The sequence below is a fragment of the Danio aesculapii genome, chromosome 3 (assembly GCF_903798145.1).
Source record: "Danio aesculapii chromosome 3, fDanAes4.1, whole genome shotgun sequence".
Lineage (NCBI taxonomy): Eukaryota > Metazoa > Chordata > Actinopteri > Cypriniformes > Danionidae > Danio > Danio aesculapii.
In genome coordinates this window covers 51,783,907-51,928,085 of record NC_079437.1, presented here as the reverse complement: position 1 = coordinate 51,928,085, position 144,179 = coordinate 51,783,907, and the positions used below count along the sequence as shown (strand labels likewise).

Sequence of the window (144,179 nt, the reverse complement as noted above, 5' to 3'; positions counted from 1 at the left end):
TCAGTTAGTCGACAGTGGCCTCTAGTGGATTTATGCGAGAGCAGCAGGTGCAAATGGCACTCGGGAGAGAAATTTGAGATCTCAAAAAGCATACACAGCGGCCTCTCATGGATTTGTGAAAACAAAAACCAACCTCCTGGGATGTATGTGGTTCTCTTAAGAAATGTATATAGCAGTATGTTTTCAGAATGAGCCTGGTTTGACCTTAATGTGGATTGTTATATTAAAAGTTACCTTATATTCAGTTTTGGTTATTTCTAAAAAGCAATGTGTTACTAATTATTATTTACATTATTGAAATTGTACTTAAACTACTTTTCTAATTACTTTGTCTGAAAAGTAATTAAATTACTTGACTCAATACCAAAAACCCATAAAAATCTCAATGCAATAAATAATAGAAAGTAAACTTTATTTCTTTAACACATTTCTTCAAAATGCGCATTTTGGATATGTGCAAAAAAGTGCTAAGAGGTGCATAAATTTTGAAAATGCACATAAAAAAACGTAGAATAAATGTTTTATTTAATAAGAAAAGATGCGCATAAACTATGATGGAAACATTTTTACCGAACAATTTCCAGTATGGGCATTAAAAAAGGTCATGCGATTTTGTTAAAGAGCCCATATTATACATGAAATAGGGTCATATTTAGGTTGTAAGGGTCTCCAACAACAGTCTAATATGCATGCAAGGTCAAAAAAATACTTTCATGGTCTTATAATCTGCATTTATTTTTACCTAATTATCCCAGCGACCCCCATATGATTCGTTCAGCGATTCATTTGTTCCCAAACCCCTCCTCAGCGCGAAGCTAATCTGCGCTGATTGGACCGATGACAGCCTGCTGCGATTGGTCGACGACACTGACAGGCTTCAGTGAAATGCCCTGCTAATCAACAATATAAAAGTAGTCACAGTGCATACACGCTTCATAGTGGATTTTGGCTGCCAGTGGGTGAATGTAAATACAGACGATAGACTAGAAAATACAGACGACTAACTATTTTATTGAGCAAAAAGTCCAAGAACTGGCGAGGAGATCTCCTAGCCCGTCACAGTCTACTTGCTCTTTTCACACACACACACACACACACACGCACACACACGCACACACACACACACACAGGGCCAGCACGTCCATAGAGGAGACCTAGGGCTCAGTTATATCCGCAAATACCCCCCCCGGTCCTCAATTTCAACCGCGACACCCCCCGGTCCTCATTTTACTAACGGGTCCCTTTCGTTTTCACTATTGGGTTGAGGGCGGCGTGATCATCCTTTGCCTAGAGCGTTACACACACGAGGAGACACACACACATTACCCTCAGAGGAGACACACACACACATTATACTCCTCCCTGAGGACACGACACACACGCCTAGAGCGCCAGTTCAGCTAGCTGGGTGCAATTTATACACCTCATCTCGAACCTGAGCTGAACTGTTTTGAAACTTGACCGTTGCATGTGTGTAAACAGCTGATTATCCGTAAACAAAGCGAAACGCGTCGCGCTTTCAACGTGGCTTTACACGTGATATGAGAAAATAAAGAGTTGAACCTGATACAGTACACGCAGTTACAAGTAACAAAACACAACTAAATACATAATTTGCAAGCTAGAGTAAACGAGGCAACAATTTTAATCGCACGTACTTACACTGGTGAAATGGGGGAGGAAACTGATTCATGATGCACTGATCCATGTTCTGACAGTCTTTACTGATCCTTCCTTTAACAAACCGATGAAGTCTTCTTTGTAAGCATGTAGTTTTCAGAAGCACTCGATCTGCTCAAGGCTGGGCTATATTGCTGAGGTTTCATCTTTGATTAGACTGTCAATAATATCCATCTGCACAGCGTGACTTCATTTGACCGGTGTCTCTCTGTGTGTGTGTCTCTCTGTGTGTGTGTGTGTGTGTGTGAGACTTTTTTCCTGTTAGTGGGCGGGGCCGCAGGTTTCAAATCTCCCGGGTTTGCGCACGCAACCACTTGTGTTTCGTAGCCGCGTCATCACGAAACACCTAATGACTCGTTATCAACACGACTCGTTTGAAGCACTATGAGTTGACTCTTTTATAAATGAATCAATAGTTTTAAACACTATACACTTACAGATTTAAGCCTTTAAGCTGGATATTTCACTTCACTTAGAGCTGTGTTACACACTACATGGAAGAGCATTTTCAAAAACCCATAATATGGGCTCTTTAAGAGATCATTTGTGATAAAAATGTGTGTAAATGGACAAACCAGCAGGCTGAGCACATTGTAAAACATCTGAAATGTTGTTTTGGTCATTCTAAAACGCCGTAACCATTTCAGTATCAGTGTTATTATATTAATAATTACCTTCAGAACTGTCAAGACCTTCAGTGCTCCCCATCTTAGGCAACCACGTGTTCATTATGTGTTGGCATACTGTCTTCTGTGGCGCAAGTCGTTTATTAAATGAAGAAAAGGTTGATGCAGCTTCTCTTATCACAGCAAATTCTACTGTTCGCAGCATATTCTTACTGTCGATTTTTGGCGCCAGTTTATCAGGAAGTGACGATTTTGTTCTCTTTAACTCATTGGATGGAAACGCTGCTTTATTCTCACATCTTTTATGCGCATAATTCAGGTTTACGCATATATTTAATTAACATCTTTGGATGGAACCATAGCTACATTTAAACATAAAAAAGTCAGTAATTCTTACTCAGTTATTTTTTTTCTTTTGCATTCTGTCTTGAGTTTTATTAAATATATAATTATTATTTTTATTCAGCAAAACATAATTGTATAACAAAACATATATATCTTTCTCTCTCCTTCTCTGAATTAATTCATCCTGAACTGTTTAAAATAGCATATGTGCAGTATTTAAGGCAAGTGCATTGCACTTTAAGTACCCATAATTAAATTGCTTAATCGTTACTTAATTACTTAATGGAAACTAATCCCCCACTTTTCTTTTTCAGAGGAAAAGTAATTTAATTACAGTAACTAGATACTTTGTAACAAATTACACCCAACACTGCTAATATTGCCAACAACATTCTAATCGACATAGAAAGCAAAACAAATAAATAAATAACTCACACCCTAAAAAAACATTAGTGACCAAAGGACATTCTTCAAAGTATTTCGGGAAAACAACACGTTAATTTGGGGAGTAAAAAATAAGAGATCATCATACAATTAAATCAAGGTTATTTCAAATAACTACACAGCAGTATTCAAAAGCAGTGCTACCTGAAGCAAAATCTGTGTAAAATGACTGTGGTCACACTCTCCTTCAATCCAATAGTAATAGGTAACTAATCATTTCATGGAATTAATACATAAACCAAAGCAAACAATTAGGTTTTGCCTAAGATTATCATTTACTTTTTTTAATGAACTGCTTTAAGCAAGATCTTTCAAAATGTAATGGAGCAATGCTCCCTCTTCTTCAGAAGCTTGTTTATCTACTGGATCTAAATTATTCTAACTGAACTTCAGAAAGATCCTGAGATCCAGCAAATGAATTAGCGACTAGCTTGTAAGCATCATTCTGAGACTCATTATACTACCAACTTATTGTGATTGGACGGAACTGTGACATGAAGGATTTTGTGTTTGAACAATAAAAAACGTTCACATTGAGTGCTGATTTTGGAAGGTAAAATATAATCATACAGCATTCAAACTGATACCTTGGCATAATCAAGTTAGCCTCAATATTTAATAATGCATGTGTTGAACTGTGAATGACTGGTATTTCAGTTCTATGTTGCCCCATGTATAGATATTATTTCACATCGCTCTATCGATGAGTGTGAGTCAGTAAAATGATCTAGGGCCAGCTTTTAGGTTGGTCTGCAAGCAAACGATTCCGTCAAGTCTACTGCCACATTGGTCACTTGACAACTAATCGTAAGAAAAAGACAATAAAATACCTACAAGCCGATCTGTATTTCTGTGGGAGTACAAAAACAAAGCGGGGGCCAAAAATACAGGCAGACAGAGGGAGGAGAGGCACTCAGAGGGAAAAGAGGCGGGAGAGCAAACTTAATTTTAGCTGTATGTGATGCTGTAATCCAATCTCCACAGCAACTCTTTGTGCGCTGTGGAATAAGACTGTGGGCTTTGGCACTTACTGATTTCTACCCTTGATAAAACTTCCACTTCTCCACCCCCATAAGATGACTCTTTAAGACAAAGAGACGAGGGGAAAAGAACACTGAGACAGAGGGGTTGGGGGAGATTTAGATGACAAATATACGTCGGGGCGAGAGATTTGAAGATTTGAGGAGAAAGACTGATGTTAGAAAAACAGCAATGGACTTCAAGAAAGAAAAAGGCAGTGAAAAAGAAAGTGTGAGTGTGTATGTGTGAGTGTGTTTGAGTGTGTAAGAGGGGTGAACTCAAGAGCAAATAAAGTTGGGTGAGAGGAAAGGGACATTTCTGGGCCAGCTGTGGCTTTAATGGAATTCTGACTAGATCTGTCAAAAGGAATCGGAGAAAATAAAAGCACACAGCTACTTTCGTACTCTCTTAAAAATGAAGGCTCTTTATTGACATTGATGGTTCACTGAAGAACCTTTAACATTCATGGAAACTTTTCAATGTACAAAAGGTTATTTATAGTGGAAAGGGTTGTGTAGGTCATTGAAGTGTTATTCATACTAATAAATAGAAGGTTGTAAAAAGAACCACTGACTGAAAGGTTTGGAGAACCAACATTACTCTTCAATGTATTTTTAGGAGTGTATTGTATTGAATTGTGGCGTTTACAAACTGCATAATGAATAATGAACTTGTGACCTCAATAATCATAATTTCACAACCCAGGCTCATTCTGAAAACGTACCGCTATATACATTTCTGGAGAGCACCAACTATGTCCCAGGAGGTACTTTTTTGCAGTTTTTTTTTTTTCGAGTGTCATTCTCGCCTGCTGTTCTCACGTAAATCCACTAGAAGCCACGGTCAACTGACTGGCTGACTAACCGATCGACTGATTCATCGACTGACTATGTTGCAATTTCGCCAAGCTACTCTCTTTAAAATAAAGGTTCTTCATTGACATTGATGGACCCATGAAGATGCTTTTTTTGGGGAAACCATAAAGGATATTTAATACTGTTACTGAAAGAAAAAAATAAAATAAATAAACATTATTTTTAAAGGTGTGATCACATATTTTTAGAAGCGCCTTCATTACGATTATTATTAGGATAGACATTTGTGCTCTTATCATCCAAGTGCTTGTGCTCCAAAACTTGTATCTAAGGCTGCATGTACACTGCAGATTTTGATGGTCAATTCCTATTTTTTGACTGTATCCAAATTTTTTTTGCTGACCTGCTTATATCATCTTTTAAAAGTGACTCGTATCCGATTGACTGCATTTACACAGCACAAGCCAAAGGAGCAATGACCAGCAAAAAAAGAGCGGGTGCTGATTGACAGCTGATAATAAAAGAGCGCCCTTTTCTCTGTTCCTGTATTTATCCGTTCACAGGGTTTATTTTTTAAATTCTTTTTGATAAGTTGTTTTACTATCGTTTATGACTGAAAAGTTATCATTTGGACATCTTCTTTTAATCTAGGCATTTTTAAACCAGTAAGCATCTTTATGTAATGTCCATGGCGTTATGTATGCACTTGATGTATGCAACAGCTTTATATTAGATTATATTGGTTATGTGACGGATGTTGTGCACTCTCTTTCGTTAACATGCCTAAATACTTGTGCTACATGACAATATAAGAGGTTTTTTAGTCCTTGTGTATAAGATTTAAGATTTGGGACTCTGCTGAAGTCTGTTCCGAAATGAAAGCCTTAGAGTTGATGTTATTCGCTACGGTTTTTAATGATGCACGACTCACATTGACAGGTGAAAATCTGATCTACCTGCTTACACCACAGACACAAGGGCACAGATGCGATTCATATCGGATAAATTTCCACATATGAATAAGGCCTGAATCTGATTTGAGTAAAAAAGAGTCTGTGTGATTTTTTTCCTGCTTAAATGTACATATCTGTGTATGTTCATATCTGTGCCACATGGAAGAAAAAAATCTGAATTGAGTCACTTGAACCATGTAGTGTAAATGCAGTCTTAGTATGTACACCTATATCTACAAGAACCTACTGTTTTCTTCATGTTGTTCTTGTTGTTATGGAAATGACAGGTCTCACTACTCATTTTTCATCGGTCAACTATCAAAAAAGCACTTAATGTAGATTCATCAGAAATGTTTTAAGTTTGCAAAGATGCCGTGAGCTGCAGAAAAAGACAGTGCTGGTGTTTTTTTTTTTTTTTTTTAAAGTACTCAGGAATTTAAATGCAATGGTTTTCTCCATAGGATTATAACTTAAAACAGAGACTGGCTGCTTCGAAAATGACAAAAGCAAACCTAGCCTGATAGTGTACAACAAAACATAGTGAGGTATTACCAATATTGACTAGACAACTTTAACAACAGGACAGAACTACGTATGGTCTCGACTCTCGAACTCAATTCCTGGAGGGCCACAACTCTGCACAGTTTAGCTCCAACCACCTCCAACTCACACCTGTTTAATAGTCTCTAGGGCTGTGTCTGAAACCACCTACTAATCAGAAGGTACTTTAAACATACTACTCTACCGTTAGAAAAGTATGTTCTATACAGTATGAATGTAAGCAGTATGAATGGAACTCGGACGTACTACATCTGCCATATTGTCATGATCACGTGACCTACCCACGTGAGTTTCGTCACTTCCATTCATGAATTCTCTCTTGGGCCATCATGCGATAGTGCAGTGTGCATTGGATGCACACTTCAGAATCTCGCCGGAAGTAGTAAATCATCCGGGTACTTCTCGCATACTATTTTTTCAATTCTGTGAATTCAGACACACTACTCAGCTCGCACACTGAAAAAAAATTGTGTCTGCAAAACTGTTGCAAACAATTTATTTGTGTTGAATTTAAACAAACAAATTAAATTTAAGAAAATTCAACTTCATTTGTTTGTTTAAATTCAACCCAAATAAATTGTTAACCACTTAATGTAAAAAAAAAAAATTGTAAATCCAAGGAATCATCTTTAAATAATTTTTTTCAGTGCATACTGATTTAAGCGTACAATACAGTATGGAAGTATGCGCTTTCGCATGTAGCCTAGTAGTCTTGAACACCTTGATTAGTTGGATCAGCTGTGTTTGATTAGGGTTGAAGCAAAACTGTTCCGAGATTGGGCCCTCCAGAAATCGAGTTTGAGACCTATGACTTAGAGTGAGGTATTGTCAATTGAGACCAAACACATGCCACATTAGCTGATCCATGACAGCAGCCAGATTAATGTAATCAGAGGTTGACTCTGGTACTGAGGAGGCAACTGAGGAAATGAGCAGCTATACTGTCCGTCTCTAGAGACAGGTGCTGAAGTGTTTAATAAATAAATGACTTGAGCGAGAGAGACTGAAAGAAATAGAGTCTAAGGCCAAATCTCATTGTTAACACTGAATATGCTGCCAGTCATAACATAACTACTGTTCCGCTGAGGAGCGATTGTTCCCTGCTAACTATGGATCTCTCAAGGAAGCTTTACTGTTGGCCTAAATTTGATTGGTCTGACCTCAAAATCTCTGCTAGATAAACACTAGAAAGGGTTCAGTATCTTGGTTCCCAACAGTCATTTCAAACCAGGCATCTGAATATCACAGATTCACTGTCTATCATTTCATGCTGTGGTAAAAAAAATATTCTGTGATGAAGTAAATAGTAAAGAATAAACAAATGCCATTTAAACTTTAATTTAGATCAGGTAAGACTGTGGAGTACAGTAACACATGTGGCACCTCTGTTGTTGCCCTGTGAGTACCATTGTCCCAAACATGGGATTTTGAAAGAAATCAATTTAGAATGTAACTCTAAATAATTGCTAAAATTTCACACTAAAACGTCTAGTAACACTTTATTTTGATGGTCCATTTGAGTATTAATAGACTGTCTGCTTAATATCTGCTGATACTGCTCCTTCAAGAGACTTTTGAACTGACTCTAAGAAACTTTGCTAGTACATGTCAATTTACACTAACCCTAACCCCAACATAACAGTCAATTTATAATCTAATGAGAATTAGTTGGCATGCAGATGCACTGTAACTTAATTCAACAAACGGACCATCAAAATAAAGTGTGACCAAATGTCTAATTGGCAACTCTTCTTAATTGAAGCTTGTTGTGTCATCATGGAAACTAAAACAGCATACACTGTAAAGTTCTGTTTAAAAAAGCTTGTAAACACAGTTCAAGGCAATAACAATCTAACAATGCAGGCAAGGTTTTTTTTAATATAGCACCTTTCATACACAATAGGGAATATGCAGAAGTATGTGGAAGGACTTTTCATTTGTTGGTAACCTGTGTCAAGCGCTTCCGGTGAACTGTACGCCATTACAAAATTGCTGCAGGTCTGTTTTCTTTAAAAATCAGCGATCTCCACTGGCTGAGTGATATCCGATATAAAGTGGTACTCAGATTGTACAAGAAGCACTGCATTAAATTACATTTTCCCCTGCCATGTCTTTAAAATATGAACATTTATTTTACCCCAGAATACTCAATGGAGCTTCTGCGTGAGCCTGCTAATCCTGATGGGAACGTGTGAGTGAACTGCTTTTCATCTCATTTTATGCTTGAGCAACTAAACAAATGCCAAAGTCTATTTAACTGATTATATTTTGATTACAACATCGATGCTGTAAAATGAACTATATCAATTGGAAAAAAGTCACATTAACTGTCCACCGGACGTCTATCAGTATGGGAAGAAACACTAGCTCCACACATACCCTATAGTATAAAGTTCAAAAGTGCTTTACTTTAACAAGAATTACATTAAGATTCATTGGTTAATGTTAGTTATTATATTTACCAACACAAACAAGCAATGAACAAAACATTCATAACAGTATTTAAGGATTTTTGTTAACAATAATGATAATAAAGTTGTTAATTGAGAGTTTATGTTAACTCAAAGTACATACGCATAGTACTAATGTTAGTAACTTAGTAAATGTTGAAATGCAAAAGCAGCGTTAAAAGGATTGACCTCGTTTGACAGCTTGATCTCATTAGGAAACATAAGTATTTTAAGCTTTGTCAATTTAGTGGCTAATTCATACAAATTTGAACGAGTTCAGTCTTACAAAAATGTATGATTTAAAAAGGATGCATGGCACTTAACCTCACCCCTAAACCCAAATTGTACTAAATTGTGCAAATGAGATTGTATGAATTCATATGAATTAGCCACTACATCAAAAAGTTACAAATTGCCATGAGATTGTATTGGGTTTGACCATGTTCATTCATCTTATCTAAAAGATACTTGCTAGCAACCAAAATCAATATCTGATTTCCACATAAATTCAGGTAGTAACTATGGGATACATTATCCCTTATCTTAAATTTTACCATAGTGCATGACTTATGAAATTGAAACATTATGATTTACCAACCAACATTGCATTCTTTAGTGTTTGTGTACAGTAGATCCACTAACTCAGCAGTTCTCAGTCTTGGTCAACGCAATCCCACACTTTACACATTTTGCATTTATATAACCAACTTGTTAGAAGAGAACTCCATGAGGCATGTGTTCTTCAGTGTTCACTTCTCCCTGCACATGGAAAACAGGCTAAACTTGAACTTAATTTACTCTTAATTTTCATTTGCCTAACACCAGGGGTATCAAACTCAGTTCCTGGAGGGCCACAGCCTGCAGAGTTTAATTCCAACCCTGCCCCATTACACTTACCTGTACATTTTAAACAAGCCTAAAAAACTCAATTAGTTTGATCAGGTGTGTTTAATTAGGGTTCGAACTAAACTGTGCAAAATGAATGAATCTTTCAATAATGAGCCATCCCTACTATGCATATTATCTGTTTATAGCACTTCAGAATGTAAACTGCAGGATACATAAATTAAAATGCATTCAACACACCCTGAAGAGGCCTAAGGTTTGTTTAAATGTATTTTTTATTTATTAGTTTAATGTGTGAAAATTACTCCATGTGTTAGTAATGAGGCAACAAACACACACAAACTTAAATTAAGAGTTTAATGCATGTTTATGAATCTTGTCATATCTTACTACGATTTATCTTGAGTGAAATAATGTCGATTAACATTATAAAAGGTTCACCCGTTTTCCAGAGGTTGATATTAATTCCAGTCTGCATTTTTCATATATGATAAAGCAACAAAACACTAACTATCAATACATTTCCATTTGTCAAGTATAATTATAACTTAGCTTGTATTTTACCCACAACACATAACTCTGGAGCAGTAATGGATGTGCAGACTTATACGGTGGTCACACCAGAGTTTGATCATGCCAATTTATGTTGTACGGTGTGGCGAAATGGGGCAGGATTAAATAGGATGATTAGACATAAAAAGTGGGCGATTGGTCCATATTTTACATTTCTGTACAGAGGTCATGTTTTGATCTTCAATTGGTCACATGCAGTCACGTGATGCGATTTTACAGGTTAGAGTTCACCAAGCTTGAACTTTGCAATGCAGCGAACTGCAAAACTTGTCGCACTAACATGCGTTTCTGGTCTGTTGCACTTGCATGCATATGAATAGAAGTTTATAGGGCAAAAAGTACAGTGTGACTGCAGCTTTAGTTGCCTACAGATAATTCACCCTCTCCCTAGTGATGGGTCATTCTTAAATGATTCGTTCACTTTAAACAAATCTTTGATGTGACTAGAGAATGATGAGTCCTCTCAGGGAGTGATTTGTTCATTCGCGCATGCGCACATTTGTGCAGGTGGAGTAGCAGATTAGTTCCTTTTTTGAGTCTTCTATTGGGTTTGAGTCGTTTGTTCATCACATGAAAGACAGAAGCCAATCATATGCATTTAGAGCCGGAAAAAGATTTTGATTCTTTCATTTCTTAAGTCCTCAGTTTTGAGTCATCTCTTTACATGCTGTCACATGATGAATGAACGACTCAAAAACCCGAAGATCCGAAAGGTGGATAAATCATGGGTGTTTCTGGCTCAGACTGTATGAGGTGGTTAAGCTTATATGGAACTGTCATTGTCAGGTGAACGAATGACTCAAATTTGAAGACCTGCCAGATGAGGTGATCAGAGTTGATCATAGACAAAACACCAGGTAAACAATAAAGGATTATTTTCTCTTTCTTAGTATAGTAGCATTCTAGTTTTTACTTATTTGTAGTGTGAGCATTGTTTGGGCTAGTTGTAGATGTGTTTGGAAGCATCTTGTGACATTTTAATGTTATTTTGGCAAATTGAACAAAAAAAAAAAGATAAGTTAATTTCAATGAACGAGACTCAAAGGTCCGAGTCAGTAAAATGATCTAAACTTCCCATCACTATCTTTCCCAAAGTGAACCTCTTCTCCACTTCAATTGAAAGGTTGTTCAGAAATATTTCTGGACAAATGAAGAACGGTCATTTTGCACTTGTGTGTTTCAGAGTAGAAAGACTAAACTTGTGGGCAATTTCAAGCTAGCTTGCTATAGTAACAGAGCTGGCTTTCAACATGTAAACAAGCGTGGCTTTGTATTCATTGGGTGACACAGATAACACAGGATTATGTTTTGTCTAGGCTAGCTTTGAGTAGCCGTACTCACAGTTTATCTCTCTTGGGGAGTGATGTGACCTGTCAACAGACTCAAATCTTGAGAAAATATGCCGCAGACTAGGCTGGGTTTTGGCCAAAATGGCTGCCATTAAAAACACAAACCTTCAGTAAGATAATGACTTCTATTCACCTCATGAGTGGCAGAGCGTCACCCCACACCTGCTGCAATGCAGTCTTGCTAACTGTTACTACGCCATACTTGTACAAACCTGCATTTGTGTTGAGTGTTTTCTGGCTCTTTTGTCCTTGCGTAGGGTCCTAAGCCCTAGGTATACATCCTGTTTCCAAAATGCACAGCAGGGTACGCTGACCCCTAAGGGCCACACATGCAGGGACAGACACACATCCTGGTTCTGAAACAACAGGTCAGGCGGGCTCGGAGGGAAGAGCACCCTGCCTGTGGCCTGAGCCATTGTGCCACTGTTTATCACTGTGGATCTTTGCCCAACACAACATTCACACATGTCATTGTTCCTACACTTTGCCCACGCCTTCTCGGTAAACATAAGCTGGGAGTTTGAGTGTGTATGTTTGCAGAGGAGGCTGATCAGGATTACTGTTATCACTTCATTGCTATTCACTTATGTTGAATAAGAAACTGTGACCATCTGCTTTTGTGTATACATTCCTGTTTCTGGAGAACGCGTGCTGCTATTGTATGTGAACATGTATACACAAGGTGTTGCTTTTCCTGCTGGCATTTACTGCGTGTGTGTGTAACATACTTGTTTTTGTTCATGTCATTGGCCATTGAACATTTCCTGCTTTTTATCAAACTATTTCATGACTGTAACAAGAGGCAATTCCATCATAACCTAATGTTAAAACAGCTATCATAACATTATTTATTAATATGTGGCCCTTTTTGGATTCTCTGAGGCAATACAATTTTAAGTAAAAACATGAAATTATTTGGGACCCTTGTCTTTGTTTACATCCCTCAAAATTATTTATATAAAGAATAAATTGTGGTAAAAATAAGAATATCTTAGCATACTGTACATTGCTGTTGCTTTATTTTTTAATTCCTGGTCAAAATGATTTGGAATGCAATACTTCCACCATGACTTAGACGCCATACTTTGTAGCTTCCAAAGAGTCAAATAAATGTTAAGCTAGAGCCACTCTATGAGCTTAGCGATGTCAAATCAAGAACAAACAAATCCTTTTAATTAATGTTTGTAAATTTGGTTGACCTGATTCACAACATTTACATTGTACATGTCTTTGAGAGCCACATACTGACCTAGCATTTACATTGTACCGATAAGTGGCCAAAATTTATTGCAGACACAAAATGATGTACTAGCAGAGATGGCAAAAGTACACACATCCTTTACTTAAGTAGAAGTACAGATACTCATGTTTAAAACAACTCTGGTATAAGTTGAAGTACTGACTACACTATTGTACTCAAGTAAAGGTAAAGAAGTACGGCTTGAAATATGTACTTAAAAATATTAATTATTACTTCCTGTTTTAGTTTCACAGTAGTAACTACATTGTACATCATGTACAGTTGTGCTCGAAAGTTTACATACCCCTTGAAGAATGTGTACAAATGTGAAAATTTTTTGGTAACACTTTATAATAACAACACACTATAAATCATTTATAAACATTAGCAAATAGTTAATTCATTGTCTGTTAAGCGTTAACTCTACATTAATAAGCGTTAGTAAGCAGTTTATAACTGCAGCTACAAATGCTGTATTCTTGACTTACAAACATATTTATAAAGTGCTTAATACTTGTACTTTCATACTTTGTTAATGATTTATTTTTCATTACTAAATTAAGTATTGCATTATTTACAAACCATTTGTATTTAAAATAGTTGAGGGTTTTTAGGATCATTCAGAACGAGTTAGTAAATGATTAATAAACTATTGAAATCAACGTTTATATATCTTATTATTCAGGCATATACTAATAGTTAACTAATATGTTAATAAATGCTTTATTAACTCAACTTCATCTAGTTTTGTGACCTAATCTAAAGTGAGAACTATTTATGCTTTATAAATCCATTATAAATGACAAATAAAGGCTCAGTTAAATTCTAAACAGGAAAATTGACATCATTCATCCCTTTTTATTTAAAGATACACAAATAAAACTGAACTTCAAATGAAAAATAAATCTTTGCAACCTTATCTAAAATAAAATTACTGTACAGTTTAAACATTGCATCTTATTATATTGTTAAATTATTATATTTATTTTTTAGAAAATATTGCAAAGATTATTGTTCATTTGATTCTGAGCCTTTAATTGTCATTTATAAGGGATTTATAAAGCATAAACAGTCCTCACTTTAGATTAGGTCACAAAACTGAATGAAGTTGAGTTTATAAAGCATTTATTAACATATTAGTTAACTATTAGTATATGCCTGAATAATAAGATATATAAATGTTGATTTCAATAGTTTATTAATCATTTACTAACTCATTCTGAATGATCCTAAAAACCCTCAACTACTCTTAAATACAACTGGTTTGTAAATAATGCGATACTTAATTTAATAATGAAAAATAAATCATTAACTAGTATGTATTGTATAATACAATTATTAAGCACACTATATAGGTGCTTATAAGTCAAGAATACAGCATTTGTAGCTGCATTTATAAACTGCTCACTAACGTTTATTAATGTAGAATTAATGCTTAACAAATAATGAATTCACTAGATGCTAATGCTTAGTAAATGATTTATAGTGTGTAGTTATTATAAAGAGTTACCGTTTGTTTTTGTTTTTTTAGTATTGTCCTGAGTAAGATATTTTACATAAAAGATATTTACATATACTTAACTACATAAAAATTTAGCTGAAATTATTCAAATAACACTTTACAAAAGTTTTCATACCATTGGTTTTCAATACTCTGTGTGGTTTCCTGATGATCTACGAGTGCTTTTTCAGGGTATATGGGTAATTTCAATACCTTTTTAAAGACCTTATAAGAATATTTTAAGACCTCGTTGTCACTTCAAGTTCTAATCATAATAAATAATAATAAACTAATAAACAGTTGTAGTTAAATAAATGAATGGAGCACAACCGTGCAACAATACTTAGATAAGCTCGGAAGAAACAAACCTTGAAAGAATAAATTACGCGATTGTTTTCAGCGACAGGTTACTCTTTAAACTCGTCTTTCTCCAACCAAGAGTATGCAAACTTACAATATCCCATTTTGCCATCTGTTTTGCTCTATGGCAGGGCTATTTAATTAGTTTGTCATGGGGGCCAGTTTATGAAAAGCATCCCAAATGAGGCGCCGGAGAGATATGACTTGCAATATAAGTGATGACACAACAGCATATAAGAGCCCATATGTTATATTTTTGCTCCTTAAGATACTCACGTTGTATTTTTCTACATTAAAACATTAATATATTGTATTTTGAAACTACATATCACTGCTTGTGCACGCATTGGCATATATTCTAATATTGGAAATAATGAACTTGCGCGCTGAAAAGATGCAATATGTGAACGGCCCGCTGCGATAGTTAATCCAGTGTGGATGCGTATTAGCCTTGGTGTAGCTATAAGCTCGGAACTTTAAACTAGCGCACAGGTGGCATAACTTTGTTAGTTGCAGCAGTTTCATTACGTGCAAAAGAAACGCGCCTTTGAGAAGCCTTTAAGGTTAAGGATCCTTTTGTTTTCAGCTGCTCACGCTACTCACTTGCTTAATGTCAGATGACTCATGCTCTGCGCAGCCTTCAGCTGCAGCTCGTGCTGTATTGAACAGGCGCACGTCACTTCATAACTATAGCGGCCGTTTTTTTACTGAACTAAATTTATTTTTGATGTCTTGGTCACACTATTTGGAGGGCCGGAACAAATTGCCTCTCGGGCCATCAATTGAATAGCCCTGCTCTATGGTTTTGCTACATGTGGAGAGCCGTCACATCACCTTCCCGCGTTTGTGACATTGAGGAGCTTGGCCAGACGCACCCGGCCCAAATCAGTCAAGAAAAATAAATATATTTATGCTTTTTAGGAGTCAAACACTTTGGACAACACTTGAACAAAATTTAAGACCTCATAAAAATGGGATTAAGACTTTTTAATACCTTTTAAGGGCCTTAATTTTCTCATAATTGATTTATCAACTTTTAATACTTTCTAAGACCCTGCGGACACCCTGTTTTTCTGCTTTGTGGTGGTTGTTTATGAGTCTCTTGTTTGTTCTGAACAGTTAAACTGCTGCTGTTTTTAAGAAAAATCCTCAATCTCCTGCAGGTTCGTCTGTTTCCCAGCACCTTCTACAGATCTGAACCCTTTCCAGCAGTGACTGTATGACTATGAGATTCATCATTTCACACTGAGGATGATTGAGAGACTCCAACACTACTGTTAAAAAGGTTTAAACCCTCACTGATGCTCCAGAAGGAAATGCGAGGCATTAAGAGCTGAGGAGTGAAAACCTTTAGAATCTGAAGATCAAGGTAAATTGCAATAACGAAGTATTTGTACTTCTTTACTTACCATCTCTGTGTACTAGAAATGTCTACTTCATTAACTTGTCATGAAGTTCATTAGGCATTCAGTCAACAATCACATATTGAAAAAAAAATCAATTCACATTCTAAATAGAAACTACTGGAAACGTGTGGTATCATCAAGCGGCAACCTTCCGCTCTCCCTCGTGAAGCAAATACAGAAGTAACTGAAACTGCAATTCATCAAAATTCTGCTAGTAGCAAATTTCTATTGACCCCACTTTTAAAATGGCCAATTTTACAGCAGAAAAAAAGATGTTTACAGCCTGGTACAAAGAACGATTTTGGTGCATATAGCTAATATTACCCTTCATGACAACTGAGAGGGGGGGTGAATTTATTTATAACTCATCCGTTTCCTTTATATTAGGTTATATTAAGTCTGCATAATTAAGGGCATGACCACTTGAGTGACAGCTTGGTCTCGCTGGTTGCTGTCACTTCACCTCAGCTAATTCCGGCTGATTAGCCGCTGAACTCTGCATATACATAGTTTGTTTGTGTTGTTTTATGTGGATTTACACAGTCCATTGCCTTTTGGAATTATTTCCTACAATTATCAGATAATAAGACATGCTGTGTGCACTTAATCGTGTTCACAAACCATTCATGGGGCCTCCGTTTCCCAGGTGAGTGAAATTATATACTTATATATCATATATATAAATGTATTTGTTTTATTTAAGATCATTTATCGTTTATATTTTTCTTTAGACCTGTAACGCACTCTGGAATCTGACAGATTGATTAGCTGTAGGCTATAAAACAGTCATCTGAAGCGTTGTCATACAGTTTTATACCTGGATTTCATAAATAGCCTTGCATTTGTTAACACAGACTATATCTGAAGTCTGAAGTATTTTCCTCCTGTAGAAAAACGTAATTAGAACAATGTTTAGTGGCTCAGTGTATTACAACAGTGGTTTTAAGAGTCAAACTAAGCACATGTGGTCAGAATCAGAATCAGAATCAGAAAGAGCTTTATTGCCAGGTATATTCACACATACGAGGAATTTGTTTTCATGACAAAGCTTCTACAGTGCAACAGAGTTACAGAGACAGGACAAAAAACAGATAATAAATATATATATTTTTAAAAAGTAGTAAGTGCAAATATACAGATTGACAAGTGTATGTATGTGTTTATTACTATATACAACGTTATATGTGCAGCTGTTATGTGCAAATTGGCATGTAAAGTGTGTTGTTAAATAAGTGTATATGTGTATAAAGTGTATGGCAAGTAGTGATGTTGGTTCCACAATTATTATCATCACTTGTTCATGAGATGGATTGCCTGAGGGAAGAAACTGTTTCTGTGTCGGGCTGTTCTGGTGCGCAGTGCTCTGTAGCGTCGACCAGATGGTAAAAGTTCAAAGAGGCAGTGTGCTGGGTGTGAGGGGTCCAGAGTGATTTTAGCAGCCCTTCTGCTCGCTCTGGATAAGTACAGTTCTTGGGGAGTAGGAAGGGTTGTACCAGTGATTCGCTCAGCAGTCCGAACTATTCGACGTAGTCTTTGGAGGTCGTATTTAGTAGCTGAGCTAAACCAGACAAGACAGTTATTGATGTGCAGATGACTGATTCAATGATGGAGGTGTAGAAGTGTTTCAGCAGCTCCTTTGGGAGGTTAAACTTCCTCAGCTGACGAAGAAAGTACAGCCTCTGTTGAGCTTTTTTGACAATGGAGTCAATGTGAGTGTCCCACTTCAGGTCCTGAGAGATGGTGGTGCCCAGGAACCTGAATGACTCCACTGCTGCCACAATGCTGTCCATGATGCTCAGTGGGGGGAGAGTAGGGGGGTTTCTCCTGAAGTCCACTATCATCTCCACTGTTTTGAGCGTGTTGAGCTCCAGGTTGTTGTGACTGCACCAGACAGCCAACTCCTTAACCTCCTGTCTGTAAGCAGACTCGTCTCCATCCTGAATGAGGACGATAAGTGTGGTGTCGTCTGCAAACTTCAAGAGCTTCACAGAGGAGTCTTTTGAAGTGCAGTCATTCGTGTACAGGGAGAAAAGCAGTGGGGAGAGGACACACCCCTGGGGGGCGCCAGCGCTTATTGTGCGGAAACTAGATGAGAATTTTCCCAGTTTCACCAGCTGCTGCCTGTCTGTTAGGAAGCTGTTGATCCACTGACAGACAGAGGTGGGCACAGAGAGCTGAGTTAATTTGGGCAGGAGAAGTTTTGGGATGATAGTGTTAAACGCCGAGCTGAAGTCAACAAACAAGATCCTCACATAGGTCCCTGGTCTGTCTAGGTGTTGCAGAGCATAATGCAGTCCCATATTTACTGTATCATCCACAGACCTGTTTGCTCTGTATGCAAACTGAAGAGAGTCCAGTGAGGGTTCAGTGATGTCCTTCAGGTGGGCCAGCACCAGTTTTTAAAAGACTTCATGACCACAGATGTTAATGCCACCGGTCTGTAGTCATTTAGTCCTGTAAGTTTGGGTTTCTTTGGGATGGGGATGATGGTGGAGCGTTTGAGGCAGGAGGGCACTTCACACAGCTCCAGTGATCTGTTGAAGATCAGGGTGAAGATGGGGGCCAGTTGGTCAGCACAGGATTTTAAACAGGCTGGTGTTATAAAATCTGGGCCTGGTGCTTTTTTCCTCTTCTGTTTCCGGAAGACCTGGCGCACCTCCTCTTCACTGAACTGTAGGGCAGGTATGGGGGAGGCGGGGGGTGGTGTAGGTGTTAATGGTGGCGTGAAGAGCAGTTCAGAGTGGGTGTGGGGGGGTTTTCTCAAACCGGCAGTAAAACTCATTCAGATCGTTTGCAAGTCGTTCATAGTCTACAGTGCTGGGGGATGGTGTCTTGTAGTTTGTGATGTTTTTCAGAATTTTCCACACAGATGCTGAGTCGCTGGAAGAGAATTGACTCCTTAGTTTCTCAGAATAGTTCCTTTTCCTCAGTATTTGGCCTGCTTATACAAGGCTCTATCCCCATTCCTGTAAGCAACCTCCTTGGCCTGACGTAGCTGTCTGAGTTTTACAGTGAACCATGGTTTGTCATTGTTGTATGTGAGTTGAGTCCTGGTAGGAATGCACACGTCTTCACAGAAACTGATATAGGATGTTACAGTCTCCGTGAGCTCATCCAGATCGTTTGCAGCAGCTTCAAAAACACTCCAGTCAGTGAGGTCGAAACAGGCTTGTAGATCCCGCTCTGTTTCGTTTTCACAGATCTTAATACAGGTTTGGCTGTTTTCAGTTTCTGCCTGTAGGTTGGAATGAGATGAATCAAACAATGGTCAGAGTGTCCCAAAGCTGCTCGTTGGACGGAGCGGTATGCATCCTTTATTGTAGTATAGCAGTGATCCAGTATATTTCTGTCTCTTGTGGGACATGTAACATGCTGTCTATATTTTGGCAGTTCACGGGATAGTTTTGCTTTGTTAAAATCCCCGAGAATGATTAAAGCAGAGTCCTGGTGTTGTTGCTCTATCACCGTGATCTGATCAGCTAGTTTCTGTATCGCCAGGCTCGCGTGCGCGAGCGGAGGAATGTAAACACTGACGAGGATGAACGAGCAGAACTCGCGCGGGGAGTAAAAAGGCTTACAGTTAATAAACAGTGCTTCGAGATCTGGACAGCACATCTTCTTTAAAGAGCCCATATTATACATGAAATAGGGTCATATTTAGGTTGTAAGGGTCTCCAACAACAGTCTAATATGCATGCAAGGTCATAAAACACTTTGATGGTCTTATAATCTGCATTTATTTTTACCTAATTATCCCAACGACTCCCATATGAATCGTTCAGCGATTCATTTGTTCCCAAACCCCTCCTCAGCGCGAAGCTAATCTGCGCTGATTGGACCGATGACAGCCTGCTGCGATTGGTCGACAGTGACAGGCTTCAGCGCAAGACAGAGTGAAATGCCCAGCTGGTAATCAACTATATAAAAGTAGTCACAGTGCACACGCGCTTCATAGTGTAAGGCTTTTTTCACACACACACACAACCCTCCTCAGAAGAACTGGGGAGATCGACGCGAGTCTCTCTCTCTCCCTCTCCCTCTCTCTCTCTCTCACACACACACAACGCTCCTCAGAAGAACTAGGGAAAGCGACGCGAGTCTCTCTCTCTCTCTCTCTCTCTCTCTCTCTCTCTCTCTCTCTCTCTCTCTCTCTCTCTCACACACACACACACACAACGCTCCTCAGAAAAACTAGGGAAAGCGACGCGAGTCTCTCTCTCTTTCACACACACACACACAACGCTCCTCAGAAGAACTAGGGAAAGCGACGCGAGTCTCTCTCTCTCTCTCTCTCTCTCTCTCTCTCTCACACACACACACACACACACACACACACACACACACACACAACGCTCCTCAGAAGAACTAGGGAAAGTGACACGAGTCTCCTGTCTCCTAGCTTACGATCGATCGCCATAGCAACGACAAACGGCAGTGGAACGCGAGCTCACAAAAGCCTTTAACGTTAAATCCGTAAACAAAGCGGCACGCGTCGCGTTTTTAACGTGGCTTACATGTGATAAGAGAATATAAAGAGTAACCGCTTGTACTGTACCAGGTTAACAACTCATCTTTGGGTAGAGACTATCAATATTATCCATCTGAGCACAGCGTGACTTCATTGGACCGGCGGCGTCTGTGTGTGTGTGTCTAGTGTTTTTTCTGTGTTAGTGGGCGGGGCCGCAGGTTTCAAATCTCCCTGGTTTGTGCGCGTAACTACTGGCGAGGCTTGTGTTTCGTGGCTGCGTCATCGCGAAACACCTAATGACTCGTTATCAAGGCGACTCGTTTGAAGCACTATGAGTCGACTCTTTTATAGATGAATCAATAGTTTTAAACACTGTACACTTACAGATTTAAGCCTTAGCTGGATATTTCACTTCACTTAGAGCTGTGTTACACACTACATGGAAGGGCATTTTCAAAAGCCCATAATATGGGCTCTTTAAAACTGTTACATCTGTACACCACCTTTCATTGATGTAAAAGCACGTCCTGCCACCGCGCGATTTCCGCGTTGATTCTTTGTCGCGATCCGCTCTGAACAGCTGATAGGTGAAGCGCGTTGTCCGGTATGGTGTTGTTCAGCCAGGTTTCCGTGAAACACAGAGCAGCTGAATGCAGAAAATCCCTGTTTGTCTGAGAGAGCAGAATGAGTTCGTCTATTTTGTTGGGTAGAGAGCGGAGATTTGCTAGATGGATGCTAGGCATCGCGGTCCGAAATCCGCCTGCACGCTTTCCTCGTCTGCGCGCTTGAAAGCATTTGAGCAGCACCGCGGCTCCTCCGACTACAATGTCCAACAGAACATCAGATAAATCCAGGTATGGAAAAATATTCTGTGGTGTATGTGCCCGAATGTCCAACAATTCGTCTCTGGTGAAACTAATTGTAGGAATATGACTCGAGACAGGACAAACTAACAAAAACACAAATACTACTGCAGAGTACGACACGGAGGCGGCCATCGTCATCGGCGCCATCTTGGTCTCAGGTCTCTTGGTCAACAATTATTTATTAAAATATATTTTTACTCAGAACACAAACGAATCTCAGGTAATGAAGTCTTAAGCGTTTCTCCCATAGAAAAGCCCATCTAAGCAAAATGCTAGCAGGCGTCTGTAGCTCCGCTAACGTTCCGCCTCTTTGCCCTTGTTTGGTATCCCCCAGTTGGAGTGATGACACGCGAACAAAATGGCGACGGTTGGCCACGCTTACTGGTAGCTTCTTTTGGGTTTTTCAGAAACCTATGAGTGACATCACGGATACTACGTCCATATCAGCTGTATCCCTTTTAGCAACAACCAAGTGACAGCTCTCATAATGACATAAGTAAGATCACATTGTCAATAATCTACCTAACTCTAACATTTTTAAAAGCCTCGTTTAACTAAGACATATGGATGATCAAAAGTGTAGTTGCCATCCACATCCTTTTCAATTATTTGCAACTTTTCTTTATTCACAAGCTATGCAGGGTTGTCATTAGTGGGGGTGAAGGGTGAATAAGTGCATAGGGCCCTGGCATATGTGGGCAAAGATCCTTTGAAGTTTTTGAAATATTGTTGTGATATTGAATGTATACCTGCATGCTTCTGAGCAGCAATATTCCCCTTCTAGCTATTTTAAAAATGTTCAGGAATTGCAGTTGAAGTTGCTTCTTGTTCAAACTACTTATTTAAATTGAGTTGAAACAACACAATTCTCATTTTTCTTTGGGGGAGGGGGGGGACAACTTCATTGTTTTATCTTCAATTCCCTTAAATTCGTAAAAACAATTAATATTTAAGAACTTTGCACAGCTACCTTAGCTGATCTGACAAAATTTTTATATTTTGTTGTACAATAACAATTATTTATTAGAATACTTGTTTTTTGTTTATGATTATGCTGATCTGGCTTAAATTTTATTATTATTATTTTTAATTGCAATTATTTATTAGGATATATTTTATTGTTTAATTGACAAGTCTCCACTTTGATCCCATGGGCCAGCCTGAACACCCGCCGGTGACCTACTTACAGCTGCAGCTTCTCCAAAATGGATGTCCGGCATACTCCAGCCTCCGGCGCCTAGACTGCAGCTCTGCACAAGAAGTTTAGCCAGTGGAGAAATGGTCATGCCCAACAAAGCCTGGTTTTTCTTAAGTTTTTTTTTTCCCTTCACTTTCATCAATTGGTGAAGTTCCTTGTCACTGTTGCTATTGGCTTGCTTGGTTTGGCACTTGTGGAGCTGCGCATCGATGGATTTGCTCTTCAGTGTTTGGAACTTTCAGCAGTGAAATTTAAACCACACTGAACTGAACTAAACTGAACTTCAACTTTGAAAACTGGACTGACACAGTTTCAGTTTACTAAAACTTCTATATTAAGCTGCTTTGACACAATCTACATTATAAAAGCGCTGTAGAAATAAAGATGAATTGAATTGAATTATATATTGTATATTGTTGAACAATTAAGTACTTACTAGGATATCCGACTTTTTTGTATTTTGTTGTAAAATTTCAATTATTTATTAGAATATTTTATTTATTTATTATTTACTATTATGTTGATCTGACTTAATTTTTAGTATGCTGTTGAACAATTACAATACTTTATTAGGAAATATTTTATTATCTGTGCTGATCTGACTTAAGTTTTAGTATTTTTTTGTACAATAATAATTATTTATTAAAATATATTTTTACTAACTATGATTGATGTAATGAAGACAGCGGCCACTCTATAAGAGCTAATGAGAGCTATCTGCAATAGAGCGGAGACTGCAGGCTCATAATGGAGCTGTTTGACAGGCTCACAGCAGGCCCACTGGAGCAGATAACCGCAGAATTCAAAGCCCCTTTGTGGTGGGCAAAGCGGGACAGGCCCGTTTCCGGCAAGCGCTGCTCTGATCTCACCAGCCCACAAACAAAAGATAGACTCCATGTGCAAAGAGGCAAACCACATCACACAACACCGGCTTCCCTTCACGCTAGACAGCAACCCTCCAAATGTACACAAAATCTCTGATTTGATCCCTTTTCACCCTGTTCTTCCTTCCTTTGTCTAAACCATACAAACATGCTGGAGTGAGCCAAAGGGAGAGACAGGGTCAGGCTGCTGTAACTGTAATCATAATCTGTTGTGACACACATATGCAGAAGGTTAAATGCAAACAGTTTAAACAAAATGTCAGCTTCTGTTATCATCAATAGTGTGAAATTATGCAAAGAACCAAATACGGGAAACAAACAGTGTTGCCAAATATGCAAGCTTCAAAAATGATCCGATAAAATTATTTATTATTATTTTTCTATTGTCGATATCCTATTATTAATAAATGAACCTGCAACATGTTAAATTAAAAACCATTTTGAAGTACACATGAAATCCGAACTAACTATATTGATTTTGTTAGCGCTAGTTTTGTGGTGAACAATTTAACTGTGCATGTCATTAAGAAAAAAAAATGTTACCTTGTTATCTAAAATTGAAATCTGAAAATGCACTTCCCATTTGTTTTTTAAGTGGGGTAATACTGAGGTATTAGGCGTGGCTAACATACTTAACCACGCCCCACCAGCTGTCAATTTTGACAGTGCTATGACAACAAACAAAAATGGAGAGGAGGAGGTGTCTGTTAGTTTCAACTAACTCTCCCGAAAACCCCTTTCCCCATCTTTCTGAATGAAATGCCTACTTTACATCCAATCAGCTCTCAGTAGAAAAAAACAAGACACACCCACTATTTTCTTCTTTAATGTTCATTTTCTCTAGCAACTGCATCTCAATACAAAAAAAAAAAAAAGAAATGGTCGCAGCTTCCAGTTCATGCAGACTTTAAGTTCGAAAGGCAAAAAATCAGGTATCTAGTTCATACAATAATGAAGCACGGAAATGAATCTGGAAAGTGGCATAATGGAAAATGAGAAAAAGATGAGCACCATCAAACAGCCAAATCTTTATATCAAAATAAGTCTAAATATAGGCTTGAATGATTATTACATTACAAACACATTTAACTGTTTTATATGTACGATCACACTGGTGTGATAAGAGCATTCAGTGCATAATTGGATCAGCTGCTAAATTCAGATCTGCTAAATTTGGGCAATGTGCTTCAAAAATATAAATACATACATACATATCAGATACAAACTGTATAGGTTACTAGAACATAATCTATTCTTCACACAGTTTAACAGCCACTTTCATGGAGAAGTTTCAGGAGAAGTTGTTGAATTAAAATGTTGTAAATCCAGCAGCTTTAGCGTTTCCACTGCAGCGCAGTCTAGTAGTTTGAAATACTATGATCATTATTAAGCTGTTTATTTGTATGTATATGTTTATATGTATGTACAGTATGTCTGATAATATTTTGTCTTCTGGAGAAAGTCTTTTGTTTTGTTTTGGCAAGAATAGGTTTGAATTTTTTTTAAAAGCCAATTTAAGGTCAAAATTATAAGCCCCTTTAAGCTAATTTTTTCCCCCCGATAGTCTACAGAACGTGAAAATCACGTAAAATCATCGCTATACAATAACTTGCCTAATTAGCCTAACCTGCCTAGTTAACATAATTAACCTAGTTAAGCTTTTAAATGTCACTTATATATTATTTAATATTATATTTACTGTCATCATGGCAAAGATAAAATAAATCAGTTATTTGAAAAGAGTTATCAAAATTATTATGTTTAGAAATGTGTTAAGAAAAAAAAAGTCTCTCTGTTAAACAGAAATTGGTGAAAAGAATAAACAGGGGGCTAATAATTTAGGGGGGCTAATAATTCTGACTTTAACTGTACATCCATGCCTAATATCCAATCGCCAGAATAAATTGTTAAAATATTGGTGTCTGTGATGCAGCAAGTCCAGAGACTGTTGTGTACACCATGATTTTATATAAAATTCCCTTTAATGTGTGACATGACTAAAAAGTGTATATTTTCTCAATTCAAATGAGTAGGACCCAAAAACAATATTACGGATGTCACAACTTAACAAGCCGATATGATTAGAAAGATTGTCAATATTTGCAGAAAAGGAAAAAAGATATATGCATAAATCATCGAGCTGCAGTCTGCAATGTAATAAACGACATGTCACCATAAAAACTTTTCAACAATGTGTTCTAATTGAAAATGGATCACATTAAATACCTTATCTAGGGAGTTCAGCAGAAGTATTTTAACTTGTGTGGAAAAAGTATCTTATGAAAGTGCATGATCCACTCCTATGTTTATGTATTTGCATCTACTTACGATTGTCACATGGATCATGTCTCACGACTGTAAGTTGAACATGATATTTCTCCTAATCAGCAGGAGAAAGCCTCCTCAAACTCAATGCCTCTTAGCTGTGAACAGACTGTCAGTCAATGTATTAGAAAAACAGCAATCATAAATGCAAAGAAAACAATCATAAATATGGCAACCCATTTTTAACCTAAACTCTATTTTTTTACTGATATGGCAAGCAATTTTTGGATGTATCACTTTCACACTTATTAAGCAGTATATTTTCAATAAAATATGGCAAGCCATTTCTGTATAATGTCCAAGTCCAGTTTTTGACTGTCATAGAGACATTGGGGTTGTTTTATGTCACTCATAGTGACAAGAATCTTTGATGTATCATCACTAAACTGTCAATTGTTCGCATAGCAATAAAACAGGCAAACCTAGAGAACCATATAAAAACAGCAATATCTCTACACCAGAACATCGTAGAGACCTGGGTATTGGCTTGTTTGACTCATGCTAGCAAATGGGACTTTCTGTGTACTATGCATGGTAACAATGATAAGCTAAGTGCTAATAGTGATTAGCTACATGCTATTAATGATAATCAAATTGCATTAACATAGAATATGCCTACTAAGTATTAGCATTTGATCAAACATGTACACGAGCAATGCCATTTAGCAGCTGCTTAGCAACCACCTAGCAATGACATAAACATTTTAGCAACTGCCTAGCAACCACTTGTGCTTCCTGCCAACTGCCATTCCCAGTCCTATCACAGTCACGTTGGCTTTCTCAAGCCAACATCAAAGTTCATCAACTAACTTTTGCTTCGTAATATTATATAAAAGTCAAATAAAAGTCATATGGACCCTTTTGACAAGACTCATAAATTTAAATTCTTGAAAGTTTTAATATTTTGATTTTTAAAAGTATGAATATTTATATGCATTTATGAAGGTATTATATCATCTTTGCGTCAAATTACAAAAAACAAATTACCGCTTATGCGAGATGTTTCTAATGCAGCGTCTATGGTGCTGTCTCACACATTTTTTTTTTTCCTTTTTCTAAAAGTCTTCATAACAACATTGTGGAGTTTTTATTTTATTATTTCAGAATATAGGATTGTAAAAAAAAAATGTTTGTTGTACTCTCCGATTCACTGTGCTGTAAGTTTACCAAACCATGACGTCTTCCGTTACTGAGAAACTCGGAACTCGAACTCGGAAATGTGAAAAGGGTCTATTTTCAAAACATACACATATTTTGTATTACATATCACCATATTTTGTAAACAAGCAACCATATATTCTAAAATAAGCCTAACAATCCAAACTAGCTTAATAATAAATCTGTAAAATAGTTTTAAATTGAATCAAATTAACTTTACAGCTTATTTCAACTTACTGAAAACAATAAATGTTTGTTTTTATTAAAATTAAACTAACAGCAAAGAAAACTAACTGAAATCACATTGTTTTTTTATCTTGATCAACTTACTTAAAAAAAACATATCTAGTAATACAATACATACAATTTATTTTACAGTGTAAACAGACATGGCAACTCTGGAATCGAACATTTGCAACCAAACTTTGCAAGAACAAAAATATTAAAAAAGCATCAAGTCAGGATGAAACAGGACAAATTAAAAAAAAAAACACTCATGACAAGCGGGAAGTGTTTGAGATGGAGATTTTGCAATCGTTCCCACTCTGTGGAGAGATTGTTTCTTCCCATAACAATAAGCGAGCATGGCTATCCACAGAAACCACATCCACAACCTATGCTCGACATTAATTCTCGCTGACGGCCTGCTTGGTTCAGCCACACACACCCAACAACAGAAGCGCCTCGGAGCCGGGCTGAGAACAGAACAATGGCGGCATTCAGAAAGCAACACCTCTGCAATGGCATCAACCCATGACAGTGACTCAGCTCAGGCCATTCCTTTATAGAGAGCACTATGTAGTAACCAGAAATCACTTGAAAGGAGGAGGCCATCCTCTGAACAGGAGGGCTGATGGAAGTGATTATAGACGTCTGGGTGTAATTCAGCTCCCCTCAGTCTTGCTTCTTAAAATAGTGTGATGGAGGGGGCGACGGGTAGAGCGGATGTGGGAGTTCCTGTGCTGTGATGTGGGGGCTGGGACCACACGAGTATGGCGGCATGCCCACCCCCTGGAGAAGTGATATGCACATGCCATCCGGCTCAAATAAAAGGAGACCTGGAAATGGATGCAAGCCCTAACAGCAAAAACACATGGAAAATGAGGAGTTGTTATAAGTCACGCCGTCCATAATAAGGCTTATATATGTATTAAGAACTGTAACGCCAGATGTGCAGACAGACTGTGGAAATAATTATAAAGCTGGGTTGACTTTGAAGCTTATTATGGCAAAATTTATAATGTAGGCATCTACTGTACAGTTGTATTGGATGTGGTGTACACGAGGAGGTTTTACTCCCTGATACCATGCAGTGTATTGAAAGCATTGATACTATTTTTGGCAAAGAAAAGGCTAATTATTAATGTATATACAGTGGCATTCTTATGTACTACCAATAGTTTGGTACAAGGCTGACTTCTAGGCTGGATTACTGTAATGCTGTTCGCTGGTTGCCCAGCATCCTCTATTAATAAACTTCAGCAAGTACAAAATGCAGCTGCTAGAGTTCTTACCAGGTCTAGAAAATATGATCATATCACCCCAATTTTATCCTCCTTACACTGGCTGCCTGTTAAGTTTCGTTTTGATTTTAAAATATTGCTCCTTATCTATAAAGCTTTAAATAATCTAGCTCCTGTTTATCAAACCAACCTCCTGTTTCGCTACAATTCAACCCGCTCTTTAAGATCTCAAAACTCAGGGCTTCTGGTAGTACCTAGAATAGCAAAGTCGAGTAAAGGAGGTTGAGCCTACTCATGTATGGCTCCTAAACTCTGAAATAGGCTTCCTGATAATGTCAGACACACTGACGCAGTTCAAAACTAGATTAAATTCAATTCTGTATCACACTCTAACGAATGAGTACATTTCTGCAGTTTATTTAAAGGTGCTGTATGAAAGTGTTTGAGATTTCTAAAGCATAAAAATAACATATGTTTGCAGATATTTAAAAAGTATGCTTTGTGAACATACTTATCTGAACAATGCTAAAGTAAATTATATTTCAGTACCCTTGGTTGCCTTGTGGAAAAGTCAAATTCATTCATTCAGGCAGTCAGAGAGGCTCAAAGTGTGTGACCGCGACAAAATGCGACTTCCGGTGGACTCCGAAATGAGAAGCAGATTCCACATGAGATGGTTATAAATTAGCCAATAATATAAATATTACGAATGTAAACATTAGGTCAGCAGGTTACATTCTAACCCCATGTCCCAACAACACGCTATGTCAGGGCTATTCAATTGACGGCCTGCAGGCCGAACCCAGGCCACAAGGCAATTTGTTCTGACCCTCTAAATAATGTGACAAAGACATCAAAATAAATTTAGCTCAGTCGAAAAACGGCCACAATAGTTATGAAGTGACATGTGCCTGTTCAATACAGCACAAGCTACAGTTGAAGGCTGCGTAGAGAGTGAGTCAAGTGAAATTAAGCGAATGACACGGGTAGCCGAAAGCATTTGGATATGTTTGCAGAAAAGGCCTTTTGTACAATGCACTGATATCGTTAATAGGGATGCATTTCACTATTATCACTCATGTTTAAATCAAAAACTTTTTTCATTTATTTTTAAGTCCAAAGAGAGAAATGGGCTATTGTTTGTTTTTTATTCATATTTTGTGCTGTATTTGGTTACTGAGCAGCAATAAACAACACTTTAAAATAGAAGCAGTTTTCTTGAGATTTTTTAAACTAGTAGTGTTTTAAATTTAATAAATGCATAATAATCGTGTTAACTGTGAAACCATGATTATTCTTCAGACTAAAATCATACAACCAAAATCTATAATCATTGCATCCCTAATAGTTATGCAGTTTAAAACATAACATATGAATGTGTTTGAATGTAGAAGAAGCCTACTTGAGCAATACACTGATTTTGAACATTTGAAAAAAAGCCACATTGTACAATGCATTGATGTTATGTAGTTTCAAAATACAACATATTACCGTTGTAATGTAGAAAAAGCCAAAGTGGGTGTCTTAAGGAGCAAAAATAAAGCATATGGGCTCTTATATGCTGTTGTGTCATCACTCATATTGCAAGTGTTAGGGAAGCAGACGGACAAGTTAGGTGAGTAAATGATGAAATGTTTATTACAGTAGCGGAGCACAAAAGGATAACAATGGGGATGTGATTGAAGTTTGGTTGAGCTGATATTCCTTCTTCGGAGCAGGATGGATGACAGACACTGAGGGAGACCGAATGCACACACCAGAGGGCTTGCGGGGAAGACAGACTGACGACACACTCAATATAGACAGGACACCGGGAACACTGGACAGACTGGAATGAAACAGAGATCAGGTAAGTTCAAGAGATTTGATAAATGTGATAGTGACTACCAGGAGGTACTCGCTATGAGTCCGCTTCGTGGGAACGAGACCAGACACTGACTGAAGTGAGGTGTGTGCTTATATAGTGAATAGGAGTGATTGGGTGCAGCTGTGCGTGGTTAATACTCAGGTGAAGGTGCTCGTTGCGTGATGCTGGTGGAAGAGCCTGGCCAATCCGTGACAGCAAGTTATATCTCTCCAGCCCCTCATTTGGGATGCTTTTCATGAACTGGCCCCCATGACAAACTAATTGAATAGCCCTGCGCTACATGATGAGAGCCATTTAGAAGCACAGAATAGTGCACTTACTGCACTCCAATGAGATGGTAAGGTTTATAATGTAATTAATACATATTAAACCTCTTTAACAATATTAAATGTAGATGGTAAATCACTGATATGTGTTCGTTTGCACTGAGTCACAGTTCTAAAGTTCAATATCAAACAGTTTTCTTTATTTTCAACATCTGGAGTAAACTATCTGCTGCTGCTTTCAGTAATATGGCAATAAATGTCATGTAAAATGGCATTTAAACTCACATTATTAGTATTTAACACTGAATAAAGCACATGAGGTGTACCTGAGGTGATCTTTGTCAGTTTATCCTGTTGTTCAGCTGCAAGAAATAGAAGCGGTTTCTAAAATATAAATTCCAGGTGTTGTTTAGGACAAATACTCCTTTTAATATGGAAAATATTCATTTTATTGTGTGCTGTTCCTTTTATTTAGAACACAATTTAAATCCGCCTTTAGGCTCAATAGTCAGGCTCGCTTCTGTTGATGTCATCATTATGTGTTTTGAACCAGAAGTCCAATACCTAGTTTAACCACTAGGTGACAGGTTACATACTGCAACATTAACACATTTTAAATGTGTTAAAATTAATGATATATATAAAAAAACATGATTGATTGATTGATCGATCAATCAACTGCGATTCATTCTGGTCTTGCAAACCCTGGAGGGAACGGAGGGAATAAACTAAAGGCAAGTTAGCGAGTAATTAATTAATGCTTATGGACGTTATTCATACAAAATGGCTCCACAATGTCGAAACTGTAGTCAAATATTGATAAACACTTCTATGGAATAATTGTTTCATAAAGTATTAAGCCTTGTGGCATGAAGTCAATAAATTTATAACAATGAATGATGCTGTATTCCATTCTCTATGCAGTGAGCCTAAATGAATGGTTTATTGAATTGCTGACTAAATGATTTATTCAAAAATAATCTGCTGCAGATTACTTTTTTGTTGATAAAACACAATGAAGAACAATATTGTGTCTACGACCAAGCTCACTTGAGATTAATCGCCAGACTTTACCTTAATAAATGTGTTTCAAGTTGTGATTTTGAGCATCAAAATTTCAGACCTGGTTGTAGGATCCTCTGAATATCTTTTGCTGCAAAATGCTTCAAATCCAGCGACTGCTTCTGCTTCAGAAACACATCTGGTTACCTTGTAATCTGAAACTAGCAGCTGTAGTCCCAACAAAATGATGGACTGTGACCATTGTGTCTCTTATATAAATAAAAATATATGTACCCTCCTAAATTTGGGCTCTTGTTAAACAACACAAGGAACGCTTTATAAAGAGTAGTCACTCAGGCAGCCAACTCAAACCAGAGTCAGGTCAGGTAATAATCAGTGTCTTTGACACACATCCAGCAATATCCCTGAGGTTAACCAGGCACAACTAAATACCACAGACAATCAAAGTCATTCAGCAGAGAGCTAGAATTAATTTCTAATTCTGAAAACAGGGTTAGGTTAGAATAGACACTTTCTCAGTTTTCAATTGTTTCCATTTATACAAAACTAGACTGGAATGGAGAAAACATTACAAAAGGGGCTTAATCTGCACAGTTACATAAAAACGGATACTATCTCCAGCTATCAATAACCATTGATAATAATAATCAGATGTCAGAAAAAAGTGAGAGCGTTCTTTTGTGTAATATTGAAGCCCCGTGCACATCGCAAGAGCTCATGTGAGCAGGAAATGCAGAGCCATTGATTTAAATAACCCTAACCCTCCCTCTGCATCATATGACAGAAAATTATAACCAAACTTTGTAAAGCGTAAACACACAGACAAAGGGTGAAACACAAGGGAGATAATCTAATTTGGGTGCCCTGTGACGTGCGTTTGAATCCCTCTCTCAGTCCCGGGGCCCTGGAGGGTGTGCCTTTCCATTCGTTTTTGATCACAAGTTCAAGGCCTGTAAAACTCAACCCCCTGATTAGCGATTTGTCCTTTGTTTGCACCTATTCAGCAGTCACAGCTTCATCACATGCTTTAGCAGCACAGATGTTAAAGTTTTCAATATAAGATAACTTCTGGCTATGTTGCCCTGTGGTCCAGGTTTTTCTCACTTTAGTGAATAGTGAGTGGAATGGTGTGATCTAGTGGTTAGAGAATTGCTAGCTTCGGCTAAAACTGTTAAACAGATGAGAATGTATCAGCATCAGCATTACTGCCGTCTCATACAATTCTAATCACACAAAAAGGGTATTGACTGCAGTGTTGCTGCTTAACAATGTACTTAATCTAATAGCACAGTCAAGAGAAAAACTCATTGTGACCAGAGATGTACTGTATATTAACGAAGTAGAACTGCTGTTCTTAAGGACTAAAAGGCTATATCTGTACTTTCCTGGAGTATTGTTTTTTCTCCAACTTCCACTTTTACTTCAGTACATATTTTTGATGAGTTTAATACTTTTACTCCGATAGATTTTTTAATGCGCTGCAACGTTATTCGTTACAATTATAAAAATGTTAAAAATCATTCCAAACCCACATTATCACTGCCAGAGCAGCAGGTGGCTCTGTCACAGGTTTGAATAAGCTGGCTCATCATCATTGAGTGAATCAGACGATCAAATAAGAAAGTGCTGCCTGCATTAAGAGCACTTTAGTTTGTTTTCGACATGGAAAACCCAGAAATCCCACCTTCAAGTCCTTCACTTTGTTCTGAACTGTTCGTGGCGATGAGGAAACAAAAAACACCCGTGGCCCCATTTAAAGTCCATGTTTGCATTTGTCTGAGTAAAGACAATTCAAATAGAATGAAGTGCATATACTCTGCCTCTCGAAAGATTGCGAAATATTTGCCGTCAAATTTGAAAAATTGAAAAATTCACAGTCAAATTTGAATAAACATAGCAAGGTTAAAAATCTTAAAATAATAATAAGTTAAAAATAATATAATACACAAAACACAGCATTTTGAGTTATCCGTAAGCGCTAGATAAGTTAACTAATGTTAGCTACCCGCAGTTCATAACATGCTGCGATGTTCACTTAACATTATTAGCTGGCTATCATAAAGGCTGTGTCACGCTGAATAGTGTTTTTGACCCATCCCACATATATATATATATATATATATATATATATATATATATATACATATTATATATTATAAATCATGAACCATGTTTCTTTTCGTTCTGCTTAATCACGTACCCGTTATTGTAATTGTGTATTGATTTATAGGGGAATATGTTATTGATCGCGTGCAGCTCAACTCAACACAGATACTGTAGCAGACTGGTGGAAAAACTCAATGGCTATTCACTTATTACTTACTTGTCTACACACATTTGTTTTTATAGAAATAAAATAAAGTTAAATAGGACAATGGATGCAAAGGCGCACTTGATTGTGAATTTAACTAAAGATTGATTTAATGATTTGTCTAAATTGATATCCCTAACACTGATAACTATAGTTCTAAATTAATAAACTGATTATACCCATGTAGGCCTACAGGGTTTTGCAAGTAATGGCCGAGAGTACAAGAGCAGCGCAGCAGCAATGAAGGATGTTTGGTTATGGAGTTTGTAGAGTGATTATGGTGGACAACTGAATTTAATCGAATTAAATTAGATTTTATCAAGTGTTACAGTGCTTACAACACTCAACTATAATGCTGCAGGTATAATCTGTATTTATATATATATATATATATATATATATATATATATATATATATATATATATTATATATACAAATTTTCGGAGCAAGCATGACCGCCACTTGAGTAGATATGAGAAACTCACATCTTTTTTAAACCTGTTTGATTGTTTGACAAAAAAAAAAAGATATTTAAATTAAAGAATTAAAGAAATTAAAATAAAGATATGATGTCTTTTGACTGTTTTCTTTAATAACTACATAACACAACACTTTTACTTTCAGTATTTGAGTAGTAAATTTTAAAATAAACTACTTGCAATACTTAAGTGCAAAAAATTATAAATACTTTAGTACTTCTACTTAAGTATGGTGCTTAAAGAGCACTTCAACTTGTTCTTTCACTCAAGTGTGGATTTCTAGTACTTTATACATCTCTGATTGTGACATTACAAACTGCGCACTGAAAATGAGAACAGTGTGTATGGAAGGTTTCTTCAAGAGAAAAGCAGCAAGCAGACATTTTATACCCTTAACAAAACAATGCTAACCACATTCTGTAAATGCAAAGAGTTTATGAGGAGTAAAACCTTTCCTTAACTCGTTTTCCTCGAAGCAAAGCCTTTACCACCTGGAGCTTTCTTTCAGTGATTTATGGGTGAAACTATTAAACTAATGGCATCTGAAGTCTGTGTTGTAATTAAATTTGATTTATAAACGTGATCCAAATGGAAGCCTACTGAAGTGACTCTAACTAAAAGAAACTGAAAGGAATGTAAACAAAGACCTCTGCCATGAAAAGTATAGTAAAAAGTAGGCCTTGCCAAAAGAGATTTTATGTAGTGCTACTAAATGTATCAGACAAGCTATGCAAGAGTCAATGACTAGCAATCAACATTCAATTCAACATACAATCAAGTAAGTCCCAGGATTGTGCAGAGTGTGAGATCCAGAGGTGTCCTGGGATGACCAATAGTTCCAGAGTATGAGGAACCCTGCTACTGACCCCAGTCTGCCTCTCTGCACGTGTTTAGATTGGCTCAACAAGATCCCAGGGAATAGCCGTTAATCTACAGAAGAACCTCTTTTTAATTATTGAAGAATTCTGAAGGAATTGAATAATGAGATCCAAATGCAGGGAGCGGGTAGGAAAGGGCATAAGGGAGAAAGGAGATACGGCTCTGTGGCTAGTGCTGACCCTTGGTTGGCCCCACACGTGTACGCCTCCAGTAGATTGGCTCCAGGTTGAGTGGGTTACTGTGGGCTAGGACAGAAATCTTGAATAACAGTCAGACTAATGGGATCACACTGGCCCTAACTGTTTTAACCAATGACCATGATGCAGTGCAAGGATCTGGAGTGCAGCAACCTTTGAACGCACACTGATTGTCTACATGTGAACAGTCTTGTATAAAGCCAAAAATCTGACCTTAGACGCCTGTTGTGGGTTGAGATCTAATAGTAGTAATTCAATAGAGCTCCAGAGCAGACATACCACAGGACACTGTCAAATCCGCATACAACATAATACTACACCAGGCTCATTCATCTTCATTGGACATGACACAGAATCACGATTATGATGCATGGCATTCCCTCTAAATTCCAAGTCCCAAGACACAAGGAAAATCTAGACGATGACTAGAGATGACTTACTATGAAAGGCAGTTCCCTGCAACCTCCCAAAAAACACAAAAGAAATGACTACATCCTGCTATTATCTGCATCTGAGGACAACACACTCTCAGCGGACCACCCCAAAAGACATACTGACCCCTGTGTCGCTGACTACTCAGTGTTGGAGTTAGGCCAGACCAAACTAGTTGTCTTCCCTCTACGGAACACATTGCAGTAGACTGGCTCTACTTCTGCTCAGCCAGGCGCCGGTTGACCATCCATGACTCAACGAAACAGACTTTAGAGGGGGAGCAAGAGTGTGAAGGATGACACCAAGCTCCCAATAAGGCTCAAAAACATACTGGAGAACACGCAGGGCAGACAAGGGTCAGGGGAGCAATGGCCCCATCACCAGCTGGCTGCTCATTTGCTGATGAGCTCATTCTGGGCAAGAGCCAAAACTTGAGCCGTCCTTATGAGCTCACTACTAAAACACACTAAGGGTGTAATGCCTTGACGAACCCCCTGGTCACATTACACCACTTACGAAGGACTTGTTTGGCAAGGAAAAAGCTGCATTGCGGGAAAAAGGCATGAGAAGATGCACGCTTCATTCTCAATGTCAATCACAGGGTGAAGTCATGGCAGGCTGGCACAGGATGAGGGAGGTCAATCTGAGCACTTTTGGCTCTGTAGGCCAGGGCCTGGTTGCATGAAACCCTTGTGTAAACTGTCACCCTTGCCTAATGCTGCGTCCCAATTTGCCTACGTATACTTTGTCCTGAAAGTATGTACATTTTTTAGAAGAAAAAATATTTTGGATTGTGTAACAACAGTGTGCAAGCTTTGGGACATACTACTTCTTTATTAACAGACAGTTATGTTGCTTAGATATGTGCCCTGTGAATCAACTTTTTACATCATTCACACTGTATATTATGTTCATAGTACATCCATCTGTAAATGAAGAGTTCAGATGCAAAAACCTCTAAATCTATCAGACCTCTTTTCATGTAAATGAGCATTTTCTATCAGGCTTCTCTGATTAGGTTCAGAAGTGAATGAAAAGGTTATTATCTAGTAAATAAAATACCCCTTTTTCATAAATGTCACTTTAGACAATTCCTTGGTTTTTAACAAGGTAAATTTTCTTTTGTGTCAAAACCAGCTAAATCCACTTGTGCTTTTTATGCAAAACCCTCTAAATCCACCTACTGAGACAAGACAGTGCAAATAGCTGAAAATCACTAAAGATGCAATTGGAAATTATTTTAACAAACATAAAACACATTACACAGACCACCTGAAATTAAAAATACATAAACTGATAAACCAGTTTAAGCAGAGGGAAAATGAATGATTGAAATCTGTCAAGTGCATTAATCAATAACATTAAAATTGATATTAATGAAATCTTAACAATTTGTAGTCATTTCTGATATTTGGAATTTGGATTTAATGTAAGTAGAACAATGTAAACAAGCTTGTTAGATTCAAATAATGTACTGTAAAAAACATTGTGAAATATCAATATATCAATTATTATATATCAATGTGCATTGTCCATTACTAAAAAAGTAATAATTTATTGAAGTAATATAAATAATGTTTAGTTTTATACATTATATTTATCTTTCAAAACATAGCTTACATATAAAACACAAGGTACAGTAGGTTTACTGTGCAAAATAAGAGGATGTCTCTCAGAAGCTGTCATTCATTCATCCTCACCATTCTCAAGGTCTTGGTCTCTTTTTCATCTCTTGTTTATCCTCATAGCATTCATGCGGGATAAAAGAACGGCATCTTAACTTCGTCTTTCGTGAAATGGAGTTGCTGTTTAATGTAGCTATAGTAAACCGGACTTATTCAAAGTTGAAAGGCGTTTCTGTGTGGAGTGTGCATGTTTGCGTGGGTTTTGTCCCGGTGCTTCAGTTTCCCCCACAGTCCAAAGACATGCGGTACAGGTGAATTGGATGAACTAAATTGGCCATAGTGTATGAGTGTGTATGTGTGAGTGTGTATGGGTGTTTCCCAATACTGCAAGGGCATCCGCTGTATAAAACATATGCTTGTAAATCCGCTGTATAAAACATAAGAGTTGCCGGTTCATTTCGCTGTGGCGACCCCTGATAAATACAGAAACTAAGCCAAAGGAAAATGAATGAATGAATATTGTAAGTTTAAGCTGACTTAAGGGAGCAGTTTTGGTCTTTTTAAATTATTCATGTTAAATGGTTGCTACTGATTTTGTAGCAACAGGAAACACTTAAAGGTAACATTTTATTTTGATGGTCCATTTGAGTATTAGTAGACTGTCTGCATAATATCTGTTGACACAGACATTCAACAGACATTTAACTGCTTAAGAAACTTAGCAAGTACATGTCAACTTACACTTACTCTAACCCTAACTCCAACCTAACAGTCTACTTATAATCTAATGAGAATTAGTTGGCATGTAGATGCAATGTAACTTAAATTCAACAAACGAACCATCAAAATAAAGCATGACCCACTTAAATAAAAAGGGGAGATACTAAATAACAGCATTAAGTTGACCCTTATTTTGTTCTTGCAACCCAAGTTTCACTAAAGGTATCCTTAACATTGTAACTAAAAGATTTCTTAGCTTTAGTTTAGTCGAGCAACTGAGCCCAGAGCCAAAGGAATTCAAGGAAGTGCCCAAAGTAGCCCTCTTTTTTTCAGGTTGCAAGCGTGCTCTAAAGCCAAATTATGAGGTTCAATGCACAAACAGTTTTGAATTTAAAGATAACCGGGCTTTAAATCTATAAGCTTTAATAGAAATTAGTACTCTTGCAAATATGTAACTAGAATTTACCTTATAATGTATCAGCAACTCAGTCCTTAAAAGCTATTCAATGAACAAAAATCATGCAGATCAAGAAGTTCAAGAGGTTGAGCTGGTGCTGAAGCTAAACATCAGAACAGACAATGAGTTCAGCTCTATGCACCCAATGCCCTCTACAGTCACCACATCTAAATCCAACAGGGCATCTCTGAGATGTGGTGAAAGATTAAAACAGTCAAAGTGTGCTTCGCAGAATCTTCAGAGCTACACAAGCTTAATTTGCACGAAAGTGTTACCCAAATGCCTCAGAACCTCTGGTGATGGAAAATGAAAGGAAGTAAACTGTTGATTAAATGATGCAAGAATCTTAGCGATGCCATTAACAATTTGTTATTTACTATACTTACTCCCAGGCCATTTATATCGAAGTTGATATTTAGCCGCACCATATTGGTGTTTCGTAACATCTAGTTTTTATGAGGTGGGTTGTTGGCCCAACGCTCAACCTGAAGGACCAAGACATACACACATACGCTACAGACAATTTAGCTTACCCAATTCACCTACAGCACATGTCTTTGGACTGTGGGGGAAACCGGAGCACCTGGGGGAAACCCAGGCCAACACGTTGGAGAACATGCCAACTCCTGGGCATCGGACCAGCAACCTTCTTGCTTTGAGGTGACAGTGCTACTCATTGGGCCACCTTGTTGCCGTTTGCTATTTACTATTTACTATGGCGGATGAGATATGTGTGTTAAGAAATGCAGCTGTTATTACACAACTAAATTATAAAAGTTTTGTTTTGTTTTTAAAGGGATAGTTCATCTAAAAAAGAAAATGATGTCATTAAATACTCAACCTCATGTTGTTTCAAATGCCAGAGACCAAATTAACATATTTTTGATAAAATCAGAGAGCTTCCTCATTCTGTTTAGACAGCAAAGTTTCCAACTCATTAAAAGTGATGAATGGTACATATATCAAACAGACCATCTTCAGTGATTCAAATGGAACATTATTAAGCTACGAGGATACATTTGTGAGCACATAAATCAAAAATAACAAATTGAACGCTCACCCTATAATGACACTGAGGAGAACTGTTGAATAAAGTCATTAGTTTTGTTTTATGTGTCCACAAAAGTATTCTTGAAGCTTGATAAAATTCTGATGGAACCACTAAATGTATATGGTCCTTTCTGAGGATTTAATTTCTATTTTGGGTTTTCTTTTTGGACTTTGAACAAAACACACACACAAAACTTGGTTAGCCAGGTGACTCATAATTATTATTCAGATAAACAGTTAAGCAGGAAACTGAAGTGTACAGTGTGTGTCCTTAAAGGAGTACACTTCAGCATTTGTAATAAACATGCTAAAAATAAAACACAAAAAGTCTTAAATATTCTAGCAGAATATTCTCATTTGACAGTGATTTGGACAACACAGGCTCATTCTTAAATTGTAGTCCTATATACGCAAATTATGTAGTCAGAGGTACATATGGCTGCATTTCATTTTTTAAACGAATGCTATGGGGCTTTTTCGCGCTTACCTCTGTGTGGACGACTTTCTTGCTGCAACCAGTTTGTCAGTTAGCGTGTTATGTTTGTTGGTGGACTTGAGGTGCAGCGAGGAGTTGACCACGATGATGGGGATCAAGTCCAGTGAAGAACGTTTCCAGAAAGCAGGTAAGACAAAAACAGAAGTAAATAACAGGGTGAGAATGTGGTAAAACCTCGAAACGTGTTAAAAATCAGAGGGCTTTTATTTTTCTGAATTGTTTTTGAAAATTGTCAGTTGGGTTTAGGGAAGTGGGTGTGCGGGTCAATCGATAAAACTGGGTTTAGGGAAGGAGAAAGGTGGGTCAGTCGATTGGTCAGTTAGTCAGTCAGTCATTCAAACAGTCAGTCAACAGCAGCCTCTGGTGGTTTTACGTGAGAACAGCAGTCGCGAATGGCACTTGCGAGAGAAATTTGAGATATGACAAAGCGTACACAGTGGCCACTCATGGATTCGTGAAAACAAAACCTGCAAAAATACGTACCTCCTGGGACGTATTTCGCGGCCTCCAGAAACTATAGAAACATATATAGAGGTACATTTTCAGAATGAGCCTGGGTTGGATTTGGACCAGTTACCAGTATTCAACATGTTATAATGTGTGTATGACACACATTAGTATGTCAGGCGTTTCATTTTAAACAGTATGTATACAGTGTATGCTTAAGTTTTATTAGTCCCAGAGTGTCATAATAGCACATTTCATTTTACAGTTTATTGTACTAAACACTTCCATTGCACTGGTATTCGCTTTTGCATACTTGCTCAAAAAATGTTTTTGAACTTACTCTTCCTGGAACATCTGACAGACACACACACCACATTGTGTTCTGGGAGGAATCTGGTAACTTCAGACAAAGAGCGACAAGGAAATGAGAGGCTAATTGGGGCCAGTCTACTTTATCAGAAGGCACAGGAAGAAAGAGTGTTAACATAAACCAGCGCAGAACTCGTTAGCTAATCAATCAGGACATGATAAGACAGAACATGTGCTATAATACTAACAAAAACATCCCAGCACATTTAAACATCAACTGCACGGGGGTTAAAACACCAGAATACTTGATCTAAAAATGCAAGTTGTGTAACTCAGTGGTTTCCAAAGTGGGGCGTGCTAAGTTGCTAAGGTGCAGTTTTAGTTGAAGTTCAGTTTAGTTCAGTTCAGTTCAGTATGGTTTAATAATCACTGCTGAGAGTCTAAACACTGAAGAGTAATCCATCGATGCGCAGCTCTACCAATTGGCGAAAGTGAAGGATAAAAAACCTACAGAGAAACCAAGTTCAGTTGGGAATGACCATTTCTCCTATGGCCAAACGTCTTGTGCAGATCCTCAGTCTAGGCGCAGGAGAACGCTGGACGTCAGTAAAGACTCGTCTGACCCTGAAGTCTTACAGAAATCAGACGCATGCTTTCTACTCCTCCATGACCAGCACAGCAGCTGCTCAGGATACAGCCTGGTCTGTGATTGTGGAAACCTTGGGATTATCTCTTCACAGGTCTTGGATCGCATCAGTGGCACTGCATAATCTTTGGGGGCCTCAGGATTGAGTATCCCCAGGATGCAAATATAGAATAAAGAGAATAATTAGTTCATAGTGTATGTAAACGAGATTCATGGAGCACATTCATGCATCATACCGCTATGTGATGCATTGAGTGTATGCTTTAATAAAAAGATAGGTCTTTAATCTAGTTTTGAACTGCGAGAGTGTGTTTAAGCCTCGGACGTTATCAGTAAGGCTATTCCAGAGTTTAGGAGCCATAAATGAGAAGGCTCGACCTCCTTTACTCGACTTTGCTATTCTAGGTACTACCAGAAGCCCTGAGTTTTGAGATCTTAAAGAGCGGGTTGGATTGTAGCTAGACAGAAGGTTGATTAGATAAACAGTATTATTTAAAGCTTTATAGGTAAGAAGCAATATTTTAAAATCAATACGAAACTTAACAGGTAGCCAGTGTAAGGAGGATGAAACTGAGGTGATATGATCATATTTTCTAGACCTGGTAAGACCATTTCTGCATCTGAGATGGATAGCATACGTCATAACTTAGCGATATTTCTTAGATTAAAGAAGGCGGTTTTTGTGACATGGGATATATGATTTTCAAAAGTTAAAATGCTGTCTAATATAACACCCAGATCTTTTATAGTAGAGCTACTGCTAACTTTGTATCCCTCTAATTGCAGGTCGAGTTGTGAGATCTGCAAAAATAAATGCTAAGTCATCTGTGTTGTTTGAGAAGCATGTATAGACAACTCAAGACTTTGCATGCCAGACAAGCACATTCTATTCACAAATTCCATGTATTTGCATGGAAAACTATGTAGATGGCGCTCTGTGGCATGACAGGAATTTAAACAATGTTCTGACTGGCAAACAAAAATGCAGGAAATTTGCAGCAATTAAAAAAACTGCAAGCTCCACATAATTTCATGACATTTGCTTGATTTTGCGATAAATTCTGCCACAGCCATATCACCCTGCAGCCCAATACCAGTTACTCACTGAAGTTAAGCAGGGATGAGCCTGGTCAGTACATGGATGGGAGACCACATGGGAAAACTAGGGTGCTGTTGAAAGTGGTGTTAGTGAGGCCAGCAGGGGGCGTTTAACCTGTGGTCTGTGTGAGTCCTAATGCCCCAGTATAGTGAAGGGAACTCTTCACTGTCAGTGGGTGCCGTCTTTTAGATGAGACGTTAAACCTAGGTCCTGACTCTCTGTGGTCATTAAAAATCCCATGGCACTTCTCGCAAAAAGTAGGGGTGTAACCCCGGTGTCCTGGCCAAAGTCCCTCAATCGGCCCTTACAATCATGGCCTCCCAATCATCCCCATCCACCGAATTGGCTCTATTCACTGTCTCTTCACTCTACCAATAGCTAGTGTGTGGTGAGCGCACTGGCGCCTTTGTTCTGTGGCTGCAGCCGCATCATCCAAGTGGATGCTGCACACTGGTGGTGGTGTGGAGAGACCCCCCTCATGATTGTGAAGCGCTTTGGGTTTATGGCCATACACAATAAATGCGCTATATAAATACACATTACATTACATAAATTCAGCGAATGCGAAATTGCTAAATCCTGTACGGTCGAGTTAATTAATAGATGCTGTTGAATTTTTACAAATACATACTGCTCAAAAAAATATAGGGAACGCTTAAATTCCAAGTGCCCCCTTTATATTATTTTTTTAGCAGTATAAATTAACAGAAAATAACAAATCTGATTGTTAAGTGTTTTCTGATTACGACTTTTATAATACCTTTCAGTGTTTTTGTTTTGAAAAGCACATGCTTGAGAAATTCTAAGATAGGGTAAACAAGTTTGGACATGAAGGTGCGCAAATGTTGAAACATCTGTCACTTTTGACTGAACTTCCTTTAAGCTGATCTGTTTGCACTTTTTTTAAGACACACAAACAGAAGCAGAAAATGCTGCCAACCTAAAAAAAAAAAAGACAGTAAATCTAGAACATGTCAATAAAGCTAATCTATGACCTCATTAGCTAGTCTAGATTTGACATCAACCACATTTATGTCAGCGACCGAATCTGACCTCTCCAGTCAATTAGCAACATAATCTATAGTATGCAAAATATAAAAATGGTCTGCCCATTAACCTGCGGTCTATAAAAGCACACGACTTAGCAATTAGACCACATTCTCGGCACGATCCAGCAGCCTCTGTCCCCAAATTACTATAATTCCTAACAACAACGTGGCAATTTCTAAGGCAGGGAGCGCATGCCTCTCAAACTGTTCATTAAGGCCTTTGGAAAGATATGAGGAGTACGGTTTCCTGGAGAATGACCGCATCAGCTGTCATAATCGTAATTATAGCATCTCTGCTATTTCTACTGTAATCATATAATTACACCATATCTGGTATTTCAATCCTGTAATTACACTATTTGGTCATCCTCACAGAAATTTACCCTTTCTTGGGCCTCTGTGTTTCTGAAAATAATCAGTGGATGTCCACAGATATAGCATTCATCTAGGAGTCCAGCCAGAGTACTGATGATGAACAGGAAAATATATAAATCAAAATGAATATACAACAGGAACATACAGTGTTGACTGGAAGTTTGTGAAGCCCTTGTAAAATTTGAATACTTCAAAACAAAATAATTGAGATCATACAAAATACATGCTTTTTTTTGTCCTCTGTTAAAAGATGGATCTCAAAATCATAGTCATTGCTGGAAAGTGTTCAATTATGCAAATTTTGTGTTATACCGTTCCTATGGTACATATAAGATTGGTAACACTTTATAATAACTACACACTATGAGTCATTTATTAAGCATTAGCATCTAGTAAGTTAATTATTTGTTAAGCTTTTACTCTACATTAATAAACATTAGTAAACAGTTTATAACTGCAGCTACAAATGCTTTATTCTTGAATTAGAACCACATTTATAATGTTTATAATTGCACTTTCATACTTTCTTGAAATGAAAGTCAAACCTTTCATTTACTTTGAAGACACTACTGACTACGTTTACATGGACATCTGTAATAATTATTTGCCTTAATCTGAATAAGACAATATAGTTAAGGTATTACGTAAAGTGCTTTTTGAATGTTGCATCACCAGGCTATCCACGTTTCCTGCAGTCTCATGTAATTTTGGGTGTTTCAGCTTAAATTTTTCGACTTTAACTGCAGTTCGGCAGTTTCACTTTCCCTCATGAATATTTAATTCATGCCCCCGTGACAAACTGGGGTATTAGACACGAAAATGGAGTAAGGATTGGTGGAGGAGTGTTGTTTTAATGGAATTTGATACCACGCACCGAATGGAAAGAAAAAAAAAATTCCGCATTTCATAATGTTTGTGTCTGCGGCCCTTTACTGACAGCCGTGTTTGTGGATCTTGTTGCAAAATGTGGCAAAAGTCTTACATGACGATAATAGTTTGATTGCGGTGTTTACTTCAATAATGCCACTAATATATACATACTCCACATGTCTTAATTCCATTTCTGTTTAGGTCAGTTATGACTTTAGTCGGATTAAGGTCATCAAAAATAGCTGTTTACATGGTGACTCTTAACCAGAGTATTGTCTTAATCGTATTAAAATCATATTAGAGTATTGTTTCCCAAGTAAATGTACTCAATGTTCGACTCAACCACAGTGTGAGGGCTCTGCAAACTTACATTTGCGAAACAGCATTTTCCAACCCAGGCTCATTCTGAAAACATACCTCCATATACATTTCTGGAGGCCACAAAATACATCCCAGGGGGTACATATTTTTGCAGTTTTTGTTTTCGGGAATTCACAAGAGGCTGCTGTGTACGTTTTTTTTGACATCTCAAATTTCTCTCGTGAGTGCTGTTCACGCCTGTTGTTCTCGTGTAAACCCACCAGAGGCCGCTGATGACTGACTGTTTGACTGACTGAATGACTGACTGACTGACTGACCAATCGACTTGACCCGCCCACCCATTTCCCTAAACAATCTATAAAAATAAAAGCGCTTGTCTGATTTTTACCACGTTTTCAGATTTTACCACATTCTCACCCTGTTATTTACTTGTTTATTGTATTTTTTGAATTCTGTTTTTGTCTTACCTGCTGTCTGGAACAGTTCTTCGCTGGACTCGAACCCCGTCGTCGTGGTCAACTCCTCTCTGCGTCTCAAGTCTGGGACAAACTGGTCACAGCGGGAAAGTCATCCACAAGGAGGTAAGGGGTCAGCTGGTAAGGGCCAAAAAGAATGGAGTCATACCACCCTGTAGCATTCCTTTAAAAAATGAAATGCAGCCATACATACCTCTGGCCACATAATTTGCTGTTTCCAGAAACGTATATAGGACTACGTTTTCAGAATGAGCCATTTTGAGCACGCAGTATTCTTAGGGACTCCTCTCACCCTGCTCACAGACTGTTTTCTCTCCTGCCTTCCGGCAGGCGCTTCAGGCTCCCACGGACAAAAACCAGCAGACTGAGGAACAGCTTTTTCCCCAGAGCTGTCTTCCTTTTGAACTCTGCCCCTCACTGACTTTTGCCCCCCCAATACACCCCCCACTCTCCTCTAACTTATACTCCTCACAATCACTGCACTATTTAACATTTGCTCATTTAAACATGTCTGCACACTTCTGCTATTAATAGCATCCTGTACATATATTCATTTATTGTAAATCTGTTCATAGCTAATACAACCTGTATATAATGTTCATAGTACATCCATCTGTAAATATTACCATAGTTTTTCTATAACTGCACTTTATAACTTATACCTAAATCCTGCACTTGCTGCTATTGCACTGCTGGTTAGACCGAAACTGCATTTCGTTGCCTTGTACTTGTACATGTGTAATGACAATAAAGTTGAATCTAATCTAATCTAATTTTCTGTTTGTACGTACATCAAAAGCAAGTATGCTATGGCTCAAGCTTATTGACAGTGGAAGATGGTTTACGGTTAGTCGTGTCAGGAATCCATCCACAAATTAGCCTGTGACGTGAGTGAAATTGGACAAACTTGGGGGGTGGGGTTTCCTAAAAGTTTGAAAACCCCTGCTATATAATATGGAAATAAGCAATTTCGGGTGCAGCCATTGTGTTCGAACAGAAAAAAAGTTCTTGTTTTTTACCCAGACATTTAAAAAGAATATTTTTTACATAAATAATCACAATACTGTAAAACCGTGATATTTTTATCCAAGATTATCATACTGTTAGTATCTTAGACTATTGCTTGATACTAATTGCAGGTTTGGCGTGCTGTCCCAGGAGAGAACCCTAAGCTCTGAGATACTTGAGCCCTGGGCTAAATATTCACATAGTTTTTGTAACATTGTACAACAATAATGAATATTTTTACATTACTGTGAGGGTTGGGGTTGGGGTAGACATAAATAAAATACAATTTAATTCAATCAGTAATATAAATGATTCTCATTATAATTACCGTTTTTACATTACTGTGAGGGTTGGGGTTAGGGTGGGGGTTGGGACAGACATTAATAAAATACAATGGGTAATTCAAGTAAAAATTCTCCTTACATTCCTGGCTGCAATATATCCCTTTTAACAAAAAAAAAAAAAAAACGGTCATCTTAGTAGCCAACATGGTGTTAAAAACTAGAGTGTACACTGATCTTCACAGAAAGTTTGTCTGCAGAAATCCACCAATTCATTGTTTTTAATTGGCAGATTTAGCATATTCCCACTTTAACCATACTTGCGCAGACACCCTTAGATTTCAAAATCTCACTAGATAAAGAGGGATTATAAACGAATGGTTCTTCAAGCACCCATTCTTGTGTTACATCAGTCAGCTATCTTTTAATCCATTTGTGCACAAATTTCATACATGTAGCCTTGTTAATAGTGTCCTACATGAACATGTTTTGCATTTATTTTCTCCTGTTTTTGTTTTTTTTTTTCCGTTTTTTGAAAAGAAAATCGTTTTTGAATTTGTGGCAACTAGTTTCCAGTGGGCAAATATGTTGTAAGAATCCTTCAGTGTAAAATTTGAACAGGACGAGAACATTTAGCATTCTAACTCAAAACAACTGCTTTCAAAAGATCAATTCATATTCATAAACACATGTATTATGATTAAAATTAGAAAACCATTTGATATGAACCCTCCAAAAATTATCTATATATAAATAATTCAACAGTTTTAATGTCTTATTCACTAGACAGCAAAATCTCAAGGGTAGAGAGTATTTGGTCCTGTTACAGCAGTCAAAAAAAAAAAAAAAAAAAATTACTCATGTTTGTGTGGACAGCAGGCCCTAAGGTTGTGACTGAATTGCTTGTAGTTTTGTGTTTTTCTTCGGTGATTCTACTTTTTAACAGCAGGAGTTCCTGTACAGATCACACACGTCTCATTCAATAGAAATCTGTTTGCTTAATTTACACATTGCAGTAATCAATCTTAAACGCTTGTATCATTTTTAACTGACTAATACTGATATAATCAGGGTTTGAGAGATAGTGCTATAAAGTACAGGAACATATTGTATTCACCAAACAGTGATAGACTGATAGCTAAATATTGCCCTATCCTAACAAACACCATACAACAATGTAAAACTTATTTATTCAGCTTTCTGGTGATGTATTTCAATGTAAAAAAAAAAAAAAAAAACATCCCCTGTGTCCTGTTTACCAATCTTCCTCACTTTCATGCTTCCTCTTCCATACTGCAACATTGGCTTAATTATTGAAGATTAACATTTATAGGTCCTATAAAACATATTTATTGAAGACTACTATTTATAGCTACACTACTATAAACATGTTTATTGAAGACTAATAGTTTATACCTATTGCTTTTTTTTTTTTTAGTTTTGCAGCAGTGTGTGTGCACACCTGGTGGCTGTTTTTAACCTATAGTTTATGTGTGTGTTCATTTGAAGGCTTGTTTTGGAATTGCAAGGAAATTCCATTATGAAAAATGTCTGTGTCAAAAGTATCTAAGTGTGTTTAGTGATTTGCAAATTACTGTGTGTAATGTTTTGCAAAAAGTGTGAAGCTGACTATGTGCTTACAGTTGTGCAGATCTAGCCTGTGTTTTGCTCCTTGAGTGTACGGTTTTGCTAATTGTGGGAAAAGTTTAATTTTAGTGTGTTAGCAATCATGAAAAACTGTAATTTTACTCTGAGGATTTAGCTGTGCATTAAATTGTGTATCTTAAAAGTCTTTAAAGTAAAGATATCAGTTAAATGTATCTTTAGTATAGTATTATAAAAAGCAAAAATCATTAAACAAAACCAAGAACCTTGATTTATTAACTTATTAACATATAATTCCCTAATTCCCCATGATTTATGTACTTACAAGCTATTAGCCCACCGGCAACTATAGTTGCCACTTAAACATTTGACAAAGAATATAAAACACTATAGATCTCTGAAAGATTTGTTTTATCTGGATGAATCTATAGACCTTCATGATTATTTTGATATACATTTGTGAACAAAAAATTATTTTTAGTATGAAAATTGCCTTCATAAGAGAGGGTTTGCATCCATTTTGCATCCTGAAATTAGGGGTAGGAAGTTGAAGACCTCCCCCTGACAGGAAGTAAATCAATTCCTTTTTTTTTTTCTTGAAATCTTTTAATTGGTTGTTTGCTTGCGTGTTGTTGAGAAATTAAACATGTATAACATGTAAAAAATTACTCATAAAAGGAAAATGGCAATTATGAACTTAAGCAACTATAGTTGCTGATGGGCTTCAATGGGTAAACTGTAATCATTTGCCATGCATTTAATACTGATGTATAAAAAGAAGAGAGTCCATTAAAATAAATATCCTTCAAATTCATTAAAAAAAGGTGTCTGTTCAGATTCACAAGTCCCACTCTATTTAATAGAGCACAAGCAATAGTATTCCAGTTTTGAAACTGTTGATAAAGAAGTTTTTGGGTGGTCCGCAGTCTGAAAACTTTGAACTTAATGTCCATAAGGCCTTCACCCTAATGCCTTGATATTGCCTCTATTAATCAAGTACACAAACTTTTGCAGAGTGTATTTTTATTTTATATTTTATAAGAAATGTTTTTGTTTTGTTTTTGTTTACTTAGGACAGTCCAATAAATACATGAAGCAAAAAAAAAAACAACAACATGAATTTTGCATGATTTCTCTTATTATAATCAAAATTATTAACATTTTAGAGATTCTGCAAAGGGTTCACAAAATTCCAAGCCACACTATATGTAAAAACAAAAGTGATGACTATGATCTACTTTTAAAAAAAATCTTCACTAGGATGACGAGATTTCCAGTTTTCCTGGGACAGTCCTGTATCAGCTCTATATTTTAGTGTTTTAACTTATTATGTAAAAGAAAGAAAGGAGGCAGGGCAACCATTGCAAGCTTCTGTTTATATAAAGTTAGCGTGACATCTGTCTTAATTACTGTTATATCATGGCAGAAGAAGCATTTGTTCTGATTTCATGAGTTATATGATGCATCTTCAAGTACTTAACATATTGTTTTCCTCTTTCTAATTGGTTCATTATTGTCATTATTACATCACATTCATAATACAGTTGAAGTCTGTTATTATTAGCCCCCATGTTTATTTTTTCCCCAATTTCTGTTTAACGGAGAGAAGAGTTTTTTCAGCACATTTCTAATCATAAATTCTAATTAAAAATCATTGTATAATGATGGTTTGTTCTGTAGACTATCAAAAAATATATAGCTTAAAGGGGCTAATAATTTTGACCTTAAAATTTTTTTTTTTAAAATTAAAAGCTGCTTTTATTCTAGCCAAAATCAAACAAATAAGACTTTCTCCAGCAGAAAAATTATTATCAGACATACTGTGAAAATTTCCTTGCTCTGTTAAATCCATCATTTGGGAAATATTAAAAATAAATACATAAATAAATAAAGGGGGGCTAATAATTATGACTTCAACTGTATCTCATCACATGGACTTTGCTGTGTTTTTTAAACCCATTTCAGAGCGACACATGCATTTGTGTGAATGAGCCCAAGTTTACCCAATCATGACGACTTCCACTGCTGAGATACCTGGAAATGTGCCCATTTTTATAGTTTAATTAAACTTGTAGAGTCAATAAAACAAATATTGTGCAAATGTCCCACCTGGACCTCACTTTTGGTCTCTACTGTATATCAATTTTCTTCAAAACATTTCCTGTAGTTTCTAATTACACCACACACTGCGAATGAGATCTGAAAGCATGATTCTTTTTGAAACCCCGATTTGAAAACAAACAATGGCTCATTTGTTTTTTTTAAACTGCGCTGTTATGAAATCACGATTCTCTCACAGTTGCCTCAGCTAGTTTTTCATGTTTTCGTAAATTTATCTCTTCAATAAAGTGGCTCGTAACTCTGTTTGAGATAAAATTCCCTTCTTTTAATGGCCTCTGAACATTATTAGCTCAGGCAGCTGCCATGTTTTATCAAAACAATGAGCTCAGGCGATAGTTTGAGTCAGTAAACAGTACTAAAATGACCGCACATTTTGGATGTACCTTATTGCCCTCAATTTTGTCTCAGAAAAAGGTTATCTTAACTATTACTTCAGACCCTCCACAGCTTCTCTTCATAAAATCCTGGTCATTATCACAGGAGACGATCGTACTGTACTCAGGGTGTCATTTCTCTCTCAGCAGGTGTAAGCAGCTCCAGGACTCCACCTGGACGTAATTTAACATCCCACATATTTATTATGGGCCCCACATAAGCATTTACCTAGGGCTGAATTTATGACTCACTGTCCAACCCTTCTGCTTAATGAGGTACAGAAAAGATGGTTCCTATTAGAAACTGCTGAAATAAACATAGTGAATTAAAAATTAATGACCCATGTGGAAATCATCATTTGGGTATGTACAAGAATACCATTGCACACAGGATACACAGCAAAATTGGAACATATTTAGTGGACATATTTTAATTTGCACAATGTTTTTACTTATATATGACTTGGAAAAGTGAATAAAGTCCAATACTTAAAAAAAAACACATTAGCTGACTGTTCAAAAAGTACGATTGGAAATTTTTCTTACAACTGAACATGTACGAATTCATATGAATTAGCCACTAAACTGACAAAATGTAAAATACTTACGTTTTCTTGTGAGATCAGGCTGGTTTATCACATGTGAATTGTTAATGCATATACACAGACATACATGTTTGTGTAAACTAAAAGTGTGAAGGACTACATATATTCATAGTAGCCTACATGTAAGTGATTTCAGCTCAGTAATCCAGTTCCACAAACACTTGGAAACATATGTCAACATCGTCCCTTGCTACTTTTCACTTCAACTAAAGTCAAGAAACCCCCAACCTTTCTGATGGTCTCAGCTGCTTTTAATGCCATTTTAGTCCTATAATGCACTGCGTGGGCATTTACACTCAACTCCCATATGAATGAGCTGAAAACACTCTCTGCGCCCCCAACGTACCAGGAGAAATGCGCTGTGATTTTGTATGTGGGACTCTTATTAAAACAGGACGTGCTTTAAAGAAGAGCAATCAGTTCTTTTTTATGTTTACAACTACTAAATAAGAGATACAGTATATTAATCATAACTTTATTCAATGCCACCCAAGGAAGCAGAAGGTCTGTTTATATGTCTTTTGTTAGTTTAACGTGTATATTCTGGAATTGCTATGTGCTGTTTGTAATGAGGACACACAAAAACATGTAAACAGATGAATATGTGCTTAAAGCACATTTATGCATCATGTCATATCACTCAGCTCTTACTGTGATTTTTGAGAAGTGAAAGAACGCCAATGAACTTTATAAAACACATATGTTATACAGAGGTTGTCTTGACTGTGTTTTCCAATAGACTAATTACCATGTTTGTAAACATTCAGGATGCGCACGCAGCGAGGTTGCAGAAAAAAAACGGGAGCGCCATCATTTACAGTGAGGGTATGACATCCGGTGCGGTACAGAGTTTGTTGCTGTCTTAGAAATAAGTTATATTGATTACATATTATATATATTATTTACATAATGCTTTCAGCATATTATAACAGCTCGTCACCAATGGCAAAGCTAACGTTAAAGTGAGCAGCGTTTGTCTGACAGGTCCATTAGCGATAGCACCATCCCAATGGATATTGGATTAGACGAAATGGCCAAGCATCCAGCTTGAAAAATACATCTCTCATGAAACTCCAAGTGATTTTACAAGAGAGAAGTTAAAGGCCTACAAGTCTTTGGATGCCTACAATTTTGTTGCGTGTGGTCATGTGCAAGAAATAATGTTCCATGATTACCAGATTCAAAACTTTGTAGTGCTAAAAACCGAGGTTCTGCCTAGCCAATGACAGAGAAAGAAGACGAAGCTATACAAGGCCTGGGTAATAATTAACAATTAAAACAACTGCATTCTGACAGCGAACTGTACCAGTACGGCAGGCTATGTTAACTTACACTTTCACATTTCATTCTTAGCATTTAGTGTCCGCAGTTTAATTCACCATATTTACCTGTTTTTGCTGAAATCATTGCTGCAATCAAAAATGAGTAATGTGTATGATTCAGCATAGCGTGAACTTACCTGATATGAAATGAGAACTGCAGAGTCAAGCATTTTTAATTTGGTCCTCACTCCATTCAGCTCCCTTTTAGCCAAAGACGTCTGCGGTTGCCGTTAAAAGCAGTGTGGTGTACGGTTAAAGTTAAGTTTTCTATTTTTGGACTTTCAAATTTGACATCCTACCACACAACATGACATGTTAACTATTGCGACCGGTCTTTTTTGCAACCAGGGAAACCTTTGTTTATGTCTTCATTCTGACATCAGGTCGTGAAGGTACACATTTACTATGGTAATATGACAAACTGCCATTAGAGTCTGCCCATAGTAATTGCACATCTGGCATGGAAGACATACAGTAAGTGAACAAAGTCGTTTTTACAGACTTATTTGGTGTACAATTGAACCAAACTCACATCAAATAACAATGTTTTTGGTTCCTTTTCTACGTCTTGAACATCTTGGGATCACTGACAAACAAAGGTCTCAGTCGATTGTATCAATATGAGGGTGAGTAATTTATAACAGAATTTTCTTTTTTTGGCGAACTGACTCTTCAATCCTTTGTAAGCCTAAACTTAACTAAACTGTAAACTTGTCTATCAAATATGATTGGTTGACTGGAATGTTGTTCTGTGATAAACAAAGATGTTGATCCAAGAACATGTTGCACTTGGTAAATCAAGTTTCATTCAGTGTTATTTCAACCTAAAATACTGATTTCATAACACTTCTAAAGTGAAAACATTGCTATTGTGCTGTCTAAAATGAATAAAAACATGCCTTAGAACATGTCACCCCTTTTTTTCCTTCTTTTTTTCGGGTTTAATTATAAAGATGTCATCAGCATTTTGTAAGGACAAACAAAAGTCGTCATACACATCTCTTCTTTACCTTTATTTTTCTCCCTAGGTAGAAATCAAGCAGACTGAATTTTTCACCAGTCACACAATACATTTATTGCCAAAATGGTTGCTAATAATATGGGTCACACTTTAGTTTGATGGTTCGTTTGTTGAATTTAAGTTACATTGCATCTACATGCTAACTAATTCTCATTAGATTACAAGTAGACTGTTAGGTTAGGGTTAGGGTTAGTGTAAGTTGACATGTACTTGCAAAGTTTCTTATGGTCAGTTAAATATCTGTTGAAGGAGCAGTATCAACAGATATTAAGCAGACAGTCTACTAATACTCAAATAGACCATCAACATAAAGTGTTACCTTAATATGTAAGCAAGTACATAAATTAATTCCACAAAACATCACGACTCTTAATATTTGGGGTGAAAACATTTGTTTTTTAATAAATGTACTCTGTATGATTTCAACAGGAATTCCAGCAAAATGACTTTCTTGTGACTCTGCTGGCATGATATAGGATGACTCATAGTGATGGCGGGGCAAATTTAGCGATGTAATCAAATATGATGAATAAGTGAGATAATGAAGTTTAATTAGACATGGTTTTCTCGTCTCGGACAAGACATCTTTAAGAAGAAACTCACTTAGGCCTCTTCTTGGAATTGTGTTTCTGTCACAAACACTGTTCCCTACAAGAGGACACATTGTTCCCTCCAAAAACCAGCTGAATGACAATAGATAATAATCAAACTCACAAGGTCTGGAGAAGCAGAGAGGAGGAGAAACATGTTTTGGCTACACATATTTCGTTGTGCTAGCATTTCCGTTACAACTTATTCAGCCAAATGGTATAGAGATGACTGCGAACAACAGAAACTTCTATTTCATTCATACGCATATGCATAACTCTCAGAAGTGCAGTTACAATGATGCAGTGCAACATGGGATGAACTTATTCATATGAAAAGACAAACTAGGTTAAAAAAAAAAAAAACCTTCCCAGAAGGGTTAAAGTCCATGTGAAATGGAAGTTGCTGAGACGTTTATCTCAGTATGTTGATGTACTTCCAACTAAATAGAAATATTGTGCAGGGGGTGGGTCTTTCTTATTGTTTTTTACACATAACGTGATACTAAGCAAGTACTTTGACATAAGACAGAACAATATTGTGCAAGATATGGTGCAAAAGAGGTATTAAGTATGAACAAAGTTCAAACAAGTAGTGCAACATAATTTGTGGTACATTTACATGTAAACATTGTTTTCCTTATTGAGTCCTTGTAAGATGGAGTTTAAGTCCCAATCCCAAATCTATTTTTGTACCCCTTCCCCTTGAACCACAGTGTGAATGGCTTAAAAATTTACCCCTAACAATTTGGACACCACTAAAACACCTGCACACGTCTTCTTATCTCATCACAATCTCTTGCTTCATTTGAGATCAGACGATGGCGACTGCTATAGTTATTCCAGTTGCTTTAATTTTTGGTATTTATCTTCAGGAAATCACTAAAGGCAACAATATCATGTTATCATAACGATATAATGTGGCAATAAGATGGTAACTGTACTGTGTATTTACAACCTGGCCACATCTATGTAAACACACAAAAACAACATTAACATCATAGCAGACACTGTAAAAAGCTCATTCCCAGCCTCTAGACTTTTCTGACAAGGTATTTGAGTGTCATCGAGTGTCAGATGTGAAAGTATGTTGTGAGACTACTATACAGGGGTTATTATTAGGGATTATAGATAGCGAAATGGGTTTTCCTCAGGATGCTTAGGTTTGCCTCACAGTCCAAAGGCGTGATATAGGTGAACTGGATAAATTAAACTGGCTGTAGAATGTGAATGGGATAGTGTGTGGGTGTTTCCCTGCACTGAAGGTTGGATTATCAGTGCTGATTAGCAGCAGGAAGGGCATCCGCTGGTAAAACGTACAGTATGCCAGAGTAATTGGTGGTTCATTCCACCAAAGTAAGGAATAAACTGAAGGAAAGTGAGGAAAGGGAAATTTGACAATCTACGCTCAGGTCTGTTACCAAGCAAAGACAACTGCACAAGCTGCTAATGCGTTAACAAAATAGATAAACAAAAGCAGCTGAAAAACAAAACAACAAAGTAAGGCATTAGTCACTATAACCGGTAACGCTTCGTGAAGCTTTGTTGTTCTCTATAATGCTGGTTGCAGTTCCTGTGCTTACTGTAATATCATGTTGTGTGGCAGTCTGTAATTACTGATAAGTGTTTCATCATGGAAAGGTAACACATATTCCGGGTCCTTAAATTTCTACCAAGCATTTCTACCATTGAACATCTTCTTTCTTCATACTTAACATTTAATAAATATAATGAATGTCAACGTATTCACTGATCATCAAGATAATTTGAAGGACCCAGGTGAACCTGTATTATTTAGTGGTTGTTTTCTCTGAATAACATACCTTGGAATGTCATGACTGACCAATCAGAATCAAGTATTATAGACAGCCGTGTAATTCTAAATTATCATGATCAGTGGTGTAAAGTAACTAATTACAAATACTCAAATTACTGTAGTTGAGTAGTTTTTCTCAGGAACTGTAATTTACAAAGTAGTTTTAAAAATGTGCACTTTAACTTTCTCTTGAGTACATTTTTAGTGCTGTATTTGTACTTTTACTACACTACTTTCCTTCAACCTGCAGTCACTACTTTAATCTTTCTTGTCTATGGGATTAGAAAAATCAGTCTTGTGATTCCTGTCCAATCACATCACACATAGAAGATAAATCGCATCATAATGAACTACCTCAAGACATGGGCGATTTATAATTGCAGCAAATTGTTTGGAAGCATTAAAAGTGTCCACGATGATGTCCAAAGTCTTTACACGCATTGACCCAGAGACTGTTTAGATGCACGTCACTGATGACAAGATGACAGATGTTTACTGTATGATGACCGAAATGGCCTTAAACACCCACCAAGCACAAGATGTCAACATGACGTCAGATTGACGTTGTACCCTAACATCGTGGGGATGTTGCATTTTGTTTGGAAATGAAAATCGGGTTGACATCAGAACTCAACATCAGGCCAACGTCAGTGTCTAACGTTCAGACTAAGACCAACCAAGTGTGGATGTTACCGATATGACGTCTATCAGACGTTGGATTGCCATACCTGTTACGTTTGTTGTCTTACCTTACGAATAAATGTCAGTATTTGACATCGATATGACATTGGTTTAAGATGTTGGCTCAACATTGGCTTTTGGTCACTTTTCAACACAACCTAAAATCAACCTAATATTAACGTCTTATGACGCTGTGTGACTTCTGGGCAATAACTAAATGCACTACAGAATGTTACGTTTACACACATGCACAAATTACATGTAAATGCATCAACTTTTAACAGCATAATACTTACTACTCTTGAGTACTATTATAAGGTCTACTTTTTACTCCTACTTTGAGTAATATTTACAACAGATAGTTTTCCTCTACTTGCACTACTTAGGCGAGTAATGGTACTTTTACTTAAGTATGATTTTTCAGTACTTTTTCCACCACTGCTTAAATCAACTTTCTTCCTCATTTTGATGGTTGGTTTGAACTGTAGCAGATCTTCTTCATCATTCTTCAAGTTGCTCTCATGTGATTGGCTGTTTAGTCTTAATGAGCAATCGTACATAATAAAGAGACTGTTGATTGTATATTTGACTGAAACAGCTACACGAACAAGATAGAGCAGGTCTTGATTTTTACACAAGGATTTGATGACTGAATTGATAACTTGCTCATTTTGAGTTCAGAGTGACTTTAATACTCAACAGTCAACATGAATCTAAGCAGCTAAAGCTTCCTTCCTGTAAAGACAGCGGCCTTATAACTTGCACTTTATTAAAACGCTATTAAAAGAGAGACTTTAACCTTAGAATAGTGCAGATCACTATGGGCGGCACCTAATCCCATAACAAACAGCTCAGGGGAGAGTGGAAAATGCCTGTTTGCAATATCGCTGCACCGCTGAGTGGATGAGAACTGAACCCCCCTCCCCATCGGCCTCTTTTAAAGGCCTCCATTGTACGGGAGCCATTGCCATGACTACTGTCGGCCAACTGTAAGCCTTTCAGAATTATTAGCATTCTTGCTGACTCTCAGCACTGTAGCAGAGCCCCTCGCTATAGCAGAAAAGCAGCCAGATAAAAAAGCACTAACTCAGCTTTCCATCTCTCTCCCCTCAAAATTAATTAAAATCGAATTACAAAAGGTTGAAGTGGAGAAAGTGAAACCTCATATTAACTAAACACCCAGGTTATATGGAGACCATGGTGCTGCTTTTGCACAAGGGCAATGGAAGAAACTTTCAACAGCGGCAGCGTTTCATAAGAATCAAAAGTGTGACTAGATGAAGAAAGAGGTGGTAGAAAGTTTTCCTAACCAGTTTGGCTGGTACAGACATCATTAATGGTTAGTTTCTACAGTATTTCTGTGGTTTTTCAGCCATTGTGAAACCTCATTGGTCCAAAACCTTTTTAAATGTGATAAAATCCCCCACATTGGTTGAAATAAAGTGCAGCAGAGCTAAATGGGTTAGCATTTTAGCGGTTTAAAAAAAAAAACAAAAAAAAAAACTCACAAATCATGTACTCCGTATCTAAAATCGCATACTGCTACACTCTCAGAAATAAAGGTACGCGAGCTGTCACTGTGGTGGTACACATTTGTACCTAAAGGTTCCATATTGGTAGCTCAAAAGTACAAATTAGTTCCTAAAAATTTTAAGGGGAACACTTTTGTACTTTTAAGGTACTTATATCTACCCTTGAGGTATTAATATGGACCTTTTAGGTACAAATGTGTACCTTTTGAAAAGGTACCACCCCAGTGACAGCTTGCATACCTTTATACCTTGCATACCTTTATACCTTGCATACCTTGCATTCTGAGAGTGTACTACTACTACAACTACAACAACAGCAACAACAACATAATTTAAGTTTAAACTTCTAACATGACCATATGTTCTATATAGGGATTCGCTATATTGGAATAAAAAACAGACATTGCAATGTTTTGTTTTTTTGCAATATGTATTGTGATATGAATATAATTTCACAAGATGATTCAAATAACTCCATTTGGGAAGAACTAATAATTTTCCATTGATAGGGTTTGCATCTATATAATATATAATAAAAGATTTACAAGCATACATTAATACAGTAGAACATAGATATAAATGGAATTAATATTGCTTTATGATGTTCTGGAGCCTATTGAGTTACAGAAATTAAATGTAAAATAACCAAGTGTGCCTCACGCCTCATTTTGAGTCACACTCACGGCTGTTAGATCGCCCCCTGAGGGCTGGCTGCAGTACAAGTCATAAAGCCCACCTCCTCTATACTAATGAATGAGATTTGAGTCCAAAAAAAAAAAATGAATTACACTTGCAATAAAGTGTCTAGTAAGACGATTTTGGTCATTTAAGGCAGTTGTTATCACTCTGATATAGATTCATATCATTCATTTTTGTAAAGAGTATGTTTTTAGCCAGTAATTTAATGTTAAAAAAATGAGGCGTGTCATTGTGATTGACAGCTTTTCTAAGCAGACTAGGGGGCGTGGTTGAATTGATGTACAAGCATTTGGTTGGAAGTTTGATTCCACAGCTCTGGCTCTGGCTCCATTAGGTAACCCTTCTGCGCATGCCCAAGCTTATTTTCAGCAGTTTATTTTTTGCATCAGTTTGTGCCTGTCTTGAGGCATTTTGCATTGAAAGCATTCAATGGAAAAAGGCACTGTTGAGTCATCTATATATTTTTTTACAGTCTATTAAAATAACACTGTATACACAGTAGTCAATATTTGAAGAGGATCAAAACCTGTCATCAAAGCTACCCTAAAAATATTCAATGACACCAATTCTTGCCTAAGTACAATTAAACATTTTGTGTGTGTGTAGTTTTTAAACTAATTTCGAGAGGAGCACATGATATGATAGATTGCGGCTGGTCTCTAATCTATAATCAGTAATAATTCAATCAGGTTAATCCAAGCCTACTATAAATAGACCGATTTCAACTGCGGTAACTTCGTTGTGGAAGAATACCCCTTCCACCCCATCTCCTTCTTTTCCTTTTTTACTAGGGGGAGCTCTCTAAACTTACCTGATCTTGGACCCCTGTACATGGTAAAAGACTTGGCGCCTCAATAATGGAACATTTCCACTGAGTGGTACAGTACGAGTCAGTATGGGTAATCAACCTTGCGTTTTCACTTTCAAAAGAGTACCCTTTTAGTGGGCGTGGTGTACGACAAAAAGTTTCAGATGATGTCATTTTTACTCGAGGAAATGTCACAGTAAAGCTGTACGGGTCATTCACATATCATATGAGAAGCACTTCTCACAAAACAGAGGCTTTATACACATAAATACTTGTGTAGAAATGTTCATTACTAACCTTTCTATGAGCATAATTTGATTATAACTGCAGATCAATGATGCAAAATAGCCTACTGTAACGTCTGCAATTATATAAAATAAATAAATAAATGCAACAAATATGAACACATACAGACCCTTACAGTCTCTGATATGTTACCAATTACAGAAAAACTACACACAGCAAACATTTAGTCCTTATTTAGCTTCAAAAACAACACAAAATATAGCCTACAGTACTCTCATGAAGCACATGTAGCTACTTGTTAGAAAGTAATTCCATATTTCCGAGTTCATAATACAAATGCTCTTTTTTCCGGTTTCTTCTTAGTTTTTTTCACGCTTCACTCTCGGGTTTGTCTCTTTTCTGAAAGGATCGGATATCAAAGCGCTTCAATGATCATGCGCACGTTATTAATATGAGCTAAGTTTTTTATTTCAAATATAGACATGTGGCGGGCTCTCTGGAGAAAGTGAAACTGCTCGCTCTTTTAGACGGGCTCGTAAAACAACAACAGGACACGGCGAATTTTGTTCTTCTAGTCTTTGTGGCTGTTCATCAAGACGATGACAAGGTTTGTTTGAGCTTGGGGTAACCGTGGCTTGTTATTATATGTATATATTATTAAGGTGTAATGTCTCGGCTGTGTTTTTAAAAATGGCGCATCCTTTGTTTTCATTCTTCTGTTTCTGCAAGTGACGTATCTCTGTAAATCAATAGCATTCATCTGCTCGTCTAGCTCCGCCTTATGGTACCCTTTGGGCCTGTTGGTACCCTTTGCAAAGGGTGACCAAAAACTGGTATGGTACGGTTTGCTTTTAGGTACCCTTTGACAGTGGAAACGGCCATAAAAGCGTACCGAACTGAAATGTACCGTACCACTCAGTGGAAATGGGCCATTGTCTCCAAGCTCATGGTTCTCTCCCGAGACAGCATGCCAAACCTGCTAATAGCGTCAAATTTAAGTGTGAACTCTCAGCCACCACTATACATGTTGACTTCTTAATAAACAGCTATACTAATGAAATGACTTTTTTCAGTAATAAGTAATCAAACAAATTACAGTTCTGTTTCCCCAGTTACAATGCCATTATTGATATAATTGATATATAATTTGCAGTTGAGCTCATGGAAGTGTTTTTTTTAATCTAAGTAAGTTCTGTGTCCTTCCAGCCACAACCCATTACTGCGAAACACCCATACACTCTCGCATTCACACACACTCATACACTAAAGCCAGTTTAGTTTATTTATGGCCCGTTTCCACTGAGTGGTACGGTACGGTTCAGTTTGGTACGCTTTTGGCCCGTTTCCACTGAGTGGTACGGTACGGTTCGGTTTGGTTTGGTACGCTTTTATAGCCGTTTCCACTGTCAAAAAGCGTACCGAACCGAACTATACCGTACCACTTTTTCGGCACCCTTTCGAAAGGGTACCAAACACGAGAAAGGGTACCAAAAGGCGGAGCTAGACGCGCAGCTGAATGCTATTGGTTTACAGAGATACGTCATTCGCTTACGCAACAAGCCAGAATGAAAACAAAAAACCCGCCATGTTTGAAATACACGCACAGCGAGAGATTACAGCGGAATTATTTATACATATAATTACAAGCCATGGTCGACCCGGGCTCAAACAAACCTTGTCGTCTTGATAAACAGCCACAAAGCCATGGAGTAGAGCAGATTTACCCTGTGCCGCAAAGTTTTTTTTACGAGGCAGTCTGAGGCGCGAGCTGTTTCGCTTTCTTGCTAGCGCTCGCGCGCATCTAACATTATATCTGAAATAACAAACTTCTTGAGCTGATGATAATAACCTGCGCTTGATTATTGACGTGCTTTTGAAACCCGATCCTGTCAGACACTGACAAACGCGAGAGTGAAGCGCGGAAAAAACAAGAGAGGAGCCGGAAAAAAGGAGCACATTATTTTTGAGCAGACGTGAACACACTGCCTTATTTAATTATTATTGTTATTATCACCTTTTGGACTAATATGAACTCAGAATGATGGAATTGTTCTCTAACAGAGGCTACATGTGCTGCTGAAGATTATAGACACCGATGAGAGGTTTTTACTGACTGTAGGCTATATATTGTGCTGTTTTTGAACCTAAATACGGACGAAATGTCCGTTGTGTGTAGTTCTTCTGTAATTGATAACATATTGGAGACTGTAAGGGGCAGTTTGTGTTTATATATGTTCATTTATTTAGTTATTTAATATAATTACAAACGTTACAGTAGGCTGTTTTACACTGTCATTGATCTGCAGTTATTATCAGCTCATGTTCATAGAAAAGTTAGTAATAAACATTTCTACACAAGTATTTATGTGTGTAAAGCATCTGTTTTATGAGAAGTACTTTTCAAATGATATGTAAGTGACCCGTACAGCTTAATTGTAGACATTTCCTCCAGCGAGAATGAAGTCGACTGAAACTTTCTGTCGTACACCACGCCCACCAAAAGGGTACCCTTGTTTGATACCAAACCGAACCGTACCGTACCGTACCAGTCAGTGGAAACGAGCCATCAGTTAAGTTATTTAGTCTTTGGAGTGTGGGCAAGAACATGCAAACTCCACACAGAAATACCAACTGGCCCAGCCGGGACTCAAACCAGTGACCTTCTTGCTGTGCTAACAGTACTAACCACTGAGCCACCATGCTGCATTTTTATAAATATAATTTTGCAATAATTTTACTATAATTCCGTTACATTTATCACAATGACAATGAGGGTAAAAGACTCAAAGCACCATAAAGTCCCATAACATTACTTAAAGACCATAACTGTCTGCTTTAGCTCAGCTACAAAATCAGACCTCCGAAGTCTACGTTGAATAGTTTGGACTGCTGAGCGAATCATTGGTACAACCCTCCCTTCTCTCCAAGAACTGTACTTATCCAGAGCAAACAGAAGGGCTGCCAAAATCACTCTGGATTCCTCACACCCAGCACACTGCCTATATGAACTGTTACCTTCTGTTTGACGCTACAGAGCACTGCGCACCAGAACAGCCCGACACAGAAACAGTTTCTTCCCTCAGGCAATCCATTTCATGAACACTTGATGATAATAATTGTGGAACCAACATCACTACTTGCTATACATTTTTTAAACACATACACTTATTTAACAACACACTTTACATGCCAATTTGCACATAACAGCTTTTTAAATATATTTATTATCTGTTTTTTGTCCTATCTCTGTAATTCTGTTGCACTGTAGAAGCTCTGTCACAAAAACAAATTCCTCGTATGTGTGAACATACCTGCCAATAAAGATCTTTCTGATTCTGATTCTAAACTTTCAGGGTAAAAAAAGTAGCTAGTAAATAGCTAATAATTGGCATAATTTTTTCGATGACTGAATTTAGGCAAAAAAAATAACTAACTAATAAATATTTTTTTAATCATGATGAACAAAACATTTTAAATTATTGGTTACTGTAAAAAAAAAGCATTTTTACAAAAAGCATTGTTAGCACTATTTTAATTTTCGCTGTGGATTAAAACATTACTTGTTGCTGGAAGATTCTTGTGCACCTCGTTTGGATGACAACTGCACCATCTCTCTCCATCATGTAGAATGTAAAGATGTCATCTAGACGGAGAAACTCATGTAATTGTCTCCACCCAGACAATTTAAGCTTAATTGCCCTTATTTTAGGTGGTCAGGCTGGTTCAGAAATAAAGGGCCTTTGCTTCTGGACACTATGAGTATTGAAACTCCCGATGCATAGTAGACAATTTAGAAAAACATAATTTGCTTGCTTGGTGCTTTTTAGATGTCATATGTTTTTATATTACATTATGAAAAGCTAATCTGGTGTTTTTAATTGGAAAATGCTGGTGGTTTTTCCTGGACCTGTCATTACGCCCGGCACATACATTTTTCTCAACTGCTCAGCCTCAATAGTCTTGTAACTTTTTTGAATCAGCTACTTCGAAAAGAAGCCAGCAAACCTAACCAACACTTTAACATGACAAGTGATATTATTCTGATGACTCAAGCAGGTTATTACAATTCAGCAATCAATAAATGGATAGTTGAATAAAATATTAACAAAAATATGTCATCATTTATACACCATTGTGTCATTCCAACACCTTCATGGCTTTTTTGGGGGGATGCAAAGTTTCATTTAATGTTTTTGTCCAAAATATGAAAATGATCATCAAAATGCTATTAGCTATTATTTCTTTGTGTTCTACAAATGGAAGTTATACAGTTCCAAATATATTGAGCTTATTCTTCATGTATGATTGCGTGCAGCCATTTGTATCTTTTTGCTTGAGACTTCTAGTCCCATTCAATTTCTATTAATTTTTTTGACGTCAAAAACAGCTCATTCTACAACTTGATGTTGCAAACTGATGTTTTCTAATTATTATATTCTGCTTTGTCTGTATAGTCATGAACACAATTGTTTGTAGAGCAAATAGTGTGACCTTTTTTACCATTTATTATTCCTAGTCATTTGTCCCTAGTCAATTGAATGTAAAGTTCTAAACAATCTCAAAAACTAGCGCACTTCCGCATTGAAGAATAAGGTCAATACAGTTTTGTGAAAAAATATTTGCCCCTTACTGGTTTCTTTTTTTTTTCACATTTCATAATATCATATCATCAAACCTGTTAATTTTTTCACACAACTGTATATGTTTGGAACTATCCCTTTCATTAACTGTCATTAGTAATTACCATAAATTATTCATCCAATTTTATTTTCCTTTCTATTTCCTGTGAAACATTGAATGAAGTAGTGTGTACTAGGTACAGAACAGATTAAAAATATAATAAACATTCATTTTCTTTTCGGCTTAGTCCCTTTATTTATCAAGGGTTGCCACAAAGGAATGAACTGCCAACCTATCCAGCACATGTTCCACGCAGCGGATGCCCTTCCAGCTGCAAACCAACACTAGGAACATTATAAACATAGTGTACGTAAATTAGTCAGTTTGATGTGTGCTTCACTTTGAGCTTCCTAAATTTACCTTGTCTCTCGTATTTAACCAAAAAGCTGTTGTTCATTAATAATTTGATATTTGTTGCAGCTCTTCTTAGAAGTAGTGTTTTTCACTGATTTTAGAGAGAATTAAAATCTTCACACACCAAGGATGTCAAGTTCAATTATTATATTATGTTCTAAATTTCGAATACTGACGCAAATAATAGGAGCAAAAATAAACAATATGGCTGGAATATCTTTCAGTTTTTTTCTTTCTCCATTTGCCAGATATAATTAAACGTTTCAACCCAAAAAATGCCCAAAACTCACAAAAAACAATGGATCAATAATAGAGTTTAATTTAAACTTATTTCACTCAGAATTTAGACGTTAGGCTATTAACTGCCACAATTTACACACGGTTGCTAGCAAACAACACCAAATGATTGATTTCAATCACGTGGTTCTGGTGATGAAATTCAAATGGAGGGCAGGAAGTCAAAAACTGAATGGGAGACAAGTCTGTATTTTTGTGATTTATACCATTATTCAAAGGAGATATAAATAGAAAATAACCACATATATCATGAAGAGGGCACTACTACTTCTATTTTTAAAATATATTCTGTTTCAATATATTTCTATTCTATATCATCTGTTATTTGTCCTGTCTCTGTAATTCTGTTGCACTGTAGAAGCTCTGTTACGAAAACAAATTCCTCATACAGTATGTGTGAACATACCTGGCAATAAAGCTCTTTCTGATTCTGAACTAAAATATATTTTCTTGTCATCGAGCCGGTAGATACGGTATAAGCTATTATGTTAAATGAAAAGCACTAAAGTAAATACTATAGTGTTTGGAAGCATATTATAGATATTACAGATAATTACTTAAATTAAACTGTCGTAGTAATTATGTTGTTGCTGTGGTACAACACAACTGTAGTAATAAACAAATTATTCAATAGGCTTCAATTTTCTTCGCTTTATACATCAATGCACCACAGTTTACACTAATGTTATAGTATTTATTACAGTTTATCAGTTTACTATACTTCAGTATTCTGTAGCATTTATTAGCAAAGAATTGCACACATTATACACTTTACTATGTGGTTCAATAACAATATGTTTATTATAAATTACTATAACATTAGTTTTTTCCCAATGCGGATGTCTTCCAAACATCATGAAATAACAGATGAAAGCATACAATAGCGTGGATGCATACTCGACGTTATTATTCAGTAATTTTTGTAAGGAATTGAGATTTCATTACAGCGATTATATGGCAGGATAGATTATTTATATTTTCCTGGATTTTGTAAAAGTATGTTGGTGTTTGTATCTGGTTTTTATACAACACATGAACATATTTATACCAAGCGGCAACCTCCCACTCTCCCTCGTGAAGCCAATACTGAAGTAACTGAAACTGCAATTCATCGACTCGCCTTTGGGGGCTGGCTCCAGGAACTCCAGATGTTCACTGACTGCAATGGTAAATTGGCCAGTTTTACAGCTGATAGAAACATGTTTACAGCCTGATACAAAAGATGGTTTTGGTTCATACAGCTAATATTACCCTTCATGACAACTGTTAGGAGGTGATTTTTGTTTTTATAACTCATGCGTTTCGTTTTTATTATGTTATAGTATGTCTGCATAATTATTGGAGTGGCCACTTGAGTGACAGCTAGGTCTTGCTGGTCGCCTTTATGTCATTCCTGTTTGTTTTGTTTTGTTTTATGTGGCTTTACACAGTCAATTGACTTTTGTGATTATTTCCTACAATTATCAAATTATATGGCATGCTGTGTGCACTTAATTGTGCCCACAAACCATTCAAGTTGCCTCCATTTTCCAGGTGAGGGAAATTATATAGTTATGTAACACATATTGTTTTATTTAAGAAAAAATATTATAATTTATATAGAACAGTCATCTGAAACGTTGTCATGCAGTTTTATGGCTGAATTTCATAATTAGTCTCTCATTTACTAACACAGACTATATTTGAAGTGTTTAAAGTAATTCGGGTTTACCTCCAGTAGAAAAACCTTATAGGAACAATGCTTTGTGGCTCAATGTGTAATAACAGTGTTTTAAAGTCTTAACACTTTATTGATATAGTGTATAACCAAGCACACGTGGTCAGAACAAAAACGAATCGCAGGTAATGAGGTATTAAGCATTTCTCCCATAGAAAAGCCTGTCTAAGAAAAATGCTAGCAGGCGTCTGTAGCTCCGTTCACACTCCGCCTCTTTGCCCTTGTTTGGTATCCCCCAGTCAGTGCGATAATGCACGAACAAAATGACGACGGTTGGCCACGCCTACTGGTAGATTCTTTTGAGTTTTTCAGAAACCTATGAGTGATGTCACGGATACTGTGCCCACATCTTTTACAGTCTGATTTATACACATAGCTAGGCCTGTATCTAAACTTTATTGCTGCTGTCAAACTTATTATCTTCTTCAAAAAATCTGTACACATGGAAATATTGAATAAATGTAGATTGTAAGCCACCTTTTCTTCTGTTTTTTCAGACGGTTTCTTCATCTCATCATCACAATTTCATCACGTCAAATCCCAAAACCACCCAATCTGGCAACACTGTCTATGTGATAAACAACAACAATAAACATAAACAGCTAACCAGAATCCATCCATCTTTAAAGAAAGTGAGAATCTGGCTTTTTGATAATCGGTAAAACATTATGGCAGCTTTCACTGTTGATAGCCAAGTGGGCTGAAATATTGCATCGCGCGTTCTGACTCACAGACCATTCCAGTCATCATACTGTGCAGTCAATAATAGTAATAAGTAATAATGACAATAAAATTTATATTAATAATAATAATCTTGGGGTGACGTGGTGGAGCAGTGGGTAGCATGTTCAACTCACAGCAAGAAGGTCGCTGGTTTGAGCCTCAGCTGGGTCAGTTGGCATTTCTGTGTGGAGTTTGCATGTTTTCCTCATGTTTGTATGGGTTTCCTCCGGGTGCTCCGGTTTCCCCCACAGTCCAAAGACATGTGGTACAGGTGAATTGGGTAAGCTAAAATTGACCGTAGTGTATGAGTGTGTGTGTGAGTGTGAATGAGTGTATATGTGTTTCCCAGTGATGGGTTGTGGCTGGATGGGCATCCGCTGCGTAAAACATTTGCTGGATAAGTTGGCGGTTCATTCCGCTGTGGCGACCCCAGATTAATAAAGGGACCAAGCTGAAAAGAAAATGAATGACTGAATAATCATTTTAAAAAGCAGCTGGGTGTGTCACTTTTTGATATCCCCTGATCCAATTTTGCTGTGGTCTGTGCTACTTGCAGGGCATTTCTCTATTTGCATGTGTTGTGAAAATTTGCACATGCACAGTGCATTTGAGCTTTCTTGGCCACTGTAATAATTTTGACACTACACGGGATGAATTTTAACATCCTGTAGACCATTGGCAAATCACCAACTCATTTACATTATGTCAAAAATCAGGCTGATATTGGGTAGGCTGTTGGTGTGGAAGCTAATAAAGTCATCATTCTTGGATCTTGGAGCTGATGAAAAAGTAATGAAAAAGCATTGCCAAAAGTTCAGGGGGAACACAAGGACAAGCTTGAGCCCAAATCCTGATTACCCAACGGGCAGTAATCTATATCAAACCACTTCATCTACTGCGCCTCTCGTAAAAGAATGAAAGCCCATCCACCCAAGAGCTCCAGCTCAACAATCAGACCTTTGTTTTAGCCAGGAGTGCTGTTGTGTATTCTGAGACCATTTGGGTTCTTCTCTAAGCTCCAGTAAAGCCTGTGCCCAAAGTGAGAGGCGAGATGGGTTGGGCTGAGTGTGAGAAGAGCGCCAGGCTTCTTCGTCCAGCCCACAGTCAGCCGCTCGCTGGATACACGCTGACTGGTCTGACCTTGCCAAGCGGCATCTGTCCACTGCCAGGCCTTCCTCCACTGTAAATGTTAACACTTTCCCTGGAGTATAATGAGGCGGATTAGATTGGGTTTCATTGCGAAGTTGCTTGTCTGGAAGGCTGTTGTGCTGGCTGCGATGGAGGGAAAACAAAGTGGGGGAACTAATTGTTGAAGAGTGTGAGAGAAGGAAGTAATCTGCCTATAGGTCCCCGAGCACCCATGTTCCCTCAAATCCCAATTATCAATTAGAGCGAATGCGAGAGCCAAAACGCATTACGCTTTTCTGTATATGGCAAAATAAATGTTTTTATTTGTTTGAATGTGTTTAATTGAATTGAATGTGTAATGTTATTAAAGAAAACAAAATACAAAATACATAACTATATTTGAAATATCAAAATAAAAGTTTGAAAATATTTGCTTTTTAAATGTTTTAAGGAACTGTGATTATATACTAAATAATATTCGTATTCAATAAAAAGTCAGACTTGTGAAGGTTTCAAAAGCTTTATTGAAAAGCCCAACTTCTAAAGAATCATGACACATCACTGACAGCATACTCATTTCTGGGTGGGTACTTCCTCAAATTTGGGTTGGATATGGATAAGGCAGCTCTGGGTTTAGATCTGGCACCTAAAATGTATTCTTTACCTCACACTATGACCCGTATGCAAGAAATAGTCTACAAACAATACTGGTAATTTATGATATTTGCTCTGCAACTGGATTAGCCTTCTAGTTTAGATCCAACCCTGGTGCTAGGTCCAGGAAAAAAATCTTCACCAAACTTGTTTTTGGAGGGCCGATGTTCTGTCTGCATTTTGATGACGCATTATGCTACCCATCAGATTTTGCTACCAGTGTAAATTTTAATGTGGAGTAGTGTGATATGAAGCTGTAATATCTCCCTAACTACTTAACCCCTAACCCCTAACCCCAACCTCAGAACTATTCAAATACAGTGCTGGTAGCATAATCCGATGGGTAGGATAAAATGTCAGGACACCGGTATCCTGGATAGTTTAGCTCCAATCCTAAACAAACACCTGAACAAGCTAATCAAGGTCTTACCAGGTATACTTGAAACTTCCAGGCAGGTGTGTTGAGGGTACTCTGCAGGGACACCGGCCCTCCAGGACAGAGATTGGTGACTTCTGATTTAAAGAATTAGGTTCTGAACTCAAAGGCATTTTACTTAAGAATTTAATGATGACAGATCATAGATCATTAGATGGACAATATCATCTGGCAGGAGAACATACAAACGATTCCTAATGTCCACTGCAAATGCAGAGCCACATGCATCTCTCCGGGTGATGGTGTACCATTGAACTATTGAGAGGAAGTCTGAAACAAATAAATACATAATGTATATATAAGAAATGGCAAATGCACTATAAATAGGTCAGTGATGATTGATGCAGCTTCTGGATATCAGATGTTATAAATGACATCACCCAAACTCCAAAACAATCACTGTAAAATCTCTAAATGTGTTACCTTGGCTACAAGAGTGGGCTTCGGCACCCCCAACCAATCACAGAGCTGATTCCTGTGACTCCGCACTGTAGCGATGTCACTTTCCCTAAAACAGGAAACATGAAACGATCATAAAGCAAGTATCCACACCAAATTCCTACTCATTATCCTTTATTAATCCCCATGTAGGCACTCACCAATTCGTGTCACTAAGCGAGGCCATAACATCAGCGAGCACTTGTTCATCATCGATGACATCATCATAGGTCAAGAGCATCTCGTACACCTGACTGGCAGTCGTCTTTCTGATCTTCAGACCCGAGACAGACAATGGAGTCAAAATTACATCAAAATTGTCTAGACTAAATCTGGTCTGCTAGTGGTGTCTCACCAAAGGGAAGGGGTGACAGAGCAACATCAACAGCTGAACTAAGACTTTCTTTCTGACATCACCAGGAAACTGCACCAGTCCACAGAACCTGAGGTCAGAGACAGAGTTTAATTATTCAACATAACTTCTCTCAATTAAAGCAAGTAAGTATCGCTGCTGCCTGGAGACCTCAGAGTGGGAGAGACTTACGCCACAAGTAGGTTGGGTTTAGGGTTGGGGTAGGTCTAGACTTTAAAACACAAGAGGTTACTATGAGGTTGGGGTAGGTGTAGTAGACGTTAATAAAACACAATCGGTTACTAAAAGGTTGGGTTTAGGGTTGTGGTAGGTCTAGATGTGACAACACAAGAGGTTACTATGAGGTTGGGGTATAAAATGTACGTTGCAAGAGCACTTCAGGGATACATTTCGAAGCACTAACCACTAGGCTACAGACTGATTTCGCGTGGCTGTCATTTTTAAAAGCGAAATCGAGGCTGCGGTAGGAAGAAACCCGGAAGTATCGTTGGGAGTTACATAGGAACGTTGTGTACTTGGCTGTATATCTTATCAGTGAAGATAAAGTGACACAAATTTATAATTTCACCACCTTCCGAGTGCCTCGAAGGTTCGTTCTGAATGAATGGTGAAAATAAAAAGGGATATTAGAGCTCATTTTCAGCTAAGTTAGGGGAAGTGGCACTAGTTAGCTAACGTTTTCTTTCCTAAACACACGTTTTAGATGCCAAAAATCAAACTCGAGTTAATGAACTGATTCTTTCACTATAGAAGCCAAGAAGGTCATCAGTTCACTCTCCGCTGTTTACCGAGCACAAACACAGACGAGCGATCTGCTTGATGACTCGACTGATCTTCACAGCTGCTTCGCGCTCCAGTCTCCGTGTATCTGTGTTTGCACTGGGTAAAGAGCGGTAAACTGAGTCCAAACATACACGGAAACTCGAGCATGAAGCAGCCGTGAAGATCAGTCGAGTCATCCGCGCTCAGCAGCACTTCAATGTTAACTTAGCGGGAAATGGATAGTTTTAAAACTTCAGTACCGGGACAACACTTTTACAGACAACACGAGGGCGTGCTGCAGAGGACTGCAGTGTTTTAACGCACACTGGGTTATATAGGCTGAAGCAGGAAAGCGTCCCGACAATGTTTACCTGCTGCCATGAACTGAAGCCTAGGAGGACACTTGAGCATATTACTCTTACAGAGATTGTGATGTTGTTTGAAATTGTTTTTAATTGTTTAAATTAAACTTACTGAATGATATTAAAGTGATGTTTACACCATTTCTGCATTTTGAAATCTCGACAACAGCTGGAGGTTTGTAGTCCACAGCATGTTACTGCAATGTTTACAGTGCTGGTCCTATACTTTCAGGTTTCTTCCTACCGCAGCCTTGCTTTGGTTCTTTAAAATGGCGGCCGCGTGAAATAAGCGTATTGGCACCGACAGAGACATGCTTCTTTGACCCATGGCCCACTGAGTGTTGGAGCACTTACACTGCTATACATGACAACAGCTTCTGGACATCTTTGGACTTCTTGATTTCCTCCTTACAGAGCGACAGCAGCTCTACGCAAAATGGATGACTGCAAACAGAGAAAAATACATCTGATTAAAACAAACCAACACACATTCTCCCTCTGACTTCTCAGTTTCAACACATGGCTTGGCCGGGCTCATCTTAAGTTCTCCCAAAGCTTCCCTGTGTGAGTCCTTTCTGTGTATTTCTGTCATGATATCATCTCTCCTGCCGAGCTCTGGATGGTTCATGTATCTGAGCCAAAGGAGGCAGTAATGTACACTGGGCTTTCCCACGCTCACCTCTCCTCTCTAGTGAAGAGGTCAAAGCAGCCGTTAGCAAGGATTTGGTCCACCATCTTCAGTAAAGGTACAGAAACCCTGCGGGGCAGTCAAAATATATAACATAAATGCAAATAATTTGGCATGCAGCCCTTAAACACTACATGAACTAGAAGTTGCTGAGACTTTTATTTCAGTATGTTGACGTACTTCCAACTGAAACTGAATATTGAGTAGGGGGTGGGGCTTTTTTTGTGCATCATCCCCTCATAGCCAACTAACAGTAAGAGAGGTGTGGCTAAGAATATTGTGGCTGAAGCTGTTAAACTGACATCAACAGAGAAAGACTGAACAAATTACCATACTTTTTTTTCAGAGAATTAATTTGCATGGATTAATTGTCCACTTAAAGAATAACAATGTGCGTTAGCAAAATAAAACTTTGCAAATTTTAAAATTTAAGTTCCCCAAAAAATTCTATTTAATATATAAACTTTTGTTGCTTTTGTTAAATTTCTTAAGCATCTCAAACATTAGATTTTGGTCTTACTACATTTGTGTGGCATTGTATGCGTATTCGTATGTTGTGTTTTGTTGCACCTGTCGTTGCGCAGATTATCTCTGAAGATGCGTAACAATGTGTCTCCAAACTGTTGAAGCACTGTGAAGTCCTGCTGGATGCCCTTCAGGTACTCGAATAAAGACTGAGAGGAAAAACGCACCTGCAGACACACACAGAAAAATGTTTTTAAAAAATTACAAACTGATAATTTAATGGTTTGAATTGTAGTTATGTGTAGACACTATTTATTATCTATAGTCATAATAGGGTTGGGCGATGTCAATCAATTTGGCATCTTATGATGTCTAATGTGAAACAAAGCGATGGACGATGGCATCGTCCTCATGGGCGTCAGTGAATTAATTATTCATGAATAATAAATTAATTCATAACGAATGAATTATTTGTAGCCTACCGTTTCAACTACCTGACCCGCATGGTCTTTGTTTTACCCATGACCAAATCATAAATAAATAAAAGGTAAGTTAAACACAAATTACCACCTGTCAATCACTTTTCCCAAGGGACTCTGACATGAATAGGTAGAGTGATCTGTGTCGTTATAATGGTGTTGACAAACTTTGGTTGGTAACAGCATTTGAGGTTTTCGATAAAATTACTAAGAACAAGCGTGAAAGCGAAAGATTGAAGCAGTGTACTGATGCTGTGACACGTTACCTTATAGATTCAAAAGACAGAGGAGTTGTTAGAGACAAGATGATTTAAATATCACATTTAACAACTATAGTGAGACGCGATCCAATGGTACATCCTTGATAAACTGTCCGACGTGCACTGCTCAAAGCATCCGCTGAGCTGGAGCACAGTTGAGCGCATGACAGTGTGTGTGGTCACGTGATGTGCGTTTTCAGCAAGTGGTACTAGTATAGTGTGGACGGAGGGCTGTTCAGAAATGCTAGATGAAATGCCATTTGGAAGTGGATCGTTTTGTTCTAAAATGCCATTTTAAAACTAAGCTGTATTAAGCCTGGTTTATGCTTCTGTGTCAAGTGATCGGTGTGACCTATGATGCATGCAATGCGCGTAGTCATGCATTTATACTTCTGTGCGCGGTTTCTGTTGCTCTGCAATAACACTTCTGAAACACTAATTGGCAAAAGGTGTTTATGTTCCTCTGTGTTGAGTTTCTTCACTGGTGTTTTTTTTTTTATGAACGCTACTTTAATGTACATGTGGCTCAAACTCGCTCATTTTGAGGCGGGAGACGGCAGACGTGCAACAACTTTAATCATAAGGTAAACGCAATTTCCATCTGGAGCTCCTTCATGGGACTCCACACATGTAAAAACTCGCTGCATCAGGTTCGCTGTCGCTCTCACCTCCGCCCACACTCGTCAGCGCTACCAAGCCGACCAATCACAAAGCTTGCCCTACGTTGCGACATGTAGTTACATTTTATGAGAGGTGCGCATCAGCGTCGTCAACGGCCACGACGAGGGCTACACATAGGCTGCTCTGTAGCATACACATCGTCACCTTAGAATTATAAGGTTTTATCTGACATTTTTGTCAAAATTGAGTTATTGACATTCTTATTAAATGACATCTTATTTACATTATGAGATGTTTTTCTATAAGTTCTTTCCATTTTAAGACTTTTTTTATTTAAAAAAACAAATGTTACACACATACTATTTGCTATAGAATGCGAAAACTTTGAAGCTCAATATCTCAAAATCATTCAAAACGCAGATAGAACCTTAATTCCAAGCAGATGACATGCGATTGACACAGAAGTATAAATCAGCCTCAAGTGTAAACGTGGCCTAAGTGTGTATTTTTCGCGTGCGGGTTTGGCGAAAGGGGGCGGGACGGAGGATTGGGATGCCAACTCAGCATCGTGACGTCTATCGGCCATTGGCGATGGACAACGGCATCGTATATTGTAATATACATGTTTTGTAAAAATGCTTTGAAATTTAAAAAAAAACAAAAACAAATGCAAATTTAGTAGCCTTTCGTTATGTTTATGGCTGTTTTTGTCCCAATGACTTCCATTATAATGACCTTTTTTATTTCAAAGCCATGACACCATATGATCATGCATTCATAATTGTTGCTGGTTTTCACTGTTGGAAGAGGAAAAATCCAATTCTTACTGTTGTGGATCATCAGCTGTGGAGCAACTGTTTGCACATTTATCTTGATATGTCTGAGAAAATCGAAATAAGCAGCTCAGCTCTCAGTGTATTTCTGCACACACACTTTAATCTGCTGTTTTACTTCATAGAACTCCATATTCAAGCCAAAAACTTTTTTTGTAATTGTCTAATGCTGCCAATTGATGATCAACAGTAAAAATTACACATTTGACCTCTTCCCAAAAAGAAAAACCACCAGAATGAAGAACGCATGATTATATGCTGTCATGGCTTTGCAATCAAAAATGTCATAATAATGGAAGTCAATGAGGCAAAAAACAGCCACGAACATAAGGAAAGGGTAGTACATTTGAACAGTACACAAGGGTTAATCCAGATTTGGAACAAACAATCATAAACAGTATGTATGGCGTAATGCATGAGACAACAAGTTCCTCTATTTTCACTAAGAAAAAAGGAAATAATCAGCAGAGAAAGCAGCACTTTCTCTCCCATCTAAAACATCTATCCATAACAAAAGCTTCTCTAATAGTGGTGTATTAATATGTGTGCAGGGTCAGATGGAGGCTGATTATGTACTGTATGCTATCAACTGCGCTGTGCGGCCCAGAGGGAGCTGAGCTTCACAGAGAAGCTCCATCATTCAGCATCGAGTCTGTGAGAACCGCTCATTTATCCAGCAGTTTTGGCACCGAGAGATCATACGGTTTTAGGCTGAAGGTGAGAGCGTGACCTCTGCTGTGGCTCCAATCAAAGGAGAGAGAGGAGGAAAGCTCCACCGACTCATTTATAGGTCCAACTGGCAGATGAGTTGACATTTTACTATGCTCAAAGCTCCCGTTAAAAGCCCCTACATTGTTGTTCTTCTTCATCAACAAACAGTTGAGGCTATAAATAACTAAATGGCTTTAAATTACAGTCAAGGGTGAAGTCCCAGCAGCAATTGGAGCAAAGGCATGGAGCCTAAAATGCTTAGTAGGTTAAACCAAGATACATTTTAAAACTTTTTTATATACAGTTATACAAACAGTACTTTTTTTTTTTCATTTCTTTACCATCTCTCAAACCATAAAGACATTTTAGTTGTGGCTTCAACTTTAACCAAAAAAAAAAAAGTCTTTATATTATGGAGAAAACAGTAATCAAAATGTAGTTTTGCTTTAAACATCGGTGCGTGAGAAAATATGTCAATATCACATCATTATGTGTAGTGTTAGCAGGGCTGGGTGATATGGCAAAAATGCAATCTCTATAGTTATTTAGCGGCGGCCAAAACTTCGGTACATCTCTAATATCAACACACTTTCAGATTCCCATTGTTGCACAATTCTGCGGTGTGATTGGCTCTTAGATCAATATAGACTAAAAAAAAAGTCCAGAGCTTATTGTTGTTATTGACAAACTTGATCACAATTCGATATAATATCTTTAATCGGCCCAGCTCTAAGTGCTGGATTAATTTTTGATATTTATATATTTTAAAAGAGAATCAACTTTATTCATGAGATTCAAAGCTGAATTTTCATCATTACGCCAGTCTTCAGTGACACACGATCCTTCAGAAACTATTACAATATGATGCATTGCTGTGTTATTATGAGCCGTTATTAAATAATGATTATTACAATTAGTGCTGATTTTTTGGGCTTGTTTCAAAGTTTAATGAAAACATTTTACTTTTAGAATTATTTGATAAAGTTCAAAATAATAGCTTTTTTATTTCCAATGTTTTTTTCTTTTTTTTTTTTTACATTCTAAATGTATTTATTTATATTATTCAGTTTCTGTACCTAAAACTACTGTAAGACAGCTGAAAAGCTCATATTTATGATTTGTTGATACAGTGCTTCCTAATTCAAATAAAAGTATCAATTAATAAAGAATAATATAATTAATGTAAACTGTAATGTAATGAAAAATATATTCATTATTAATAAATTACCTAAAATTAATATATCCAAGCTAGAGAGCTTCAGTCAGCATCCTTGATATTAAATTATGAATTCCATATTTGCAAAACTAACATTTTATATGAACTATTATTAATGAATGAATAACAAATCAAATTCGAATCAAAACCAAATAAATAAGAATCAAATTGCTAAACTGATTGCAACATCCAGCCACAAATATCTAGATGTGTGTTTATCCATTTGATATATTTATTCAGTGTTTTAAAAAATTATTAATATTATTATTTTGGGGGTTTAATTTCTAGATAGGAGTTTGCATGTTCCCCCTGTGTTCGCGTGGGTTTCCCTTCGGGTGCTCCGGTTTCCCCCACAGTTCAAAGACATGTGCTGTAGATGAATTGGGTAAGCTAAATTCTCCATAGTGTATGTGCTGGTCATCCAGATTAGGGGTAAAATGTTGGACTAACAACTCAACCTCATAAAAACTAGATGCTACGAAACACCAATATGGTGCGGCTAAATATTAACTTCGATATAAAAAATGGCCCTGGGAGTAAGCGAGTAAACCATAGATAGACACAACCAGTGTTACCATCGCCAAACATGTAATGTGATGAAGAATTTGATTCAAATTTTAATAATATTTAAGAATTTTACTGCTCTTTCTGTATTTTGATCAAAAACTTGCAGTCCTGGTGAGCATATACTGTAGTAAGAGACTTCTTTCAAAAACATGGAGAAAAACAAACAAACTCACCATCCACAAAGTTTTGAACGGTAGCAGAAAATTAACCTCAAACAAACAAAAAAAAAAAAAATACAGGAAGAAATCAGCATTCCAGAAAAAAGACAAAAGGGAAGGGAAAGATCAAGCGTATGAGCTGAAGATCCCTCCAGGGGCCCTCAGTCACCACCAAAAGCATGAGCACATGCGTGAAGGGACACTGTGCCAACAGCACTCGCTCACTTCCAGCTAAATTTGTTTTGAGTGAATGCCGGGCTCGCTGGAGGAGCTGTGGTTTTCGCGTCTGAGCCGTTTACACCCTGTGCACTTTGAGGCCAGGACGGGCACAGGCTCACATTTGTGGCAGCATTTCAGTTTATTCAAACGCATGTCAGACATTTTCTAAAAAACACCAGAGCATTTCAACACCAGCTTATTTTTCAAAACCCAAAATGACAGACCACTTTTGTGTTGCAATTCTTGAAAATCTGAAATGAAGCAATGCAAAGTAAAGCTACACGGTCTAATAGTCTCAATTTCCCTGAAAGTATTCAAACTCTTGACCGCGCTCACCATAGGCAGACTCTCTGGAGGATAGAGCGGCGACGGCTCCCTCTGTTGGTCACTGCTGGGTCTTTTATCACCATGCAATTTCTTGTAATTGATCAATTGCTGCTGCCTCGTTGTTTTGCCACATACTGTATGATTATTCTGATTGATGGTTATGCCGTAAAATTATTTTAATGACATTTTTGTGTATGTATATATCATTCATACCCCAGGCATGTCAGCAACAATAGCTTTTATCATTACTTAAACAGTGTAAGTTTAAAAAAAAATTACAAAAAAAGGCCTAAAAATAGTCAACATGCAAAAATATACATATATACATAAAATAAATGAAATATAAACGGTAATTTATCTTATATGATAAAAATATATAATATAATTCATTTCTTTTTTCATATTTTTGCAAGAAAAAAAATTGCAAATTCAAGAAAAACCTTCAAACATTTATTGAATAAAAACATTTTCTATTACAGTATTGTTTTGTTATGGACATTTGCTTAAAAAATGTTTTACACAAGAGATTTTTGCATGAATGCCAAATTAGTTTAGATTCTCCTTTCAATAAATATAAGTCTTGACCAATTTGGCATCTTGTACAACATATGTGTATATATATGTTGTACAAGATGTCAAATTGGTCAAGACTCATATTTATTGAAAGGAGAATCTAAACTAATTTGGCATTTATATTCAAAATGAGTGCATGTTTTTACCCAGAGCAATATTGGATTTATTAAATGTGTGTGCGTGTAAAAAAATATAATTTGCACAAAGAAATGATGGGGTTCTTCTTTAAAGAAGTTGTTACTACCCCGATAAGAGCATCATTATGAGCCTTTTACGTTACAAATTGTGAATTAAACGATGGATCTGAGACAGAGAAACTACGGGTTTTGGGAAACACTCGTCACTACATTGTTCTTTTCCCAAACAATGCATTGTACTATGATATTTCAGCTGCGAGTTATGTCATCACTTGGTTAAGCCTTTAAATGTCACTCTAAGCTGTATAGAAGTGTCTTGATAAATATTATTTACTATCATCATGGCAAAATAAAAATAAATCAGTTATTAGAAATGAGTTTTTAAAACTATTGTGTTTAGAAATGTGTTGAAAAAAATCTTCTCTCTGTTAAACAGAAATTAGGGAAAAAAAGAAACGATGGCCAGAAAGTGCTAGTTTGTTCTATAAATTGTTCAAATATCTATGTCTATAATGCAGCAAGACCACAGACTGTAGTGTACAACATTTTTAAAAAAAATCACTTTATAGTGTGATATGACTTTATGACTATATGAAAAGAATCATAAATGAATATTTTCTCAATTCAACTGAGTAGCGGCTTGGGCCTGGAAACAGTATTCCATACGTCACCACTTAAAAAGCGGATTTGCTAAATAAAAAGTAAATACAGTTTCTTCCTTGATTTGTTTTACTAATGTATTAAATAATTACTTACAAATAGTGGAATATATAAATGTTCACTGTCGTTCATATGCTTGTTTGAAAGACTGAATAAACCTATCAAGCTAAATAAATTGATATTCTAAAATACAACAACGACAAAAAAGTGTTTTATATTCTGTGCATTTAAATATTAACAAAAGTAAAATCTCATTTTTTAACGAACCACTTAAAGGAACGCTCCGCTTTTATTTGTTTTAATTTAAGAAAGGGTGATTTTACAAGTTTCCTAGAGTTACACCGTTGACTTGAATCATTTGTGAATCCATTCAGCTGATTCGTTGTTTTGGCGGGGTGAATTTTAGCTTAGCTTAGCATAATTAATTGAATCAAATTAGACCATTAGCATTTCTTTCAAAAACTTAAAAGAGTTTTAATACTTTTCCTATATAAAGTTCAAGCTCATGCATAATGGTCCTTGCATAATGGTCCCAGAAAACTAAGCTAAGGCATTTATTTTATAAATAAACAATAAAAATATAAAAATTATGTAAATAATGCAAATTTGTAACTTTTTCCATCTGTCTTATTACACAGTGTATTCTGTACAGATATTACATGTACAGAAGACTCAAGCTTTCAATAGGAAAACCATCAAAACTATTTTACATTTATTCAACGAAATGCTAATGGTATAATCCAATTTATTAATTATGCTAAGTTAAAAGTGACCCTGCCAGAACAACAAATCAGCTTAATGGATTTAAAAATGGTTCAAGTCAACTGTTTCTTTAAGCAAAAAAGAGGCCACTGTGTTTTAATGGTTGTGTTTATGTGGTGTGACCTACTGTAGATTCGGTGAGGCCTCCCACAGACACGCAGAGACCCAGAAGCGTGTGGTACTGGTACTGAGGAAGGCGCAGCAGCTGTGTGATGTGAGGGAAGGCCTGCGATGCTGCGTTCCAGTTCAGGGAGTTTCCAGTCTCTCTAAAGTACATTAAAATACACCAGGTCAAAGATAATTAATCAAGCGACTGGACTGAGACATTGCTTTAACTACGTGTCAAATTGTAAGCAATGAAAATATCTGCTTTCCTGAAACTTCAAGCAAAAGTGCACCTCCCAAATTTAATTACATTATGTAAGTAGTGTCAATGGCTGACACATTCAGTCAGCTGCACGCATGGAAACAGACATGTGGTAAATGCTTGTCTCTCTCTATTTGAGGTGAGTCTGGCCTGTGAAATCAATCAGTTTCATTTTTATAATTTTTTTTAAGCTCAACTTGAGGCGATTGGTTGCACGTACGTGTGGACTGTCCAATGGCATTTTTTTTTTTACCTGATTTATTTTCTATTTCATATTTTCAATTTCAAACATGTGGCAAAAACAAAAAAACAAAACAAGTGACAAATTGTTTTTAAAAAAATGCTATTTAAAATTTGCATTTATAATGCATTTAAAGTGATTTAATAACATCTTTTTTTTTACCATTTTATCAATGAGCGTTTTAAAACATGAATTAAATAAACAGTTATAAAATTGCCTATTTATTTACACATTTAAAAATATTTTTAAAATCGACTGTTTTATTAAATGACATTTAAAAACACAATTTAATAAATAAATTTAAATATGCCTATTTATTTGTCCATTTAAAGATATTTATATACATTTTTATGCTTCATTTATTGAATTAACAGTTTGATTTATGGCACTTCTGGTCCTCTATACTTTATTGAATGCACTAGAGCAAACCATTTTTGTTGCTTTTTTTCTGAAACAGGTGAACAAACAGAAGTATAACTAATTTTCCGATCCATAGTCATAGAGATGTAGTATTTAAAATTGTTATTTCTACTTTTAATAACACTTAATAGTAACCACAGTTCTGTCATGAGAACTCATGAGGGATTAATGAATATGAATCTGGCAATGTTGGTTTGTTTGGTCTTTGCGAATAGTTCTGCTATGCTGCTGCTGCTGCTTTAATTATTGCGGCAGTAGTAAATCTATACACAGGTGGAGCTAGGGTGGAGGAGGGTGTCTGAAAACTTGCTTCAGATTAATAAAGCATATGATAGTGAGGTATTTAAATGTTCAAGCTCATTGGCTGCTAAGGCGACATCAACTTAACACATAATCCATGTAGTTGATTATGTGGTGGAAAGAAAAGTGAATAAGAATACCAGCCCTTTATATCAGTTTCATGACAGATCTTTGTATTGTTTTTTTTATTTTTAGGTTTACAGTACGGTCTGTTATAATACAGACCTTCAACACTTCAAGGTAAAATGAGGGATAGTTTGTACTGTACTGTACTGTGCAATTAAGAATTTAAATCTAACTAAACAAATGTTTGTTTTTATTATGACCATTGGCAAAATCTTAAAAAGCAGAGCCATATATATTCAGTCATTCATTTTCCTTCGGCTTAGTCCATTATTTATCAGGGGTCACCACAGCAGAATGAACCGCTAACTATTCAAGCATATGTTTTACGCAGCGGATGCCCTTCACACCACAACCCAGCACTGGGAAAGCCATTTATAATATACAACATGATTTAATTAAAGCAAATAGTAAAAATAATAGACATAGCAACTAATAAAACAATTTATATTGATCAGATTTCTCGAAACAAAACTTGTATTACGTGTATTACTTACGGAGGAAAGATGCTCAGTAGCTCCTCGCGGTGGGGAATGTGAGGTACTGCAGGATCTGTGCTATGGAGCAGACGCAGAAAAACGGTGCCAGCATGGGCCCGGTAGCGGTCGATCTTCTCTGCAGCCTGCTGGGCCAGGCAACACATCATGCGCAGGACACTACAGAGAACAGGGGAAATATCAGTCCTGTCAGAGCCATCTGCAGAGGTAACAAGATATAAAGTCAATCTTTGATACCTCTAGAATGTGCATTTGCAGTTTTGACTCAAAATACTGCACCGATCATTTGATGTAGCTTATCAAATGTGAAAAAAATAACATAAAATTAATCAATTGGGTGTCCCTTTAAAGGACCACGAAACCCCCCCAGGGTGTTTTCACACCTCTAGTTTGGAAAAAGTCAGGAAAGTGGTTGTGTCCAGCTCTGTTTAGGTGGGAGTGTCAGGGGAGGGAAAGAGGGAAGGTTTTGAATAAAAATGGGAGTTTGCATTTGGGAATGCGCTGATTTGTGACTGTGTTTACATGGACATCAATAATCGAATTACTTGCTGATTTTTTAATTTGTTGACTTTAACTTCAGTTTGGCACCTTTACTTTCATTCAGGAACATTTCATGCATGTCCCCAGTGTCAAACGAGATATTGAATGCAAGGAACTGCTGGAAGATTGCAGATTTAATGGAATTTTTGATACCGCACGGCGAATGGGAGTAAAAAAATTCTCTGCATCTCTCTGTAACTTAGATGCACTCGGTAGGTAGCATAAGAAAGCCGCATGTGTACAGACTATCCTGTCACAAAATGCGGTGAAAATTCTACACGACAGTAATCGTTTGATTAAGATGTTTACGTTTACACTTGGAGAGCAGCATTTACAGCGGATCTTTCAGTCCATAATATTGTAGTGAAATTAGCGTACTCTAAACTTAGTAACGAAATTATTTTGACTAAGGTATGTCTTTAAAAACTGAAAGAGTACTGCTGACGATACTAACTAACTTTTCCATCTGAATAAACAAACAAAGACTACTGATTGCTCACTTACCAAATCTGTAGAGACAGGACAATCAACACTACTGGAACCACGTCTTTCTTAAAAGCAGACGAGCGACAAATTGGGATTTCATTATTACAAGATGCGAAAAGCTCTCAGGTAAAAAATGTTCCGTACAAACGTATTTCTGTCGTGTGCACTGTAGTCCACGCGTGAGTCCAGCTGTGCTCTCATAGCAGGAAATGAAAACAAAACTTTCGTTGCAGCACATTTATAAACACAACACTGACGACCCATGTCTCCAAACAATTCTTCCACTTGTTTTGGCAACACAACGTGGCGTCTCTCTGCCGTCTGAACACTGTAGCAGGTAAAAACAGTCTTCAAAGCTATCATGCATATTAATGAAGTTGCACCGCATACACAATAGAGTGCGCTGATTGGTCTGGACCAAGCCTTTCTCATGAATTAATGCTGCAAACTCAGAGACATCACAGTGTACTCGCCGGTACAGACATCCACTCTCCACCCTGGAATATACGCAAGTATCTAATCACTGTTACGCAGCTTCAAAAATTTGTTTTCAAACCGGAAGAACGAATTTGCTCGAAATAATGCAAAAACAACCAATTTAAACTTTTTAGTGAAATATAAGTGTCCTAATAGTGTTTACAGCAGCGTGGGACACAAATATGACTGTCAACATCTCAAAAAATGTGTTATGGTGTTTCGTGACCCTTTAAATACAAATGAGCTGCAGCTTTCCAGAAGAGGACGGGGCCTTTACATGTTATTCTGACACTCTGGAAACAACAAAACAAGCAAGTCTCATTAAGTTAAGATGTCAGAAATTACAAGATTCAGATGTCTGTCTGTATTACTTCCATGTTTCAAACTGCAGCTGGGCAAAGTAGAAGAAGAGGTTAAAAATTCTAGATAGAACCTGGACTAACCCTTCGCTAAGCCACACCCAAAACCGCCACACACCAATTCTGGCTTAGCAACCGTAGCAACGCGCAGGAGGTCTGTCAAGCTTTCGAGCGAGGGAAACAAGTCAAATTGTTGTGCATAGGGATTGTTCAAATCTGATACCGGTATCCTAAAAGTTTGGACGGGGTGGTGGATTTTTTTCCCTTTCTAAATCCTTTTTTCCCTTTACAATACCAGAAGTTTTAAGAAAAGTAATTGCAAAATCAGTAATTTTAGAAAACAAACAAAAAAATCTAAACAAATAAAAATACATTTTAAAAATGTTCCACAAAATCCTGGAAGAATCCTGGTCGTATTTAAAAGTAGGCGGATTGTTGAACCTGGAAATTATCATTGTTAATGATTCACTGGGATTATAGTGGCTGTGTTTTTCTCATTAAAGACTGGTTGTAGGTTCCAGTAGGTCCCCTATGATGGCAACTGATATCAACTCACAGGTCAGAGGAGAGCAGCTCTGGAGCAGATGCCACCACCAGCAGGGTCACGTCCATGAGGCTGCTCATCGCTGCCGCTCGCACCCTGAAACATAGAGTCACACTGCCAAACTACTCCTAGACAACCGCACAATGGATGCTTCAAATATTTGTTGATGCTCTGTTAGTCATGAAGGCATTTAAGATTGTTGCACATGTTGCTTGTTGACATTTTCAGCATCATGCTGAGGGTTTGCTGTGCCTAAAGGCACTTGTGAGGAACGTCAGGAATGCATCACTCCTGGGGGCAGTAAGAGCAGCCGTAGATGTATTTTTAGGCAATATAATCTGCCATTTTTGGCAAAATTGTACATATGAAAAGTTCTGGCCAAACTGACTAAAACTAATCAGTCATATTGAAGTGAAACTTAAATATTAATTGTATTAAATATTGTGAATATCACACTCAATTTGTCACAGTGACTTATTACATAATGAGTATAAACGGGAAAATACAACCTACAAATAGTGAAAATATTAGCTATTTTTTAGTTTAAGTTTTCTAATATATTTAATGCATTAGCAGAGTAATGTTTTCCTTTATTTATTTTTAACATTTTTACGAAGTAGTAGCTCATTATTCGGAATAATAATAAGATTGATTATTATTATTATTAATATTATTATTATTATTAATAATAATAATAATAATAACAGTTATTATATTATTATTAATATTACTATTATTATTAACAACAACAACAACAACAACATTAATAATAATAATAATAACATAACTTTTACCATTATTATTATTATTATTATTATTATTATTATAAATCATAGTAGCATTATTATTATATTACCAATAATATTCATTATTATTATTATTATTATTATTATTAATAATAATAATAATAATAATAATAATAATAATAATAATAATAATGGCAATTATTATTAGTAGTAGTATTATTATATTAACAATAATAATATTCATAATTATTATTATCATTATTACTATTATGAACAATAATAACAACTACATTATTAATAATATTAATAATAAAAATTAATAATAATAAACAAATCAAAAGATGACATTTTTATTTTAATTGATGACAACACTGAGTTTCTCAGGTTTTATAGTTATGAATTTGTGTAAAATGTAATTTTCAAATTTAAAAATGTTGGAGCATTGTTTATTCTTTTCTTTTATATCATAACAAAAAAATACCATGTTTTCAGACTTATTTGTGTTAATTGTTGGACAAAACTAAAATGAAAACAATAATGAGGCATTTTAAGAGCATGTACTCAATCAACTTTATGCAGACTGTTACTGTGGTTTGTACACATGTGCACCTCCAAAAAGGCACTTAAGCTCACCAGGCTCCCACGTCTCCTCTGCTGTCCGTGCTGTAGTCGTTCATACAGCCCAGCAAGGCTTCATACACAAGTCTTATATTGTCCTCACACAAGACTTGGTCCGGCCTGCCTTGGGCACACACTCCTACAGCCACACACACCCTGAAAATACAAAAAAAAAAAAAAATTTCACAGGACATATGGACACGTAGCGCAAGATGGGACAAAGCAGTGAATGAGACATGAATTTCAGGTCCTGCAGGAAGCAGCAGGAGGCGTTGACCAGGCTGGCTCACGCTAAGCTCAGCCAGACTGGTTCTTCTTCTTCTTCAGAAGGTGGCGTTACTCACTGAGACATGGATGTGGCAGCATCCCTCCTGGCTTCTGTTAGACTCTCCCCTTTCTGAGCAACCCTACATGCCGCTTGGAGCCCAGACAGGATCTGGAGGACACGAATGACAACAATTAGGACATGATCACACACAGCTTTTTGAGTTGACAGTTTTTTTTTTTTCAGTTTTTTAGATAATAAATTATTTACTTGTTTATTTACTTAATAATTTATTTACTTAACTGTTTATTATTTTTTTACTTAATTATTTATTTAATTGTTTATTTTGTTTATTTACTGATTTATTGTTTATTTACTTATCTATTTATTTACTTGTTTACTTAATTATTTATTTACTTAACTATTTATTTACTTATTTACTTTTTTATTTGTTTAATTATTTACTTAATTATGTATTTACTTGTTTATTTGTTTATTTACTTATACATTTATTTACTTAACTGTTTATTTACTTTATTTTTTTTTAAACTATTTACCTAATTATTTACTAATTTATTTACTCATTTGCTTATTAAATTATTTACTTTGTTTATTTATTTACTGTTTATTTACCTTTTTGTTCATTCAATTATTTACTTCTTTATTATTTATTTATTTATCTGTTTATTTACTTACATAATTATTTAAATAATTGTTTATTTATTTACTTATTTTCTTACTCATTGATTTACTTATTTACTGATTTATTAATTTATATAATTGTTTACTTTACTGTTTATTTGCTTATGCATTTATTTATTTACTTATTTCTTCACATTGCTTCTTCTAAACTTTGGAATGATTTGCCTTTATCCATTAGATAGGCACCATCTTTTTTACATCGTTTTTATATCAAAAGTTAAAAAGTTCCTGTTTGACAAAGCTTCTAACACCTGAATGCCTTTTATTTAGAATTTTTCAGATTTTATCATGTAGAAGCTTCTTTCTTTTTACTCAATCTAGTTTATGGTTTTAGTTGTTGTTAAAGACATTAGTTTGTTTTTAATTGTACTATATGGACATACCACCATTGTCATTTTCAAAGTCAAATTTAAGCACTTTTTAAGCACTTTCCAGGTGCATTTGCATTTTTTCCCAGCACTTTTCAAGTGACGCAAAATAAATATTTACATACATACATACATATATATATATATACACACATGCATACACACACACACACACATATATATATATATATATATATATATATATATATATATATATATATATATATATATATATATATATATATATATATATATATATATATATACATGCATATATATGTATGTATGTATGTATATATATATATATATATATATATATATATATATATATATATATATATATATATATATATATATATATATATATGTGTATGTATGTATGTATGTATGTATGTATGTATGTATGTATGTATGTATGTGTATGTATGTATGTATGTGTATGTATGTATATATGTGTATATACGACATACTTCGTTTGCATTTCAATTTGCACATAATATAGCAATACATACAATACAGTATATAGTAATATACCTGTATATACATTTGTAAATTTTTACATTTTTAATCTACATTTACTTCTTATTTTAAAAAAATGTCTTTATTATCTGTGTTTTTGTCCTGTCACTGTCATTCTGTTACACCGTGAAAACATTTATCACGACAACCGATTCCTTGTAATTCCATCTAATAAACATACCGGTCAATAAAGCTCTTTTTGAATTTGATTAATCTTAAATTTATGTTTTTTTAAGTCAGAGACTACAGAATAAAAATTTTATGCAAAAGCAAAAATATATATTTATTTTATTTAAATAGTTAAGCATTAGTGTAAAAAATAATCAGAATTAAATAAACAAAATAAAAGTTTGTTTTGACATAATATATTAGTGTGTACTGTGTATATTTATTATATACATGCATATTATTATTATTATTATTATTATTATTATTATTATTATTATTATTATTATATAAATACACAAATGCATGCACATATTTGAGAAAATATTATTTATTTATATTTAGATATAAAATATATATGTACATGATACCAATTACATATAAATTACAAATTACAAGTTACAAAAATTGTTTTGTATTGTTTTGTTTCTATGTATGTGTGTGTCACATATATGTAATAAATATATAATACACAAACATATATTGCGTCAAAACAAACTTTTATTTTAGATGTGATTAATCATGATTAATGCCCAGCACTATTACCTATTTAGTAAGATAAATTCTAAATACAACACAATTACATTTTAACACATACTCAAACTCTAGTATGACTACAGCTTAAGTCTTGTCCTGTAAGCGTTCTAAGGGTCTGAATCTGACCTGCTGTAGTTTGCCGTGGATCATGAACGGAGGCAGTGAACCGAGGGCGAGAGCACAGCCACAGCGCGTCAAAACCTCTGGACTTTGCAGGGCTGAGAGGTACTGACTGACCAGCTCTTCTGTGAGTCCACAAATAGATAAAGACAAATGATAAATGGCAGAAAGCACATGGACACTTGAACACAACACCCATTAGTGCTTGTTTAACGTTTCATAATGTCAAAACCATAAGAGTCCTGATTTTACAAGACTGGATCAACATGACAATTCGCAACTGATGTAACTATTGATTTAGCGGCTAATTCATATTAATTTGTACAATCTTATTTTTACATTTTAGTACGATTTCCCAGTGATGGATTGCAGTTGGAAAAGCATCCGCTGCATAAAGATATGCTGGATAAATTGGCGTTTCATTCCGCTGTGGTGAGCCCAGATTAATAAAGGGACTAAGCTGAAAAGAAAATGAATGAATGAATGAATGAATGAATTGTTATCCTCCAATGAAGGGGTGGTTTAAGGGTGGAGTTTAAAGACAGGCCTCCTTTTAAAAGTCGTATGCTTGCATACTATTCATTCATACATTATTTTCTTTTCGGCTTAGTCCCTTTAATAATCTGGGGTCGCCACAGCGCCAACTTATCCAACATATGTTTTACACAGCGGATCCCCTTCCAGCTGCAATCCATCTCTGGGAAACATCCATACACACTCATTCACACACATACACTGTGGACAATTTAGCTTACCCAATTCACCTGTACCGCATGTCTTTAGACTGTGGGAGAAACCGGAGCACCCGGAGGAAACCCATGTGAACACAATGAGAACATGCAAACTCCACACAGAAAGGCCAACTGACCCAGCCGAGGCTCAAACCAGCGACCTTCTTGCTGTGAGGCAACAGCACTACCTACTGTGTCACCGCGTCGCCTGCTTACATACTAATTAAATTAAATTAAATGTTATGAATTTAAATAAATTAGCCACTTTTCAGACAATGAGTAAAATAGTTACACTCAGAACCACAAGACAGATTAATGATGTGTTATGGAAGAAAAAAATATATATTTTATTGCAATTTTTCTTTAATATTTATTTTATTTTATTTGTAGACTGTATGTATGATGAGTTTAACTGTTTAGGTAGCCTTTATAACTAATACTGTAAAGAAATGAGGAGAAAAGGGACTTTATATGACCTTAAAACTGCACTTTTCTGCTAAATTATAGCCTAGGGCTGCCGCAGTGAGGAAATGTATCTTGTGGTAAATCTGGATGGTTCAATAGCATGACATGCAGTATTCCTGCAAAACACCCACGCATATAAAGTTTTCACATTGCATGTATAGCTCTGGTGTCAAGTTATGCAATACATATTTTAATTGACAGTGAGACTCGCTATAGAACATTTTTATTTAGACTACTGTTAAATCCTGAAAACAACAACAGAACAAAATAATATCATACTTGATTACTTACTAACTCCCAGGGCCGTTTATATTAAAGTTGATAATCAGCCGCACCATGTTGGTGTTTCATTCATTCATTCATTTTCTTTTTGGCTTAGTCCGTTTATTAATCTGGCCACAGCGGAACGACCCACCAACTTATCCAACATATGTTTTACGAAGTGGATGCCCTTCCAGCCGCAACCCAACACTGGGAAACACCCACACACTCATGCGCACACCGACATACACTACACAATTTCGCTTTTTCAATTCACCTATAGCGCATGTCTTTGGACTGTAGGGGGAAACCAGAACACCCGGAGAAAACCCAGGCAAATATGGGGAGAACATGTCAATGTCAGAGAAATACCAACTGACCCAGACGGGGCTCGAACCACATGTTGGTGTTTCGTAACATCTAATTTTCACGAGGTGGGTTGTTAGCCCAACGCTCAACCTCCAACCTGGAGGACCAGGACAATACACACATATACTACGAACAATTTAGCTTACCCAATTCACCTATAGCGCATGTCTTTGAACTGTGAGGAAAACCAAAGCACCTGGAGGAAAGCCACGTGAATATGGGGAGAACAAGTTCGACACAGAAATGCCAACTGACCAAGCTGGGCTCGAACCAGCACCTTTATGCTGTGAGGCGACAGCGCTACCCACTGCACCGCCCCAAATATTGGATATATTTTTTGCTAATGATTAAATAAATACAATTATATAATATAAAATCATATATAAAAATATATCTCCAGGCACACAGTAAATGCATGCATAGAAACACACTGCACTGCCGTAGCCGTTTAACATAGCTTACTGCAAAAAAAATCTTTGCTTACTTAGATTTGTTGTCTTGTTTTTAGTTCAAATTTCCAAAGACCTATGAATTAAGAAGCATTTTTATAGATGAGCAAAAATATTGTCTTGTTCTGATATTGTGAGTTTTTCCTTAAAACAAACAAAATAATCTACCATGGGTCAAGCAAAGTAACCTTATCTCAAGGATGCTTTGCTTACCTCACTAGCAGATTATTTTACTTGTTTTAAAGAAATGCTCATTTATATTTGGCATATTGATGGCTCTAGATTTAAGAATTTTTAGATATTTGGACTAGAAATAAGACAAAAAAATAAGAAAATATATAAAAAGTGAGAAAATATTGTTCTACAGTACTGAAATGACCCTATATGTTTTCAAAAAAAAAAAAAAAAAAAAAAACTAGTAATAACCTTTTGCAGTCATTTTCATTTCAATATATTTGTACAATCAAATTTGATATATGTTACTAATAAATAATCAGCAATAAGTCTAATAAATAAATAGCACTAAGTCAAATATATATAGTAATATATAAATAGTAATGAGTCTAATTATATATATAATTATATATATATATATATATATATATATATATATATATATATATATATATATATATATATATATATATATATATATATATGAGCAATATCACACGAGTAGCAGTGTGATGTGGCTGTATATCGGCACTGGTGGGAGGCGTGTGTTGGCACGAGGTTGCAGGCCAAGTGCCTTAGCGTCCCACCAGTGTCTACAGTATATATAGCCACATCGCACTGCTACAGGTGTGATATTACGTTAATACAACAGTTCAATGGAAAAATCGTGTGTATAAAAAGAAAATCAAACAGTTTGAGAGTTGCAAAACCCTTTTGTAAGAGGAACTACTTTCTCTCGCCATTCATTCACATCTGCAGCTGACGTAAGAAGCCGTTACTAATTCACTAACGTCATTTTAGAGCTATTTTAATGATTCTTTAGTGTAATGTCTAAAGTGATGACAGGAGATTTTGCTCACATTTTAAGATTATAAGGCTAAACTGCATGAAATGCCATCAATCTACAGAGATATCTCCCAGTATTTCTCTGTTGCAATCGGGAGATCACAATATTACTATGGTATAATTACAGCACTATAACATACAAAAGAAAGAGCTCGACTTAAAAAGTCATTTAACGTTACCTGCTTAAAAATGATTTGATCAGCTGCAGTTTGAAATTACGCTGGTGTTCTCTTAGGGCTTATTATGCGTCTTTTCTCGCCATCTTGTGGATGAACATAGTCAACCACCTTAGCTCAAAGACAGGTTAATGGCTGCCAACAGGCTGTCTCTCAGAAATTATTCATATTTAAAATAGGCACTATCCTTATAAATAAACTGCATGTTTGCAATCTAAACAACTACATTCTCGATTAGCCTCAAAAGTACATTATGTTGCCCAAAAGCAGCAATATTTGTCAAACTGTAGAGCGTCCTCTGCTTGTTGCTGTATGTGGGCGGAGTAATACACAAGGGTAAAAGGTTAAGAGGCTGGACAAGTGCTGTTACTGTCAGAATATCGCATAGCTATCAGCCAATCAGATTCAAGAACCAGACAGAACTGTTGTATGTTTATATATCCCTGCACACAGTAAAATAATGCATACCCATTAATAAATGTGGTATAAGCACAGCTAGTGTTTTTCAGCCAATGATAAACTTATGGTGAAAACTTAATGACTATTTTCAATTTCATAAGGTTCCTTTTGCAGCATCGATGTTGTAATGTAATCACAACACATTTAAGTATAAAAGAGATGAAAAACTGTGCAACCACGAGCACCATCAGGATCAGCAGGTAAGCACAGAAACTCCATTAAAAATACTGGGGTGAAATAAACTGTCATATTTTAAAGATATGGCGGGGGGAACAGAATTTAATATAGTGCATCTTGCCTGGTCTGAGACCCACTTTATATCATATATCTATTAGGCAGAGAAAATTTAATAATGGAAAAAAACTGTTCACCGGAAGCACTAAGGCTGGCTAGCTGAAATGAAAAGTCCATACCCCATTCTTATCATTTTGGTTCAAGTCATTTTAATAGAAATGACTTCGGCCACACAGCCTGTACTTAAAATTCCAATGCACAAATTGTGCTTTTGCCAGATCTCTTGAAGTAGATACTCTGTGTAACAGTGGCTGAAGGCATTTACTGTAAGCCCATTATAACATGTATGTATCTGACAGATTTCACAAAGGCTTCAGCTATTATTAACTGTCCCCTGGTTCCGGCCTCAGTTGTCCTTTTTGCTCACTGACTTTTTTTGTTTTGGCACAAGAGTGTGTGCCATTGCTTCAGTATCAGATACAAAAAAAAGCACCAACAACTCTTGTAATTATTATTAATTTATTTAACCTTCAGTGTGCAATAATTTAGTGTTAAAATGAGGGTTTTGTGGTTGATTTCATTCCTCTGCGGTTAGTTTGTCAAAATTGTGATTGTAAAAGCCATATTGTAGAATATAAGTTTGGACCTGACTGGAAATGCATTTTAATTATACCTTTTTCATTGATTAATTTAATTAAAGTTGTTTCCTGTACCTTGCATTTTCACGTCCGCTACTCCAGGTTCAACCTGATAATACTGCCAACACAACGCTGCCAATGCCGAGACTGCGGCATCCTTCAGAAAACACATATATTATTCAACATCACATCCAATCTGTACAGCTGTAAGCCCTTCTCTGTGTGTTTGTTTTGGGACTGTACCTGAATGGCCCGTCTGACTCCGCTGGAGAACAGGTGAAGGTTCTTCAAGCTGTCATCAATCAGCCACTGCCAACCAGCTGCGAGAAATCAGAACACTCATTACATAACTGCGTCAAATCAATCAACAACACCACAAATCCATTAAAGCATCACTCCTTGTGCAGATGTAGAGCACTCACTGATAACTGGCTCATCTTTGAAAGGCATCTTAGAGAGTGAGAGCTTTTCAATGAGGCTACACACTGAAAAAAAAAAAAGACAATATCAGATAAGGATGTGAAAAGCTCTGTTGCTTTATAAAGTTCTGAGAAATCTGCAATGTCTTAAAGATGTTCACATGAATTCAAAATGTACAATTTAGTTTGCTAGCTCACACTGTTATTCTTAAAGGTAAAGTAAAGTGCTTTAAAATGTGCATTTTTATTCGATGTTTGATGTAACCTCAACCGAAACACAAAGAGAGGGTGGAAAATAGTGTAGCTCCTCCCCTTCAAAAAAAAAAAAAAACTGCCAATAGGGTTTTGTGTTTATCACCGCTCTGCCAGTGAGAGTGGTTGAGCTCAAGTGCATCAAATAAAAAGCAAATGAGAAGGGGGTATTGAAGGGGGTGTATAAATATTTTTTGTTGTCCAGCGTCCCAGCGTCAGCGCATTCAGAAGTAACAGTTTGTTGGCAAAAGCCTCAAAACGCCACTTTGACTGAATGGATTAAAAAAATTGTTTAAATGTGTTTAACTCAAGTAGACCCATAAGAGTCCTTTTCCAAAAAAGGTGGATTTAAATATTTGTAAACTAGGAATGGATTATTAGATTATCTGACATATTTGCATGAGCAAAATCTTCAGTGGTGAGTGAGAAGTACTGTGAAAATGGTACATAAACACTGTTTTGTTTATAGTTTGTATGTGTGCAGCACTAAGGAAAGGTACTTCCTCTTATGCAGGCACAGAACGGAGATTCTCATTTCAGTTAAATGTCGTCAGTTTGGTGTGCTCACACACACAGCTTTTTCGGTCCAGATGGAACAAGACACAGTCGACAGGAGTCAAGAGTCAGTTTTAACCACTGCTAGTTCTTCAACCTCAGCTTGGTGTGTCCTGGGCTTTAAACTACTTTTTTCCTGACTATCAATTCAAACTGGTTCTGTCATAAACTTCTTATTATACTTTAAACAACATAAAGTTGAATGGTATAATTTAGCAAAATAATGACAATAGTCAATGAGAAAAAAGCAACACTAATTTGCACTGATGCTATTTTTTAAACTAAAACAGAAACCCAAAAAACCGCATGGGCCAAGATTCCCACATAAATTAGTCAAGTTTGGTGAAGGGAAAATCATGGTTTGGGGTTACATTCAGTATGGGGGCATATGAGAGATTTGCAGAGTAGATGGCAACATCCACAGCCTGAGGCATCAAGACATTTGTGCTGCCCATTACATTACAAACCACAGGAGAGGGCAAATTCTTCAGCAGGATAGCGCTCCTTCTCATACTTCAGCCTCCACATCAAAGTTCCTCAAAGCAAAGGTCAAGGTGCTCCAGGATTGGCCAGCCCAGTCACCAGACATGAACATTATTGAGCATGTCTGGGGTAAGATGGAGGAGGCATTGAAGATGAATCCAAAGAATCTTGATGAACTCTGGGAATCCTGCAAGAATGCTTTCTTTGCCATTCAAGATAAGTTATTTGAGTCATTGCAGAGATGTATGGATGCAGTTCTCCAAGCTCATGAGAGTCATACACAATACTCATTCTTTTTCCACTGCACCATGACTTTATATTCTATACTGTACATCCTTTCTGTTAAGTGACAAGACTTTTGTCTGAGCAAAGTCAGATCTTACTGTCATAACGAAATAATTAAAAATCAAGGCATGATCATATTTTATTATGGTAAAATAAGTGTAATCTAGAGGTTTTTGCCTTTCAGATTAGCCACTTCTGATGCCAAACAATCAACCAGAAGTCAAGTTATTATTTGTTGTTTCTAAAACTTGGATAGGTGACAAGACTTGTCAGGTAGTGTTTGATGTTTTATCATCAAAATATTCCTACACAAGTCACAAATAGGTTTTTCTTTCCCTTTCAAAAAATATGAGTGTAAGTATTGAGTATCTTACATGAACAACCTGATCATGATTATTTTAAAATTGTCATTGTCAAATAGTTATTTTTAGGTGAACTATCCCTTTTAATTGGTGAATAATCTGGGAACACATCATCTCCATCCATGTACTAATTCTATGGCCATGATGCAAATGTATACATCAGATTACTCATCTTCAGACTTTTTTTTTTTTTTTTTAATAACTATTCAAAACCTGCGGTGCATTAAATATGCAAATACAAAAACTGAATGCAAACCAGTCATGAAAAATTAGTGGTTATGTGCTTAAGATTTTTACGATAAGAAAAAAAAGATCTGACAGCGAGTGAATTCGCAGTAACTTTGCATTTATGGGTGAACTGATCCATTAAACATACATTCAATACACCAAAATCTATTTAATTTGTCTTACCAGCTGGTCTCATAAGCTCTCCACCAAATCCCCTAGGGTAAAAAAAGACATCAGTTGTGAACTACAGACAAATAAATGCTCTGAAAAGCTTTGATGTCAAGCACTGAAGCAAGTGCATACCTGTACTGCTTTCTGTCAGAGAGCTGAAGAGAAAATATGGAGGATTAGTAACCATAACCTGCTTTAATTAATAATTGCAGAAAACAACACAAGAAACTGACCTTCTGATGAATATCTTTAAGGCCTTGGATAGTGTCAGAGGACATGAGGTCAGTCACTGACCTACAAAGAAAGGAAGATTACATAAAACACAATCAGGAAAAGGAAAGGTGTTTAACAGAAAGCGGGTGTAACCTGTTGTTTTGGGCTGCGAGCTTATAGAGAGCATGAGTGATCTCAGCGCAGGCCAAAATCGCACCATGACGGCTGTGCAAATCCATCCCTGTGGCCATGGGCAGCAGCTGGGGTAAAACTGAAACCAAAAACATAAATCAATTATAGTGATTTTAAGCTATATTTATTATTTACACATCTGCAATTTACTGAATCAAATCAATGCGCATGTAAACAGTATTTTTCTAACCACAGTATTTCTTTAAACCACTTATAAATGGACTTTAATGCAAGACATTGAGATATGACATTCAACATTGGAAGGAAAAAACTAAGAAATAAATATAAAAATAATAATAAACAAATATATGAAGAATTGTATTAATCAATTTGTATAATAATGAATAACTACAATAAAAATTTATACAGAAAAGTAAAGAATTGTTATCCTGTCACAATATCCACACACAGCCAATGTAACATCCAAATTCATATATACTATAAACAAGCCCCATTGATTATTTATTTTCCACAGGAACATAGGATGAAAGTTCTTAAAGAAGTACAATATGAGATGGCTAAACTTTTTTTGGTGCTATTGGATTAATCTTGACTTGACTAATTGTAAAATCTCCCTTCGGAGAGGGAAGGACTGATTCATCCCCCAGTAACATTCATCTCTAACAATTTTGTCTATATATTTTTTAAATGTAACTATTGTTTGAGGCATCTGACAAAAAAACACGTTAGGGAGTTGGGTTTGCTGTGTGTTTACAGTCATATGAAGGTTTCTCACCAGTGTTGGCCATGTATTCAGGGGCCTGGATTGTTAGATTGTGCAATGCTTTCGTGGCAAGCTCTCTGATCACCCTGATGGATGTAAATACAGCCTCAGTTAGAAATGTAAAACTGCATAACTGTTGTAAAACAGTACACATGCTGAATACTTACCCATCCCAGTGATTGACTTTCATAGCCACCAAGTGGTCAATTAAGGGTTTGGTGTATTCCTCAAAACCAGCAATGTACACACTGGAGAAAGAGAAAAACAGCTGTGGATTAGTACTAAATTATACTTTTTTTCTAATATCTGACTGTCAGAACTTTAGTTTTTGTTCTTTACATTTCATTTTAAATGTCATGTCAGCTTCTCTGGCTATATTCATGGAGAGACTCAGGTTTAGGTAAAGGGCTGGGCGATAAAATGGTATCGATATTTATTGACGGTACACCATTATCAATAACCGTTTAAAAAAGTTGGGTATGAATCGATATAGTTTCATTAAAATTAAGCTGGCTAAGCGCCTTTCCTGAATCTTAACAGCCTATCAGATGTTCTGATGAATGAGCATGCTACAAGTGACGAACAAACAGCCAATGAGGAGATTGTAAATAATAATAATCATAAAAAAAAACATATCAGCTTGCCAGTGTAGCATTGTCTCTGGGTTTCTTTGCTTCTGACCAACACCAGAACAGTGTTATGTGTAAGCTTTGCAAAAAAAAAAAAACATCCTGGCCAAGTATGACAATACAAGAAAAATATTTAATTATCTTAGCAGTTTAAGTAAAAAAAAAATCATTTTAATGTGTATGTTTATTTTATTGTAAGACATAAGGGACAAGATTTTTTTTTTTACTAATAAAACAATTTGCGGGCAACGCAGTGGTGCAGTAGGTAGTGCTTTCGCCTCACAGCAAGAAGGTCGCTGGTTCGAGCCTCGGCTGTGTCAGTTGCCGTTTCTGTTCTGTTTGCATGTTCTCTCTGCGTTTGCGTGGATTTCCTCCGGGTGCTCCGGTTTCCCCCACAGTCCAAAGACATGTGGTATAGGTGGATTTGGAAGGCTAAATTGTCCGTAGTGTATGAGTGTGAGTGAGTGTGTATGGATGTTTCCCAAAGATGAGTTGCGGCTGGAAGGGCATCTGCTGTGTAAAACATAAGTTGGCGGTTCATTCCGCTGTGGTGACCCCGGAATAATAAAGGGACTAAGCCGAAAAGAAAATGAATGAATGAAAACTATTTGCCTTAGTAATGTCTGTAAATTAAAATAAAGTGGTTAAACAAATTATACTGGACTTAATTTACAAATGGATTGTTAATAATTTTCAATAGAGAATAATATGAAACATTACATTGTCAGTTTGTTTTGCTGTATTGTCCAGACCTATTTAGTGGTTTCCAAAATTAAAATAGTTTTTAAAGTTAAAGCGGTTGGTTGACTGGACTTAAAGCGAGTAAGTAAATGAATTTGAGAATAATTATAAAATTAAGGTAAGTCAACTTAAAAGTACAAATTTCTCAAAACTCAGGGCTTCTGGTAGTACCTAAAATAGCAAAGTCGAGTAAAGGAGGTCGAGCCTTCTCATTTATGGCTCCTAAACTCTGGAATAGGCTTCCTGATAATGTTGGAGGCTCAGACACACTCTCGCAATTCAAAACTAGATTAAAGACCTATAATTTTAGTAAAGCATACACTCAATGCATCACATAGCGGTGTAATGCATAAATGTGCTCCAAGCATGTCGTTTATATACACTATGAACAGCAGCTATGCTAATTATTCTTTTTATTCTCTATTTCCACCTGGGAATACTCATCCCAAAGCCCCCAGAGATTATGCAGTGCCACTGATGCGTTCCAAGACCTGTGAAGAGATGAGCCTAAGTTTTCCATAATCCCGGACCAGGTCGTAACCAGGTCATGGAGACTGATTACTGTAAGACTACAGGGACAGATGAGTCTTCTCTGACGTCCAGCGTTCTCCAGCCTCCGGCGCCTAGACTGCAGCTCTACACAAAACGTTTAGTCATAGGAGAAATGGACATGCCCATCTGAGCCTGGTTTCTCTCTAGGTTTTTTATCCTTCACTTTCACCAATTGGTAAAGTTTTTTCCTCGCCCCTGTCACCACTGGCTTGCATAGTTTGGGACTTGTAGAGCTGCACATCGATGTTTGGACTCTAAGCAGTGAAAATTAAACCACACTGAACTGAACTGAAGTTAAACTCTGAAAACTAGACTGACACTGTTTCAATTCACTATAATCTTCTATGTGAAACTGCTTTGACACAATCTACAATGTAAAAGCGCTATACAAATAAAGGTGAATTGAATTGAAATTTACAAGAGACAAGACAATATCTTAAAGATATTTAAGACTCCTCCACCCTTTCTTTCTTTCTTTCTTTATTTATTTACTTATTTCAGTTACATTCTTCACTTTGACATGCCAAGTCCCAAGTGTTTAGTGATGTAAAGGTTATATCTACATTTATTCAGTTAGGAATTGTGCTAAAGTATCATTTTGATGGTTTTGTACCGCAGGCTGGGCGGTAAGCCTCGAGTGTGGCTCTTTGCTCCCTAAGGCTAGCATTTTTCACATTGCTCTTTTCCTACACTGAGACACTGCAGTCAAAACGGTGACATTTTTCCGCAGGGTGCGACACAAGAAACCATGAAGAAAGCCACAACAGCATAATCTGTGCCTCTCTCATTAATGCATTCAAAACTTGCCGTGATTAATTGTGTTTTGACCTCCCTGAGAGTTAAAAAAAAAATCAGGGTGTATTATTGATAATGTTACAATGTTTGCAGCATGTTCTCCCAAGAACAAAAGCCTTTAATTATGACTACAAAAACAGCTTTTAGTCACACATTTTTAACTTGTTCCTCCTTACCTGATAGTCAAGTAGCAGTTATTTAGGTTACCGACCGTGAAGTAGTCTGCTGCTGTGAGAATGTCTATGCCGTGAGGGAAAGTGCCCTGTGGAGACATGATATTGGTGCGTATCAGATCAGGCATATTCAGAATCTAAGAATGGCCTGCTAGGCTACAGATCAGTGCAGGTGTTTATAATGTATGTGAATGGTGTTTATGCAAGTGTGACCGCTTTTGCTGTACCTGTCTGCCCACATTCTCTTGGAAAGCAGCCTAAATGCAGGGGGAAAAGAAACAAACATTACTTTTCTTGACAATTCTTATTGTACGGAGCTACAATTTGGTGCATTAAAGCTGAAGTGTCATTTTGTCCTGTTGGAATACTTTCTACTATGCAGAGAACGAGTTAAGGAAACATTTTCATAATTTTAAAGATACATTACAAACTTTCTCCTATACAGTATAATCTTATAACTGTGTGGATTAAAGCGATACTTTTTTTCATGAGTATGAGATAAGGAATAGTCTCCATTTCTGTATGGTCTCTGGACAATGTTGTGAAGCAGTAATTCTCCATTGCTGTTGCTTATGGTATAATAACCCTTGTTGGATTTATCTTGGTCAGACAAAGTCTGAGCATTGAATCATACGCAACTAAGATTATTCAATATGAAAAAGAAATGGAAGTAATAATAAAGCAATAATTATAGGAAAATAATAATAATAATAATAATAATCATCATCCAGGTGGATGTTGCACACTGGTGGTGGATGAGGAGATTCCCCCCAATGTGTAAAGTGCTTTGAGTGTCTATAAAAGCGCTATATAAATATAAGGAATTATTATTATTCTTAAAATAATGAGAGTGCTCACATAGTGTGACCCAGAAATTTCTTTTCTTACTTCTTACTGACTCAAACAAGGCTTGGAGTTCAAGGTCAGCTTACTTTTAGTTTTTACGACTGTCATAGAAAAACATTGTAATCAGTTTTCCAACTTTCAACCATATCTGCATTAAAGAGTATTTGAGGACAAACTCACAGAGGCAGCCTTTCTGCAGGTGACGTTCCTGTCAAACACTGTTGCGATGACCAGTGAACTGTAAAAGTACAAGCAAAGGAGTGTGATTAGCAAATGATGAGCATATAAACCAGATGAAAAGTGTTCATGTGTGCACAGATCAAGTTAACCTGGTATTGTGTCCAAAAAAATACTAGGTTCCACAGAATTGCTTCATGTTGTCCCAACACAAATTAATAAAGTTTTAATTTTTTTACAAATTTAAATGTATTGAATTAGCGCTGCACAATATATCATTTTAGCATTGATATCACAATGTGCGCATTCGCAATAGTCTCATCGCGAAGATATGCAATGTTGAGTCTGAATTATAGTTGAGCAGGAGCTACAGAATTGTATTTAATCACTGTATTTGTACTGAATTTATATGATTTATGGAGAGAAAAAAAAAAAGTTTTGTCTTGTTTCTAGTCCAAATATCTACATTTGAAAGCAAAAACCCCACTGGCAGATAATTTAGCTTGTTTTAAGGAAAATCTCTTACATGTGACTTATTTCTTCTGACAGGGAAAACAAAACAAGATTTTTACTTGCTCTTAGAATTTGTTGATATTTGGACCGGAAACAAGACAAAATGTAAGAAAAGCATTTTTGTTCTATTGTGGTTATACAATTTCTGTACCTGAATACGGTTAGACTCTGCAGAAAACGATTAAATATTGTTTTCAAACCATCTTGTGAAATCGTATTTATTACGCAATATTTTTCACAGAAAAATAAAATATCGCAATATCAAATTTTTCCAATATCGTACAGCCCTAGATTGAACATAAAACAATTAAGTTGTCTCATTCAGCTCATTTTAGATGAGTAGTTTGATTTTGATTTTCATAAATAAATAATAAATTTGTATGCATGTTTAGAGAACATTTAAAATGACACGTAATTTTAATGTCAAAGGTTTGAGATATTTTGCGGCGTAAAGGCATGTAATGCATCCAATCATTATCATAGCTTTAAACTTGACAGCTTTCTTCCATATGAGGAGAATTCATTCATCACAATGATTGCATCCCAATCATCACAAATACTGCAGAAGACCTATTGGAACCTGCATGGAACTAAGATTCTTATAGAAATCAGTTAAGTTTGGTGAAGGAAAAACCATGGTTTGGGGTTACATTCAGTATGGGAGTGTGCAAGAGATCTGCAGAGTGAATGGCAACATCAACAGCCTGAGCTATCAAGACATTTGTGCAGCCCATTACATTACAAACCAAAGGAGAGGGCAAATTCTTCAGCAGGATAATTAATAAGAGGGCATTCTTAAATTCTTAAAAGAAAAATGTGGAAACCTGGTGTAATTGATGCACTCATTCTTTTCCAGAGTATCAAAACTCCTTTTTGTTTCATGTTGTACATATTGAAGTGGTGGTTTAAATTGCAATGACAATACTACAATTTAATAATAGGCATAATAATAATAATAATAATTATTATTATTATTAATATTATGTCCCAATAAATTGTTGGCTAACCAAAAGTTTAACAGATAGTGTAAAACAGCAGTTTACATTTACTTTAACATGTTAAATTTAGCCAGCAGTAAAATTTAACTAATGCACATTTTTTTACACAAATCTTAATATGCATATTAGGAAAATCTATTAAATGAGACCATATGAATTGAATATCAGCAAAAAGATCATATTTACACCACCGGCATAACGTGTAAGCCATGAAGAGGTGTTTGTACAACAAAATACAGGCTGTATAAAATAGGTGGTATTGCATATTTATAAAAATATAGCTTTAGTAAAAATAGAGCACTTACGGACATATATTTCAATGTTTAAATCAGCCCCAGAAATAATCTGCATGTGACAAGTGACAAGACTTTTGTCTAAGCAAAGTCAGACCTTACTGTCCTAATTAAATAATTAAAAACCAAGGCATGATCATATTTTATTTTGGTAAAATAAGCGTAATCTAGAGGCCTTTGCCTTTCATATAAGCCGCTTCTGATACCAAATGATCAACTAGAAGTCAAGCTATTATTTGTTGTTCCTAAAACTTGGATAGGCGACAAGACTTGTCAGGTAGTGTACATCCTAATTTTGTTATTATTATTAATATTATATTAATTATTATTATTATTATTATTATTATTACTTATAATGAATTATGACAACTTTTGTTATAATTGTATGCATACATCCTCCTAATTTTGTTAGTTTTATTGTTATTATTATTATTGTTATTATTATTATTATTATTATTTCTAATGATTTAGGACAGCTATCGTTATAATTTTCTGTACATCTTCCTAATTTGTTTTGTTTTATTATTATTATTTTTATTATTATTAATAATTATAATGAATTATGACTGCTGTTGTTATAATAGCATACATACATCCTCCTAATTTTGTTAGATTGACAGCCTAAGGTTACAAACATTCAGAGCTTTCACTCTAACATTCACACCTTGAAAGGTCTTTGACTCCAGTAATGAGGCATATTATTAAAAACAAGCTTGTGTGTCTCATCTCAAAACTCATCTATCATTTCATTTCCCCCTGCATAAGCCGGTTGCACTCTTTTCCCTTTATTCCAACACTCCTCCTCCTCCTCGATCGAGCTGTGTGAACGTGCCCGCAAGGTATTCCCACCGTCACTCACAGCCTGGGAGAATGAAGTACACAAACATACACACGCACAAGCCTACGGGCTGAACACGGCCGTGCTGGTTTCGATGAACAACTGATAGTGGCCTGAAGCAGCATAAAATGGACAAAGACTGAACATGCATGCGGAGCGAGACGTGTCACTGTTATTGCTTTATAATAACACCTTACGGAAACCATTGAAAGCTGCCTGTGAACTGTTATTGGATATAATTGACAGTTTCTTACAATCAGAAGATGTTTGGTACTGCTCGTGCTTTCAAAAACTTTTAGGAATTAAACCATTGATTAATTTATAAGTGGCACTTGTGACTAGTAATCTTCACAGAATTTCAAATATTTTAAAGTCAGACATGTATTATTATGTTTTAAATCATTTATAAGAGTATTTTATTTGTACAGATAGTACACTTAAAAGTGCAATAAAAGATGGTTAGTATTTTATTAAAAGTGATATAAAATATAGTTTTTGTAAATATTAAAGTAGTATTTTAAAGGTATATTTTAGTTCAACATAATGGTGTTTCAAAATAGCAGTCAAGTACACTTAGTTCATCTTAAGTTTGCTTTAAATAATACTAAAGATGAACTATTAGTACTTCAGCCACAAAATTAGTAGCTGAAAAATAAAGCACTTTAAGTACAGTATAAAAGTGCACTAAATGTTATTCTTTAAATAATTTTAAGCGTATTTTATTTGAACAAATAGTATATTTAAAAGTGCAATAAAAGATTGTTAGTATTGTAAAAAAAAAAGTGGTATAAAATATATTAGTTCAACCTAATAGTGTGTCAAAATATCACTCAAGTACACTTACTGTAGTTCATCTTAAGTTTCCTTTAACTAGTATGAAAGATGAACTATTAGTACAAAACTAGTTGCAGAAAATAAAGCTCTTTAAGTACACTATGCAAGTGCACTAAGTGGGCTTAAAAAGTATTTTAGTGTACTTCTTTTTCATTTGGGAATGTATTATTGTTATACTTTCAATAATTTTTAAGTGTACTTTATTTGTACAGATAGTATATTTAAAAGTGCAATAAAACATTGTAGTATTGTTATAAAAGTGGTATAAAATATTTAAGTTCAACCTAATGGTGTGTCAAAATAGCACAGACAAGTACACTTAGTTCATCTTAAGTTTACTTAAAATTGTACTAAAGATGAACTATTAGTACATTAAGTACAAAATTAGTGGCTGAAAATAGAGCACTTTAAGTGCACTATGAACTTGTACTAAGTGGATTTAAAATGTATTTTAGTGTAGTCCTTTTTAATTTTGGAATGTATTATTGTTATATTTTAAATAATTTATGAGTGTATTTTATTTTTACAGATAGTATATTTAAAAGTGAAATAAAAGATGGTTAATATTGTATTAAAAGTGGAATAAAATATACTTAAAAATAAAATTTAAGTATATTTAAGGTATTTTTTATTCAACTTCATTGTGTCAAAATAACACAGTCAAGTACACTTAGTTCAATTTAAGTTTACTTTAAATAGTACTAAAGATTAACTATTAGTACATCAAGTACAAAATTAGTCGCCGAAAATAGTGCACATCCACAATGTAAAGTGCTCCAAATGCACTTAAAAAATGTATTTTAGTCCACTTTTTTTCACTTAGGGATTTCAGAGAAAAAGAATAAACCAACATAATAAAGTGGCTGTACAGTTGAAGTCAAAACTATTAGACAAAATAAAAAGAGACAAAAAAAAAAAGATATTTCCGAAGTATTTAAAATTTTTATTAAATAATTTTTTTTTTAAGGTTTAGTAACTAAATTAGAATAAATAATTGTTTTTGTCTTTGCCATGTTGGCAGTGTTTTTTACAGTATTATTTCACAAGAAAATAGTATTCAATTATACAACTTCACTGTATACAATATCTGTGTCACGGATTGGTCAGGCTCTCACGATCCCCACTCACGAAGATCACCATCACCTGACTTCTAATGAGCACACAGCTGCATCACATTCACGAGCACCAGATAAAAGCACAGCACTCCAGTCGCTCATTGTCCGGGCTCGTCTCGACGAAAGCGGACAACTGAGCGACCACTCAGCGTAGTCATCCTCAGCTAAAACAAACGCTTTACTTACCTGTTCTCTTTGTATTCCTCTTAGTCTTCCTGGTCCACCCGAATCGTCCTGTCTTCCAGTCCTTCCAAGTCTGTGTCATCCTCTGTCAGCTGTATCTGGTGTGTGCTGTCCATCCTCGTGTATTCCTGTTACCCAGCCACGGAGGAAAAGACCCCAACATCATTCCTGATCCTCCTGGCTATCCTTCATGTGCTCCTTGTTGTCATTTAATAAACACCCTAACGTTTCCTTACCTCTGTCTCCTGTCCGCTTCATAACAGAAGCCCGGACCTATAACGACGACAACATGAGCACCCCCGATCACTTTCAAGAGCTGGTGGACCAGTTGAAGCGGATTCTACAGCCACCAGCTCCACTTTCCAACGCACCACCAGCACCGAGCACTTCCGCCTCCACAGTTTCTTCTTCGGCCCTTCCTTCCAGTCCCATGGCCCGACCAGCGCCCTACTCAGGCGGAGCGGGGGAGTGCAATGGTTTTCTGTTACAATGTTCCCTCATATTCGAAATGCAACCTTCTCTATATCCCACAGATAAGTCAAAGATCGCCTACATCGTATCACTACTCTCTGGGCCTGCACTTAAATGGGCTGAGACGATCTGGAACCAAGCCGGGCCGGTCATGAATTCCATCACTACCTTCACGGAGTATTTCAAAGAGGTGTTTGGACGTTCTGATGGGGAAGTAGCCGCTGGAGAGCAGCTGTATCATCTAAAGCAAGGTACTCTATCTACACAGGAATATGCTCTCCGGTTTCGCACTCTAGCAGCTGCAAGTGGATGGAATGAGAGATCGTTGTTGACCACGTACCGGCTCGGCTTGGAACCCACTCTCCGAATCCAGCTGGCCACATTAGATGATACTATGGGTCTGGAGAGATTCATCCAACATTCTCTCCGATGTTCCGATCGTCTCCGTTCCTATCAACAGGACACCATCACCCCCTCGTCTGCACTCCTCCAATCGCCTGAGTCAACAGCCTCTCCAGAACCAGAACCCATGATAATAGAGTCTGGAAGACTGACATCAGCGGAACGACAGAGGAGGCTGACCCGGGGTCTGTGTCTATACTGCGGTGCCAGTGGACACACCCGTATGGAGTGTCCCCTTCGTCCCATTCGGACTTCAGTGAGTGTATTCAGTACGAATATTGAACAATGTAAACCACTTACTACCACCGTACAAATAACTACTGCCTCTATTTCTCTCCTTGTCACAGCCCTCATCGACTCCGGGTCAGCAGGGAACTTCATCTCCCAATCCCTCTGTCGTCAACTCCACCTACGTACTGAGGCGTCCTCGCATATATACCAGATACAACCGATAACCCAGTGCACTCGATCTTCGACCCGTATCCATCGACAATGCGAAGACATCCTTCTTCAAGTGGGGTTGTTACATCAAGAGAGGATTCAATTTCTGGTTCTGGAGGGTGCAAATATGGACATCATTCTAGGGCGCCCGTGGCTGGTGAAGCACGATCCCATCATCTCTTGGGGCACAGGAGAGATAAAGAAATGGGGATCTGGATGTACACCTACCTGTTTTCCAAATCTCCCTCTTCAAGGTCGGAACCCCATTTCTTTGTTTACAACATCGGTCGAGAGTCCTCCTGAGAAGCAGTCTATCCACATTCCTAAGGAGTACAGCTCCTTTCATGATGTCTTCTGCCCCAAGAGAGCTTCCCAGCTACCGCCGCATCGGCCATGGGACTGCGCGATCGACCTAGTTCCAGATGCCCAGTTGCCAAGAGGTAGGATCTACCCGCTCTCGCTTCCAGAGAATCAGGCAATGGAAGATTACATAAGGGAGGCTCTGAGTCAGGGGTACATACGTCACTCAAAATCACCAGCCGCCTCAAGCTTCTTCTTTGTGGCCAAGAAGGACGGAGGGCTGCGTCCATGCATCGACTACAGGGTCCTAAATAACGGTACAGTAAAATACCGATATCCCCTTCCTCTGGTACCAGCCGCTTTGGAACAGCTCCGAGAAGCTAAAGTCTTCACTAAATTGGACCTCCGCAGCGCGTATAATCTGATAAGAATACGTGAGGGGGACCAATGGAAGACAGCAGTCGTGACCCCTACTGGCCACTATGAATATGAGGTCATGCCTTACGGTCTGGTCAACGCCCCCTCCGTATTCCAAAACTTCATTCATGAAGTCCTCCGGGAGTTTCTTCACCACTTTGTAATAGTGTACATAGATGACATCCTCATTTACTCCCGGAGTGAGGCCGAACATCGCCAACACGTTGCGGAGGTCCTACACACATTGAGAGAACATCACCTCTACCTCAAAGCGGAGAAATGCTCATTCCACCAGAAGTCGATTCATTTCTTGGGATACATCATTGACCAAACCGGTATACGTATGGATGGGAAGAAAATTGAGGCTGTTCTATCCTGGTCAGAACCCACTTCCATTAAGGAGCTCCAGAGGTTTCTTGGGTTTGCTAACTTTTATAGACGGTTTATCAAGGACTACAGCAGGATTACATCACCTCTCACTAATCTCCTCAAGGGTAAACCCAAAGGACTGGAGTGGACCAAAGAAGCAGCCGCAGCCTTCCGCCTTCTTAAGAAGGAGTTCACAAGGGCCCCACTCCTGACTCATCCTGACCCAAATCTTCCTTTCGTGGTGGAAGTGGACGCATCCACCACCGGCGTCGGGGCAGTATTATCCCAACATCATGATACACCGCCCCGACTGCATCCCTGTGCCTATTTCTCTCGGAAGTTGAGCCCGGCGGAGCAGAATTACAGCATAGGAGACAGGGAGCTTCTAGCAATCAAGCTAGCCTTGGAGGAGTGGCGTCACTGGTTGGAGGGAGCCAAACATCCGTTCCAGGTGATCACAGATCACAAAAACCTCCAATATATCAAAGAGGCCAAGAGACTATGTCCACGTCAAGCCAGATGGTCACTTTTCTTCTCACGTTTTGATTTCTCCATTTCCTATCGTCCAGGACCCAAGAATCTAAGAGCAGACGCTCTCTCTCGTTTACACGAGCATCACGATCATGAAGAACTCCCAACGAAGATTCTTCCCGAACACATCTCCATTTGTCCGATCACCTGGAACGCTCCTCCAGTCGTTGCCACTCCGGAAGCCCCTGCTCCGCCGGGATGCCCTCCTCATCGGCAGTTCATACCACCTGAACACCGGGTAGATCTGATCCACTCCTTACATACCTCGCTAGGCACTGGACATCCAGGGATCAACAATACTCTCTCGCTAGTATCCCAACGATTCTGGTGGCCAAACATGGCAAGGGATGTGAGGCAATATGTTCAGGGCTGTAAGGACTGTGCCCAATCCAAGAGCCCACGTCATCTACCCGCTGGAAAGCTACATCCCTTGCCGATTCCGAACCGTCCCTGGTCACACCTAGGAGTGGACTTTATCACTGACCTCCCCTCGTCAGAAGGTAATACCTGTATTCTAGTCATCGTAGATAGATTCTCAAAGTTTGTCAAACTAATCCCTCTGAAAGGTCTTCCCACAGCCTTTGAAACAGCCGACAATATCTTTAATCAAGTCTTCAGGTCATTTGGTATTCCAGAAGATATTGTGTCGGACAGAGGTCCACAGTTCATCTCACGTCTATGGAAAGCCTTCTTCAAGCTCCTAGGTGTGGCCGTCAGCCTCTCTTCTGGATATCATCCCCAAACCAACGGGCAGACAGAGAGGAAGATTCAGGAGGTGGGACGGTTCCTGAGGACCTTCTGCAGTGGTCACCAGAGCTCCTGGAGCCAGTATTTGGGCTGGGCAGAATATGCCCAAAATTCACTGCGGCAACCCTCCACCGGACTCACGCCATTCCAGTGCGTCCTGGGCTTCCAACCACCGCTCTTTCCCTGGGATGGCGAACCATCTGATGTCCCCGCAGTGGATCACTGGTTCCGGGAGAGCGAGAGAGTCTGGGACGAGGCTCATCAACATCTGCAGAGGGCAGTCCGTCGAAGCAAGGTAACCGCCGATAGAAGAAGGTCTGAAGAACCCAGATACACACCCGGACAAAAGGTGTGGCTATCCACCCGGGACATACGCATGCGACTGCCCTCTCGCAAGTTAAGTCCCCGATTTGTTGGTCCCTTCACCATCGTGGAACAGGTTAACCCCGTCACCTACAAACTACAATTACCCTCTCACTACCGTATTCACCCTACATTCCACGTATCACTCCTGAAACCCTATCACGATCCTGTTCTTCCCTCCACAGAGCCTGACCACGAAGAGGAACCCCCTCCTCCACTGCTCCTAGAAGAAGGAGCCGTCTACGCAGTGAAGGAGATCTTGCGTTCCCGACGTCGTGGTGGCCAGTTGGAGTACCTGGTGGACTGGGAAGGGTACGGCCCCGAAGAAAGGACATGGGTTCCCAGAGCTGATATTCTCGATCCTAGTCTCATGGTGGAGTTTCATGAGAGCCACCCTGAGTTCCCAGCGCCTAGAGGCAGAGGGAGACCACCACGGCGTCGGAGGTGTCGGCCCTCAGGAGCGGGCCCTGGGGAGGGGGGTACTGTCACGGATTGGTCAGGCTCTCACGATCCCCACTCACGAAGATCACCATCACCTGACTTCTAATGAGCACACAGCTGCATCACATTCACGAGCACCAGATAAAAGCACAGCACTCCAGTCGCTCATTGTCCGGGCTCGTCTCGACGAAAGCGGACAACTGAGCGACCACTCAGCGTAGTCATCCTCAGCTAAAACAAACGCTTTACTTACCTGTTCTCTTTGTATTCCTCTTAGTCTTCCTGGTCCACCCGAATCGTCCTGTCTTCCAGTCCTTCCAAGTCTGTGTCATCCTCTGTCAGCTGTATCTGGTGTGTGCTGTCCATCCTCGTGTATTCCTGTTACCCAGCCACGGAGGAAAAGACCCCAACATCATTCCTGATCCTCCTGGCTATCCTTCATGTGCTCCTTGTTGTCATTTAATAAACACCCTAACGTTTCCTTACCTCTGTCTCCTGTCCGCTTCATAACAATCTGTTAATTAACAGTTAACAGTTTTCTTTATTTTGTGATTCACCAGTGCTTTCGGTTTATTTATTTTTGTGAATTGTATTATGGGACCTTGATCTCTAATCTGTCGACTTTTGTTGCTGAAAATTTAGCTCTACTGTTTAACAAAGTGACTTTTATTCATATTTTAGCAGTTTGCATGTTATATATATAATATAATGTACTGTATAAGGAATGATATATAGAGAAATAAGTCTGTAAAATAACAGAAAATATACTGACAGTATATTACAAAGGTTTTGTACCATAATATACAACATCAACCCAGACAATATACCACTTTAAACTATTAAAAATGTTCATAAAATATATATATTTCAAACTTTTCATGGTTAAAAGTTCTTGGGAGAAAGATCAAAGTCCATTAATTTAATTTAAAAGCATAAATAAACAGGCAGGAATTAAATAAAAATACAAAAAAACTATAATTTTAAGATTTATTTTTACAGTGTAGGTTAAATAGGTTAGTTAGGCAGGTTAGCGTAATTAGGCAAGTCATTGAAGAGCAGTGGTTTGGTCTGTAGAGAATTGGAAAAATATATATACTATTATACAGGCTATACTATAAAAAGTATCTTGCTCTGTTAAACATCACTGAAAAAGAAGTTAAAATTGACAGCAGGACTAATAATTTTGTCTTCAACGGTATGAATGTGCAGATTTTCTTGCATGAAGCCTGCAGACTGATTTTTAGGTGACAGATTTATACACTTATACCAGGAAGAATAAAAGCATGCAGCATTTACACATGCTCCAATTCAGATACAGACAATACAGTGCGTGGATGTTTGTGATCGCTATATTGTTTAATGGTATTTCCACTTGCTTTTAAATCCCAATAAAAGAATGAAAAAAGGCCCTTAAATTCATTATTCACTTTAAATGTTCACTATATTAAGTGCTATGCTAGGCTGCAGCTTAAATTAGTGAGTCAACACTGAGTCAGCAGTCATGACAAAGGTTCATCTACAGATTATTTATTCTTAAGAATCAAGTTTTGTTTTATGGAAACGTTTTAAAATTGAAATATGATTTTTTATGTATTTTTTTTACTTTTTTTAAAGTTGTCTAATATGTTTAAATCTAAAATCTGTAAAAAAAAAAAAAAAAAAGAAAAAAAAATCTATGCATTTCAAAATGCATATTATTCTTGTACTTAAAGCATAAACATTTCAGCATCATTACTCCAGTCATATGTGTCACATGGTCCTTCAGAGATGATTATATTAATATTATATATTTATATTGAATATTTATATATTAAAAAACAGTTTAAGTCAGAATTGTTAGCCCCCCTTAGAATTTTGTTTTCTTTTTTATATAATTCCCAAATGATGTTTAACAAAGCAAGGTATGTTAAAGTATGTTTACAGTATGTCTGATAATATTTTTTCTTCTAGAGAAAGTCTTACTTGTTTTGTTTCGGATGGAATAAAAACAGGTTTTAATTTTTTATGAACCATTTTAAGGTCAAAATTATTAGCCCTATTGACCTATTTTTTTCGATAGTCTACAGAACAAACCATCGTTATACAATAACTTGCCTAATTACCCTATCCTGCCTAGTTAACCTAATTGACCTAGTTAAGCCTTTAAATGTCACTTTAAGCTGTATAGAAGTGTCTTGAAAAATATCTAGTCAAATATTATTTACTGTCATCATGGCAAAGATAAAATAAATTAGTTATTAGAAATTAATTATTAAAACTATTACGTTTAGAAATGTGTTGAACAGAAACAGAAATTGGGGGGAAAAATAAACAGGTGGGATAATAATTCAGGGGAGCCAATAATTCTGACTTCAGCTGTATATATTTTTAAGGAAAATAGACTGCATCTTTAATAAACAGTAGTAAATAAATAAACAAAAAGCATCTATTTCTACTAAATACTTTTGTAAATGAACCAAAATCAGGGGTAGTTGATGTTTTGGTGCTCTTTGGGATAAGAGTCCAAGTGACTCAAAAATTAAGTGAAAAGGTTAAAAAGCTTTTATTAACATGGCTATTGTTTTTTTTTTATCTATATTAATCTTTATAGTCATTTTTGATGCATTACCTAAAGCATTCATTTATGTAAAAACCCCCCCAAAAAAAGAAAACTTTTGACAAGGGCAAACTGAAAAGAACAAAAACAAAAAACAATAGTGGTTTCATGCAGTGACACGGTTTCTGAAAGCATCAGTGAGCTCATAGAAACAACGTATGACTGCTGATGAAATGAGAACAGGACTCAACAGGCCTGCAGTCTGGGTGCCAAATGGCGACCGAAACCCACGACAACAGACGAAACCTGGCAGCAGCGGCGGGGGCAGGGAGGAGGGAAGATACGGGGAGGGCCAAACCAACTGAAGGAGCAACGCAAAGTGCACCGTCAGTTACACACAGGCCCACACTTGTCCCAAAACAGGGAGTAGGGGAGAACAGAGCATCTTACGGCTGTCATTCTTGTAATATCATTATGATTATTATTATTTTTTTTTTTTTTTTACGTTGAGTGAAAGCTTTACTGTTGAACCTGGGAGGGAGAAGAAGAAAAAAGCTTTCTGCTGATGAAACTGTTTCGCTGGGCTGATTCACGACTACACCACACAAACAGAACTTTACGAGGAGAATTACAGTATTACACAGCAAAGTTAAATACAGCAACCCTCTAACCATAAGAATGAGTTAAAATAATAAAACTAAAGGAAATGCACAACATCCTTTTGGAGCACCGCAGAACAATTGTGTTATCTTTCTGAACGCAATACAGTGCACAGCATAAATGAGTACAACCCTTAAGAAAATGAATAATTTTATTTATTTCTCAATTAATATAGGAAAAAATTGTTTGTGCACTTAAGCAAAACTACTTTATTAAACTGTTATATCCATTAAAATTGGAGTTTAGTCATCTAACATCTTCAGGAATAGAAATATAGCACATTTTAATTAAAACAAAAAATAAATATATTACAAATTACAAAATGTCTACTATTTTTTTATTTTTTTATCTTTCTCTTGATTTTTCCTGTTGAAGGAACTCATCGGCATATTGCAGTGATCAAAACGAGCTTGAATCTGAAATCTTAGTCAAGCGCTATAGTGTCTTGGTCATTTAGAACTGGCTCGAAACTTATACCATCACATTAACAGAGAGCCAATTGATTTATTTTGACCAATACTTTGGCCGCAGATGTTTGAAGAACCTTGTACCAAATGTGGTAAATGATTTAATCACCTAACAATGGGGCTTTACAGGATTTTCAGTGGGAACCCCAACTAACTGCCTCACAAGACTCTTTTCCATGACTCCCAGGACAAGTGCTCGTCATATAGGCATCCTGCCAGATGTACAATTTCGTAGAGACAAAGGATCTCTGAAGCTAATGTATATGAATTAAAGACAATCTTGTGTTACAACTAAGGCAGATGTATCTTTGAATAATATGCCATAGTTTTCCTCATATGCTGGGTTTATTCCAACCAGCCAGGTAAATCAATGTGTTGTTTTAACATTTATAGCAGATGAAGCCTTCTGTATGTGTCTGAAATGTATGATGTCTGGTACTAAACAAAAGCTATTGACATTTGCAATACATGAATGTAAATGCAAAACTAGTAGTACAAACAGTATTCGTCTTATAACATTTGATGTAAGATAGTTACAAACTTACAAGAGATTTTTCCACGTTAAATGTACAATCAGTCGGTTAATGATTGACCCGTAGTACGATGGTACGGCGCATGGCCCCATCCTCCATAGCAACCACTCATAGGAGAACACTGCCATGGGGACAGACCAAATCAGGGGCCTTATGTACGAAGACTTGCGTTGAATCAATACTAAAACATTGAGTACGGACAAAGCTGTAAATGTGCATACGCAGTAAACAATTCAGATGTATGAAACACTGCAGATGCTGAATCCCACGCATATTCTCTTTTTACATCCGAATTAACGTGCATGTGCACAAGTGCAAAACCCTGCCTGCCTCCTCCCCCGTATAAATATGGTAACGACTCTACTTTGGCAAAACCAAACTTTTCCAAAATTCACAGAATGTGAATTGGAGGTGCTCTTATCGGAGGTAGACCGGAGAAAAGCTGTGTTATTTGCAAGTTTGTCCTCCGAAATTAATAACAAAAGAAAAAAAATAGAGTGGGAGAGTTTAGCTGACACGGTTAACACAGTGGGGTTTGAACATCGCATTGTGAACAAATAAAACAAACAAAAAAAAAAATGGTCCCATGTAAAGGTGCAGGTAAAGAGGAGAACACCGGCGCACCGTCAAAGTGTGGACCCAAGAGGCGGGGGAACAGGGGATGCTGAACTAACACCCTTTGAGAAGAGTTGTCTCAATTGTGAGCAACACTACTGTCTGGAGTAGTATCCGTGTCTGTGGGAGACAAAGATGTATTAGAGGAACACTTTGTTAGGGCGGTATAGCAGCACCCCTTCGCTCTTATCAAGGCAGCGCCACCGGCATTTCAGCTGCCGCTCTACAACTGACCGAGTGCCTGCCACCTTGGAACCTCATCCCAACTATGATGTTTGTGAGGATGAATTAATCATGGGTTGACCAAGGCCACCTTGCTACAATATTTGTTAAGCACATTTAAGCATCACATATTATTTGCACATTTATTGAATGGAAATGTTTCAGATTTACGTATGCTAATTCGTCTTCAGATGGCGCCTTTATAGCAATGTGCGTGCAGTCGATCTCTCCGATTACATTGGGAAAACCGGCGATCGTTGCAAATTGCGCTTTAATGTTTGGCTGGTCAACTGCAAAGTATGGAAACCTTATTTACCTGCTAGACATGGGGATGATCCCGTCCCATACAGCTGGCATTGTACGGCTCAAAGATACTTTGTAGTGTGCAATTTAACACAGCTGCCTCTAGGAGTCGCCAATGGAAAAAAAAAAAAAAAAAAAAAACACACAAGAAATGCACGTACGCCAGACATGAAGTTAGCGTGGACCAACGCACATTCTCACGTTCCTTTCATCATTAGTAAATCCAAACGTTAGTGTGAAATCTGGCGTATGTTAAGTTTTTGTGCGTACTTAAAAACGCCCTGCAGCAGTAAAACCTTGCTTTCTGCATAAGCTTGAAATTGCTTAAAACTACTCACTGTTGCTCTCTGCCCCCTCTTGCTTGCTCGGACACCTCACTGCCACGCGACTGGGTCACCACGAACTTTCCATGCAACGGTACAGCCGAAACCACAAAAACTTTTGCAAACCGACTCTCAGCAAAGTCCGTTACCACGGTAACCCAGGACAACCTTCACCCACAAGCAAGTGTATCCAAAGGACGTCCCTGAGTCACCAACCAATCAAGAGCACCGTGTTTTCCTGAGGCCAGCCCGGCGAGGGAAACTCAAGACTTCAGCAAAAGTACAAGTAACACAAACAAACATCGTCTCTTGCTGGTCTGGTGCAAATTGATCTTAAGCAGATAAAGATGAACCTGGGTTTCTTAGGTGTGATTCTAAAATCTAGTAAGTAGTAGAACTAATTTGGGATGGTTGTCAACTCATTTCGCATCCTCTGAACTGCCTCTGTTTGTATGTGTGTGTGTTTGTTTGTTTGTTTTTTGCTTATTACGTAGTTTCATGTATCGTAGTGTAGCTCAATAAATCTTTGTTTTCATTTTATAAGAACTGTGTTCTTATTTATGTGCTTCTAAGTCATTGCCTCGAGCTGTTGATTTTGTTACCTTGCTAAAAGTTAACCCAACACTGGGTTATGTTATTATCATTGGCCACGGAAATAATATAAACGAGATTGATAAAATGCGATGTCTTCTATTTGCTGGACAAATGGTAGATAAAGTGCGAATCTTTTAATCTGAGTCAGTCTAACTCAATTGAGTCGAATCAAGTGATTTGAATCTTCAAGATCCTTGAAATGAGCTAATAAATCCCTGATCAATCTTTTAACATAGGTTGATCCCCTACACTGTTTATTAAAATTGCATTTAATATTTTTCTCAAACTTACTAATTTTGGGTTTACTAATATTTAGACTGTCATTTATCCATTTTCCTTCAGCTTAGCCTCTATTTTAGAGGTCACAACGCGAAATGAACCCCCAACTATTCCAGCATATATTTTACGCAGCGTCTTTCAGCTGCAACCCAGTATTAGGAATCACCCATACACACTCACACAAACATACACTACGGCCAATTTAGTTTATTCAATTCACCTATAGTGCATGTCTTTGGGCTGTGGGGGAAACCGGAGCACCTGGAGCAAACCCACGCAAACTCCACACAGAAACGCCAACTGGCCCAGCCAGAACTTTCTTGCTGTGAGGTGACAGTGCCTACCACTGTGTCACTATGCCGCCCTTTTTTGGAACTGTGATCTTTTTCTTTGATTAGTTCCGGTTTTGGCTTTGGTTTTTAAAAGGCATCTCTCACAAAAATGCATGCGGTTTTATTGGAGTCAAGGCTTTTGGCAAGGTGATGAACAAGCACTGCCAAGACAACAATCAATATATTCTTTAAAGGCAAATGATGTATCATTTAAAAGTTTAGTGCCCACAATCTTAATATTGTGCATGGTCATTATTATAACATACTGATTGCATATCTGCATACATCTACCTTCATCTCTTCACTAATTCAATTCCTGAACTCATTTAATAATGCTTGCAGATGCCAATAACTAAGCAGCACTCAGTGGCACGTTATTGCAATTGCCATGTGAATCAAAAGTAAAGTTGGTGTAGTTAGGGCTGGATGATATGGCCAAAACTGATCACAATATACATTTTCTTTCATCTCACACTCAGAATATTAATAATTATAACAATGATTTCCACAGCTCTATTTCATTCCAGTTTAAAGTCATCAAGTCTTTAAATCTTTTCATGTAAAGAGCATTTCACATATCTGAGATACATTTATAATGGTAAACATTTATAAATCTTGTATTGTCAAATCATAAAATATTTCGGAAGCATTTTTTTCATACGAAAACATCTTAAAAGGAGAAACTTTCTTAACTTGCTTTCTTGGTCTCTGCATGTCGTAACGGGTGATGATAAATCAAGAACAGGTTTTGTTCTCTGACTAAAGCTGCATTTACACTTTAGATCTTGATGAATAATTCAGATTTTTTTGGATGACCCGCATATACCTTTTAAAAGTGACTCCTATCTAATTTCTGCATTTATACTGCACACACAAAGATGCAACATCCCAGAAATGAAAAGTTAAATTTTTCTCCATTTTTTTTTCTAATTTCTCCATTTCTGAATTTAATCTGTTTGCAGGGTTTACATGTTTTATTTTCTTTTAACAAGTTGTTTTGCTATAGAAAGTTCTCATTTGGCCATATTTGTTTAATCTAGGCTTTTTGAAACCAGTAGGCATTTTAATGTCATGTCCATGACATAATATATGCACTTTATGTATGCAATGGTTTTATATTAGTTTATTTTGCCAACACAGCAGATTTTGTGCTTGCACATGCTTTCTTTCTTGTTAACGTGCTTAAAGGAATTAACTTGTGCTACATGGCAATTGAAAAGCTTTTTTTGTTGTCCTTCTATATGAGATTTAAAGTTTGGGAAATGAAAACATCAGAGTTTACACCATTTTTAATGATAGGTGACTCGCATTGACGAGAAAATCAGATATACCTGCTTACATTGCAAACGCAAGGGCACGTATCTGATTCATATCAGATAAATTTCCACCATGAACAAGTCCTGAATCTGATCTGAGTAAATCGGAAACCAATGTGATTTTTTTTGTCCTGCTTACATGTACAGTATGGTGGGCCACATCCGATCTGTGCCACACGGGGATACAAACAAATGGAGTTATTTGGGTTACTTGAACCATGCAGTGTAAATGCAGCATAAAAAGACAAGACGCAGAAGTAAAATTATTTTAATTTAATTTTTCCATTTCATGCGCTGTACTCAATTTGGCCAAAAGCGAGTTTTCATTTGCAGACCCTTAGCAGATAATCTATAATTACCTGCCAACATAAAAAAGTTTATTATTAAATTAATATTGTCATCGTCTGAGAAAATGGAAACCCTAACGCCAGGGGAGCACGAGCACAAAGCGCATTGAAAATGGTGGAGGAAACCACGGCCTCGCACTTTTCACATGCTTTTAGACACAATATGTAAACGGACTCAGGTTGGGTGTCGCCATCGCCACTTCAGGTCAGAATAACACACGTGAAAAATAGTGTCGTGACTAGCAGCAGTGAGGAGATTGTAAATAAAAAAAAAGAATGTAAGGGGATGTCGCCAGAGTGGCTTTTTGGTTTCTTTTCTTGTGGATCCCAGCCACTAGCACCTCATCTGAAAGATTTTTTTAGCATTGAGGTAATGTAGTCACTCAACTTCACAATTTGTAATGCTGCAATATGTATTTGAACAATGATGGTTGGTTCCTTCACTTGAAAGCTCAGGTTTGATTATCATAATCTGTGTTGTTGACAGAGTTTGAGGTTTACTGTATCATTATTATTCACACCTTAAAGTTTGCTTTGATTGTTCAGCATTTACACTTTACCATTGCACACACTTTGTAACATTTAATTTGTCAAGTTTAAGAGTCTCTTGAACACTTGTGTTTATTTTATTTTAAGACATAAGAGACGTTTTTTTTTTTTTTTTGACTATTTGCCTTAGTAATGTTGGCAAATTAAAATGAAGTGGTTAAATAAATAAAAAATCTTAATATTCCTGGATTGAAACAAAAATACTGAATGATATAAAAAGATTATATCATGATATATATATATATATATATATATATATATATATATATATATATATATATATATATAATTTTTATTTATTTATTTTTTGCTGTATCGCCCAGCCCTAGTACTATACTGTATATGTGATTTTGGACGCAGTCATTATACATTTTAAACATTTGGCAGGCATGTGTATTTTAGGTTCGTAACACTTGTTGTAAACATTAGTCGTCTACAACAGTTCAAATAAAATCAAATTACATTAAATTTTAAACGCTTGTTATCATTGACTTTATTTCAGGGATTGCAAAGATGGTGTTGGCATGAGAATGAAATCATGAACTGCTTGTGCTTAATTTGTAAAAAAAAAAAAAAGTCACTCATCAAGCACTAAAGCTTTGTCATTTCTGCTTGTATAATCAACTTCTTTCAGGTCTGTCCAAGCACAAAATTACAGTATAGGCACAACTTAAATGTACATTACAGTTAATGGTCTAATGTTCTAGCTGTACTTCCTCAGCAGGGAGAGGTTGTGAGCTGTGAGAGGTGTATAAACTGGTTTTAAGGCGGTAAATAACTACAGGCGGGCAAACAGGTATGAGAAGTGGCTGTTGAGCATTCTTGCACATTTATAATCCTAGCCCTAACTTCCCTAAAATCCAACTTCCGCAGATGTTCAAGAAGTGAAAAAGAATACCAAATGTTGGGATGAAAAAAAAAAGCTTTCTTTTAAATATAATCCGCTTTGACAGCAGAGAGGGATTTTTTTGCTTATAGCTAACAAGCAGTGTGGAGAAAAAGGTCAATTTTTCTTACCACATATCGTGGGGCTTACTGACTAAAAAACAGACAACCCTCAGTACGTGGGCTGCAGATTAGTTGCCAGCCACACTAGTCAAATTCTACAGCTTAACCTCACTTACTTAAAAAAAATATTTTTATTGGAGAAACGAGATTGAGCCCATGTCCATGTGTTGTGCGATAAGTCCACATATTGATTATTGTGACAGGCCTAATAAGAAGTATTATGTTTCAGTGAAGCACAATGGTTGATGTGGTGATATTGGGTGCATACCTGGCAATCTGGTTGACATAAGGCTTTAGTTCAGTTGGGTCATAGGCACGAGCGAAAGCCCAGCACACGTAGCAGCCTGCATCTCGCACATTCGATCCCAAGCTGCACGCTCCCCTTTTCTCATCATATGTCAGAGCTTTCAGAATCAGAGGCACCACTGGAAGATACATGAGGACGAAACATTAGTATGCAATAATCATTTGATTTGAAATGTTGTGAAATTTGGAATAACTGATTATTTAAAGAATAAACAAGGTAAATACATTATAATTTGTAACCAAATCACAGTATATTTAAAATATAATTTTTTCTTGTGATGCCAAACGCTTGCCAACATTTTCAGCAGTATCACGGAATTGTGACTTAACCCTTCCAATGTAACTGTAATGTCTATTTAGTCCATTTCAGGGTTTTTTGTTTTTGTTTTCAATGTTATATATATTAAGGATTGCATAGACTAGTCGACTAGTCGAGCAGTAAACTACTTCAACCACTAGTTCTCGCTGTCAGAAACAATCAACTACTCGAGCGTGCATTTACCATAAACGAAATCAAAATGACAAAAGTAACAATCATCACGATCCAAGGTTGAAGCAGCCAACTACAACTGAGGATTAATTTCAAGAGTATTTTTGACATTTCTGACATTAACATCATGGGGAACCCTCTCGAATGGTGGTCATGTAATGAACACTGGTTTCCTCTATTATCCAAGCTGGCGAAATCATTTCTAGCTGCCCCTGCCACCAGACGAAGTGAAAGAATTTTTCTTTGGCCGGCAACACTGTAACATGGCAAAGAGCAAGTCTGCATCCCTCTCACGTGGATGCACTTGTATTTCTAAATGCAAACCAGCAAACCCATATACATATATACATATATGTATTGAATGTACTGAAACATGGTACATAAAAAGTGGTACATACAAGTAGACAAACATGAAAACACTAAAATTAAATACTCATCATTTTTTTGCAAAGACATTACAAGGAACAATTTTCCTAAAATGTAGGTGGGGCTAAAATGAACATTATTCATGGTTTATGATTCATGCTGTATATGCAAGTACAGTATTGTAAATAAATGTGAACGTATTTCAAAATAAAACTAACCCCTTTTGTACACACTACGATCCAGATGCAGCATATATAACTGTAAGCTCAGAACAAGAATTTTCATAATCACTCTGAAAGACACTTCACATCAAGCGCAGCACACATGCAAATCTCACTGGTTGTCCTGAATATTTCCACACCCCTCTGACAACATCCTCAAACCTGCTTCACACCTAACTCCACCACTCCTGAGCTAATTCAACCATTTAGGCAAACAAAAGGCTCAAACAGTCTTGTCTGGATTTTTAAAGTCCATGTGGACTGTCACAAGCAGGTGAGACAGGGAAGCAAACTAGCAACGTATCGTGGCTTGGGGCTTGCCTAATAGCAGGCGCATTGATGCTGCCTCAGGGCTCTACTGCTTGGGCACAGACTCCACCCCACAGAGTCAACACCTAAGAGAGAAAGCGAGAGACTCATCAGACTCATCAGAATCAAGACGGAGCACCTAAACGAACAGATACTCGATTTCGAGGACAAGCACGCCAGACAAACTCTTTCACTTCAGAGACTTCTGGATGACCACTGTGGATCTACATCCATCAACAATACATCCAACATCGTGAACGCAGAGTCCGACAATAGGTAAGACTTGACAACGTCGTTAAGATTTTGTTCCTGTTGTTCATATGTACATGTGTATGTTCAAGCTGTAACATTTCTTAAGGCTGATCTGTTGATGTCATATACAGCAGGTGTTTCAGATGCACCTGTTAGACTACACCTTGTAAAAAAGTTCTTGTCATGTGGTTGTACACACATGTACTGTTCAGGCTATGCTTAAATAACCAAAGTCTTTCATTTAGAACAGAAAACGTTTTCCAATTTCACCACAAAAAAAAAAAAAAAAAAAAAAAAAAAAATCAATATATCGGGTTATTTACAGAATTAAAACCAGGAAACAATAGATAATGCAGCAAAATTAAATTTCACAATGCAGCAAAAATGTCTTTTAATTTGTGCCTTGAGGAGGGAGCGGCTTCGTATGAAACATGGGAGCCAAAACCTGAGCCACCACTTCTTGCGACAGCGTGTGACAAACAGGTTCCTTAAGGTGGAGTCATTTTCTGCATAACTTGCCTGACAATCTCTTTCTTCAATCTTCTGTGCACCAATACAAACCTTCAGGCCTCAAAATCTTTGCACACTTACCAGACCATTACGTATCCTCATTGTAGTGATGAACTGTACAAGTAAATAGTCCAAGCACTGAAGAAGTCCATGTTGTTGCTAGTGTTATAACATCAGATTTCAAGTTAACCGTTCTGGTAGCTTCTCTACATTTACAGTGCGAGTTAGATCAACATTTAAATATCTTGTATCCTGCAGGTAAGGTCATGGGAAACAGGTGTATGAGGTTTCCCACGCCATCAAATTTTGAAGAAGGGGAGCATGTTTCTACAGGCCTACACTTCAGGCTTCGGTAGTGCAGCAAGAGTGTGTCATGCTCAAACGCAGTCCAGCAAACATTAGAGAGCAGCTAGATGCTAGATAAAAAGTTTAAGAGACAATGAATTTGCTATATTTATTTCCATTACTAGTAAGCTGTGACCCAAAAACAAATGAAGAGTGCTGCTCTTATGGGTGTGGCAGAACTGTTAATCATATATATATATATATTTTTTTTATTTCCCCATTTGCAGATAGGACTGACAAACCAAGCAGCAGTGGATTTGAACAACTGCACCACTATGGAAACCCTTCAAGGAAGAAAACCGAAGAAACCCCATTACATTCCTCGTCCTCCTGGCAAACCTTTCAAATATCAGTGTTTCCAATGTCCATTCACCTGCAACATCAAGTCTCACCTCTTCAACCACATGAAGTATAACCTGTGCAAGAACTCCATCTCTCTGGTGTCTCAGCGCATGGAGCAGACAGGGAAAGCATCCAGAGCTTCCCAGCATAATCTAGCTTTCAGTCACAACAGCAAAGAGCTACCACTGGATGCTGAATCCAGCAAGCCATTAGAAAATGTCAAGATTGAGAAAGCGGTGATTAAGGAAGCAAGAGAAAAGCCTCAAAGTCCCACCAAGGAGGTCACTAAAGACATCCCTGAGCCAGCTCTTGAGGCCAAGGACAAAAGTGAAGACATGGACACTGCACAGAACAAAATATCTTCAGCCTTCTCGCCAGTTGCACGGACATGTGAAAGCGAAGTTCTTTCTTTGTCTCCACATAAGGATGATCAATCAGCCATTCCTCAGTTCTACCAACAAATTGCACCTTGGGTAACATCTGCTTCCCCAGCACAGCTTCTTCCTCCAATACCAGACTATCCTCCATTCATGGTACCTGAAAGGTCCTTGCCTTCCCTCTATGCACCCTACCCACATAACCAAGCAAGCACTCCAGCCTACCAAGTCACGCCTCGAGAGACCCAGAGACCACTAGTGCCATCACCTTTAATCCCACCTAATTCTTCTCTACTCCACCCTTATCACTACAGATATAGTCACTCTGTTTTCCCCAGTCCACCTCTACCCTACAGCTTCTATCAACACCCTGAACTCTCTATGTCCTTACAGAGATCCAGGTATCTTCCTCTAGATGTGTACAGCAGCAGATTTTATCCTCGAGAGTATGGAGGGCACCTGGTCCCCCTAACGCATCCTGAATCTTACAGCAGGCTTGCTGAGGACAGGGCAGTCCAGGAGCATAATACAGGAGACAAAGGTACTCGTGAGAGTCCTTTAGAAGGATGTGATGCCTCTGGGTCTCCAGACAGGCCCAGTACTGCAGATGTCACCCAGCGTATACCTGTTGGACTCAGGCTTGCTTCCCATGGGGAGTCTCTCTCAGGCAGCCAATCACATATTATATCAGGGCCGACTAAAGCAACTGATAACTTACCCAAAATGCCACGTGGACAAATTCAAGAGAAAGTGTTACAAAAGACAGAAAGGTAGCTAAAATCTAAGTGGTACAAATAAATATGATATGAACATGATTAATTTCATCTTAAATTCATTAATTAACATCTTGTCTCCTCTTTATAGGTATGATTCACAAACCACAATTTCTTCAAGAAGCAGTGACATTTCAGACAAGGAGGAGGATGAAGAAACCGAAGAGGAGATAGGTCCCCTTAACCTTTCAAAAAGGGACCAGGCCACATCCAGCAACATGACACATCATCACTACCCTGACCGAGAGCTGCATTATGATTCAGAAAGTAGTCAAGAAGAGGCACCGCTCAACCTCTGCCTCAGGGTACAGTCCAACAACCAAGCCTTGCCCAACACCTCTGAAACTCCAGAAAGAGAAACCATCAGCAATGCTGAAGTATCCACAACTGAGTCACCCAGTGAACACGATCTAGACCCATGTGACCAAAGGCAGACAGCAGCCTTTGCTTTATGCCAGTTAGCTAGCTCTAGGCACATCATTAATGACACTTCTGTTAGCCAACAAGACGCAACCGAGAGCCAGAACACTCAGTGTCTTCCTTCTCCTGACAACTACTCTGTCAAAGACAGTCCTAACATACTCAATCCAAGCACGCAAACACAGGGACAAAAAAGGGCAAATAATAGACCCTTAAGACACACTAACAAACGAGCAAAGGTTAAAGAACCATCCCGTCCTCAAAGAAAGAGGTCACAGAACTGCTGATAAAGAGATGTTAAATAGTGGACTGCTGCAATTCAGATGGTTGAGAGAAAAGCGGTCCAGTGAAAATATCAACACTAAAGAGAGACTTTGCAGAAATATGGCCAGCAGCTACTATCCAGTCTTGAAATATTATAGTATTTATGGCTGTAAAAATTACTTGAGTTATGAATTTCAAAGTTATGAATGAACTAGCAAAGTGTATACCTTCAATGTAAGTTACTTTGAATAAAAGCATCTTCCTTATGCATATATGTAAATAAACATATTTAACACAAGTATTCTTGATGTATAAACATTATGCACTGACTGGAAAAAGACAGCACCCCAGATTACTGAAAAGCTTGTTCGCTTTGACAAATATACAATCTAATGTAACAAAAAGTGAGTGGGTGGTGGCATTTAATGTTTTCAATAAAGAATCAAGCCAAACTTGTAATATTTGAATAAAGTGTTTGAATAAATTTTATTTGATTTTTCACTGAGTATTTCTGAAGTGGAGCATGATAGGTACAAAGAACGTACATTATACTCAGATTAAGATTAATGACAATTTGACTACTTATTACCGTGGCCTAGAGAGCTTAACATGCTGCAATTTAAGAAAACACATGCAATTACAAAAAATGCCAGCAAATTAGGAAAAGATCTTCATCTGTTTGACAGCACACGTGTGGCAAATTCCCACAACACATACAGTTGAAGTCAGAATTATTAGCCCCCCTTCAATTTTTTTCTTCTTTTTTTAATATTTCCCAAATTTTGTTTAACATAGCAAGGAAATTTTCACAGTATATCTGATAATATTTTTTCTTCTGGACAAAGTCTTCAAAGACAAAGGGTCAAAATTATTAGCCTCTTTAAGCTAATTTTTTTTCTATAGTCTACAGAACAAACCATGATTATACAGTAACTTGCCTAATTACCCTAACCTGCCTAGTTAACCTAATTAACCTAGTTAAGCCTTTAAATGTCACTTTAATCTGTATAGAAGTGTCCTGAAAAATATCTAGTAAAATATTATTTACTGTAATCATGTCAAAGATAAAAGAAATCAGTTATTAGAAATGAGTTATTAAAACTGTTGTGTTTAGAAATGTGTTGAAAAAAATCTTCGCTCCGTTAAACAAAGATTGCGGAAAAAGTAAACAGGAGGGCTAATAATTCTGACTTCAACTGTATATATTAATAAAATGTGCTGCATTTTCTCACAACACAAACATTTTACAATAACGCACTTCATTTTCTCTGACAACGCAAACAATTTACCAAAACTTACTGCATTTTCTCACAACACAACGTAAATGTTTCAAGGGGACCCAAAAACGTGACGGATGCCATTGTGCCATGACTATTGCTTAGTGAAAGGTGAATTTTTTGTTGTTTTCTTTAATTTAATATCCCAATTCCCAAGTCTTTGTATTTATTAGCCTAAATAACTACTACCTGTATAGCCGGGTCTGTCACGTTTTAGGGTCTCTTTACAACATTTCTGTAGTGTTCCGAGCTATTTGAAAGTGTAATCCAGAAAATGTTTTATTAATATGTTTGCCTTGTGTGAAATTGCAATGCATTTTTTATGCGCTTGCATTGTGACAATTTGCAGCACGTGTGCTGTCAAACAGATGAAGATCTTCTCAATTTGCTGGCGTTTTTTGTAATTGCATGTGTTTTGCAGCACATTAAGCTCACTCAGCCAACATTCCTTATGTTGGTATGGCAGTTTTAAAATATAACAGGATAAAATAACTAACCATCTGACAGACGTGAAGGAAGCAGGAGTCCTCTTCGGCCTAGCTCTGCCAGAGCCAGGCAGCCCCCATGCCAGGCATTATCTGTTTCCTGAAAACTGCATATAGCACAATACAAATATATAGTGTAATATAATAAAATTCCATATTTGATAATGCTTCAACCATAACCTCACATCTCAGCTATGTAATTTCATACCTGAAACACTCTAAAACAGATTCAACCACGTCATCAGCAAGCTCTTTAGGCAGTCTACCAGTAACCCTTCCAATCCTGCAGGCAGATAAAAAGAAGAATACTGGTTAAAAAATAATAATAATAATTTGCTTTGCTAGACATATTTTAGAGAAACATGGCACTATGATATCCAGCTCATGTAGGCCATGTAAAACAGTGTAATTTAAGAACGTGACTATTCTCACCCTTTGGCAGAAGACCATCGAACTATTGTCTCTTTGTCTTTCAGTCCTAACAACAGTTGTTCTACAACAGAATAGGCGAATTAGCTTTATAAGAGAACGTTTATTTATTTTTCAAGAGAATGTTAAAAAACAAATAGTTACTTACCAATGACAGTCTCGACCTCCTGAGGTATGTCATAGTCTTCATCTTGGCTCACAGACTCTAGATCAGGTTTTGTAGCCTCTACACTTTCAGTGACAGAAGACTGGGCCAGGTTAACAGCAAGTGACCGACTTCCTCTCTGGTACCTGTTCATGAAAAAAACACTTTTTGACACACATTTTTTTTGTTTTTGTTGATTTCTTCATGTTGTGTCAATCCTTTACTCTTCAATTACCTCCATTTGGCCAAACGTGGTTTCAGAAAAGTTAAGCCAAGTCTCTGGACAACTTTTACTCCAAGTTTACGCAATGTGGCCTGGTTACTTTCAGCTATTTTCTTCTGGTTCAGGCACTGCAGAACTGTGGGGGCTGCGATTGTGAAGAGATTGGTAAACATTTGTCTAAATATATTTTGGTATGATAGAAATTAAAAAAGATACACACCATACTGGAGAAAGTCATCCCGTTTCCCATGTTTGAAGAGCTGGGCCTGGTAGGAAATCATCACTTGATTAGGATTATGAAACATTTGTTCTATACCATGTGTTTAAGTTATTTTATGCAGACTCTGCATAACTACTTGAGGCCCTGTTTGGGAAATGCATAACTTCCATAGCTAACTTTAAAAATCTTGCAATGCATCAAAACGTTGATGTGAAGTCAAATTTATTAAACACATTTGCAAAATCCAGTTAAGCTTAATGCCAGCAGCAGTGCCTTAAAAGCATTTATCGAGCATAAAAGTGCACCGCACATGTTTCTGCTCATTGACCCCGTGGCATTTAAAGCTAATATGCAAAACGTCGATGGCAGTTTTAGCACCTCAGGCATTCCCAACACACAGAGCCAGTTTTGTGAGCCTCGAGCAACAGAGATGCGCTTCACAAAAGAATTACAATAGCAGGATCAATTTCACGTGCATGATGTCCCAATGCAAAGTAACAAACTCTGATAAAGATCAGGCATTAAATGAGCAATTACCAGTGCTTTATCTTTGCAATGTAACCCTCTTCTGGCTTTGGCAGGTATCAACTGATATTTAGCTATTATTAAACAATGCAGGAATTACAAGCTTTAAAACCCATTCACAACAAGCATGCTAACTATAAAACCTAATGATAACATTACGTTTCATATTCATACATATCCAACCATATCATTTCTGTGTCTGTCATATTGTAAAATCTGCTGTTGGCTCCCCTATTCTTAATATATTAGATCAATGTTCCTCAACCAGGAGTATGTGGACCCCTAGTGGCTCTTAAGCAATTGCAGTGGACCAAAAGGTCATGAGACCTAAACCCTTTTGTAATTCATGTCAACATATGAACGCTTCAATGATTGATATATTCATGCCACATAATAAGTAAATTGCTTTTAATAGGGGACCTATTATGCCACTTTTAACAAGATGTAGAATACGTCTTTGGTGTCCCTACAGCAGGGGTGTCCAAACTCGGTCCTGGGGGTCAAGTGTCCTGCATATTTTAGTTCCAACCCCAATTAAACACACCTGAACCAGCTAGTCAAGCTCTTTCAATGTATACTAGACACTTCCAGGGAGGTGTCTTGAAGGAAGTTGGAGCTAAACTATGCAGGACACCGGACCTCCAGGACCATGTTTGGACACCCCTGCCCTAGAGTGTGTATGTGAAGTAATCTTCACACGAATAATCTTTTATAACTTTTGAAACTGTCCATTTTAGGCTTCAATCTAAATTGTACCATTTTGGTGACTGAGATTGTGCTCCTAGCCCTCTTTTCTATAAACCGAAAGCACCAACTGTCAAAAAGGGGAAAATCTGCATCCCAATGCTGAGATCTGACAGTTCTTCAAATTAAGCAACATAATTTAAAGAAACTGTTCATGCAACATATACATTTGAATTATGATTTAATTACATCGTTTACCTCTAATTTCAAACGAGCAGATGCATTTGGCTTGAGGCCAGAGATCTAAAGCATTTAGTTCCTAGTTCTACCAAGAAAAACATATATAATTTTGAATCAAGTATATTTTTGAGAGCATGAAAAAAAGTTTCAGATTTAAAGGTGCTCCAGAACTGAAAAAAGGTTGAGAAGCACTGTATTATATTGCTTATTAAAACATTACAGTTCCAATTACCTCTGCATTTGTTGTTTTGCCCATATACATCTATGGAACAAATATGAAACCATGTGACATTTCTTAAGATTTTATGGCTGTATTGAAGTTAGTTGATTTGTGCAAAATTGAGTAAAATGCTACATTTTATTTTATTCTGTAAAAAACTGATAACATTTCTTTTCTTTTTGCCTTTAAAAAAAAAGTTTTGCCTTTTTAGTAGAAAATTACAATTGTTCATGATCGCAAATGTTTTCATTTGTTGTGATTGACAGTGTTAGAACACTGGTATTGTGTCCAATAAAAATTAATACAGTGCTTCCCAAAGGTTTGTAATACACTTGCGGTGGTAGCTGGATTGAAACATACCATTTACCCACATCACATAAATAGTTAACTACAGCTGAAGTTGTGCTACAGTTGAATAATTAAACCCCCTGAATTATTAGCCCCCCAGTTTACTTTTCCCCCCAATTTCTGTTAACAAAGACCAGATTTTTTCAACACATTTCTAAACATAATAGTTTTAATAACTCATTTCTAATAACTGATTTCTTTTATCTTTGCCATGATGACAGTAAATAATATTTGAGTAGATATTTTTCAAGACACTTCTATACAGCTTAAAGTGACATTTAAAGGCTTAACTAAGTTAATAAGGTTAACTAGGCAGGTAGGTGTAATTAGGCAAGTTATTGTATAACGATGGTTTGTTCTGTAGAAAAATATTATAATAATATAGCTTAAAATAATAGCTGAAAGGGGGTAATAATTTTGACCTTAAAATGGATTTCAAAAAATTTAAAACTGCGTTTTTTTCTAGCCGAAATAAAACAAATAAGACAAATAAGAAAAAATATTATCAGACATACTGTGAAAATTTTCTTGCACTGTTAAACATCATTTTGGAAATATTTAAAAAAGAAAAAAAAATCAAATGGGGTTTAATAATTCTAATTTCAACTGTATATGCAACAACAAAAGATAATTTAATTTTTAACAATAATTTTATTTATTTGACAGTGCTTTACACTTCTTTTCAATGGGTTTAAGTAAAAAAAGACTATTGAGAATAAAAAAAAAATCCACTATTTCTGGTACTTTTATGCTATTCAGGAGTAGGCATGGGACGATAACCGGTTTCAAGGTTTACCGTGGTTTGATAAAGTCAAGGTATTAAACCGCAAAAATGTTTTGTTATACCGTTTCTAAGGTCTATGTAGAGGTTTTTTAAGTGTTTTTAACATGTTTGTAAAAAAATCTGTGTTTTTGAAACTAATGAAGATAATAGAAGTCAATGGCTTATTTTAATTATGTAACCTGACATGTTTACTGATCCAAATATTTAAATGTTTCCTAAAATGTAATATATTGTGTTAAATGAAAAAAAAAGTTGTTGTTTTTTAACTCAGACATTTTTTACTAAGACATTTTACAGCAGTAAACACAATACCGTGATACTGTGATACCGTGAAACTGTGATATTTTTATCTAAGGTTAACATACCGTCAGAAACTTATACCGGCCCATACTATTCAGTAGCCATGTGCACCCACTGACAGGTCAAATCTGCTCTCTCTCTCTCTTTCAAGTTCAAAGTAACTTGAATCCCAAAGCGCTATACAAATAAAGGTGAATTGAATTGAATTGAATGAATGTATATAAAATATGACAGAAAAAGGAATAAAAAAAGACAATATCTCTAAAAATTATCTATCACTTGTGAAGCAAGCGGAAAGTAGTTTAGAAAGTAGCTTTAGAAAGCAAAGCAAAAGTTGAATCCTGGACATTTTAGGAGATTCAGAACCCGGGCCGGATGAAATTTGAAGTCCTAAAAAGCACCGCCTCTGTGTGTCTGCAAAGCATGTGGAACTGTCTGTAGGAGTTCTGACAACGAAACGGGTAAACAAGAGAAGATTTTCCACTACTTAATCGATCATGGATGTTTGGTTATATTAAGCGGATACAATAAAGTGTAAAAGGAGGTTAATAATAGTAAAAAACCATGTCACTAAATAATACTTGGGCGGCCGTTAACATACCTGGGTGGGCCTGCTCAAGTAAAGATTATGTGTGGGAAGCACTGGTATTTGTCAGAAAACCTAAAAAACAGCAATCCTGGATGAGCCCCCAATTGTTACGAATTATATCAAGAATCCTTAATCAAAAAGAAGTTAGACTAAAGATGTAACAAGAAACAAATTAAAAACATAATCCCCTCCCCTCACTCCCCAAGAATCTCAAAACCAAACTCACAGACCACTGAGAATTATCAAGAAAAGATTAGTTTTTACATAAAAATAAGAACGTCCGAAGGGGTTTAAGCCAAAGTAAATGACAATAACAAAAGTAAATTACAGAAAACTTCCCTGGAAAATAGATTTTAAATAAAACATGGAAAATTTACCCTCCCTACCAACAACACAAAAGAAAATGAAAATATAAACAAGGCACCAACCTTGGTAATGCTGTTGTTATTTTGACCAATTGTACGTTTATGCTCTAATGCATTTGTATTTTAACAGCAAAAATGTCATCAGTAGAAAAAAACTCAAAAAACAAATCTATTATCGAAAAATACAAAGAAAAAAAGTGGAAATCTCTTTTTCCTGTAGCTGTAAATGTGTCCGTTTATAGACCAACATTCATTACATCTACACCCACGCTTTTATGTTACTGCAAGTGGAAGTTGTACTGTACGCAGCCCTATATGTGAAATAAACAGTGGTTGGAGGCTCACCAGAGATTGTAGAGCTCCATCAAGGATCACAGTCCCCTCCATGGTCATCTCACTGCTCTGAGAAATGGTGGTCAAACACCAGTCCAGAAAATCACCCAGACGCTTCTGCTTCACATCTGGACGGGTCCACAACCTTTGCAGACAACATACAAACTCTTAAAACAAAGAGATCAAGTGTTCAAACAGCGCCCTCTACTGTTTCAGTGAGTAAACTAGTCAATACAGAGCACCTCAACACCTGCTTTTATTTCCCACATATAAGGACAGATAAATTGCTAACACAAAAGAAAATCCTGTAAACACTTACTTACTGTAACGGTGTTCCAAACATATAAAACTTTTTTTTCATAATTCTAATTTTACAAAATGGTTTCTTTTTTAATAAAATCTGAGAGATTTCATAGCACTGGAATTCTATACACCCAGGAAGTTGCTAAGACTTTTACCTTCCACGTTTTGCACTATTTTGCCCTTTTTCAGTTTTCTTTTTCAATAATCTGCAAAAATGTCAACAATTCTGTGTTTTTCTGTCAATACGGGATGCTGTGTGTACATTAAGGGTTCAGTTCTGGGTCATCTGCTATTCATCATCTACTTCTTTCACTTGGTTATATTTTCCACAAACACCAAATTCATTTTCATTGCTATGCAGAAGACACACAGCTCTACCTATCAACCAAACCTAACCTCAAACTACCACCATCATCCCTTACCAACTGCTTCTCTGACATCAAATCCTGGTTCACCTCAAACTTCTTGCAATTAAACTATAATAAAACGAACTTCTTCTCATAGGTACGTGATCCACTTTAAACAAATCACATACTTTTCCTATTTTCACAGATGATTCTGTCATTACCCCCCTACCTTCAGGGTAAGATTCTGGGGGTCATCTTTGACAGCACCCTTTCAATCACTTCACATGTTAATAATGTCACCCGGTCCGCTTATTTCCACCTTCGAAATATAAATTGTATAAGTTCTTCCCTCACACCTCATTCAACTGCCATTGTTCATAGTTCAATTCCAATTCACCTTTATTTGTATAGCGCTTTTACAATGTAGGTTGTGTCAAAGCAGCTTCACATAGAAGATTATAGTGAATTGAAACAGTGCAGTTATGTTTTCAGAGCTTAATTTCAGTCCAGTTTAGCTCAGTTCAGTGTGGTTTAATATTCACTGCTGAGATCCAAACACTGAAGAGCAACCATTTCCCCGTCTGGCCAAACGTCTTGTGCAGAGCTGCAGTCTAGGCACCGGAGTTAAGTCACATCCCATTGACCTCCGTAATAAAATCTTCAATAAATTACAACTGGTACAAAAATGCTGCAGCCCATTGGATTCCCATCTTTTTTAGAATTATAATTATTTATTAACTAATATTTTTCATATCAACACACCTCAAACAAATCAGATCTTCTTCTTCCATTCCCCCTGTCTGCCTTGTCACCATTGGGAGCAGAGCCTTCAGGCCACTCTGCTCCTCAGCTTTGAAATTTACTTCCGCCTGATCTCGTAATCTAAACTCTCTTTTACAATTTAAATCTAAACTCAAAACACATTTGTTTAGAACAACTTACTCTCTTTAACTGGCATTTCTTTTTAATTGTATTGTATTCTATTGACTTTTATATTTTTATTGAAACTGACTGTCCTTAGCTGTCTTGTACGATGACATTGAGTCTCAAGAAAGGCGCCTTTAAATAAAATGCATAATTATTATTATTATTATTATTATTATTATTAAGGAACTTTAATGATTTTAGCATATGGCTGTCAATATAAAACATATGATTGAAAAATTTAAGAGGGTCTGAAGACTTTCCGTACCCACTGTATATATAATAAAAATATTCTTATAGCACTTACTTTGATACCAGCACTGATGCAGCGTCTCGAGATTTGTCACTGACTCTAAGAAAGGACTGGCAAAAAATAAAATAAATTAAAAATCAACAACTGCTTCAGTCATCAATTTATAAAATTAATAAAACTAAATACAGTGTATTACTAAAATTATTGATATTAATCAACATGCTCAAGTAAATGAGTGATGTGTTGCTGGGGCTTTACCTTGGCAACCTCCAGAATACGATCCATGATGGGCTCTCTGTTTGTCCCCGGGACAGTGGACAGATGGCCATCCAGACGAGACAAGTCCAAGGGAATAAGACATGTCATAGACAGCCAGAGGAGGAGTATGTAGCGCGTTTCCCACGTCTAATAGAGAAAATTACAATCATTAAATGATGAACAACTTTGTGCTTTTAGAAATTTAAACAGCAGAAAAAAAAGATACTGTAGTTTGTTTTAAACCAGAAATTACTGACTGCATTTGTTTTTCCTACTAAGGAAATCAGTGGTAACATAATTGAAAATATCTTATTTCGTGTTCAACTGAAAATTAAAAATACACCTAAAGGTTTGGAACCACTTGAGGGTGATAAAATTCACTTTGGGTGAATTATCCATCTAAAAAAAGATAAATGCATTTGTGCATGTAATACTTAATTGTTTCACTTGAGTAAATAACATATTGTTTAATCTACTGGATCAGATAGAGGAAAAAAGAGCCAATAACCAGTGATTAACTCACCTCAGTGTCTTTTTGGTCCTGTCTGCATAAGAAGGTCCAGAACTGGCTGAACATCTGACACTTCATGAGGGAAAAGCTGCATGAAGATTTTGTAGCCTCTGACCTGCAAAAACAACCAGAAATTTAGCCACAAATCAAAACGATTCTCAAGTGGAACTTATATAGAGAGAGTATATAGTGCTTATAGTGCTGTGCATCATCTTGCCTTTGAGATGATGTAAAGGAATTTAAAACAGAGATGGACCAGAAGAGGTTGGCGACTTCTCACTGCGGATCATCTCCAAAAGCATGTTTAGCATCCACTCTGCACAGCGGCAAATCCAGAATTATTAATAGGGTATATGCAGCAGAGCTTTTCATTTTCAGTAATTTAGTTAAAGCTCTTCCAGTGGACTGTATGCCATTATAAAATCGCCATGCCTAAGGTCTGTTTTCTTTAAAAACCAATGAGCTTCACTGCCTGATTTATATACAATATAAATTGGGTTTCAGACCGACAAGAAGCACTGTATTAAATGACATTTTCAGCACCATGTTTTTAAAATATGAAAATTAATTTTACTTCAGTATTTTCAATGGATTTCTGCGATAGCCTGCTGATATTGACAGCATGTGCATGTAAACGGCTTTACACTTGAGCAACTAAATGAATGCTTAAGTCTATTTAACTTATTGTACTTTAATTACATTACAAAATTGATGCTGTAAAGAAACCCTATAAAAAAGTGAGTGTTCAGTCAGAAAGCACATGCATTATGTCCATTACACAGTGTACATGAAGCTTTATCTCACCTAGATGAGGGTCCAGTAGATGTGGCTGCTCCTGGTAGCGATCCATGATAACTGCAATTACAAGCCAATGCACACTAATTGTTTTGTCATTTTATGTAATAGGGTAGTAATACAAATATAGCAGAACAAAAAAAGCAAACCGACAAGACAGACACAGGAAAAAGACAAACTACAGACAGACAGCGGACTGACGCACACCACAAAGCAACAACAGCAGTGCTTCCCACAGGTTTGAAATATACTTGCGGTGAAACACACCTTTTACCCACAGCACATAAATAGTCAACTATATGAAACAAAGAAAACGTACTTAGATTTTAACACTATTTTTTTTTTCTGTTTAACTTTTTTGTCTTTTCAATAGTCAAAGCTAAAAAAAAAAAAAAAACATGCTGAAATAAATGCAAAAAAATCCACTATTTCTCTTTTATGCTATTCAGGAGCCATGTGCCCCCACTGACAGATAAAAAAAATATGCATCTCTCTATCTCTCACATCAGTTCAAGTTGCTTTATTGGCATGACATTTTGGGATGAAAACAGACAATAGCTCTAAAATAATAATATAATACAAAATAAACATGTAGATTGTTTAAATAAGACGAATGAGTTGATTAGCCATTTCTAACGGTGCACAAATATTCTGCGTCAATTTAGATGTAATTACATCCTCTCTGACTATAGTAGATATAGTTTAGATTAAAGAATGAATTATTTAATGTCTCTCTCGCTCTCGTGGATGTGCACATAAATTAACGATGAAAATGAAAGTAAAACCAAATCCCGGACATTTTAGTAGATTTAGAAACCCCGGCCAGATGCAAAAAGGTGCGCGTGTTGGTATGCAGAGCTCATGAGATTGTCTGTGCAGTATGCATTGACAGTTGACAGTGCGCACACAGAACAAGCAGCATGAAACAGGTAACGAGAGAAAATGTCCACTAATCGCTTGCGGATGTTTGGTTACATTGGCCGGATACAAAAAAGTGTAAAAGGATAATAATCATAGCAAACAACAAAAACTTTGGCCTGCCGAAGTAAAGTCTATGTGTGGGAAGCACTGAACAGACAGACAAAACAAAAATAAATACCACAATAGACAGACACACACTACAGACGGTCTAGACAGGACACAGACACAGACAGACAACTAGACAGACAATTGACTGAAAACACAATAGACAGATTTAGAATGTATATCGCATGTCAGACAACTGACAAGTACCCACATCAGACAGACACAACAAAAAGACAGACCAAAACGGATAGACACAATAAAATAACAGACAGACAAAGACAGACACACCCAAAAGACAGACTGAAATCAGACAGACACAAACAAAATGACAAACCGACATGGTCTTGCATGTATTTAGCCCTTTTTTTTTACATATAACAACTTATAGTTCTGTGTTTTGACATTATTGCAAGTTCACTAAAAGCTGAAATTTTAGATAAATAAACTTAAAATATAGTATTTACCTTCCTGCAATATCCTTATTGCAATAAAACAGTAGTTTTTAGGCCTGTTTCATTTTAGTAAAGAAGTATTAGATTCATAGGTGTGCATTTTAAGTTATTATGTATCAAATGTGCACATCCAAACTTGTTCTTGATTGAGACATGTTCAATTCTTCTTTCATCATTTGCAATGTTCCAAATTACATGTTTGTAATTTTTAAATTAAAGTACATTAATTGTAAGTAATGTAAAAGCTGCACACGTGTGTGGATAAAAAAGATATACAAATAAATGTTCATTTTAGCTTGTACAGTTCAAATAATTGTTCAGTTTTTTTTATTGCTGTCATTAAAAAAATCAAATTAACACAATGACACCTTGTGTTTGTGTCAGTCTGAACAGCCGCGCAAAAAAAAACTATAAACCTAGGGGAAACAATGTTATTATTATTATTGTTAATCCCAGAATGTGGATTGTTAAATACACTGTTAATTGTAAATTACCAATTATATGTCATTTCTTTTCATATGTTATGTGTTCATACGTTATGAATGTTACAGTTATCATGCTAATAAAGCAAGTTGAATTGGAATTAGACAGACAGACATATTCTTACCCACAAAACTTCTCGATGGTGGCCTCTCTGCTGACCGTGTCGTGATGACTGTCTGGTAGGCTGCTGATGAGAGCTCGAGTCTCGGTGCTCTCTGTGAACTCAGACAGCACACAACGCCTGAGCCAAACCCTCCGCATCCTCCCATTACACGCACCCGCCATCACTACCAGGCCGCTTCTCACTGACCAGGTTTAAAATAGTGCTAATCGTGCGGGTTAAAGTAACGTTAGATGCAGCAAGTCTCTGAGAGCAAGATCTAGATAGCTGAAGTGTCTGCCGCTCACATTAACCATTCATTTCACTTTAAAACTTCAGGTAACTACTTCACGGTTCGTCTGATGTCGTGCAAAACTTAGGTTAAAAGTACTCAGTGTCCACTCCACAAGAACTGACGAATTGTCTTACATATGACATAATCAGAAAAGAACTGCGTTGAAGTGTGTAATGCATGCCGCGTATTATGATGCTCGCGTCGCTTCTGTCGCACACGGCAAACGTCAACGGCAAGTCGCGAGGACAAAATAAATCAAAACGCGTTTTAATTTCAAGTTTGAAGTCTTCATATGTATGTGAAAGAAATCGCTGAAATCATGCTTAATAAAGCTGCTACTTTGTACATATTGTTTCATTAAAAAATTACAGGACATATAAAGTTGATATATATATATATATATATATATATATATATATATATATATATATATATATATATATATATATATATATATATATATATATATATATGTTTTTTTTTTCCTTTGTTTTTTTAGATTTTTTCAACACTCTAATCACAATAGTTTTAATAACTCATTTCTAATAACAGATGTATTTTATCTTTCTCATGATGACAGTAAATAATATGTTTACTAGATATTTTTCAATATACTTCTATAAAGCGTAAAGTGACATTTAAAGGCTTAAAGGTTAATTACGTTAACTAGGATAGTGTAATTAGGCAAGTTATTGTATACACGCTGGTCTGTTCTGTAGACTATACTGAAAAAAATATATAGTTTAAAGGCGCTAATAATTTTGACATAAAATGTGTTTTTTTTTTTTAAAATAATACCCTGCTTTTATTCTAAGACAAAAAAGACTTTCTCCAAAAATAACAATATTATAAGACAAACTGTAAAAAATTGCCATTGCTCTGTTAAACATAATTTGGGAAATATATAAAAAAAACAAAAAAAAACAAAGAGGGGGCTAATTATTCTGACTTCAACTATATTTAACTGAACTGTCCATAGTGTATGTTTGGGAATGAATGTGTATGGATGTTTCCCAGTGATGGGGTGCGGCTGGAAGGGGCATCCACTGCGTATAACATATGCTGGATAAGTTGGCGGTCCATTCCAGATTAATAAAGGGACTAATATATATATATATATATATATATATATATATATATATATATAGATATATATATATATATATATATATATATTATATACAACACACACACACAGTATATATATGAAGAATTTAGATCATTTAGAGTCAGGGTCACCAATCTCGGTTCAGGGAGGGCCGGTGTCCCTGCAGGTTTTAGCTCCAACTTGCCTCAACACAGCTGCCTGGGTGTTTTAAATATACCTAGTAAGACCGTGATTAGCGTGTTCAGGTGTGTTTGATTAGGGTTGGAGCTAAAATGTGGCAGGACGAACCAACAAAATTGAGATTGCAAAAACCTCTATTGCCATCTGAAATTTCCAGAGAAAATGAATATTTTTTTCTTACCACCTTATGTTGAGATATTTCACTTTAAAGAACAGGAAAAACACTTATTTCGTTGCCATAAAAAGTGATATTACTGAACATGGCACACAGGAGCCCGGATAAAAAGCCATTTAGAGAAAAATTTCAGATGGCATTTCGTAGGTTATTGCATCTTAACTCTCATATATATATATATATATATATATATATATATATATATATATATATATATATATATATATATATAATATATCTATATATATATATAATATATATATTTGACAATTGGAAAGTATTTGGAAACATAATTTAAATTATCATATATAATTATATTGGACATCATTACATAATTGCATAATAAGCAAAAGAAAAAACTATTGACTAAAAAACAATTAGTAATAAAAAAACTAATTTGAGCAAAAAAAAAAAAAAATGTTGCATCATGTGGGTCACTTACTGACAGCTGATTGTTTGTTTTGTTTTCGCAATCTCTAACCCAAAATAAAATCTGCTCCTGAACAGGTAAGTTGGCATCTCAAGTTACTGTGGTGACAAAACCCAATTATACCAACCTCCTTTTGTAGCCTGAAGACTGGATTTGCTCAAACTAACTGCAAACTTGTGATTTTATGTCCTTGCCACTTCGACTAGGGTCGTAACACTTGTTAAAACCCAAACCAGCTTTGTGCAACAGCCTCAGGTCCATACTTGTAAACGCAAACATAGTTTCTGCAACCACATGACAAACAACATAATTTTAAAAAAACTTTTTATTTGAATATCCATACATAATATACTGTATGCGTGAGACTCCCTGCAAACTGAAAAGTTACATGACATCACCAGCTCAATAAACCATATTCAGTTGTTTCATCAGCATCACTATGCTAAAAATTAGTAATACAGAAGTTAAACAACTTTCTGTTATCATATAATGCTACTACTCGGTGCACACATTTTCAATCAGTAAATCTGAAGAAGAAAAAAACGCTTTCTTCAAAAGCATATGTAGTTTAGTTAAGGGCACACTAACCAATTCTAGACAAAAAATATTGTTTATTTGAAAGCTCCAAAGCAAACACCTACTAAGCAACAGGAACCAGCCCCTATTTGATATCAATTGTTACTGAACATGCCCCTTACTGCTGATTTGCTGCAAGTGTATTTTGGGACATTTCAAAATTCACTTAGTACACCTTTAAAGTGCAATCCTTAAAATGGAATGATGCAACAACATCGTTTGGCAATTAGCCATAAAATACAATTTATCCACTTTTTTCTGTGCAAATATTTTCAAATGGATAGTTCACCCCAAAATGACAAATTTATGTAAATTAACTCACCCTAGATCATCCAAGATGTAGTTTAAAGATTTTTTATCTGAATCCAGTCCTCTGTGATTTGTATAATGCAAGTCAATGGTCAGCAATGTTTGATATTAAAAATAAACCAATCCAAATGAATCCCCATTGGTTAAATTGACACACTGAGGTCTTACAATATGAAGCAAAACGATCAGCCTGTGGAAAAAAATCAAACAATATTTGCAATATTATTGTGTGACCAAGGGCTAGACTTGAGTTCTGTTATCATAAAAAAATGCAGGGTTCTACACAATTAATTTATGTTGTCCCAACACCAATCGATTAAGTTAACTTAGCAAATTGTGGATTTAACAAATAGTGGCCTCATTTTAAACAAGTCAGTTATTTGAAAATCATTTTTTGAGTGTGAGCATATTTATTATCAGTAGCCACGTCTTGGGCATTCTCAGGTATAAACCCTTATAAATAGTTTTGTCTCATGCATACACCATCAAATGCAATTTGCTCACTGTGGATTAAAGCTAATAATATTGTAAATATTGTTTCATTTCCCATAAAGACCAATTTACTGTGCTTCACAAGACCTCAGCGTATCATCAGGAGCCCTGGGATTAATTTGGAATTGCTTAAATGCGTTTAGAGACCTTTGTCTTCACTGCTGTGTGGAGGGTGACACCAGTCTATGGGTGACACAAGCGCTTTCCAGTAGGAATGCTTCAAACTTTGTTTAGAATCGTCATCACCTTGAGCAGCATTTCTCAACTGGTGGTTCTCAATCTAAAAGTGAGTGACTATACTGTTTTGAGTGGGTTACAGGTGGGTTCTTTTTGTAATGAACACTTAAAGCGGTTTTTCAAGTACAAGAGAAAAATCATTCACCTAATTTAGTGTCTGCCTTTAGATACAATGTTGAAATACAGTGTCAACACTTCTGACCTGTCAGCTGTCATACTGTGCTCAGCAGGCTCTTGAAGAGCATGCACACATCAATACATCACTGCATTATAAAGAGCAACCCATATTACTGGCATAACTCCATAGGTTTGTAACTAGGCATGGAATGATAACCGGTTTCAAGGTGTAACATGATTTGGAAAAGTTTTAAAATCACAAAAATGTTTTGTTACTGTTTTTACGGTATATGTAAGTTGTTGTTCTTTTATGACTAATTTTATTTAGTTGTTTTAGGGCAACAGTACATCCAGCAGAAAAGGAGCCCCCTCATCAAAGCTGCCGTTCCAAAATATTGTAAATGTTACTTAATGTAAAATGTATTGTATTAAATGGGGAAAAATGCTGTTTTTTTACCCATACATTTAAAAAGAACATATTTCAGAGCACTAATTGCCTAATATTGTAATACCATGAAACCATAATATTTTTTTCCAATGTTATCATACCATCAGAATCTTATGCCAGCCCATGCCAATATATGTAACCCATCCAATTTTTTAAAATTACCAATAAATGTACCTTACTGATACTATGCTGGCTGATTTGCATGTTGATTTTATTAATCGGGAGCAGTTTATATTCCAGTTAATTAGTTTGCATTGTGTATTTACCATGATTTATGTTTTTTCTGTAATTTAATTGTCCATTTTCACTACGTTAGTAAAGTTGGATAGCTTGTGTGTCAAACAGTTTGGGGAATTACATTTATTTTGGTTGGTTATATATTGGATAAAAAAGTGTACAAGAAATAAATTGCTCACTTTAGCAATGTCAATGCTCTGAGGGTAAAAGACAGTAAGTAGTTCATAGCACTTGTTTTCCATTCCCATAACATCACATATTTTAAATAATCAATTCAGGAGGTGGCGCTGATAAGCAGTATTTCTCCGAAGACGTTAAAAGCAAGTAAAAATGATTAAAACCATCATTTCAAAACTGTCCAAATGGATTCTTTATATGCATCAAGCTCCCAAACGGATGTCCGGGGCATCCTTAAG

The 144,179-nt window shown here is 36.8% G+C and overlaps 2 protein-coding genes across 2 annotated transcripts; one reads left to right on the top strand and one right to left on the bottom strand.

Moving 5' to 3' along the window:
- Positions 1-70,032: 70,032 nt before the first annotated feature.
- Positions 70,033-139,344, bottom strand: LOC130221649 (tubulin-specific chaperone D-like). The gene is given in 41 exon segments (XM_056454210.1): positions 70,033-70,891; positions 71,045-71,129; positions 71,221-71,333; positions 71,415-71,502; positions 72,911-73,000; positions 73,236-73,313; positions 73,815-73,936; positions 81,360-81,498; positions 83,181-83,339; positions 85,599-85,682; positions 86,966-87,106; positions 87,295-87,386; positions 89,633-89,751; positions 94,504-94,585; positions 94,672-94,748; positions 94,851-94,913; positions 97,196-97,227; positions 97,316-97,338; positions 97,417-97,477; positions 97,550-97,667; positions 98,325-98,398; positions 98,480-98,560; positions 101,206-101,291; positions 101,430-101,459; positions 102,229-102,286; positions 121,834-121,990; positions 128,315-128,409; positions 128,511-128,585; positions 128,735-128,795; positions 128,880-129,022; positions 129,112-129,244; positions 129,320-129,365; positions 133,720-133,852; positions 135,589-135,644; positions 135,793-135,939; positions 136,316-136,345; positions 136,347-136,418; positions 136,521-136,568; positions 136,570-136,619; positions 137,108-137,158; positions 139,170-139,344. Coding segments are annotated over 41 exon segments (3,582 nt in total). The 3' UTR covers positions 70,033-70,876.
- Positions 123,165-127,029, top strand: znf750 (zinc finger protein 750). The gene is made up of 3 exons (XM_056454211.1): positions 123,165-123,533; positions 124,592-125,853; positions 125,948-127,029. The coding sequence occupies exons 2-3, from the start codon at positions 124,640-124,642 to the stop codon at positions 126,561-126,563; spliced, it is 1,830 nt and encodes a 609-aa protein (XP_056310186.1). The 5' UTR covers positions 123,165-123,533; positions 124,592-124,639; the 3' UTR covers positions 126,564-127,029.
- Positions 139,345-144,179: the final 4,835 nt, after the last annotated feature.

What these genes read in the sequence shown, in the direction of transcription:
- znf750 (XM_056454211.1), top strand. Translation starts at nt 124,640, where the DNA reads ATGGAAACCCTTCAAGGAAGAAAACCGAAGAAACCCCATTACATTCCT. An exon ending in GTGTTACAAAAGACAGAAAG is followed by an intron (nt 125,854 to 125,947) that starts GTAGCTAAAATC and finishes TCCTCTTTATAG; the next exon opens with GTATGATTCACAAACCACAA.